Source organism: Antechinus flavipes, chromosome 2, assembly GCF_016432865.1.
Source record: "Antechinus flavipes isolate AdamAnt ecotype Samford, QLD, Australia chromosome 2, AdamAnt_v2, whole genome shotgun sequence".
Lineage (NCBI taxonomy): Eukaryota > Metazoa > Chordata > Mammalia > Dasyuromorphia > Dasyuridae > Antechinus > Antechinus flavipes.
In genome coordinates, this window is record NC_067399.1 from 639593546 (window position 1) to 639737724 (window position 144179).

At 42.4% G+C, this 144179-nt stretch overlaps 3 protein-coding genes across 4 annotated transcripts; 1 reads left to right on the top strand and 2 right to left on the bottom strand.

The window, feature by feature from the left end:
• Window positions 1–19100: 19100 nt before the first annotated feature.
• Window positions 19101–24123, top strand: PCBD1 (pterin-4 alpha-carbinolamine dehydratase 1). Of its 2 annotated transcripts, none has more exons than XM_051982203.1 (4): window positions 19101–19442; window positions 21376–21507; window positions 22381–22461; window positions 23538–24123. In XM_051982203.1, the coding sequence occupies exons 1-4, from the start codon at window positions 19440–19442 to the stop codon at window positions 23634–23636; spliced, it is 315 nt and encodes a 104-aa protein (XP_051838163.1). In that variant the 5' UTR covers window positions 19101–19439; the 3' UTR covers window positions 23637–24123. The 2 variants fall into 2 exon arrangements, with proteins under 2 accessions (XP_051838163.1, XP_051838162.1); XM_051982202.1 differs by lacking the exon at window positions 19101–19442 and adding an exon at window positions 20823–20983.
• A 2374-nt stretch (window positions 24124–26497) lies between these two features.
• Window positions 26498–90571, bottom strand: SGPL1 (sphingosine-1-phosphate lyase 1). Its single transcript, XM_051982204.1, has 15 exons — window positions 90464–90571; window positions 89252–89303; window positions 70574–70739; window positions 61627–61694; window positions 53032–53179; window positions 50377–50456; window positions 49776–49904; window positions 41573–41661; window positions 40314–40419; window positions 39726–39824; window positions 32898–33047; window positions 31322–31560; window positions 30677–30823; window positions 29815–29935; window positions 26498–28832 (listed from the first exon to the last, which is right to left on the bottom strand). Exons 2-15 carry the CDS (start codon window positions 89276–89278, stop codon window positions 28695–28697), a joined length of 1707 nt encoding a protein of 568 aa, XP_051838164.1. The 5' UTR covers window positions 89279–89303; window positions 90464–90571; the 3' UTR covers window positions 26498–28694.
• Window positions 90572–112787: 22216 nt separating this feature from the next.
• On the bottom strand, window positions 112788–125092 carry ODF3L1 (outer dense fiber of sperm tails 3 like 1). Its single transcript, XM_051973987.1, has 4 exons — window positions 124855–125092; window positions 124437–124547; window positions 123098–123211; window positions 112788–113558 (listed from the first exon to the last, which is right to left on the bottom strand). The coding sequence occupies exons 1-4, from the start codon at window positions 124985–124987 to the stop codon at window positions 113077–113079; spliced, it is 840 nt and encodes a 279-aa protein (XP_051829947.1). The 5' UTR covers window positions 124988–125092; the 3' UTR covers window positions 112788–113076.
• Between the last annotated feature and the right edge of the window lie 19087 nt (window positions 125093–144179).

The following is a 144179-nucleotide window of genomic DNA, read 5'->3' on the forward strand; positions in this document are numbered from 1 at the left end:
GTGATAGTTACTTAAAAAAAATATGTGAGGGTCAAAGAAAGGAGAAGCATGGTGGGACTGAAAATGGAAGAAACTAGCTAATAAATGTCTGAAACTGGATTTGAACTCAGGTCTTCCTCCCTTCAGACCCAGTACTCTGGGTAAGGTGAAAAACTTTTGAAATCTTTCCCCTTATATCCATACACGACCCTTAAGAATGAAAGGTTGCTTTAGGTAACCTGTATAAAGTGACAATATATGCATATTCATTCCTATCTACATATAGTACATGCATAGATATTTATTAAATAATACATACTTATATATTTCAATATTTCAAAGCTCTGTGATTTCATCCATGTGTACAGTCTCTCCATGTATACAGATAGCAACTCCTCCTAGTCTGGGTAGACAAATCCCCAAGTACCTGAGAAGGGAAGCAGTATGGAAGCAATAAGAAAAGCCTTAGATTCCATGTGTATGAGCATCTGACTCTGAGTCCTGGTCCAACTACTTGCCAAAGCTGAATGACCATGGATACTTCTCTGGACCTCCATTTCTTTATCGATTAAAAAAAAAAACAATGTACATGTATAACCAGAAATAAAAGAAAATAATAAAAAGAAAGAAAATGTTAGACTAAGTCTTGTTAAAGATGCTCTCTGTCTTTAAATCTCTGCTCCTCTCTACAATCCTTGTAAGACTTCTAAGAAAGGACTAATATAAGGGAAAGACTTTGTGAGCCTTTAAATCCCTTGTCAATGTGAGTTGTGACCCAACAGCTGGTGGCCAAATCGCTGCCCACTTTGAACTTTGAACTTAGGCAGACTAGTCATTGCTCGGACTCTACCCAAAGGCTTCGTAACTTGGGAAGACCCAAGGTCACCTGTGTGCCACAATGATGCAGTGGAGGAGAAATATGTTATCAGCCAATCAACAACTATTTATGATGTGCAGGGCACCGTATATACAGTCACTTAAGGTAGCTTTTATAAGTGGGTGTGTAGGTACAGATGTACCAAGTCACAGAGGACCCTTGCAGCAAAGTGTGATGGGCTTAAAGGCTTTGGGTAAGCAAAAGACCAGAGCAGGGGTGATTAACCTTAGATTCATGAATTCCCCTCCAGGGTCGATAGATAAATTTCAAGGGAATCCATAAACTCCGATGAGGGAGTGGGGAGGGAAAGGGAGAGAGAGCATCTTTATTTCCACTTGCCCTCTAACTGAAATTTAACTTTTCCTTCGATTATGAACCTAGACAACAAAATACTCTTCTAAGAATAATTTGCAGCTTTCACCAGAAGGCCAAAGGGGACCATGACACAGTCCTTAGACTGGAGAGATTAACCTTTGTCAGCTAATCAGTCAAAAAACCTTCATCAAGCTCCTACTCCTTGTTTTCAAGGAGCTTATGATCTAATGGAAGAACACAACATACAAAAGGAAACAGAAAAGGGTGAGGAAGACCCAAGGGACTTCTGTATTAGCAGGTTAAGTGCTAGAAGGACCCGGTGGATCAATTATTGACACAAGAATTGTTTTTAACAATTTTACTCTGACTTGCCATAATTTTTCCTCACTATGTAAAAGCACTTCAAACAAAAATAATTGCTAATAGATAAATTTTCAGAGCAGCTAAGTGGCTCAGTGGACAGAGTGCTGGGTCTGGAGGAGGGAAGACCCGAATTCAAATCCAGTTTCAGACACTTACTAGCTGTAACTCTAGGCAAGTCACTTAACTCTCATCTATAAAATGAGCTGGAAAAAGAAATGGCAAATTGTTGGAATCTTTACAAATTGTTAAGTCATTAGAGTTGATAGAGACAATAATTATCTAATTTAGCATGGTTCAGTATCCTTGATCTAATCTTACAAGATGTTTTGGGCCAGAACCTGAAACAAGGTACTAAGTAGAACTAGTTGATGCAATACTTGTGTTCACATCTTTTCTCATTGGAGTTCACACATTTGGGAGATTTCAGGGTTTGGTATGAGATATCCGAATTCACACCTCCCTTGAAGCTCTTAGGGCCAGAGAGCACTATGGGAGAAAACCCATAATCCCACTCTTTGATATATAAGAAGAAAGCAGAGGCCCAGTTAAGGGAGTTCAGCTGAATTACATTGGAGAGGAGCACTCTGGGCCAGACACAGAGCACTCTGGGAGAACCAGAAGCCCTCTCTTGGAGGCAAGAAAGATTCATTACAACTTTTACCTTGGTGCTGACTGGAGGCTGAAGGAAGCAGAGGCAGAAGCAAAGGACAAAGCTGCAAGAGCTCTTGGAACTAAGAGTCTAAAAGACAAACCTTTGGATTTGGAGACATTCAGAGGGAGCTCTTGGAACCAAGCAGAGAGATAGGCCTCTAAGCTAACCGGGCTATATTGGCGGCAATAAAAGATCTGAACTTTTATCACCTGGCTGCATTTTGAGGTAATTATTACTTTCAACTGCAACTAAGGCTGCCTCCAGAAAATCTCCCTGAGAAACCTACCTTCTCCCCCAGAGAACCATTTTTATTTTAAAAGAAGAAAATCACCACAGCAAATCACTTCAATATCTTTGTTTTTAAAAACCCCAAATAAGGTCACAAAGAGTCAGATACAACTTAAAAGCATCTAAACAATAGTTATGATTTTATTTTGAAATAGAAATGTTCGTCCTTTTTGTCTCTAGCATATGTATAAATGCATGGTGACAGTTGACAGATCTTGTTCCTCTGAGATATTTTTTAGTTCTTGTCTGACTTTAAGGGGATTTTGGACCCTCATTTCTTCCCAGAGAACAAAGAGAAAAGAGATTGTTAGAGAGATTTATTTAGAAGCTGGGAAGCTCTGGATTGGAAATCACCTAAAGGGAAACCAAAACTGGTCTACTTGCTTAGCATAGCACAAGGGACAATGGGTAGAAGTTACAGAGATTTATTTGGTCTGAATATCTAGATAATCTTCCTAACAATTAGAGTTGTCCAAACATTGCACGACATACTTGGACAAGAAAAGGGTTCTCCCCTTCTTTAAAAAGAGTCATAAAAGCCAAGTGACCATTTGTTGGGTATCTGGTAGGGCAATGGGGTCAAACTCCCCTCCCTCTCCAGCTCAAACCAGACTAAAATGTAATTGGGAGATATTTAACAAAATAAATAAAAATTAGATAAAACATAGTTTTATATTTTAAAACTAAGTCAATGTACAGGGATCCTTCTGAATGTATTAGTGGCTCTTGTTTCAAGGAAATTTTGACACCATTCATTCAAATCTTTCTTGTTCAAATTCAAAATTAACTAAATGACTTCTAAAAATGACCTTTTGGATTATGAAACTAGTCAGTAATTGGGCAGCATGTGCCTGAATACTGAACAAGCTTCTCTGGGGCCCCAGGGCCAGCCATGGAGAAATCCAGAGTGGTCCCCTGTTTACTAGGTTCTTGAGATGGATATAGGCAGGTGAGGTGTTTCTAACCAAGGCAAGAGAGCATGAAGGCCCAGGACAAGATTCAGAGGGAAAGTTTCTTTCCCTTTGGAGAGACACTACAGGTCAACTGCTGGTAGCCATAGAGACCTAGAGAAGGGACAGAAGATGCATCAGTGACTCTGACGTAGAGAGGATGGGGAGTGTCACCTGCTTGGAGCTACCACCAGCTGCAGGAGCACCTCATGCTGAGCATCCCCAAGAAGCCATGTCTGCCAGGTGTCTTAGTACAGGGCTGTAAGTGACTGAGGCTCCCCAAGTCTCTAAAAATGGTCTGCTTATTGGAGGATTCCAGTGTTTTCCATGTAAGATTTCTATTATTTTTCTAAAACTTTGAAAAAAAGAACTTTTTGAAAAAAAGACTTTTTTTTCTGCGATTGGTGAACCCTATGCTTGAAAAGGGATTTAGTGAATCTTGGCAGGTACAGGTAGTTCCTAGTTTGGGGGTAGGGTTAGGAAATCAGATAAGGTGGGGGAGAGCCCCAAAAGGTACTTAGGCCCTTCATATGAAAGGCACTGATATGGGGAATATTTTTTGGTATAGTGAACTCAAAATTTCCAGGGACACTCTCCTCAGATCCGTGCTCCCCTCCCCAAATCAAACACACACTCCATGGGGCTGTTATTTGGTTTAAAGAAAATTTCTGAGATACTCATGAAGGGGAGGAAAGTCCAAGCTGAGCAGTGCTGGCAGGCCAAATTTCTAGTAGACACAAGAAGGGGAGAGAGATGGGGAAAGGAGAGGATAGACAGAATGAGGGATACTCTCCTCAGATTCTCGCTCCCCAAGTTTTCTTCTTCTTTTCCCTCTTCTTTCTCATCCTTCCCTCCTCTTCCTTCTCATCTTTCTCCTCCTCTTCCTCCTTGACTTTCTTTCTCTTCTCTCCCTCTTCTTCATTTTTCTTCCCCCCCCCACTCCTTTTTCATCTCCTATCCTTCCCCTTTCTTTTTCCTACTCTTTTCTCTTCTTCCTCCTCATCTCCCACTTCCTCTTTTTCTTTTCCCTCCCCTTCTTTTTTCTTCATTCTACTGTCCTCTCCTCTTCATTTTCCTCCTCTTCCTTTCTCTTCTCTTTCCTTTACCTTCCTCTTCCCCTCTCTCTTTCTTCTCCTTCCTCCTTCCATCCCCTTCCTACTGTCTCTTCCTCTTCCTTCTCTCCTTCTCTCTAGCTCTCTCCTCCTCTTATTTCCCCCTCCTTTTCTTCTCTTCTCTCTTCCTTTTTTCCCTCTCCATCTTCCTCATCCTCCCTTTCCTCCTTCTTTCCTCTGTTCTTTCATTCTCTTCTTCTTCTCCATCTTCTTCCTCTTCTTTCCTTCCTTCTCTGTTATTATGCTGAGTTGGATGGAAGCCCAAGAGTGAGCCCCAGTCAGACCCTCCACTCAGTGGATAATTTACTGCAAATGAGGAGCATTTCTATAATGGAAAAAAGCCTGCCCATCCCACTAGACCCCTGAGGGTGATTTGCTGGGGATCTCTCAATAATGGAAGAGAAGCTTCACTCATCAACATTTTCTTAAAGAGCTGCCTGGGGGAGGGGAAAAGAAAGTAGGGATGGAGAGGAGAAGCAACAGAGAGAAGGGGAGAAAGAAAGCACAGAAAAGGGCAATGGAAGCCTGGAAAGAGAGAAGGAGAGAAGGAGAGAAGGGATGGGAAAAGGAGAAGAAAGCAAAGGAGGAGGGAGATGGGAATATTCAGATGACCTGGGAAAAGAAAGCAAGACAATGAAAATGGGGGAGAAAGAAAATCACCACCAAACTATCCCACAGCTGAGAGTTAAAAATAGATTTGTGGAGAAGAAAAGACAGAATGAGAGCAGTTGTCTTAAGAGAGAAAGGAATGGGGATGGAGACAGAGGAAGGAGTTATGGAATAATTACAAAGGATGAAAAATGACAAGAGAATTTCGGCTGCCCCATATGTGTCTTCAGGTGGCTCAACTGAGGGCTAGAAATGTAATCTGTCTGGTTCACCAGTAATCATGTTTGGCAGGCATTGGGCCTGGTCTCCTTCAGGCCAGCTGACCCTGTCCTGGAACACCAATAGCCTTCTGGGGTTCAAATCACCCCCCTCCAGAAAAAGGCCATCAGGAAAAGTCCCTGCACAGTCCTCAAAGCTTTCCCAAGGAATAGGTGGGAAGTGGTAGGGGCTGCGTGTAGAACTGATTCCACTTATTTTAGCACCAAATCTGTTTCAAAACCAATCTCCTAACACAAGTTTCCACAGTCGACTCCACACCCCAAGGGTAGCTCACTCTAGAAACTTTGGGACCTGAAGTCAAGAGGTTTGAGTTTAAGGTTCAACTGAAAAATTAAATCACTTAGTGACACACACACATCCCAGGTCTCAGTGGGATAACAAGGGTCAAAGGCAGGTCTATCTTTTTTAATGAGCTTGTCCTTCTGGGTGAGAAGTTCCAAAATAAGCATTGTGTCCCTTCTCTTAGAGAAGTAGTACTAGAGCAATAGTACTAGAGCGATTTACAAATGGAAGGAATCTGACAGCCCAGGAAGGTGGCACAATAGATAGGGCCCTACCTGCAGAGTCAGGAGGTCTTGAGTGAAAATTTGAGCAAGTCATTTAAGCTCTGTCTGCCTCTATTTCATCATCTGCAAAATGGGAGTGAGTGATAACAGCATGAGGATTATTGAGATCATATTTGTAAAGTGTTTAGCACATAGTAGGTACTTAATGAATTGTTGTTCCTTTCTCCCAATTTTTTAATCTTACCCAGGAAGAAACACAGGTGGGGGAGAAGTGATTTGTCCATAATTCAGTTCGATTCAGTTAAATCAATGGTTCTCAAACTTTTGTTCTCAGTATCTTCATGTTGTTAAAAAAAACTATCGAGGACCTGTTCAAAGAGCTTTTGTTCACATAGGTTATATTTATAGCTACTTACTACATTAGAAATAAAAAATAATTTTGAATTTGTAGACCCTCTGAAAGGGTTTCAGAGACTCCAACAATTCTTTGGGCTACACTTTGAGGACCACTGATTTAAATCAACATTGACAAGGAGTTATAGAGAGCTGTAGACAGAGCATGGAATCTCTAGTTGCTACCCTACTCACAGAGCACTGTGAATTCTGGGCGTCCCTATGGGTCCCCTCCTCAGCCCAGCCCGTGGCCTCTCTGTGTGGCCTCCTGGGAGGGCCACCCTTGCCACAGGCCCGCTGGGAGATTGACAGCTGGCGATTACCCAGAGCCACGCAACCGGAGCTGAGCTGAGAACCGGGAATACATTCTGTTCCCAGCCGAGCTCCACCCTGAATCTGCTGGGTGGCCTCCTCAGGGCTTGGGCCCTGCTCTGGGCCTCCTCTCCAAAGCACCCCAAAAGAGCTTTCCCCAGCAAGCTGCTCTAATGAACTAATTAGTAGCGTCTCTGCCTAGGCCAAGTCCCCTATAAATGCTTAGTATCATTAGCAGCAGGAGCTGGGAGTGTGACCAGCTAGCAACAACAGTCCTGCTGACGGAGCTGGTTTCAGTGCCTGGACTAGGGATGTTATTATTTTTGTTAGGAGTGAGGATTATTATTAATATTGGAGGCTGTTCATAATGCTTTTACAGAGCCCAATTCCAGGGACCTTTGATGTGCTTCTCCACTGAATCTTCCCTGGGAGCACTGGGTGGCTCTGTGGCTGAGAAATGATAGACTGGGAAAAGAAGGGGATGTCAAAACAGAAGTGAAACACAGAAGCTTAATTCATTAGGGGACTCCAAGAGCAAAGAGATTAGAAGTCAGTCTCATTTTTCTTCCTTTCCATTAATCCAGAAGGGGTCTTAAGGACAGATTCCAACTCTGATTCAGACTTGCACCCGATTCTCCTCCTCACCACACTCCCACCCTGAAGGTTTGCAAATCTGTACTTTTATCTTATTTGATCTTCACAACAACCTTGTGAGGCAGGTGCTATTATTAGAGCCATTTTATAGTCAATGGTCAATAAACATTTATTAAGCACTTACTATGTACCAGACACAGTGCTGAGTGCCTGGGGATACAAAGAAAGGTAAACAGATTGAGTTTATCAGGGATTAAAAGCAGAAGTCTAATACCCTTTGATCTAGCAGTCTGTGTCTCTACTGGGTCTGTGTCTCAAAGAGATCATAAAAAAGGGGAAAGGACCCTCATATGCAAAAATGTTTGTAGCAGCCCTTTTTGTAGTGGTAAGGAACTGGAAACTGAGTGGATGTCCATCAGTTGGACAATGGCTGAATCAGTGATGGTATATGAATGTTGTGGAATATTGTTGTTCTATAAGAAACAATCAGCAGGATAATTTCAGAAAGTTTGGAGAGACTTATGTGAACGGATGCTAAGTAAAATGAGTAGAACCAAGAGAACATGGTACACAGCAACAAGATTATGTGATGATCAATTCTGATGGATGTGGCTCTTTTCAACAGGTTACCAGGTGATTCAGGCCAATTCTAATACACTTGGGATGGAGAGAGCCATCTGCATCCATAGAGAGGCCTGGGGTGACTGAGTGTGGATCACCGCAGCGTATTTTAGCTTTTTTTGTTGTTTGCTTGTATTTGGTTTTCTTTCTCATTTTTTTTCCTTTTTGATTTTATTTTTCTTGTATAGCATGATAAATGTGGAAATATGTATAGAAGAATTGCACATGTTTAACACATATTGGATTAATTGTCTTCTAGGGGAGAGAATGGGGAGAAGAAAGGGAGAAAAAAATTTGGAACATGAGGTTTTTCAAGGGTGAATGTTGAAAAAAATTTGGAATACAAGGTTTTTCAAGGGTGAATGTTGAAAACCATCTATGCATGTGTTTTGAAAATAAAAGCCTTTATTAAAAAAAAAACAGAAGCTCAGCTTCCTTTTTCCAAGACTGACCTTGGCCAACAGAGTCGGCCAGTGTGATGGGATGGACAAAGCCCATGGGTCAGATCTGATTTCTAATCTCACAGATTCAACACTTGCCCTTTCAGTTTTTTCATATGTCAAATGAGGAGCTTGGACTCAACACACCCTGATGTTCCAGCTCTGAAACCATATGCTTGTGAATGGCTTACAGAGGAGAGGGTCCTTTCTGTTCCTAGATTGTTGGCAGTTTGTAGAAACTGGCTTCTGACATCAATAAATATTGATCTCCTGGGCTCTCCTGCTGGGCTTTCCATAAGAGCTATTAGGCATCTGCCTCACAAAGGCACTTGTCTCCAATGCCCTGTCAAGATCTTGGGGGATGTGGGAAGGGCCTGTGTAGATAAGGACCCCACCCAGCTCAGCGGGGCCCAGGTTGGAGGGAGCCAGGCCCCTCTGCCAGCTCTGCCCAATGCCAGAGGCCACTAATGAAGATGGATGGACTCAGACTGGACCCGGGGAGCCTAGGGATCCTGGGCACTAATGAAAATTGTTTAATAGTCAGGACCCATCAAGAGAAGTGGTGATTAATTAGCAAGAGGAAGAAGTTAATGGCATGAGTTGGCTTAAAAAGGGTGAGATAACTGGGACTCTCGCCTGTTTGGCCCCACAGCCTCTGCAGCCATTTGGCTCCCGTTGGGAGCTCAGTCCTCGGTACCATCGCCTCCCTGGTGGGTACCATGAAACACCTTAGTGTTGCCAGGGTTCCTTCCCTGATACCTCCCCTTCCTCATCACTCTGGATCAGAACCAGCTCAATGAAATAGCTACAGCTTAATAAAATTGTCATAGATTGACTTCCTATGTCCTTACAGATATAAGGTATAGATCTACATAAGCTTCTTATTTTTCTACTCTGTATTTGTTAACTCCGTATTCCCAACACCTAGCTCAGTGCCTGGAACATGGTGCCTTCTTAATAAATCCTGATTGAGTGATTGATTGAAGGGGAAAAGAGGAGAAAGGACAGTACAGGAGTACTGTCTGGGGTGAATGAGATGATGAAAGCACATGAAAGTCAGTTGATCAATCAACAAGCATCTAAAATTCAGTACTTACCATGTGTCTCAAGCATTGTGATAAACTTTGAAGATGCAAGGGTTAATAAAAAAAAAGTTCCTATCTTCATAGAGTTAGATGGATAGATAGATAGATAGATAGACAGACAGACAGATAGACAGGTAGATAGGGGAGAGACAGAGAGACAGAGACAGAGAGAGAAGAAGGGAGAGAAGGAGGATGCACTAGCAGCTTGAGAAACCAGAAAATCTTGCCACAGAAGATGGGCTTGGAACTGAGTCTTGAAGAAAGCGGGGGGAGAAGGCTGAACTCAGCATTAATTGAAGTTATTTTTTTCTTTGTTTTTCTTTTGTGAAGCAGTTGGGGTTAAGTGACTTGCCCAGGATTAAACAGCTAATAAGGATTAATTAAAGATAAGGCAAATTCTTGCCTCCTCCCGATTCCAGGGCTGGTGCTCTATCCACTATGCCATTTAGCATCCCCCATTTTTTTCTCATAAGGAGGATGATCTTTGGACTAGAAAGGACAGAATTATCATGGCTAATAAGGAATTGATTCCCAAGAGGAGCAAGGAGAAATTAAGAAAGCCCTGAACTGCCTTTGATGAGTTCAAGTTACCAAACTCAGACGAACTCTATTTTCTGATACAGAAATGGGCAGAAGGGATTGCCAATTCACTGGCACCTATAGAGAAGAGGGTAATGGATGCAATCCACCTAAAGGAGGGCAAATATTGTCCTGTTTCTCAAAAATAAAAAGGGAATAAGATCTACAATTGCAGGCTCATGCATGAGCAACACTTCAACTCCCGACAAAATGCAAGATGTTTATAGGTAAAGGAATAAATCTAGAAATCTAAAAATATCTGATTTATGTAGAAAATCTAGGTAAGTTAGATACAGAACAGAATTTCTAGAAAAAGAAAGCAGTGATCTCAAAAAAATAGCTCGGCTTCATCAAGGAACAGTCATGCCAGCTTAACTACCTTGTCTCTTTTGACAGGATTAGTAGCCTAATAGAGCTGAGGGATGCTACAGATATAGCCTACCTGGATTTTACCCAACATTTGGCAATCTATTAGGCTATAAATCATGGACAAGATGGGCAGGTGGATTTCATGTGTGTCTTACAAATAGTTATGCAAGGTTAGATAGATGGACAGACAGATAGACAGATAGACTGTCTGTCTCTGTTTCTCTGTCTCTGTCTCTCTGTCTCTCCTCTATCTACCTATCTGTACAAGATAAATGTATGTCACTAAATTGTGCATCCCCTTTGACCCTGCTAAGTCTACATTTCAAAGAGAACCAAAGAAAGACAGAAAGAAAATGCATAAATACAAAAGGTATTTTTGGGAGTGGAAAAAATCTAGAAACTATGTGGGGAGGGTTATGTCCCTTCTGCTGGAGAGTAATGGTTGAGCAAAATGTAATATATTAATGTAATGGAAGGTCATTGTGCCATAAGAAATGATGAAAGGGATGGTTTCAGAGAAATCTGGGAGAATTCTGATACAAAGTAAAGGGAGCAGAGCCAGGAGGATAATTTATACAATAACAACAACATTGTAAACACACAAAAAATTGAAAGACTTAAGAAATATGATCAACTCAATAACTGAGCATGATTCCAGAGTACCAAAGAGGAATACATCCTGAGATGATGGAATCGAGATGCAGAGTGAGACATATATTTTTTGGACATGGCCAATGTAAAAAATGTGTTTTGCTTGAATAAACATTTGTTGCAAGGGTTTTGTTTTTCTTTTTTTTTTTCAAATATGGAAGGGAGAAAGGTTAGATGGAGAAAGGAGACTATGGATAGAAAAGCAAAAAGAGGATTATGAAGTATGCAGAACAGAAGGAATCACATCAGAACATCTATGACAGTTAGAAGTAGAATTTCTTTCATACTTAAAAGGAAAATCAAGCTATATGTAACAGAAACATGTAGTTGCATATACAGTCTTCTATTTGCTACTTTTTATATGGAAATTCTCATTTTATTTGATATTGTTAAGTTCAGACTACATTTTTTTTTAAGTCTTCAAAGACTACAGAGCTATGGGACAAGAATATAAGCTTCTTGAAAATCGGTTTTTGTCTTCGTATCCCTAGCATTAATATGCTGTCTGGCACGGAGTAAGTGCTTAATAAATACTTGTTGTTTGGTTGGTTGTTTGGTTGGTTGATTGATTGATCTGAGCCAGGAACAATCAGTACAGGCAGATTCAAAACCAGCGAAAGGGCAGAGCCAGAAGGACACATACCTGCCTTAGGTAACTGTCCTTGGTCCTGTGCTGTTGGTCACGTTGCAGCAATGACTTGGATAAAGACATAGACAACAAACTTGTCAGATCTGTGAATGACACAAGACTGAGGGGAATAGGTAACATTTTGTACAATAGACTCAGAATGCAAGAGGATCTTTTGATGAAGTTGCTAGGGGGTGGATAAACACAGGGTCTGGAATCAGGAAGACCTGAGTTTAAATTCAGGCTCAGACACTAGTGAGCGATCCCGAGAAAATCATTTTAACTTTGTTTGACTCAATTTCCTCATCTTAAAATGGGGATAATAGCACCTCTCTCCCAGGGATGTTGTAAGGGTCAGATAATCTCATGTTTGTAAGTGTTTGGCATAGTGCCTGACACACAGAAAGCACCATATAAATCATAGCTATTGTCGTCATTGTTATTATCTTTAACAAGGTAGAACATTGGACCAAATCTAAGAAAAATTTTAATAGGAATAATATAAAGTATTATAATCAGGATCAAAAAAAGCAAAGTCATACATATAAAATCAGGGAAGCACAGCTAGACAGAGGATTGCTCGCAGAAGATTTGGGGGGTTAGTGGAGAGCAAGTTCAATAAGAGTCAAGTGTGTAACATGGCAACCAAGGAGGCTGATTCAATCTTGGGTTGCACTGAGAGGCACTGAGTCTCAGACTGGGGAGATGACAGCCCTGCTCTATTCTAACTTAGGCAGACTGCTTCTGAAAAAGCCTGTTTAATTCCAAGCATCACATTTAAGAAAGAACAGCAATAAGCCAGACAGTCATCAGAAGCATAGGTTACAGTTCTAGAGAAGGGACCTTAGCAATCAGTTAAGAAGTTCAAATCTGGCCCCAGATATTTACTAGCTGTGTGACTCTGAGTAAATCACTTAACCCTGTTTTCCTGTTTCCTCAACTGTAAAATGAGATGAAGAAGGAAATGGTAAACCACTCCAGTATCCAGAAGATAATCCCAAATGGGGTCATGTTGAGTCAGAAATGATGGGAAAATGACTGAACAAAAGGGTAAACTGAGATCACAAAAGTAAAATGACTTGATCAAGGACTAGTAGTAGCAGAAGGAGGATTAGAACACAAATACTCTTGATTTCATCCCCAGTAAGATTGATTGATTACACAGAGAGTATTTAGTAGAGAAAACAGCCTCATTTGGGGATAAACATTTGAAAAGATATCACACCAAACGAGAAAGGGGCTTGTTCTTCCTTGTCCCATAGCCCAAAATTAAGAACAATGGGTAAAAGTGGTAAGAAGCAGATTTAGGCTTGAGGCAAGGAAAAACTTCAGCATAATTATAGCTATCAAAAAAGGGGAACAGAGGCAGCTAGGTGACACAAGGGAGAGAGCACCAATCCAGCGGACCTGAGTTTGAATTCAGTCTCAGACACTTGATACTTATTAGCTCTGTGATCCAATTGCCTCACCAGGAAAAAACTATTCTTTCCTACATCTTCTGCCTCCACTTGGATGACTCATAAATTTGTATCTTCAGCTCCAGTCTCTTCCTTGATTATCCATCTCTAACTGCCTCCCATATCTTTTCTACTAATCATTTCCTTCCAAAATCTGATCCTCCTCTCAAGTTCTCTGCCTCTGTTAACACTATCTCCTCTTTTATCTGGGACTCCTTCTTCTCCTTCACTCCCATATTAGTCACTTACCAGATCATCACTTTCCCTCCCTAATATCTCTTCAAGCATCCTTTCATTCCCAATCCTCCCTGGTCCAGCCCCCATCATTCTCACCTCCGCTATTAGAAAAGCTTTCTAACTGGGCTCCCTGCCTCTAGTCTCTTTCTTTGACTTCTCCTACACACTTGCCCATCATCAACCCCCAGAAAACATTATTAAATGTCTCATATATGTCATATGCTAGAGATATAAATATAAAAATGAGAGGATCTTCACTTCAAGAAGAAGGATGCAAACCTGCATACTGTTAACCCGTAATCTCAAGATTCCTAATCCTGAAGTCATAACACTGTTAAGGTCATAACATAATCATATCTCTCTCAAAAAATCATCAGGACTTACAGGATTATAAACAAGCTCTTTAATTTGGCATTCAAGGCTCTCCATCCTCTAGCCCCAATCTATCATCTTGCCTTTCCCTTTGCCCTTGCATACACTGTAGTGCCCCATCCATACCGGTCTTCATGCCTGCTGGCACAGTCTGGCATTTGTATCTTGGCTCACATTCTCCCTTCCCCTGTAAAACACTCCTCCCATCTCTACTTAGTGAAAGCCTACCCAGCCTTTAAGATCAAGCTCAATGCCACCTCTTCCATGAAGCCCTCCCAATCCCAACTCCTGCCAAGCTGAGACTAGCAAACCTTACTCTGAGCTCTTTCAACAATTTGTCATACCTTTCCTTCTCATAGCACTGATCACATACTGCCTTAGGATCAGAGGATTGTACGTTTAGAGCTGGAAGAAACCCGAGAAGCCATTGAGGCTAACTTACAAATGAGGAAATTGAGGTTGAATGAGATTAAGTGATTTGTATTATAGTGTATTGTTCTTGTGCATGTCCTATATCTCCCACTTATTAAAATCCTTTATATGCCAGGCACTGTGCAAGGCCCTTGAGGATAACAGGACCGAGAAGGAAACTATTTCTTTGCTCAAAGAACTTACGTTGTGATAGGGGAGAAAAGTACATTTAAAATATAGACAGCATAAATCATAACGAATAAGTACAAACACATACAAAGGAGTTAGACACAAAGTAGTGGGAAGACAGGCTATTAGAAGCTGGGGGATCAGGGAATTTTCATGAATGGACTAGATACAAGGTAGTTGGGAGACAGGCTGCTAGATGTTGGGGAATCAGGGAAATCTTCATGGAGGATGCTAGACTCAAGGTAGCTGGGAGACAGGCTACTAGAAGTTGGGGGGAAAGGGAAACGTTCATGGATGGTACCCGAGCTGGTGGGACACTGAGGCAATTAATAATAATGGTTAACATTTATATAGCACTTACTAAGCGCCAGACACTTTATAATTATTTATGCCAAGTGCTTTATAATTATTATCGTCGCATTAAGTGCTATTATTATTCCCATTTTACATATGAGGAAACCAAAGCAAGCAGAGGATAAGTGCTAATGGCCACTCTCACACAGTGATGTAATGCACTGAGCCCAAGATTCAAAAGCCACGTTCTGGAACTCCAAATCCAGGATAGAGAGTTTAAATAGGAGGAAAAGTCTAGGAGAGACAAGGCAAGGAAGTCACTGAATCTGTAACAGAGAAACTGAGTTTGAATCCTAGCTTCCTAGAGTCATCAGTGTGACAACCTGTGCTTCAGTTTCCTTATCTGTAAAATAAGAAGATTAGGGTAGTTCAAGTCCCTTCCAGCTCTATATGCTATGGAGCAACGAGCCTTAGTAAAACAAACCCATTAGCCTTCAGGGACTAAGACTGGACTTTGGGCTACAGAGAAGAAAATGGGGCTTCCCCAGACACTGGCTGTCTCTCCAGCCCTTGGTAAGGAAGACAAGATCTTGTCTATCTGAAGGAAATGCTATGTTTCCTTGGCCAACTTTGCCTCCTTGTGGTGAAAGGAAGAGTTGCAAGACGGTAAGCACAGATGAATTGCTGGGTATCTATTGGACAGCCCCACGTGTTCCATTAGTCAACAGCATTGATTGACCAAGCTCCATTTAGAACACCAAACTGTGCAAAACTTGGAAAGAATAAAGAATCCTCCCCGCTAGAAGTTTTCAACTGGAAGGAAGGAAACAAGCATTCATACCTGCTGTATGCAAGTCACCATGTGAAACGCTTTATAAATAGTAGCTCTTTTGAGTTTTTTGGAGGACATGTGCTATCACGCTACCCGGTTTACAGTTGGGGAAACTAAGGCAGACAGTGGCCAGTGTCACAAAAATGAGGAATGATTTGAACCTCAAGTTTTCTGAGTGACTTCCAGTGCTACATCTCTAGGGCTACCTACATGAGAGAGAGAATGCCGACTTATATGGAATGGAGAAGAAAGTGAAAAATACTCAAGAAAATTAGAATCTTGAAGTGAAAAGGGACCCTTAAGGCCAACTGGCCCAACCTCCCACCAAGGGCGAGAACCTTCTCTACCACATCATTGTCATTTTTGAGCACTTCCAAGAAGAGAGAGCTCACTACTTGTCATGAAAATAAATTACATTATTCACAGAATTTAGAGCTGGAAAGTGCCTTATGGACCATTTTAGTCATTACATATCTTTTGTAAACCTGGAAGCAACTTTAGAAGTCCACTAGACCAGTCTCTTCATTGTACTGATAAGGAAAGTGAGAGCCAGTGACATGCCCACAGTTACACGTCTAGGATTGCAACCTTAGAGCTATTCAAGGAGAGACAAGCTGCTTATTGTCCAACATCCTGTTCCCTTTTCACTGTTCTATTCTCTAGGCTCAGTAGTGGGAAGGCCTTCAGTTATTGAGACAAAATCTCTGGATATTTGGATAGGATTTTCTGAATTTTCTCTTCTCCAATAGAGGGAAGCCCAGGGCCCCCCAGCCAATCTTGCTCTGAAATGCTCTCAGGAGGTCCGGCTCCTGTGGGCAGGCTCCAGCTTGTCCAGGCCCTTTCCAAAATGCTGCCACCAGAATGTGGTCTGAGCAGAGTAAGGACAATAGCCTCTGACCAGTCTAGCTCCAGACACAGGGTTTCATTGATATACCTGAGACCAATGGAGCCCACCTCTCTCTAGAGAAGATTCTAATGGGGTGAGAGGCTTAATTTCAAAAGTCTAATATTCTTAAGTTGGCTCCACTCCATTTAACCTTGAATTGTCTCCAAGCCCAGCTGGTGGTACCACAGTGTACAGAGAGCTGGGACTGGAGTCAGGAAGAGCCGAGTTCAAATTCCACTTCATACATTTTCTGAGCGTGTGACCCTTCAGCAAGTCAGTTAGTCTCTGTCTGCCTCCAAAAAAAGAAAGGAATCATTGTGTCACATTGTTGATCCTAATTGAGCTTGTGAGTCACCAAAATGCCAAGATCAAGATAACAGGAGCTGGCCCTGGATACAATGAGAGATTTGGGTTAAGCTAAGGTCCTTAACAAGATCTCAGTTTGACTGAGAATGGCCTTTTTTACCTGGTCAGAAAAAACAATCAACCTAGGAGGGAGAAGACCCTCCATGTTTGGGGCCAAAACAGCAACAATTACTATTTACATTCACTCTGAAACCATGAGGCCCAAAGAGTGGCCGAGTGGGGCCAATCTGTGAGAGCCAGAGTTTTGTGGATTTAAGGCAAATTGAAGAAGTGTTGAAGACATCCAGAATGATCCCAGGACAAGTTTTAACAAGGGAAAAGGCCAAGTGGAAAAGTCAAAAGCCTTAGGAAGTGAATTAGATTCAGTACTTAAATCTATTGGGGCTTGGGGAGGGGGATGGCTCATTTCATTGAGTAATGGAGACTGTATTAACAAATGACAAGTGATAGACTCAAAAGGTGCAGCACGAGGTAATAGAAGGATCCCCAAATGTAAAATCAGGTCTGGGACTGAATCCCAGTTTTGCTAATTACTGACTGTGTGACCTAAACAAAGCATTTCACTTCTCTAAGCCTCAGTTTACTCATCTTTAAAAAGACAGGGATTGTTCTAGTTCACCTATAAAGTCCTCTTCCATTCTAAAACTTCCAGAACACATTACATTGATGACAATATCATGGCACTATATTGCAAGTTCAGGCTAGCAGAACTTAATCCTATGGATTTCCCACCCAAAAAGTCAGGGCAAGAGACATCACCCCCCCCATCCCAAAGTTTTAAAAATAGTGTTATTGGCCCCAATACGTTTTAAAGCTTCTCTGGAACATGACAGCAATATGTCATCAGTAGGACCCTAAGGAGTGAGTAGAGGGCAGGATACTCAAGTGAACAAAATATGCAGTTTTTCTAAAGTTATATGAGAATAGGTTCTTTGCTGCCTTCTTTCCCAACATCACCACAGGACTGAACCCTGGACAGCAGCCCCTTGCCTACCCTTAGTCCCAGTTCCCGGCTCCAGGAAACACACTGGCTCTCTGGAGTGCCCTAGAAACTGCCCATGAGCCTTTCTCAATCCTACAAGATGGCAGACAAAGGTAGAAGGCTAATTCCTGCAGCTCAAGTTCCCAGGCACAAGGGAAAAGAGGAAGTGATAATCCTGGCACTTTGCTATGAGGGACAGAATGCTGGAGCTAGAAGCAGAAAAACCTGAGGTCAAATCTCAGTCTCATTTACTTACGAGCTATGTGTAGACACGCCATTAACTTTCTCAACTCTACATGGGGATAATAATACCCCCTGGCTCCCAGGGTAGTTGTGAGAATCAAATGAGATAGTTTTTGACAAGCACTTTGAATACTCTAAGGTACCATATAAATAAGGTACTTATGAATGTGACTCTTATCACCATAAGGAGAAAGGTGATCATTCACTGAAGAAAATGGGCTCTTTCTTCTGAAAGGAATTGGAGAGAAAGTAGAACGTGATGGAGTTCAAGTTTTTGCAGGGCTGTTGTGGGGAAGAGGGGTCTTGGGTCCCCAAGGCAGCCCCAGGTGCAACAGGGTGGGAAAGGAAAGAAGCCAATTAAGGGCTGACCAGGAAAAGAGAGCTGTCCATGGTGGATTCTACAACCCTGAGAGGGAGCAGATGCTCCATCATCTCATTGAAGGTTTTCCACCAGGGGCTGAGGGACCAGCTACTGGGAATGTTACAATGGGGATTCCTTTGGGGTGTCTCTGGGAGCCCCGATCCTGTGGTTCGGGGTTCCAATCCATTCAGCTGGGCCTGGGAAGGGAGATAACACTATACACATTCCCAACAGACTTCGTTCCACACATGGGTCAATGGAGGAGAAATTAGCAGATATCTGCAAAGCGCGTCACAGCTGACCGAACACGAGGCCCCGGCTCACTGAATCCTCGCAGTCCTACAAGGAAATAGAAGGCGTAATGCTCAGGTTTCACGTAGCTCTGGCACTTTGCTCCCAGCGGCCCACGAGGAAGAGGAGGGAGCAGGGTGAGCCTTTTCCATAGAGAAGAAATCGAAGCTCACGGGCTAAGTGACTTGTCCAGCGTCACGCCGGCCTTCGGTATCTGGCTTGGGGTTGCGGATCCAGGGAGGGGTGGAGCGTCCCTCGTCAGGGGGGACGGAGGGTGCCCGGTTTAAGGGGGACAGAGCCAGCCCCTTGCCGTGTGACTCTGGACAAGCTTCCAGGAGGAGGCCCGAGCCGGAGGCCCCTCCTGGCTCTGATTCCCTGTCTCTGGGAAGGAGTGGCCGCAAGCGCAGGCCCCGTCTCTCCTAGCAGAGAGCCCTCCTCCGGTAATCATTAACCTGGAGAGGGCAGCGGCCCGCGCAGGCTTCCACCCCTGCTCCCTTTTTCTTCCCCTAGACTTAAAGAGAAAAAGCTTTTCTGGAAGCTTAGAGCAGGAAAGGAGGGGCTCGGGGTGGGAGAGATCATTGTCCAGGGTTGGCTCCTCGGGGAGAGCGGGGGAAAGAGAGACTTTTCCAGGGAAAGCACTTTAAAGCTGGATCCCTGGTGAGGTTTGCAGTTCCTCTCCCCACCCTCAGGGTCCCTCCCCTCCCCTCCCCTCCCGCCCCTGGGAGCTGGCCCTGGCCGGCTAGGACAGGAGAGGAGCCAGACAGCGGCTGGCGGGGGGTGGGTTTAAGCCCTTTGCCACGCCCCCTCCGAGCGGAGCAGTCCGGAGCTCTGGTCTCAAGCTGGTGGAGGCTCCCTCCCTTCCTCCCTCCGGTCCCTGCGAGGTCCTCGGGCGCTCTCTCCTGCACCCACCGCTGACATGGTAAGAGTCCCGCGCTGGCGAGGGTCGGGGCATCGGGGAAGGGGCTGCCCAAAGCCAGGCCCGTGAGCCACGGGGTTCACGTGCTCCCACCCAGGGCTGGGAGAGGAGGCAAACAGCCCCGTCCTTCGGTTAATCAACAGCTTGCTTCCTGCGGCCCGCTCCTGGGAAAAGGAAGAAGCGGGACAAGCAGGGCTGCCGAAAGGGACCAAAAGCCCGCAGGAGGCATAGAGAAGGCCTGGGGACTGAAGCCCCATTTCCTCCCTCATGAGCCCGCCCGAGGGGGATGACGGCAAAACACGTCCAAGACCCTTCCCTGATCAGCAGCCATGTCCCCGGGATCGGGATGGCAGACGGATCCATAGGGCAAGGATAAGGTGCAGAATGGTGCTGACAACCCAGTATAAGGGAAAAGGCAGAGGTCCAGGAATCAAATCCCTTCTTTGACCTTAAATATCTCAGCTTCTCTCTGGGTCTCAGTTTCCTCATCTGTAAAATGGATTAAAAACGAGGTTCCTCCCTTTTCTAAATCTGTGCTCCCAAAGGCTATATTTGGGGACGCGGACCTCCAGAGGCATGAGTTTGAGGGAGGCAGGTCAGTATCTCTAGACACCTGGTGAAGGAGGGCAGCCACCGGTGCAGGAAGTTTTCCTGGGTGGGTTTGGGATGAACCAGTCACTGGTGGGGAATGGTGTCTCCACACTGGGATCAGTCTTTCCCTCATCCACGCCATGTTCCAGCTCAGGGACAGATGAGTAATATAGCAGGGGAGGGGGAGACAGGAAGAGGTCCACGCTTGCAGAAGGGGCCAGCCTTGTAAACAGGCATTTGCTCGCTCAGTTTGAGGCCAAGGATTTAATCAGAACTTATCTCTAAGGTTCCTTTCAATTCTAAAGCTTTAAAATGGAAGAGAAGGGATGGGGGTATTCAAGGAGAGAGAGGGTAGGTCTGTGTATCTAATGGAGAGAATTGGGGAGGGGTCATTTTTCCTCCAGCCTCTCTCAGGCCAGAATGCTGGACAAGGTGAATCTCCCCATGATTCTCTGCAAATGTCGTCATTTCTAAATCCTTTGACCTGGAGGTCAGAAAGGTGTTTGTGTTGGGAGGCTACTGGATCTGGGCATCTGGTGGGGGTGAGACAAGAGGTGGAGAGCCCCTCCTCCAGAGCAGCCCTGAGCCCTGCCTCCCCACCCCCCTCCAACCCTCACCCTCCAGCTGCCAAAGGACCAGACAGCAGATATTAAGGCTCTGCCTGATGTCTGGTTGCCAAGATACTCGTTGGGAGCTTATCAGCCAGCCTGAAAGGCCAGGGGTGATGGTTTCTAGAGCTGTGTTTACTCTGAATCTTTCCTCCCACCGTGGTGTTCCACCATCTCAGCAGCTGTCCAATAGGGAGAGGAGGAGGAGAGGAGAGAGAAGGATAATTCAATTCAGCCAACATTTACTGATCACCAGCAAGGCACTGTGGGGGATACAGACGGGCAGGGCACAGGCCCTGTTGTGGTGGAGAGGAAATGACTTCTCCTGCCCGTAAATCTTCCAAGGTCATCCCAAGCCCTACCTACCATGGTCATCACCGGTCCTCCTCTTCCTAAGGGTCCCCCAGGGTCATAGCACCCAAAGCTGAATTTCCACTCAAATCCTCCTGATCCCTGGCCCTCTCCCCTGGGCCTCCTAAAGTGGTCCCTAGTCCAAGTCCCTCTGTGAGCCTCAGTTCCATCTCTAAAACGGAGGATGTGTGAGGAAGAGATTGAACTGGATCTGAGGTCTAAAGTCTCCTATGATGGAGACCCATCAGGGGGAGGGGGAGTGTGATCATGAATCAGACCCTCTTCTCACTTGATTGGGACCCATTTAGTCGACCTCCCCCCATTACAGATGGGGAAACTGAGGTCCAGAGAAATCAAATGGCAACATGGTGTCGTTTTCCTCTCAGGCTGGAAAAGTACATAGACTGAGTGCTGAGGAGAGAGAACAGCTGCTGCCGAACCTGCGGGCCGTGGGCTGGAACGAGCTGGAGGGCCGAGATGCCATCTTCAAGCAGTTCCATTTCAAGGATTTTAACCGGGTATGGCTCTGGGGCTTGGCCAGAGAGAGCATTCTGGCGCGATACCTGAATTCATTTTAAGGAGTGTTTATTCAGAAGCTGAGGAGCCCCCCTTCCTCACATGGGAGGCCTTTTGGGGAGACCTTTGCTAATCCACTTGCATGAGGAAGGTCCTCCCTACATAAGGCTGATGGGAAAAAACACTTAAGTGTCTTGCTCCTACAGTGACTCAAAGGACACTGGGTAATCCAGCATCTAATGAGAAAGGCCCCTAGCATTTAAAGAGTCCTTTAAGATGTGCAAACACTTAATTGATCCTCATGATAGCTTTGTGAGGTAGGTTCTATTATTATCCCCATTTACCAGATTAGAAAATTGAGGCAGTTTGAGCCAAAAAGTTTATTGAGAACTTCAGAATTGAAAGGAACTTTACAAATAATTTAGCAAAGCCTTAAAATGAAAGGGGAGAAGGGAAGGGAGTAGACAGGGAGAGAGTAGGTGGGTCTGTGTATCTAATTGGGAGAACTGGGAAAGGGGGAAGAAAGATCTAACAGTTTTGGGGGGAAACTGAGGCAGGCAGAGGTTGTGACTCACCCAGTCACTTAGCTCACAAATGTCTGAAGCTGATTCCAGTTCACCTTCCTGACTCCAACCGCCTAGTTGCCGGTCACCAAGGGATGGTCTAGGCTACTCATTATTCTCTCCCAGTCTTCTGTATGTTTACCATGGTTGATGATGTTTCCTCTTCAGTAGACAGGAGGAAAGCTAAGGTGTTAAAGCTGAGTTTTAGAGCCAAAGGCTCCTTAGAGCTGGGTTACCCAGACCATCTCCTGCCCAGCTCTCCGCTCCTCCCCATGCCCTGGCCACAAGCTAGCTTCTTCCTCCCTCCCCTAGGCCTTTGGGTTCATGACAAGAGTCGCGCTACAGGCTGAAAAACTGGACCACCACCCGGAATGGTTCAACGTGTACAACAAGGTGAGCCGGGGTGGGGCCTCCCCCGCCAGCCCCCAAAGCCTGGATGGCCTCCCTGGCCCTTAGAGCTTACCTTCCCCCATGGCTCTCCCCTCCCTACAAGCTACTTCACTCAAAGTTTGGGGTCTCTGCTTTCATATTGCTTCCTGTGCTTTTCTTCCTAACTTGCCTGAACTTTGCGAAAGAAGAGCTGTCTTTTAAAAACTGATTTCAGATAGCTCCGTTCTGGCCGCATAGCAGGTGCTCAAGATTTTAATCTGGACCTGATTTCATAAGCATATAGGATACTCCAGGTGTGAAAATGCCTTCCACTAATACAGATCAGCAAGTTATCCATTTATCATCCCAGAGCTGCCCAGGGGCATCGAAAGGTGACTGGCCTATAAATCAGTCGCATAGTTCGTATGTATCGTTCTTGTGCTTCCAGCCCAGCACCTGGCACATAGTAGCCTTTTGCACTCGAACCCAGGCCTTGACTCCAAAGCTAGCATCCCAGGTTGTATTTCCCTCAGTACTGGCTGGGTGACAAAATGAGACCGCCCAATGAGGAAGCCGTAGAAATGGCATTCAGCCCAACTGCGGGTCTTCCTAAGAGGTTTCGATGGAGTACATACAACGCAGAGATTTTTTTCAGTTCTGATCTTTTTCTCCCCCGGCCCCTCGACCTCTCAAATTTATTTGCTTCCACTCCTTGTTTAGATATTATTTTCCTCTAGACAATTGGCAGCCACGTTGGGGCCGGACGGATCTCTGTCCAGCACCTGCCTGTGGTTTAGCGCAGAGTGACCGACCCTTAAGGAGCCCCTGCTGCCATCATCATAGTGGAAATAGAACAGTCCGTGTGGTGTTCATTAAGAATCAGAGAGAAGATAAAAGATTTGTTCATTCTTTTTAAACAAGTTAAAAACAGGTGACTCAAGCAAACCGGTCCCAAAGTGGGGGGCGGGCGGGTGGGTGGGCTACCACCTTTTATGCTGAGTTTGCCTGGAGCCCAAGGAACGCTGCGTGCAGACAGATAGGACCTGCAGTAACTCGGACTTAAAACAAGTCAGTCTTCAGCGTGTGGTTTTGTTTTTCAGGTCCACATCACCCTGAGTACCCACGAGTGTGCCGGCCTGTCGGAAAGGGACATTGACCTGGCCAGTTTCATTGAACAGGTGGCCCTGTCTCTGGCTTAAAGCGTCTCCTCGCCGTCTCTTCCACTTGCTGCCCGGGGAAGATAGGAGTTTGGGGGAGGGAGGGATGACACAGGAAACTATACAGTGAATGGATCAGACTCGGGGGTTGTAGGAGGGTAGGTGGGGAATGAACACAAGGAGGGGCAGCGTGTGGACCATGAAATGTTCCCGTTTTCAGCACTAGACCCTGTCTTTTTGCCCATTCCCTCGCCTCCTGCGGGTTGTGTGCAGAAATTGTGCCAAATTTCTGGCATCTAGAGCGTTGGGCTGAGAGACAGCCAAGATTTCTTCCCTTCTCATATCCTGAGTCCAAGAGTGAAGTGATGATTTCTTCCTGCTGGTCTGTTTAACATTTCACCATAAATTACTGAAATATAACTAGGAGGCCGCTAACAATGTCCCATCCCCTGAAACTTGGAGAAACAAAAACTCAATTGTAATGAACAAATGTGACCTCATATCTCAAATAAAGCTACCTGTAAATGGACTTGCCACTTGTCTCTCTGGAGGTAGGGTCGATGCTTGGTTTTATATAACCTCCTCGAAGAGTCTCTTCCAGGCTGAGTATTCCACATACGGTCCATATTCTCATCAGCGGAAGCGGAAACAGTGAGCTATGAAAGCCATCAGTCTGGAGGCAGGGTCTTGGAGAAGAGGCTTGATGAATCCTTTTATCAGTATCAACTGCTACAGGTGCTCTTCCCGAGCAATCCTGGGATCTTTGGCTCTGTGACGGGTCTCACTCAGACGTCTTCCCCAGGCGTAATGGCTCCCTGTGCCCCATTCCCAATCAGCCCACTCTAACGTGCCCTCTGCCAGGCAGACGGGGAGACGGGGTTCAGCCAGGCTGTGAGGACTCAGAGTCCTGAGTTAGAATCCCTCCTCTCCACCATCTCAGGGATCTGAGAGTTCACTTTCCATGGCCAAGCTTCAGATTGCTCATCTGTAAAATGAGGTGGCTGTGCTAGCCGATGACTAGGGTCTTCAAATTTCTGGGGCCCTGTACGTGGCTCCTCTAAAGTAAAGCTTCTTATACTGTGGCTCATGACCCCATGTGGGACCCCAAAACAAAGTGAGGGTCACAAAGTTATGATTCATTACTTATAAATTTTGATTTGTATACCTATTTTATATACCTATATACCCAAAATTGCATAAAATGTCTCGGGCAAGAAGGGGTTGCAAGTGGAAAAAGTTTAAGAAGCTCTGGTCTAAAAGATTGGCTCTCAGATGGCTCAGTTTACTAAAGATAATGTTATGATTCATTATTAACAACTTCTGATTTGTATACCTATTTTATATACCTATATAGCCAGGATTGAATAAAAAATTCTCAGGCAAGAAGGGGTTTACAAGTGAAAAAAAGTTTAAAAAGCTCTAAAGGACTGGCTCTCAGGTCCCTCAGTTTACCGAGAGATGATGTAGTGGGAAAGTGGACGAGGGCCAGGGAGAAAAGAGCAATTAGCTAAGGCGGGCGGGGTCATTTTTTTCCACCTGAGCAGCCAGTTACATCCAGGTCCAGTGCCAGTGCCCTTTCTCTGGAGAACACTTTCCATGCACCACTCCCCAAACACTAATTAGCCCTTTCCAAAGTCTGGCTCACAAATCCAAGCATCCTGAAGGGGCTTCCCCCTCCAGAGTCCAAGGAGAGATGGCCCAAGAGGAGGAGGAAAGGGAGCTGCCAGGCTCTGCCCCCATAGCTTGCCCAGGGCAGCTAGCTCTCTGACACTGACAGCTGTGTGACTCTGGGCAAGTCACTTAACCCTGTAAATGAGCTGGAGAAGGGCCCGGCAACCGGCTCTAGTATCTGTGCCAAGAAAACTCCAAACGGGGTCACCAAGAGCTGGACAGGACTGAAATAACTGAACAGCAACAAAATTCCCTGGTCAGTGAGCAAGGGGAAACGAGAGCTTCAGAAGTCACACAGTGTTCCCTGATGTCTCTGCAGATTGCGCCCGCCTTCCCAAGGCTGTGGCCCGCTGAGGGCCATTTCCTGACTACACAGCGGACCGAGTCACACCTGCTTCACCACTGTCCCTCCTAAACCTCCCTGGGAAGTCCAGCTTATGGGTGAGGGCAGTGGGAAATGCCCAGCAAGCAGGATCTCTGGACAGATGCGACTTTAAACAGTTCTATTCTAGAAAGGCAACTGCTGAGAGACAATAGGACTTAGAAACAAAGAGGCTTACCCTATAATTAATCAATAGGAATCACAGGCCCGGAGAGGAGACTAGATGGGGAAGGGACAGAGGAAATGTTTAATCACTGTTGAGTTTCAAGATAAGGAGGCAGAGAAGTATTCAAATCAAGGTGAGGGCATGGAAAACTATGTTGCTTAGAGAAGTTAGGGCTGGTTAAGGAGGCTAAAAGGCGCCTGCTAAGGCTTCTTTCTCCCTCTATCCTACTCCCCAAGGTAATCTCATGAGCTCCCATGGGTCCAATCACCATCTGTAGGCTGAGGATTCTCAGATTTTATTTATCTAGCCCTAAATTGTCTTTCAGTTAACTCAAACTGGATGTACAGCATCTTAAACTCAGCATGCCCCAAACTGAACTTATTCTCTCTCCCATCCACCCCCAAACCCTCTCCAAATTTCTAAAGTCCCTTTTATTAAGGTCTCCTCACCCACCGTGGCCAGTCTTGTGGATTTTACCTTCACAACAGCTCCTACATCTGCTTCTTCTCTCCTGACTGTCCCCTCTCTAGTACAAGCCCTCCTTGATTCCTCCTTTCCCCATGTTCTGAGAGAAGGCCACCCCCTTCCCCCTCCCCTGCAGCCCACCTGTGGGTCCCGCCTCCCAACCTGGAATCTCCTGATCCCTGTGTCGAGGGCGTAAAGGACTCCAATGTTCCACAGAGATGAAGGTTTTAGGAGTTTAATTGTTTTTACAAGTTACTACTGCAGCTTGGTAGAAAGATATGGGGAGGGAACAGGGGACAGTACCGTCAATTTTCCAATTATTGAAGTTGAAAACAGTATTAAGAGTGAGTTGATAGTACAGTTCTTTACCAGCAAGAGAAAAAAGAAATGAGCCACGGACAGAGCCACTGGCCTGTTCCTGGGCCACTGACTGGCTCACACACACCATCACAATACACCTAAGTAGGAAGAGAGAAGAAAGGAGACCTGGAATGAAGGCTAAGTCAGGACTGACAACCTCGTGGCCCTCAGTCTCTGAGAGAAGAGTCGTGAGGGAAGAAGAGCCTGGGGGCTTGCTCTACAGAAACCCCCAAAGCCCTGCACCTCCCTCCCTGCAGCCCCTGGCAGGGCAGGATTCCTGCTGCCCGGTTCCAGGGCGCCACAGCCCCCGTAGCACTTGAGACCCAAGTACAGTGCCTGTCTTTTCCAGACTCCTGGCTCCGTGACAAAGCGGCGCCGTGCATTAAGTAATTGAGTTAGAGAAATGGTTGATAAAAGAAAAGGAAGGGTGAGATTCTCAGCTCCAAGGGACTTTCTCCCCTTCCCAAATCCCTTGGGGCAAAATATATAGTAAACAGGGTAAAAACCAATCACAAGAGCCAGACGTGCCATCCCACCACATAATTAAGGGCACCTGGCAATCCCGCCACTCTGTACCTTAAATAAGCAAGACAAAATACAACTCTGCTTCTTCACTGGCAGTGTGGAACTACAAATTCACAGCATCGCAAGGTCACAGGATCTGTCAAGTCTGTGCCAGTGGACAAGCTGGACGTTCCCAGGACCCCGGAGGAAGGACGGCCCATAGGAAAATGTCACAATAATTCCCACACCCAGCGTCAGTAGATGCATTTCGCCTGGGGTCTGGAGGAGCTGCTTGCTTATGGCAGAGAAAGGCACGCTACTAAGAAATCAGGAAGTGGGATGGCTCAAGCAGAGCAGGGCACTAGAGAGCGGGGGTGGGCACAGGAACTGTGCGGGCACCCCACGCCACCTGAGATACCGACCTACCCAAAAATTGCAGGGACCAGGATGTTGCCCTGAGCCGCTTTAAGTACCATGGGGAGTTAAGCAAGATTTAGGACTTTAACTAGGCCTGCAATGGGGATCCCACTTCCTCCTTAAAAACAGCCAGAATAAGTCAAGGCAAATTGGTGAATGCCTTTAAAATGTGCCTTCAAGTAGCCAGGATTACAACTCATTTACCAGTTTTATGCTACAGAATGGCTTGAAAAAAAGATAAAGGTAGACATAGAGAACACATTTCAGTGCTTTTTTTAACCCCCAAACTGGATCTCCATCCCACTCCAATATGTAGAGTCGAGCTTCAGATTGCAGCAAGGTCTCAAGACCTTCTTCAGTTCAGGGAAGAAACTCCATAGTACCTTGGTGAGCCTTTTCTTTATCCAAAGAGGACCCCAAACCATCAGAGTAAATGAGTAGCAGTCCCAAGGATAGAGCAAAACACAGACTCAAAGGGGGATTTCTGATGCGGAAGCAGTTAAGTCCAGTTCAATCTTCCCTTTGGTGGGACGGCAAGACCGAGCCGAGCCACTCTCTGTGGGAAGAAATGGACTGATCCAACCTGACTGCACTACAACAATGGATGGCTCGCCCGATGGCCTTCTAAGAAATAAAAAGCAATCAGTCACGATCATCACAAGTGGGTTCAGTTGCCTGCTCCTGGGGGCTTGTTGAAATAGAAGCCCAAATCAGTTCAGAGGAAGGAGGGTGAAGGTTTCTACTTAAGACAAAGAAAGAGATAAGTGGCGGCTGCTGAGAGGGAAGGCCGAGAAGCTGGCCTTCTGCTCCACAGCCACCCTCGCTTCCCTAAGGAACCAGGAGAGGTCGGAACAGCCATACAATGATTACGGGAGGGGGAGAGAGCTAATAAAAAGCTGGGGGGGAGGGGGATGAAAACAGGGAAAAGATCATTACAAGAAGAAAGCCTTCAATTATCTTCAAATTAAAAGCAACCTTGGGGCTTCGAGAGAAGTAAAGGAACGAATCCCTCAGACCCAGACGTCTTGATGTTGCTCTTGAAGTGGAATGTGAATAACTGCCACAGCTCGGAGTGGCCGGCTTCCTCTGGAGATCAGTCCAGGACCACAGCTGGAAGGCATCCCTGGACACAGGATCAGTGGGGTTTGGGGGAACCATTCTTTTGACTGCCCTGATGGGCGTCTGTGGTGTAAAGACTGTCCAAGAAAGCCTCTGTCAGTTCTGCTACCATCTTCCTGTCAGGGACAGTCTGGGACATCCCGTAAATGGCACCCTGGAAAGCCAAACAAGAATGGACATTACTGTTGCTGCAAAGAAAAGGAAAAAGCTCTGGAAATAATGAACAGGATGCTCTAAAGAAGAAAATAAAAAATCCTGGAAAATCCTCCATGATCAAAGTGAAATGTACTGCAGCGATAGCAATGTTCTGGGATGACCAGCTGTAAATTATTCTCTGCTTTTCTCAGCAGAATAATGATCCATGACTACTCTGAAGGACTTATGGTGAAAAATCATCCATATCCAGAGAAGGAACTGATTGTGTCTGAATACAGATTGAAGCATTCTCCCTTTTTCTCTCTCTTTCTTTTTAACTTAATTTTTCTTGAGGGTTTTTATTTTCATTAGGGGTGGGAAATCTATGTTTTCCTTCACAACTTGACTTTTATGGAAATGTTTTGCATGACTTCACTAGTGATTTCTTAATTGAGGGTGGGGATAAGGGAGAGAATCTAGAACTCAAAAATCTTAAAAACAAATGCAAAAATAATGTTTTGAATGTAACTGGAGAAAATATTAAATAAATATAATATGCAAAAAAATCTAATTGGAAAACATGTAACAAAATAAATAAAAATACAAAAAAAGAAAAGGAAAGGAAAAAGCAGCAATCAACAGTTCTGAATTAACTCCTAATTCAACATTGCCGTCTCCTATTTCCCCGCCAGCCCCAGGAATTTTCCTCTTTTAATTTAAGCCTTTCCACAATTCCCTAGAAAGAAACAGAAAAACTTTCACAAAGAACATTTAAGCTATTCCTTTTTCCACTTCAAAGAAACATTTCAAAAGACATAGGTCCATCTTCTAGTTCTGGGACTTATTGTCCATGTGACTAAAACCAAAGTCATTTTTTGGACTAAGTTTCCAAATGAGGCTGTTGAGGATGAGGTTGGAGGATTCTCTCATCTCTAAATCCTATGATCACATGTCACCCGTGGCCTACTACCTCCTCCAAAATGGAGAAAAACGGCTCCTACCATGCCCGTTGTCCTGGCTTTCGGATTCTTCATGATCTGTGTGACGGACTCCCGGACATCCTTCAGAAACAACATAGAGACCTTGGGACGTGTGTGAAGCAGAGTGAGGCAGATGTGGATACTGAGGTGGAAGAAAACAAGAGGAAGAGAATTATTAAGCAATCCATTTATCTCTTCTGGCATTCTTTCCTGAAGTAAGGTTATGAGATCAGTCACCGGTCTCCTAAGTATTAATGTATAAGCCAGCACTGTGACTCCCAGGCAGGGCCAAGAAGTATCTAGGAGGAGGAGAAAAAAGTCACTCCCAAAATGCTTTGTTGCCTTTATTCCAGAGTAATTTGGGTTCTTTACATCTGAAACCACCAGGAGCCATGCCATCTTTATTTGTGAACAAACTAAGAGACATTCCAAAGAAGCAGGAATTAGTCACAAACTTTAAAATATGGCTACACGTTTGCACCCACAATTCGCTCTGAAAGAGCCCGAATTTCTTTAAGCTGTGGAGATCCAGATCTTCCAAGATAGTTTGGGAATGAACCAAAACAAACAAACAGAAAAAAACCCAGACTCAGACATCTGATTATGAACTCCAACGTGAACAATTAAAATCTGTACTGTGAGCAAATTATAATCTCTCAAAACCTCAGTTCCTCATCTGTTCAAAAAAAAAAAATGGAATGGACTAGGTCATCTCCCAGGATTCTCAGAGAGCAAGCTGACCATTACATTCTCCCATCCAGCCAATGTGGACACTGGAAGATCCTAGAAATGCCTGAGTCTTTGGCTCTCCTGGCCCACAGCCAAACTCCCATGACTTCCCTGGGCCATCTTGGAGAGAACCCCTCACCAGCAGCAGACTTACCTTGATGGGAATTGCAAAATATTCAGGTTCCAACCCTTGGCAGTCATGAGATTAGAGAGTCGAAAAATGTCAAAGTCGTGAGAGCCTAAGGCAATGACCGACACCTGAGGGTTCCCAAAAACAAAGATGCCTTTGATTTTTTCTAACCTTCAGAAAAAAAAAGAAAAAGAAAGATCTTGAGTCACACATGGCCCTTTTAGCATCCACTTTAAGCAACATCCTGCACACTGAAAGGGCTCAATAAAAACTTAGGGCTTCCAGGGCCTGTGGGGAATGAAAGCCTCCAGGACACCCGCAGGAGGAGGGGCCACGCCTATACCTGACACTATTCTATGGTCTCCCCTACTCTACCATAAAGTCCGAGCCAAAATGGAATGGATGTGTATAGTGAGCTCGGTCTGCATCAGACCTCAGGGGGAGAGGAGCTAACCCCTCAGCCTGATGGGAGAGTGCTGGGGGCAGGACCACTGCCAAAATCTAGGGTGGCATCCAGGTCAGCAGGATATCGGGGCATCGCCAAGCTGACGGCCTACTCCTGGGCAAAGAGGCCTGAGATCAAAGGGCGGCCCTTCGGGTCAGAGGTTCTTGGGGCACAGAAGGAGCGAGGGCAGAGAGCCGGACGCACGAGCCCCAGGACGGACGTACTCTGACTTGAGGAAGCGGGCAGTTCTGATGATACTCTTGGTGGCTTCCACGTAGCCATTTTCCCCCATGTGCATCAAGGTGGCCCAGCAGGCCGCGATGATGCCGCCAGGCCGCGACCCCGCTATGCTGGGAGAAGCGTAGATCCCGCCCTGCCAGTCGGGGGCCACGAAGAACTGGTAGCGCCGATACTCCTTGCTGCTGTACATCAGCACCGACGAGCCTTTGGGAGCGTACCCGTACTGGGGAGAGAGCACAAGGGCAGCAAATGAGCACAGGAAAACAAAGCCGGGGCCCTGCCAGCCCGGGGGCTGCGGAGGCCGCTGCGTCCCGCGCTCTCGCGCTGCCGGGCCAAGGCTCCATTCGGAAAGGACGCCGGGTCCCTCCTGCAGCGTAACGTTCCCTCAGAATTCCGCTGGATGACAAAGGTGATCTTTCTTTTTAAGAAAATATTACCCACGTGTAGTCAGAATGGAGGGTTATAAAGAGCCCAGGACGTGGAGTCAGAAGTCTCGTGCGTGAGTGAATCCCAGCCTCTTAGAGATGGGCGTGACCCCAGCATCCTCGGCTGCGACATGAAAGGTGCGACTAACCTCTGAGGTTAATCCTAACTAAAAATTACATAAATTCTCACAAGAAAGCAGGAAAGTATGGGCCCAAAGGCTGGCAGCAAAAGCTTACAGCTTGTTCCACACACACACAGTCCCCTCCTGCCAAGAAGTTGACTTTTTTGTCTAGTATTTCATCTGTGAAGGAATGATCCTGATCTCAATCTTTGGAGAAGAGGAAGGCCACAGAGCAAAAAATCCCATAATCCCTCGTGTCTGGCTGAGAATCCATATGCTTTCTTTCCAGCCAATCTGCCTCCCTCGTCTGATCCATCCTCTGAGCAGACCCTGGCTGAGCGGTGGGAAAGTCTAGAGAAGCTTGTTAGGTGACAAGGAGGCAGCAGGCTGGGATTAAAAATTCACTGTTAAGCGTTCACACATCAAAAAACACGACTCGGCTGTTTAAGTGACATTCCGAAAATGCAGCTGAAGCCATTCAAATGCCAGCAAGGCGGACCGCACCGAATCGCGCCTTTGGACCCACTTAACCACACTCGCCCAAGGGCCCCCAGTCAGGATGTCCATTTCAAACGGGTGGCAAGGGAATTTAACTTCCCAGGGCTGGCCCCCACTTCTGTATACACTCCTGCCCCCATCATCTCAAGATTTCAGGGACGTAAGAAACAGCTTTTTCCTACAAAAAGCATGGAGACACCTTTTATGCTAGAACTTTCAGATCATAGACTTTAGCTCAAGATTCCTACAGTCACAAAAAAGCAAAACCAGATCAGCAAAGTAATGAATCCTAACTAACTACCTCCAGCCATTCCATTTAACGATGCAGGGAATTCCTTTTTTCTGGATCTACTGCCTTGCTGGGAGCTAAGAACCAAGAGTCAGATTTCCAGAATGGGAGACTGCTCAGAGATACAAAATAATCCAGAATCACATTTGTTTCTAAGTCACAACAGACGTCAACTAAGAGTCAAATGGTATCTTAGCTGACATTTTCTCTCTCCATCTTCTCTTACCTTGTGAGTGTCTGCTGAGATGCTAGTAACGCCTTTTACCCGGAAATCAAATAGGTGATCTAGTGGGTATCCTGCCTTCTGCATGAAGACGATGAGGAAGCCCCCCAAACAGGCATCGACGTGGAGAGGAATTTTATACTTCACAGCCAGCTATACCAAGAGAACAAAGGTACAGGAGAAATTATTAATGCCTCCAAGACAAACCCAATAGTGATGGAACACAGCAAGAAAGGTGGGCTCAACATAAAGTTATTCTGTATTTATGCCTTATGCAAAAAGAAACGAAAATCGGTGATGCTCCTGGGATCTCTCCAGTGTTTCAACAATGGCATGTTATTTAAGAAAACAAAATCTTCCTTTTTATTATACATCATTCATCCTTTAATTCTACTCAACCACAAAATAGTATCTTCAAAACTTTTAAAAATATTTTTATTCAATTTTATTTCATTTTCAGTTCCAAATTTTCTCCCTCTTACCTCACTCATTGAGAAAGAAAAACTAAACCCCATAGTCAGGCAAGACAATTTCCTACATTAGCCTTGTCCAAAATATATATACATATATATATATATATATATTATATATATATATATATATATATATATATATATAATATATATATATATATATATATATATATATATATATATATATATATATGCATGTGTCAGTATACATATGGATTGTATTGGGCCTGTTTCATTCTTGTGTATATATATATATACATCTTATATATACTTCAATCTACACTCTGAGTCCACCCTCTCTGTATCTGGAGGTGGACAAAATATTTCCTCATGGGATATATGGAACTGTGGATGATGATTTTGTTGGTCTGAGACACTTCATCCTTGATTTTCTTTTCAATATTGTTGTAACTGTACAAATTGTGCTCCTGATTCTACTCACTTCACTTTATATCAGTTGATATGTCTTCCCAAGTTTCTCTGAAATTACCCTTCATCACTTCTCCCAGAACAATAGTATTTCCTCACCTTCATATATGAACTTGATCAGTCATTCCCCAATTACATCCTCTCACTTTCCAATTCTTTTGTAAATACAAAAAAAAGCTGCTGTGAATAATGTTGCATATATGGGTCCTTTTTTTCTTTTATTATTATCTCTTTGGTACAGACCTACTAGCAATATTGATGGATTAAAGGCTCTATATGGGCTAGTAACTTTGGGGGAACAGTACAAATGGCTACACCAATTCTCAGCTTCACCAACCATACATTGATGTCTCTATTTACCCACAATTTCTCCAGCATTTTTGTCAACTTTGCCAATCTGATGGGAATTATTTTAATTTGCATTTCTCTAATAACTAGGGATTTGGGGCAGTTTTCATATAGCTCGTTATAACTTTTCTTTCTTCTTCTGAAAAGTGCCTATTTATATTCTTTGATCAAATACCAATTGAAAAATAGCTCTAATTTTTAAGTTTAATTTGAAAAATGAATTATCAGAGAAACTTGCCAAAAAAGTCCCCATTTTCCTGCTTCTCTTCTAACTTGAGATGCATTGGTTTTATTGTACAAAAACTTTAATTTTATGCAATCAAAACTGTCCTCTCCATCTCATTTGGTCAGGAATTTTTGCTCTTTTCAGAGATCTGACAAGTAATTTCTTCGATATTTCTCTATTTCAGAATGTCAGGCTTTATGTATAAATCATGTACTCATTTAGAATTTGCCTTGGTAAACAATGCAAGATGTTGATCTATACCTAGTTTTTGCCCAGTTGCTTTATAGTTTTCCCAACAATTTTTTGTCAGATAGTGAATTCCTGCCCAATAGTTTTTTTTAAAAAAACACTAGACTACTGTGTTTCTCTGCTTTTGTAAAATAACAATAGCTATTATTTATACAGCATGTATGAAGTACTAGACACTTACAGTTATTATCTCATTTTATCCTCAAACAATTGTGGGAAGTAGATGAGTTATTATCCCCACTTTATAGATGAGGAAACTGAGGCAAACAGAGGTTAAGTAACTTGCCCAGGATCCCATAAATAGGATCTATGGCTGGATTTGAACTTAGGTCTACCTGACTCTACACCTATTCTAACCACTGTACCATCTAGCTGCCCACACAGGGATTATTGTGTCCCTAAATTGTTCCAATGATCAACCACTCTATTTCTTAATACCAACTACTCTGACAATTATTGTTATATAAAGTCTAAGATCTTCCAGTTGATTGTTTTTCATTAATTCCTCTAACTTTGACCTTTTGTCCTCCAGATAAATTGTTATATTTTTTTTTAGCTCAAAAAAGTAATCCTTTTGGTAGTTTTATCAGTATGGCATTGAATAAGAAAATAGAGTATAGGAAAATGGAGTAGTTTTATTATTTTTACTCTATTGGCTTGGCCTGCTCATGAACAATTATTATTTCAACCAATCATTTTAAGCTACCTTTATTTGTACTGATCTGAGTTCCTCAGTGTTTCTTGTTAGGTAGATCCCGAGACATTAAGGCTGGCTGTTGTTATTGTAAATGGGATTTCTCTATTGCTTTCTGATGGATTTTGTTACTAATATGCAGAAATGCTGATTATTTTATAGGCTTATTTTATATCATTAGACTTTGCTGAAGTTGTTAATTTTTTAATTAGTTTTTGAGCTCTCTAGAGTTCTCCAAGGAAAATATCATGTCATCTGCAAAAAGTAATAACTGTTCTCTCTTCGCCTATGCTTATTCCTTCAATTTCTTGCTCCCATCCTATTGCTATAGTCAGCATTTCCAATACCATATGGAATCATGATGATGAAAATGAACAGCCATGTTTTACTCTTGATTTTATTCAAAAAGGCCTGCAGCTTATTCCCATTACAGATAATACTGACTCTTGGTCTTATATAGATAGTACTCTTCATATTAATGAAAGCGCCATTTGTTCTTACGCTTTTTGGGGTGGGGATAGGGTTTAAAAATAGGAAAGCATGCTTAATCTTTTCAAAAACTTTTTTGGGCATCTTTTGATGTGATCGTATGATTTTTGTTGTTTAAATTAATAAGGCCATTTGGGCTTACAGTTCTCCTAATATTGAACAGCTCTGAATTCTTGGTATGAATCCAACTTAATCACAGTGTAATTTTTTTTGATATGTTCCAATAATCTCCTTACTATAATGTTTTATTTAAAAATTTTGCATCACCATTCATTAGGAATATTGGTCTATAGTTTTCTTTTTCTGTTTTTATTCTTACTGGTTTTGGCATCAAGACCATATCTGTGTCACAGAAGGAATTTAGCAAGAATCTTTTCCTTTTTTTTCAGTTTATATAATACTGGAATTAGTAAATTATAAATGTTCTGTAGAAAGTCACTTGTAAATCCAACTGGTCCTGGAAGTCTTCTCTTTGAAACTTCATGTATAACGTATACAACTTCTTTTTCTACAATAGCATTACTTAAATACTCCATTTCATTTTTTGTTAATCTGGGAAGTTAACATTTTTGTAAATATTGATCCGTATTTCTATTTTGGTACTTAAGTCACTGTTTTTAATCTGTTGGTTTTCTCTCTTTTTTTTTTTTTTAAGTTGCATATCCAAATTCATTGGTCTATTCTTTTTCTTTGACTGATGAAAAAAATTATTTCTCTAAATTTTCGCCTAAGAGCTCTGGCTGCATCCCAAATATTTTGGTATGTTATCTTGTTATTTCCATTATCGTTAATGAAATCACTAAATGTTTCTATGATTTGTTCTTTAAGCCACCCATTATTTTTTATCTTTGCTTCAATGTCCCTTTATTGAATGCAATTTTAATTCATTAAAGTTGGTAAAAGCTACACTAAATATTTCTACATTTGTTTGTGGATTTTTATGCCTTAGTACATTGTTATTTTTCTGAAGATGTCATGCACACTGATAAATAGGTTGCCAATTTTCTACTGCCATTAGATTTTTTTCCAGAGGTCTATTATAACTAGCTTTTCTGAAATTCTATTCAGGTCCTTCAATTTTTGTTATTTTATGGATAGATTTACCTAGGCTTGAGAGGGGTGAATTATCTATTTGTCCCTGTAATTTTTCCTTTAAGAATTCAGATGCTGTGTTAGTTGATAAATTATGTTTAATACTGATATTCATTCATTGTTTATGATGCCTTTCAGAAAAATGTTATTCATCTCTTTTAATTAAGTCTATTCTGCTGTTGCTTAATTGGAAATCATGTTTGCTAGCTTGCTTCTTAAGTTTTTTACTTTTTTACTGTACTAGCAACTTTTTGCACTAGCTCCTTTTCCCTCTTTGAATATCTTTCTTATTCAAGTGTGTTTCTTGTAAGCAATATATTTAGGGATTTTGGTTTCTAACCTGTTCTTCATTAATTCACAATTATGGTTGTTAATTATGCATTTCCCTCCTTCCTATTCTCTTTTCCCTCTATTTCTCACCTACTCTTAAAGAGTTTATTTTGCTTCTGACAAACTGTTCTTCTAACCTACCTTCTCTCTTGTCCCTCTTTCCTTAATCCCTCTCCTTCCTGTTTCCCAATTGAACAAAACACATTTGTATACCCAACTCTGTGTTTATGTATTTTCTTCTGGTTTTTTAACTTGTTCAAATGTTCCCCTACTCAACTCCCTTTTCCTTGCTGACCAGACTTCTGCTTAAAAACCCATTTCTGTGATCTAATTTTCCCCATTCTTCCCTTCCCTACTACTCCCTCTTCTCCTACTATCTTTCTCTTCCCTCATCTTTTCTATTCCTTTTAATACCAATAAAACTAAGAGAATTATTCCCAGGTCCTCTAATAAAACTCCCTCCGTGATGAGAATAGTTCTGAGGGGCTACATGAATCTTGCCCCCATATTAGAATAAATAGCTTAACTCTGTTTAGACTCGTATGATTATTCATTCATGCTTATTTTATGCTTCGAGATTTATGTCAAATTTTCTACTCCATTCTAGTTTTATTTTTATTGAGAACATTTTGAAATCATCTATTTTATTAACAATCCCAACTATAGAATTATATTCAGTTCTTTAAGATAAATAATCCTTGGTTATAAGACTATTCTTTGCTTTCTAAAATATCATACTCTAATCTCTCCACTCCTTCATAGTGGCAGCTACTAAATCTTAAGTGATCCTAACTGTGGCTCCTCATTATTTAAATTTTCTGTTTGCTTGTAATATTCCTGGATGTTTTAATTTGGGGGTTTCTTTAAGGAAGTAACTGATATAGTCTTTCAATTTCTACTTTGCCCACTGTTTCAAATAGTCTAATAATTCCTTTTCTTCCTTTCCATTCCCTTTTTTTTTTTTTTTTTTTTTTTTTTTTTTTTTTTTTTTTTTTTTTGGTAGGGGTGCGGGGCAGGGGAAGAAACACAAATCAATTGGGGCTAAGTTACTCAACCAGGATCACAGAGCTAGAAATGTTAAATGTCTGAGGCCAAATTTCTGACTCCAGGGCTGGTGTTCTATCTACTGGGCCATCTAGCTGCCCCCAATTTAATAATTTCTAAATTAGCTTTGCTTAATCTTTTTTCCAGGTTTATTGTTTTGGTTTTTTATGAAAAAACCTAACAGTTTCTTCTATTTTATGTCATTTAACTTTGTTTTAATATTTCTGGATGTTTTATATAGTCATCAGCTTCTTTTCAGTTAATTTTAATTTTTAAGGATTTACTTTCTTGGGTATAATTTTGTACCACTTTTTTCAAGCTAATAATTCCCTTTTTATACCTTTCTTTCATATCTCTCATTTCTTTTCCCATTTTTAGATCTTTAAAAAAAAAAAACTCATGCTTTAACTCTTCTAGGAATGCTGATTAGACTTGTGTCTAAGTTGAATTTTTCTTTGAGGCTTTGTCGTAATTGCTTTGGATTCATTCTTCTGCATTTCCATCTTGAGATTCCCACCATCATAGCTCTCCCTGACGGAAATCTTTCTGCTTCCTCCCTCTTCCTGCCTGAGCTTCTTGACTTTGGACTTCTGCACTTTTAGGGGAATGTCTGACCTGAGATTCTGTCCTCTCCCGTCTCTTGCTTTCACAGCTCAAACTGGGGCGGGGGTGCAGGGGACTCTGCTCTCCGACTCTGGGCTTTGCCAGTTCCTAGCCCAGGGTTGGCAGCGTCAGCTTGTCCTAGTCGGGAGTTTCCAGGCACTGCTGCTGGACTCAGCCATTAGTCCCCGGGCAGCTCTGCAGGTGCAGAGAGAGCGAGTCTGGACTCCTGCCCCGGCCGCTCCCTGACGCCTCCGTTCTCGGCTGGAGGCCGGCTCTGAGCCCTTGGCTTCAGAACAAGACACATGGGAGTCGGCCCCTGTTCTGTGGGGCCCGTCCCGGGCCCTCTCTATCTGCCTAAGCCACCCTGAGACAGAACAATGGCTCCCTGTGGCGCTTGCGCGGACTTCCCAATGGAAGATCAGAACCCAGCTTGGTTCTTTCCTTATCTGGGCGGGAAGGTTTAGGGAGGGAGCCAGGCTAGACTTCTTCCTGATACTCCACCCACCAGAAGCCAAATCCAACACAATGCTTAATTAAAATAGCAAAATACAAGCATGTCCCTGGTACGTTTATGGCAGGAATAGAGTGGCTCTGGCTCAGCCTGGAACTAAAGGTCTCGCCACTTTGGAGAGTGAGGAAGAGGGGACGCTTCGCGTGACCAGGATGGAACCCCTCACCTGCCCATCTTTCCCAAAGGCGGCCAGGCTCCCTCCCCACCAGGGGCTTTCTAGAATGTAAAGCCACGTCCCTCTGGTACTGGTTCAATCTTTTTCTCTGTCGTGTCCAACCAAGGTGACTTCAGTCCCCCGAAGACCCTCCATGTCACTTCGAACAGCCTCCTGCTCCCACCATACCTTGGCCACTTCAGGTACAGGATCTATCACGCCGTGGGGAAACTGAGGTACCGAGCAGACAAGCATTGCAGTATTGCTGGAAATGGATCTTCTCATTGCCTGGAGGTTTGAGGAGAAGCAGGGAAGGTGAGCAGATCTACCCGAGGGCCGAAGGCTCCAGAGCCCCCCACTCCCTGCCCTCGTTGGCTGCTGCCCTTCCTGGAGGAGAGCGCGTCGGCCGGTGGGCAGATTTCTCAGGCAGCCCTCCCCCTGCTGCCCTCCGAATCCTGGGCCTGAGACCGGCAGCCCCGGCTCTGCACTCCCCACCAAGAATTCCCTCCATGAGGAGACACATCTGAGTCCGTGAAGTGGTTTCATAGCTATGACCACTGAAAAATAATATGGAGGGTCTATTCGGACAGGGAGAGGGCGGAGAACTGGACCTGAATCCAAGCCAGCCCGGGTCACAAGGACCTGAACCCAGGTCCTTGAGGAAGCTATCCCCCGTAACCCACCACTTCTCATTTGCGTGTGACAGTGAGTAAAATGAGCCACATGGATGTGATCCAAGGCAAGATGGAAGCAAAGAGCTCTGACAAGGACACTTACCTTGACATTCACCTCCATATTCTTGTTCAATGGAACACGGACCAGCTTCATCCCAAAATAATGGGCCGCCTTCTCAAAGGCAGCGTGGACGCTGACGGGGGCCACACTGGAAGGCAGAAGGAAATGTTTAGAACGGGACGGGACCTCAGAGATCAAGGTCACACCCTTCATTTTCAGATGAAGCAACTGAGGCCCAGGAAGGATCAAGGATTTGCCCAGAGGAACATAACTAATAAAGGTCTGAGGCAGGATGAAAAACCCAGGTTTTCTTGACTCCAAGTCCAGAACTCTATTCTCTACATTGAAGGAGGCAAGAAAAATTAGATCAATGCAAAGCAAAGGGAAGAGAGTGAACTGACAAACAGAACTAATGACCATCTTGAATAATTAGAAGTCAGTCTATTTTTCTTTTGAAATCCCCTTCCTCATTATTCTGGAAATAACACTCTAGTGACACTGTTAAAAGAACTAGAAAGTAAACCCATCATGGCTGATCCATGAACCTAAGTCTAATAAAAATTGAAATGAGAAATTAGTCTCCTTTTTGTTAATTTTTTTTTCCAGCCAAATGGGATCAATTTCAAATAGAACCAGTCAAGTTCAGGTCTTTTTCAAACTTATCTGAATTAACTCTCATTATCTCCTATCTTAGAAAAAACCATCAGTTTCCCTTAGTACAAGCCATCAAGTTGTGACTCTTAGGTATCCAAGGCCAAAAGATGCACACACACCCAAGGAAGGGAAGGGACAGCACCAACTGATCCTCAAGTACCACTAGTGAGGAGGGATCATGGTAACTGGTCCTGCTTCAGATACTAGCAAGTGGGGAAAAATAAATGCTAAAAAAGGTCAATCCACTGGGTGGCAGCAGGTCAAGGATCCAAGAAAGGCCAGAGACACAAGGATGGATTGTTGTGGAGCAAACCAGGGCCGCTTGTCCTGAGGCAAAACAAGAAGGAAAAAAAAAGCTTTCCTCAAGAACTGAAAGCTTATAATCAGACAAGAAATAGAACTTCCCAAAAAACTTCTCTTGCCATTTTACGGGTGAGATCTAAACCCAGAAGAGTCTCAGGTATATACAACATGGCAAGGAACTCTAAAGAATATTGAGTCAGGGCGGGTTCTTGGCTGGCCTGCTCCCTGCTCGAGGATGAGAATGGTCCCGGGTACCAGAAGAGTTCACTGGGCCTACTCAGGGGTTCTCATCACCTGGCACTCTAGCAGGGAAAATATATCAAGGCTGGGAAGCAAATACATACATTTCTGGATATTTGATGCCCTTTTCATAAGCTAGGTCTCGATAGGCTTTGCAGGCCATCAGGATGCTCTCTGTCCCCCCCGAAGTCACCTAAAAGGAAGAGGAGACATTAGCCGGGAAGGCCACTGGAAGGAGCTTCCAGAAGGCATTGGCTGTTCTGCCCTGTGGAACTGGCAGGTGTTTATCAGCCAAAGATAACCTTCCCACAAGAGGCAAAGGCCACTGAGATGCCAGTTCTTACTTTTGTTTTTCATTAGCTTGTAGCTGCCTGAAAATATTCTCTTTCTTCTCATATGGAAGCTAGAAGTGACCAATAAACCAAACCCAAATCCAGTCATGTAACCACATTCCTCTATTGAGCAGAAAGAATATTGGACTGAAGGGATCAGGAGCTCTGGGTTAAAAACCTGGCTCATGTAAGTACCAGCTCTGTGCCCAGGGCCAATCACTCTGCTGTGCCCCTCTCTGAGCCATTTCCTCATATGTAAAACATGGAGAATACCTGCAATAAATATTCCACAGAATGCTGCAAAAAAAAGTTTTATAACTGTTAAATGGCAACAAGAACGTGGATCATTATCCTAAAGACACACCTGTACAGACTACGTACTTGTGTGGATGCAAGCAGGTATTTACAAATGTATGAATCATGACAAGCAGGCATGCTGCAGTGGAAACCAACCTATCTTGCCTATTGAGAAAGAAGAAGATCCTGCTTAAATCAAAAAAAAAAAAAAAAGTGGGAAACTCTTAGTAACTTCTGATAAACATTAAGAAAAATGACCCCTCAGAGGCCGGTGTTCCAGATGACACAGAATGCCCAGCTTGAGTTGAAGCGAGACAAGGGACTACAGAAGTAGTGCCCACTGGGTCAGGAAAGGGTTTCTATATCCTGTTAATCTAAAAAGGAACCATACGAGTCATGGTAACGAAGGACCCTAGATATTTCTCTGTAATTCTGCCATAAATAGACTAGAGAGAACTTGACTCGGAACTTATTTCAAGAATTCCCTGGATTCCAGCCAGTACTGCCAGCCAACCATTCCAAAGAAATGACTCTCTAACCTAAAGGTAAAGAGATTCCTTGATCTTCAACAGAGCATTTCCAATAAAAAGTTCACAAGCATGAGCCCTCTGCTGCCCGGGCCCCAAAGTGAAACCCCAATCTGTTTAGCAGATATTTGGGGGATATACAATTTCTAAGCATACTTTTGTTTTCAGATCATGTCAAACATGCACAGATGATATATCTTATGTATGTATTACACAACACATGTTAATAGAAACAACTTCTTTTATGCATTGATGGAAAACTCAGCACCCTCAGCTTCAGTGAGATTGGGGTAATTGGTGGATCTGACTGGATTCCAGAGAAGGTAGGTCATCCTACCAAGAAAAGACCTCTCAGCCCCCAAGCTGCCAGGACAAAGGGCTATTCTGAAGGCCTTCCAGAGAGAAACTAGCCATTGGCACTTGGAAAGTCCTTTTAAGACATGAGAATTCCCTTGAAGGCCTAAATCAAAAGAAAGCAAAGTATTTGCAAATGGAGTCAGAGATAAGGCCCCAAGTCCTTGCAGCAAGGCTACACAGCCTGTGGTCAGGTAGAATCTCAAAATGTCATTTCAGGAGTCAGTTCTGAGGAAACAAGAGGATGAGTGAAGCACCAGTCCCTTCTCTGACTCCTCCGATTCAATCTTTGTACAAAAGTCTGGACCGTGAGCTAAGCAAAACCACTTCCCCAAATCACTAGTCATCAGAATCACATGTCCAATCTGGTCCTATTAAAAAAAACTCGAAACTAGGATCTCAAATCGGCACGTGTGCCGAATGGAACAGTACAATTACTAACATGCGATATGTTTAATGTTAAAGAAGGCCTTTCACTCCAACCTGAAACCAGAACATCGAGGGCCCTGGACACCAAGATGAGGACTCTGCCTTCCTAGAAGTACCAGAGAGACCTTGAAGGTTTCTGAGCAAGGAATAGCAGTCATAACTAGCTCTGTGTTAGGAATTTTATTTTGGGAGCTATAAGGAAAATAGATGAGAAAGGGAAAATACCAGGTGTAATACTGTGTAGCTCCTCTTACAATGGTCTAAGAGATGGAACTAAGACCCAAATTAGGTCATAACCTTGTAAATTGAAGAGAAGGAAGGTCTATAAGAGGTTATAAGAGTAGAATTAAAAGGCCTTGAAGTAAAGAGCTAAATAGGAAGAGTCAAGGATAATTCTGAGTTTATAAACCAGGGTTTCAGGAAGAAAAGTGGAGATGAAAACATCATTTTTAGGTGTGCTGAGTATGAGGCTTCCATATGCTGAGATGTTCAGCACAAAGTTATAGACATGAGCCAGTGCCTAAGAGACAAATTTAGGCTGGCTATATAGATGTGGCGGTCAGCTACATAGCAATGATTAACCGAGTCTATCAGCTCAAATGGGATTACCCAGAAAGTCTACAGAGAAAGGCCCAGGACAGAGCTTTGGAAGATACTCAGTCTTTGGAAGCAGGTACTATACTAAGGTGATGAACCTCAAGGGAGACTGAGAGTTAATCACACAATTTGACCCCTGTTCTAGGCACTGTGCTGAATCCTTAAAACACAAAGACAAAAAGGAAACTCTTCCTTTCCTATTAGGGGAAAGGAAATGTACATAAATGTACAAACATAAATCCAGATAGAATAAATACAAGGGAGATGAGGAAGGGAGGACAAGAGAAGTTGAGGAAAAAAAGTTTCATGTAGCAAGTAGAGTTTGCAATGAATCTTGAAGAGCCTCCACGAGGCAGAAGTGAAGGAGGGCATTCCAGGCCCTGGGAGCAGCTGGGGGAAAGTGGAGATGGGAGACGGAATGTCCAGTGGAAGGGAAAGCAAGAAGGCTCACTGAGTCATCCTCTGGGATGCAGGAAAGTCAGTAACATGTGAGCAGCAGGCAAGGAGGAAAAAGAAGGAGATAGTCAGATAGGACGAGAACAAGGAGAGAGAATCATCCTGATTGAACAATGAACACAGGGAAGAAATCATCACAGAGAAAGGGAAGCCACAAAACTCAAGTTTGGGTTTAATCGTAATACACATATCAAACAGTTTAATAACTCCCAATCCTGGAGACATCACGTTCAGTGGACTGGAGAGATCAGCACCAGAATATATAAAGAGGTGAGAACCAGGAAGAAACCAAGAGATAGGGAGACAGAAGATGAGAAAGGAATATGACTGATGAGACAATCTCCAGAGTTAAGCAGAGAGAGGAACTAGCTGGAGGGATAAGGAAGGAATGGAACAGAGGGGCAGAGGAGAAGACTTCTAGGAAAAAAGCTATTGAGTAGTTGGGGGAATCTATTTAGAAATCAAATGTAAAAACAAAGACAAAATTAAAAATAAAGAGATTAGGATAAAAGAGGGAGCTGATAACAGATATTTTCAATTCCTGAGTGAGGTAAGAAGCAAGACCATCTGCTGAAAGAGAAAAATGCAAAAGTGACTATGGGGATTCAATAAAAGAAAGTTTAGAAGCACCAATGCAGAGAGCTCAAGAGTGAATCAATTAGTGATTAAGAAAGGGAATTCTGTGTAACAGTAAGTGTCCCACTGAGGCTGGAGAACACAACGCCCCATCCTCACTGCTAATCATCTGCTCTTCCATCCATCAGAGCAGTTCCCAGAGCCTCTTTTCTCCCTGATACTATAAGGACCTCAATCAATCCTCATCCCCTTTCTTCATGCTGATTATGACTATTTGGCTCTACCTGAACATTCTGACCCTGAGTACTTTGAATCAAGAATTATAACTTCCCAAGGGTCTTCAGGACGCCAACTAGGCTGGTTGTTTTTTGGACCAGGCTAAATCTCCAATTAAACATTACCTCAATCAAGCTGACAACCAGTTAAAGACCTTGATTTAAAAGGCCACGGCCTCCCGCTGCACCCGGAGCCGTCCCCATTTGTCCTACTCTGTAGGTCCCCAGACCCGGTGGCTCCAGAGGACAAAGTAAGGCTGCCCTCAGCTAAGTCCATTTCACTTGCATGTCACAGCATCTCCCTCCCCACTGAGGACAAACTGACACTGACACTGACACAAAGCGAGTCCGGACTGGCCGACTGACTCCCCTAGTCCCTGATCATGGCGTTCCCCAAAAGGCTCATCCTATGGAGGGAAGGAGAGACAGGTGAGAGGCAACCAGGAAGGTACCAAGAGGCCGGGAGAGGGAGATGAGAAGGGACCCGGATGGGACAAGGGGAGCTGCTGTGAAAGGCGGCAAGGCTCGGCGGAGAGAGCCCTGGCCACGCGTGTCTCATCGCCCTCACGCTGCGGGTTTTCAGAATCCCCCACAGAAGCTTCTCCAGCCTGGCTCGGGGACAGACTGCACAGCTGAGTGTGCTGTTGGGGTAAAGGTCATCGCTCATTCAAAGCCAACTTCCCCATGTCTCCCCCCCTCCAGCTACAAACTGGCACAAAATGCAGACGCACACAATTCCAGCTGGTTACTTCGCTTTGAAGTATTAGGAGGGGAAAGAGCCCCACCTACAAAACTGCCTGGCTCATCTACAAGCACTGCTAATGTTATTTTCCTCTGGTTACAAGGAAAAAAACAAAACACTGGAACCAATAGTCTCAAATATAAAATCCACATGTGTCATCTGGTCCCTGGATCGCCTCAGTACAAAAGTCTAAAGGGCCAGTCTTGTTTTGCTATCTAATCCGAAACATCTTTTCTTCTTGACTTATTCCTAACAGGGTGGTTTGTCCACTGCTGGCAGGCCCCAAACACTGGCAAGGGAATTTAAAATAAATACGTTCAGAAACTCCCACCATTAGGTACAACTAGTTCTTAAGCTTTTAAGACAGAAACTGCACCCTGCCAGTTGGGAGGAAGGAGCCCCCGCTTTAGAAGTGAGGCCCACATGCACATCAACAGGTCATTTGGTCTGGTGATGAGCCGTGTGCTTATCAGAGAAATCAAGTGTTCCTACACACTGAAGTACCAGCAGCAATTACTGGACCCAGACACAGTACTACATGAAATGCTAGTTCATTTCCTGCCACTGTAACCTAAAAGAAGATTCAAAAAATAAACAGCAGCACTCCTGAAAAATGGGAAATGAAAGAAAATACACTAAAGCTGCCGGCAATCATTTCCTAAAAACAAAGAATTGGTGAATTGGAGCCAGAAAAGAGCTGAGAAATCTTTAGAGAATTAAAGCCATTTAATCATAACCAGGAAGCCAAGAGTCTAGAAACTATTTCATCCAGTAAATACTCTTCCCTGATCCAGGAAAGACATGACAACCAAGGGCAACACAATTCAGAAGAGAAAATCATTTTAAAATCAGCTGAAGAAGGAAGATGATTAAAAATTATTTATATTAACAGCTTATAAAATAGTGAGAAACAGTAGAGGGGAAAATAAGTTTATAAGAAAGCATGGCAAGAAACCCAATGATCTTGAGAATATATTTAAGGATGAAATAAGTAGGGCAGGAAATAAACAACAAATGAAAAATACCTGTGACATTGCTATGAAAAGTTATTTTCTCCCACAAGGACAGTGGAGTCACCATTTTTATACTGTTTTATGGTACGAAGAAGTAGGAGGAGAACTCAAGCAGAAAGGACAGTGGGACCAGACCAAACGAACACGAAGGTTCGGGCTCGAGGCCGAAGTCATGTCCTTATGTCAAAGGAGTAATTGGGAGGGGGATGATAAACGCTTGAGAAAGAAACATGGGTATTAATATTCCTGAAACACATCAACTCTACTTACTCATCTCTAGAAAATCCTTATGAAAATAAGGAGGGAGAATCTCTGTGGCCAAAGAACTAAAGGGTCACCCCTGGAGCAATGGAGCACAGGGAAGCTGGCGTGAGAAAGCCGCAGGAGGTCCCGAGAGGGCAGGTGGCTCGTGGTCTTGGTTTGGAAGGCATGGGCAAATTTTGGAAGAGGGGGCCAGGAGAGGCTGTAATCTGCACCCCTAGAGATGGAGGTTTTACACACAACTCTGCTTCAACTGACAATTTTCTACTCAGTGATACCCACTTTATTCAAAACTCTTACAGGTTTTAAGTAACCTACCAGGCTTGTCTCAGTTTCTCTAGCTGAACCAAAAAAAAAAAAAATACTCCTTCAATTTGTCTCTAGACTATACCTTAAATTTTTCAAATGATCCCTATGATCCCTAGATGCAAGAAGTCAAGAAAAATCTCCTTTATTTTTTCTCCCACAAACATTATTTACCTACAGAGGCAGCTAGGTGGAGTGGATAGGAACCAAGAAGACCCAAGTTCAAGTGTGGCATCAGATACTTACTAGCTGTAGAACCCTCAAAGTTGGTTAACCTCAATTTCCTCAACTATAAAATGGGAATAAGAGCACTTACTTCCCAGGATTGTCGTGAGATAATATTAAATAGCTCAGTGCCCAAGACATAGTAAGCACTTAATAAATGCTCGCTTCCTTCCTTCCTACAGCACATGTGAGTGAATATAGTATCATATTCCTCTGAATAATAATAATAAGTCTGAATACAGAATGTTCATAGTTCCAACCCTATAAAGTGGACAAAATTCTTGTTCATGTTCCTAAAAGAAAGCCTTTGGAAAACGTGCATACATTTACCTTCATTACTGACAACCATCACTAAGGTATAGTTCTAGCAGCTTTATGGACAGACATTTCAACATGACAACACAGGGGTTTTTGCTGTGAGGTAAAAGAGAGGCAGTGACTGCTAATCCAATCCGCATAAAACTAAGCCTGAAATGTCCTCTCATATCCAATTCATGCAGTTTAAAATTAGACTAAAAAAACAGCAATAAGCAAAGCAATCTGGAAAATTCAATTCAATAAACATTAAGCTCCTAACTAGGTACCAGGCCCATTCCCAGGCATTGGAGATACAATGAAACAGAAAACAGTCCCTGCCCTCAAAGAGCTGACGCTCTAGCAGGACAAGACAGCCCAGAACAGGAAGCTGGAAAGTGATGGGGCTGGAGGGGCAGAGGAGACCAGGAGAGACCTGGCTGGAAGCCAAGCAGAGACATAGATATCCAGCCCTCTAGGCAGAAAAGCCCAGGGAGAAGCTCAGCGTACCCTCCATTCCTACAGAGAGGAGAGGAGCAGATAGAGGGAGTGTCAGAGACCAAGCTAAACCGCCAATTCTGAGGAAGATCCTCACTTCTCCCAGGACTCCCCCCGAACAGAAAGCCCTGAGAATGGCCTCTCTTTACCCCATGGTAGTGGGAGTAGGGCTGGGGGAGAATGGGGGAAACAAAAACCTGCTTTGCCAAACACTATCACTGGTTTGGAGGCATTCTTCTAAGCTCAGAAATTCATGCTATCACACTAAGACCAAAGCCATGAATAAACTCCTCATAAGAAAGCTTTTAGCCTAAAATGTATGTTCTTTTCATTAAAAAAAAATGTCATTTTTTAAAAGTAAGATTTTAAAAAATCATTTTTAAGGAAAAAAATTAAAGTCCTACAGCTGGATTAAAAAAAAAAAAAAAAGATGAACTGGAATGAATACAATACAATCGAACACGTTTTTATTTCTCAAGTGTCTCCCAGAGACAAAATACCGTGTTAGGAGATGGAATAACAAGAAAAAAAATTCTGCCTTCAAAAAGCTTACTCTACCTTTGAATAACCTGGGGGTCTGACAAGAAATTCACTGCTTCACTCTTTTGTCTCCAGGTGGCAGGAACCTGGGAAGATAATAGCATCCCCTCAAAAATTAAACATTCAGTGTGGATGCTCAGAAAGGTCTCGAGGAGGCTCACTGGGTATTTTCCTACTCAGGGTTCTGCACTGAATCAGCTGGAAGGGGTGTGATCTAACCAGCTCTGGCTCCCAGCAGCCAGCATCCCTGGAAAGAAAGGGGGCCTTGAGGCTTCCAAAGGACTTCCTCACCCCAGTGGAAAAGGGAGGCAGGGAAACATCAGAGAGAATTAGAGGACACGGCCAGATCCACAAAGTTTGTGAGCCAGCCACAAGCCCATCTCCAGTCTCCCGATCTCAAGGGCAGCCCACTCTCCACGCTGCTTCTGCCCAGAGATGGGGCAGCCATGCAATCCCGAGGCCCCTCTCTCAGGGTGAGGGATACCCTGCCCTCCACCCCTGACACCAAAGTAACTTCTCTGAGCAAATCCTAAAAGGAAATCCAGGCTGGCCTTGGACACCAAGTCAAGAGGGGCAGTTACTTACGCTGCCACAAGCCTCTGGTCCACCATTAAAGAGGGTGCAAGCTATCCTCACAATCTCTGCCTCCATCTTCCGAATCCCTGGAAAGACATCTGGGTGCAAGGGGTTGCTCCATGCAAAGTCTCCATAAACCTGTAAAGAAATGCAACTCAGCACAAAAGGCAAAGGGGACCATTTCTGGAAGGATGCTGCCTGGAAGGACCTGAGCATCCATCTGGTTCCACGAGGCTCCCGAGGTACTGTGCAAAGAAGGGGAATTCATCCTGAAGAGTCTGTTTTCCAACTTGTACAAAACAGACTCTGAGGAAAATGTAGCTGGGCTTTCGCATCTTTTCAGTCTTCTTCAAACCACTCACTTTCAATCTCACCAGCAACACAAAACATGCCCCTCCACTTCCTAATATCCATCGATGCCGTCATATAATTAACCCCTTCTTCCTTTCTAAGCTACCAGTCGCTAACCTGATCACTGCTAACCCCGACAAAGACTGCTCAGGATTTAGGAGCTCAGTGCTGAATGTTTCCCGACTCTGTTCTCTGTGAGATGGGAAACATGGCCCAACATTCGGTGTGTTAGCATCTCCCCTGACGCAGACATCATTACCTTCACAAGAAGTTCCGTGAGTTTTTCATCATCACTGTACACTGTCCCAGAGACTTTCCCTTCTTCCCAGTGCGAATTTCCTGAAAGAACAAGCCCCCAGCCACAAGTCAGTGTCATTGGGCGCCTCATCAAGCATTTCTACGACACATAAAGGAAGCGGATTTGATTCCAATAAAAGCAGGGGAGAAAAAAAACTATCCCGGAAGAGACCTAGCCCAGTATGAGGAAAGAGCAGCTGTGAGCGGAATGGCAGGTCTGCACCGAGCTGAAACATAACTAATTCCACAAGAAGCCATCGACCAATTGGCGTTAATCAAGCACTTAGGTGCCAGGCCAAGGGCCACGCGCTAAGATGCAGAGAAGAAATGGTCCCTACCCTCGAGGAGCCAGAACTCTGACGAAGACGACCAAACGCACACACACAAGCGCTACTAAACACGCTCCACGGCTGTACAAGAGCAGAGGAAGTCCAAAGGGAGCTACAAGGAGGGGGCGCTGTGAGCGCCGGGGCCCGAGGACAAGGCTACGGAGACGGGCGATAGAATGTCCGGTCCGGGAAACAGCGAGCCGAGCAGGAGCTTTGGTTCCTAGAAGGGGAGGGGGCCAGGGAAGGAGCCAGGCTGGAAAGAGCTTTGGCGGTCAAACAGAAAGGTTTTTGATCCTCGAGGCAAAAGAAAATCCCTGGGATTTATTGGGGAAGGTGACTCAGGAAAGTCTCTTTGGAAGCTGTGGGCAGGGAGACTCCAGCCTTAACCAAGATGGTGGCTGTGTGAAGGATGCTGTGAAAGCCGACGAGGAGCTGTGGTATCTGACCGGGAGGGGGTCGGAGCAAAGATCAAGTGTGACTGTGAGGCTGTGAGCCCGGGTGGGTGCCAGGAGGGTGGTGCCCTCAACAGCCACAGGGAACCCAAGGGGGCTGGTTGGGTGGGAGGATGACGGGTTCCGTTTTGGATGTTTGGGGTTTGAAAGGTCCAAGAGGCAGACGGGACAGCGGAACCCACAGGAGCTGACGAGACCACTGAGAGAAAGACAAAAAAAGGGAAAAGGGCCAGAACAGGGCCCTGAGTATATTGTGGACAGGCAGAAAAGTGGGCCAAAAGGGAGAAGTGTCCAGAAGAACTAGAAGAGCAGGTATCCAGGAGAAGTTAGTCAGCAGTTTCGAGGCCACAGAAAGGCCAAGGAAGGGCAAAGGCTGAGACGCGACATGGAGGAAATCCCTGGAAGCGCTGGAGAGCAGGGTGGGGGGGTTGTTTAAGATCGGAGCTCCCTCTGAACAGGCTGGGAGCCCGGGGCTACGTACGTGGCCAGTCCCAACCATTCACTGTCTCACAGCACCTCCAGAAACACAAATATAATAAAGGGCAGAAATTGTCCTGCAGATTCTGTGAAAAGCAGGTACATGGCTCCCCTGTATGATCACTCTGGAAATCAATCGATAATTCTTCTTAAACTTGTAAGGTGACACATCACTGCATTGTAAGAAAGTGTGAACAGCAAGGCTATCAAGATGCATGAGCTAGTCTGGGCAAAGTCAAGTCAGTGGGACCCAGACAATGGTAGACACGATGACAAAACAATATAAGGACAAAAAGAAGCATTAAAGGCTGCATCATCTTGACCCAGCTAAGCCCTACAAAGACAGAAGGATATTCCTCCCTCCCTCCGGTAGAAGAGAAGAGAAGAGCTACAGCTCAGTCCAGTGCAATGGACTGTCAGGCTTCCCCTTCCCCTTTGTTGCTTGTGGTCGTGGTGGTTGTTCCAATATGGGAAGCTGCTTAGCTAGGGGAAGGAGGAGCCGTTTGGAAATGAGGGGATGCAAAAACGAGAGATTTATCCTTAACAGTGTTAAAGGGAATAGGAAAATGTACACGTCCACACAGCAACAGCATCGGCCCCCCAAATAAACGAGGCCCGTCAGCAGCCAGTGTTCATTGTTAAGACGACCCGGCAGAGGGATGGAAGGGTCTGTGCTGCTCAGGATAAATCTGCCAAAGACCAGTCTGCTAGCTCCCTTCCTCCCAGAGTACGCTGCTTTTATGCAATGGCAGTCTTTATACTAAGATTCAGTACTATTTCAAGCAAGGTGGCTCAGGTTCTGAGCCCTGTTCTTCTGCCCTGCTTCGAGCGTGTGGGGTGAGAAGACGAGGAGCAGGGAGCACGGTTATATTGGCACTCATAAGGGTAATACAACACTAAGAAATAAATAGCTTGAGAAGGTACAAAAAGGGGAGCACGTCCCATGCCACTAAAAAATCGTTTTTATTTCTTGGTCATCAAACCCTGCTTTAAGAACCATAAGCACTTGGAGGCTGGCCTGGGTCTAATTGTATATTTTATAATCTATACTACCAGGCACTCTTGAAATATACTGATTAATTTTTAATTTTCATATTAATTTTTAAAAATTCTACTTTACACATGCCCACATGAATTGTAATGGTCCATAAGATTTTAAATCCTAATTATTTGTTATTGGAGTCTAAATTTAAATGGAATTCAAATGGGGGAAATGCAACTTGGAAATATTTGATCCAAATCATTGAGAAAAAGGAAACTCAAACTAATGGGTTCCAGCTCTGCGGCTCTCTTTGACTTGTGAACATAGGGGGCAGTCATTTAGAGGAAGTGGTCTCATGCTTACACACAGACTCGTACCCAGGGAGCTGTAGTCCTTGAGCCTCTCCAGGATGTCAGACGTGCTTAACCCTTCAGCCGGCAGGTTCTTCACATACTCGCTGTCCACTTTCAGGAACGTCAGGTTCTTGACAATGTCTTCCCGGGCCTTGTTAAATTTCTCCTGGATCTGCCGAGAAGGAAGGAAACAATCAACCACTGGTGTCGGGGTAGAAAATGCTTGCCAGGGCCAGGCCCATGCTTTCACAACAGGGAAGTGCCGAGTGGTCAGACTCCGCTTCCTCTCAGAAGCCCCGAGTCCGGCAAAGCCATTTAAGGACAACGGTAACCTCGGCTCCCACGCGCCCTGGCTATTTGCTGAGGCTCAGCACTCCTTGAAGGAGCCGTTTCACCCCCACCTGGTCGACAGAAGAGTCAGCAGCAGAAGGAGGAAGCCCACCAGGAAACGGGTCTATGTTGTGACGGGAAGGTCCCAGCTTAGGCACCGCTTTCCTGCAACAGCAGCAGCTTCTGCTCGGCGCGGGGCGCAGGTGGGTGGCAAGGGCTCAGCACGCACCCACCAGGGAGCCCTCCTGCCCCCGACAGCTACCGGGACCTGAGGCAATCGCACACATCACGAGCCTCTGTTTCCAGGAGCGTCTCTGCCCCCAGGAAAGGCGGCGCTGCTCAGGGCGGGCAGGCCCGAAGCCCTCGGCTTGTTGGGGGGGCCCGGCATAGGTTACACGCAGTGTCTGACTGGGCAGCGCCCTCTGCCACCTTGGGAAGAGATAAAGGAGCAGGCCCCCAGTGGGAATTCTGCCAGCCCCCAGCGCTGCCGCCTGCTTTTCTCAGGCGCCTGAGGAGATCTGTCACTCAGCAGGGCCTTCAAACAGGCCCCCACCGGAGGGAGGCTGCCTCAGAGGCTCCAAGCTGCTGAGAGGGGCGCTCAAGGCCCCCTGGGAAGCGTGCAGCAAGGCAGAATTAAGCCAGCCCCTTTTCATCATCGCCCCCCTCCTTTAGCTTCTCTGGTTTGCAAGAAAACATGTGGACACTTCCTGCATCAGCCCAGGACCACTTAGCGGGGGAGTCCCAGTCAAATGGTACTTTCCTATCATGACTAACAAACTCTCACAACCGCTTTTGCTAAGCCTGACTCAGAATCCCCAGCTGCCCAGGAGAGTCCCTTTAGTCTGCTTCCTCTACCCATCCTCTCACTGCCCTCCCACCCCTTCTCAAGCACCATTCTCCTTCTAATACTGTGCCCTGTGCAAGCTGCCCTCTCGTGCTAACTAACTTAGGAACCGGATCCCGCCCTCTTCCTTCGACCAGGATTCTTCCTAGATGTTAAGGAGAAAATTTCGTTTTGCCCGTCCCTTCTTCCCGGTCCCGTTCTGTGCCTGTGCAGTGGGAAACGAGCATTTGGAGGGGACAGAGTCCTTAGGGATCATCTGGCCCAATCCCCCCTCTTACAGCCATGGAAGCTGAGGCCCAGTGTTAACCAAGTGTCTCTGCACCCGGCACTAATCCCACCAAGCCAAGTGTCCCCACGAAGGGTTCGTTCTACCAAGAACGGTAAGAGCCTTGTGAGCACACCCAAGATAAAAGGGAGCCTTGCTGGAAGAGGCCGCAGCAGCTGGGGAATCAGGACCGTCTCAGAGCCTCTAAGAGGCGAAGATGAAGGAGCCCATTTGGGGCATGGGGGCAGCCTGTGCAAAGGCCCCAGGCAGGACCTGAAGGGAGAGACGAGGTAGAGCCAGGTGGCAGAAGGACTGAAACGCCAACCAGAACGGTCTGGCCCCGAAAGCACGGAGAAGCCGTGGAGCTCTGGGAAGCCGGGCGGTGACATGTCGGCACCGGGTGGGAATGGAACGGAGAGAACAGACCGAAGTGGGCCGCCCATGAGGGAGCCCAGCCAGGAGGGTCTGCAGCAGGGGGTGAGAATGAGAGAGAATCAGTGACAATCTCCACAACAAGATGGCAACGGGGGTTAGAAGCAGCGCCAAGTGCCAGGCTCCCTCCAGCCCACAGAGAAGCCAAGAGGCCGCTGTGAGCCCAGTCGGTCTGAGGCAGGCTCCCCGGCACCCCCGTCCTCCCTGAGGCTGGCCTGGTGGGCTGCGCCCCAGAACCCACTGTGCCACGCTCCTCGCTGAGCCCTCATCCTACCCCCTCCTTGGGTCCATTGGAACCTTCTGGGCCCTAAAAGACTCATCAGAATTCTAGAAGTTTAGAGCTGAAAGCAGACACAGAATGGATGGCCCCAGGTTCCTTTTCACAGATGGGAAGGATTGGGGAGAAAAGCTGTCCCTGAGGACAGAAAGACAAGGATGGCTGCAAACTAGCTCACTGGGTCCCTCTTTTTCCTGGGACGGACCCTGTTTACGTCTACCTGTAAAAAACAAAAGGCCATCCAGAAGGTACAAAGGCCGACACGGACTCAATATATCTGGCTGCGGGCCAGAGGGCAAAGAGCTGCTTATCTCCCAGCCCATTTCCCGGGCTTGTTGTGGTGTCCCGGCGCCTTTGAGAACAAGAGACAAACAACATCCTCGCCTCCGAGCTGAGGAGGCAGCCCGTCCTACTCAGAAAAACACCTTTTGGCTCGGGCCCGGGGGCCCCCCCCCTCCCCGCTTGCTGGCCAGCTGGAACCTCTGCAGACCCCTGGGATCAGATGCTTGCCCAGGGCCCGCCCCTCAAACAGCCACGAGCACAGAACCCGTGAGAGCCAAGGAGAGCCGGCGGCAGGCAGGCAGGAGCGAAGGGAAGACCTGGGCAAGCACCCTCCACTGCCCAGCCTTATGCTGAGCACTTTCAGACCTTGTCTCACAACAGCCCTATAAGGAATCCCTTGGGGGAAACTGAGGCAAGTGGGGGGGGGATGCAAAAGGCATCTGAGATTAAATTTTTACTCAGGCTTTCCAACTCCTGACTCTGATCCCAAATTCTAAAACTCAGCGCCCTACCTAGTGCCCCACCCCGCTGCCCCAACACTCCCTGGCAACGTCCTTGGCAGTATCCCTTGCTTTTTCGCTCCTTCCCTGTCCCACTTTGGAGGTGTCAGCCCCAACCCCAGTGAGTGTAGGGGGCATGAGATCGGGGTTAGTGCTTCCCTAGTACCTTTCTTTGTTGCCTCTGCCTCCCCCTCTACATTCCCTTGGGGTCTCCAGATAAGCCACATGGCCTTTCTTTGAATAGCTGAAACCAAGGATCTTATTGCTTTTAGCCCTGAGTGGGCCATTGGATTCTTCTGCAAAAATATTCAAATAATTTGCCTCAATATATCCAAATTGGTCAAATATGAGTGGCCAACACTATGGGTGCCAAATCATACAGTGCTTTCTGCTTAACTTTTTAAAAAAAAAAATTTATTTACTTTTGGCATGACAATGGGGGTTAAATGTCAGCTCGTAACTGTTAAATTCTGAGATCACATTTGAACTCAGGTCCTCCTGACTTCCTCCTGCAGTAGATAGAGCACTATACTATCTAGCTGTCCCTTAACTTTTTTTAAAAGGTATAAAAGCTAAAGGAAAAAGATGGAAACAAGGAAATATGATGAGTAAAAAGGACACAGATTTCCAGATCTTGTGATTAACAAGATGAAGAAATGACGTTTTCTCTGATTTTCATGACCTCTAAAATGTCTCCAAAATAGGAATTCTATACAAGAGATAAAATTCAGCTGTCTCCGTGGTCTAAAACACTAAGAACACTAACTAATGAACTAATAGTGCAATGAACTAATAGCAGAAAAGTCTAACCCCTAACCCTAATTCACTCGGCACCATTCCCCTGCCCAGTCACCACTTGGGTAACCCAATCCATAGGCTTGCCCAAAAAACACATACTTATCACTCCCTTCTATCAGGGCCAGGGAAAACCAAAAGGCAGAAACTTGTTCAGGAAATTCTGTGATGTAATACAACTCAGTCTGAGAAATGAGAAACAGAGAGGACTGGGGAAGAACACATGTATATGGCTGTGGGAAAACTAAGGGAAGGAGCAACTGGGTCTATTTCTGTCCTCTCAGAAGTCACTTGAGGGAGAGAGTAAGAGCTCAAGAAAGCTATAAATTTCAATACCCAGAAAAATCAAACTGAAAAGGGAATAAGTCAGAAAGTGAGCAATATGGAAAAATAAGGGAAAAGACGAAGATGGCCAAATGTCTCAGGAAGAAAACCCAGTTAAAAACTTTGAAAGCTGATAAGTCAACAGATAAGATATGAATATCAAAAGGGAATATAGTTATCAAATCAGCCAAAAGTCCAGGCATTTATGAATAAATATTCCAAGAATAAGAAAAATTAATCAATCAGATAGAGCATGAAACAACAGTATTATGTTCCTGAATCATTAAAAAGAGAATTATGAAAGTAGAATTTATGACCTGCACAGCAGAAATAACTGACAAAATAGAAAAACTTGAACTCACATTGGCAAGTCTCACAAAAGAAACAAAAGAGAGAATAATTTATTGAGAATGCAAACACAAAGAAGTCGAGGTGAATCTGGAAGAAGAGAGAGCTCTAAGAAAAACTTATTGATTTCGAAGATAAGATGCAAAGAAAAACTTAAGGATTATAGAGCTTCCAGAATAACAAAAAGCATGAAAAGCAAAAAATCTGAGCATTATAATGTAAAACATAATACAAAAAAACTACCCAGAATTTCTAAACACAGAAAAACAATGCCAAGCAAAAGGATTCACAGACCAATGCTAGGAGGGGAAAAAACCCTACACTTCAAAATTTCAAGACACAGTGGTTAAATTTAATCATTCCAATCCTTTCCTTCCCCTCTCCTATCCCTTTCCCCATCACTCCATCCATTCTTTCTTCTTCCTCCTTTCCCCACTCTAAATGATGCAGTGGTGGAGACAGCTGAGGCGACCCCGGCCGCCAAAGACCACAGGCATGACAGACTGTGCCAGAACAGGGTCTCCAGCATGGTCCTGTCGCCGCCCGGCGAGCCACCAGCCACCAGCCAGGTCTGCGAACAAAGAGACCAGCTTCAAGTGTCTGGAAAGGAAGGATACACAATAAAGATCCGTGGTACCTGAAAGGACTTTAACCCAGGCCTAAGCAGCTCTTCAGCTTTCACCAGATCAGATCACTGAAATGGGGGACAGAACAGCTCTTGAGAGGCAGCCCATAAGTTGGAAGCGCATTCAAGGAAACCAGAAGCAAAGGACAAGAAGTTAGAGAGGCGATGGGAGGATTGAAAGGCATGTTTCCTAAGAGCTGAAATGAGCAAGGAACTTTCTGCTTCAGGCCGAGAAGCTGCAGGTCCAAGTGCAGCCCCACCTTTGCCTGGATGGCTACCTTTGGTCGCCCCCCCCACCCGATCTCTTCCTAAAACTGGATCCCCTGGAACTCCACCTTATCGTGTGCTTCATCGTGTGCTCTGGACCAAGGCTCAGAAAACAGGATCGACCTCATCTAGAGCAGACACGGAGGAGCCGCTCTGGTCTCCCTCCTCCCCGTCCATCTTCGATTCTTCATTCTGAATATCCCCCCACTCCCTTTCTGTTCTTGAACTTAAATAATAAATGTCAATGTATGATCCTCAAAAAATTGCAATGATAAAAATAATAAATTGTACATATTATTATGATAAAGACCTCCAGGAAAATTAACTCAAATACTTCACCCACCAAAAAACAGAACAGAAATGAGAATAATCAGTCCCAATGAACAAAGGACTTCAAGATGCAACCTAAGGTAATATACTACAAATCTGAGCCTAACCTTTAAATACCTTTAAATATGAACATTCAATTAAAAAGTAAGTGGCTGCCTTTTGGTCATGTGAGCAACAAGATTGAGGACTAGCTATTTTCTCTGATCCCCTCAACCTTTTCTCAAACCTCTCCAAAACAGAAATTATTTGCCAAATATAAAGAAACCAGCTATGTCCATGATCCAAAACAAAAGCTTTATTGAGAAAGAAAGAGAAAGAAAAAAAATAAAGACAGGGATGGGGAGAGACAGAGGGAAGGAGAGCATATATATGTATAACCTATATCAGATTGCTTACTGTCTCAAAGGCAAGAGAGGGAAGAAAGACAGGGATAGAATTTGGAACTCAAAATTTAAGGGAAAAACAATACAACAAATGTCAAAAATAACTTTTACATGTAATTAAAGAAAAATAAATATTATTTTTTTAAAAAGCACTCCAGGATAAAAGATGAAAATATTTACAGAAACAAAAGTTAGGGTGGAGAAATGGGCCTGAAACATACAGCTCACATCTTGCCCAATGGTGAATCAAAGCTTTTGTAAGACTCTACTGTAGAAGAAAGGGACATCTGAAGGGGGAGAGGAGAAAAGGAGATTAGGGGAGAATAGATGATATACCCCAATCAAGTCAAGATTTGACAACAAGGAAATAATTCTTACAGTTTCCCTGAAAGATAAGAGGCTACAGGATGACTGTAGGGGAAGAGGCAGAAGGAACCAAAACAAAAGAGATCAGATGAGGACCATACAATGGGTCATATGATCTACAAGGGTCTGGGGTTCAGAAAGACCACCCATCTCATCTCAAACCATACGGGGGTTCAATAGAGGGAGAAAGCCATGGCACGAGACATACAGGGCAACAACATGGAAACTATTCAGAAGGAGGAACTTAAAGTAGATTCCTAAGGAGTTTTTAAAAATGACAAATGTGATAAATACAGAGAAATATGGGAAAATTTACATGAATTGATGTGGAGCAAAGTAAGCAGAGCCAAGAAAACAACATACAGCAAGATCTTGAGTAGTGTATATGATAAATCCAGTAAAGTGGTAGTTTTCCTTCTTGAAGTTATAATTATATCTCAAATATGATGATTTGTTCCAACCCAATTTTAAATCTAATAATGGAATAGAACAGGAAAGGATAAGAAAACATATTTCTGATTCATCTTTATTATACAATAATAGAGCAGTTATAACAAGTAAAAATTTTAAAAAGCTGGAAACTTACTGAATATCATATCTAAAGATAAGCCTTCACTGATGATGTGACAAACACATTATTATTATTATTATTATTATTATTATCACTGAAAATATTTTAGCAGCATAGACTGAACTGTCTTCTGTCTTTCCAAATTTTCAGATATAATGGTGGGAGAAGCAGAGAGTTTTATCCATATCTCATCAAATCTGCATGCATGCTCACATTTTCCCATTAACGCCAAGTACAGCTGGATGATCTGGGGCATTATCTAAAAATCAGTAATGCTTTAAAAGCAATCCTTGCATTATTTTTCAAACACTGGGTTAAAATAACTTGAAAAATCAGTTTAAAAATACCTTCTGGTCATCCATGCTTTCTAAAAAACTGGAGGCAAAGGATAATTATAGCCTCTCAAAACATAAGGATTTTGAGACTAATTAAAAAAAAAAAAACATTAGTTTTCATTTTGAATCCCCTTCTGCATCACCTCCTTACAATAAGCATTAACAAGATCCTTAGATGCTATAAATCCCAGGTGAATTATCTCTTTTTTAGAACATAAGCAACCCATTATTCAGCATAATGTGTTCATATATTCAACATAATAACCTGCTTCCTCACATTAAAAATTTGTTTATCAGTGTATCAACATTCTTTGGCTGTTTTCCTCAAAGATCAGGATATTTAGGTTCTGTGTCCTCATCAGAACTGGCCACCTCTCCCATAATGTTAACATTATGCAAGGGAACTTGATTTTTAAAGCAATCAAAGTAACCCTTGCAATAAAAATCTCTTTACCATCCATTTCATTTCCATTTTCTTTCACTGTCTAAGCTTTTGTTGACAGGGCTGCTCTGCTAAGAATGTTTTTATTGCAATCTTTCATCCATACAGCTAAAAGGCATTCCATTTCTATTATTGTTACACATTGATTTCTTGTAATTATTCACAAAGCTAATGCTACTCAACCTTTCCCTCTAATTCTGCTGTGTGCTTGATTACTTTCTGTACCACAACCCCTGTCCTATTTTAAAATTACTACCACCACATTCATGCCATTTAATCACATCAAATTTTCATCTGAACACAATAACAAGTCTCTTCTTTTTTGCCCTGGCAACATATCCATCTGAAACAATCTTCCTCTGATCCATTTTAAGGTCTATTTTAAAAAAGCTTTTTTTAAATTAACTGTAGCCAATAGAATAGGCAGCAACACATTATCTCCTTCCTGACTTGACATAGGCAAATTCAGATGAACAAATGAGTGGGGGAAGGGGAACATCAAAAAGTTCAATAAGTTTACATGCATTCCATTAATTGCATTTTGTATTGCTTTACACAAAACTGCTTCATTTTTGAATAATGCATAATCCAATTAATTGTAAATTATAACTCCCATTAAGTACAACTAGCAGTGTACAATGTAAATGAAAAGATTAACCTCAAAAAACTGTCAATGTTTCAAATAATTAAAAAATAAGTATGGAGAAAAGAGTTTTATAGGAGAAGAAATCTACAACCCACTCCTTATAGAGGTGAGAGGTTCACAATATTGTTATATCATCTTCAATGTACTGGTCAGTTATGTGATTTTTTTAACCTTTTTTTGTCTTTAGATGGGAAATGTATGGTGAGAAAAAAAATATTAAAAAATATTTTAAAAGGACATTAAAAAATTCCACTTACCTTAGTACCAATAATAGGGATTCTTCTGATGATTCTAAAAAACTTCTTTTTGGCCCTTGAAAATAAACCTGAAAGAAGCACAAAGCAGCCCATTATTCAACAGCTGTCAAACCCTCCACTCAGGTATCAATCCTCATAGCAGCACAACCAGATTAAAATGGAGTTGAAAGATGTTTGACATAAGTTTAAAAATATAGCATAGATAATGTGAATTTAAGATTTTCTAAATCATATGGAGGCCACAGTTTGACACCTGTGCTCTACAGTTTCTGGTAGTTTCTCCTGCCCATGGACCCAGAATTTTACTTCCCAGGATCTCCAAATTTCCATTTACCTCAACAAGAAGCTTCCAATCATGATCTTTTTAGACTAGAATCTGCTCTCTTGTTCTCAACAGCAAAAGCTTGCAGTGATTTCGGGCCCTGAGTGCTCCTTAATAATCATGGAATCCCACCAATCCCATAGAGGACACGACAGAAGCCCACATGTCTCTGCTTCCCCACAGGTCCATGTCTTAACCTTATTAAGTTCCTTGTAATTTCCCTTTCATGTTCACCTTTTTAGAATTCTCTTGAGTCTTACATTTAAAAGTTAAATTTTCTATTCAGCTCTAGGCTTTCATCAGAAATGCTTGAAAATCCTCCATTTGATTAAATATCTTTCCCTTGAAGGAAAACTCAGTTTTGTTAGGTAGATTATTCTTGATTGTAATTCCAACTTTTTGCCTTCTAGAATATCATATTCCAAGCTCCCTGCTCCTTTAACATGTTAACTGCTAAATTTTCTGTAACCCATGGTATTTGAATAGGGTTTTTGGACTATATATTTTCTTTTTGTTCTAGATAACTCTGGAATTTGTCTAATATTCTTGAGAAATTTCATTTTTAGATCTCTTTCAAGTGGTGATCAATAGATTTTTCAATTTCTATTTTATACCCCCTGATTTTAGGATATTGGGGCAGTTTTCCTTAGCAATTGGAAGTTTTGGGAGTTTCCAAGATGTCATGATCTGAGGAGGGGTATGGTTACTGCTTTCCTGTTCTGTACTCTGGTCTTTACTTAGGAAGGGCCCCCAATTCCTTGGGATTGCAACTGATACTGCTCCTCAGGACCCCTGCTCCTTAGGGACATGATACTGTTCCTAAGGGTTCTTGAACCCTGATGACAGAAAACAATACTGCTCCTCAGGATTCCCACTCCCTCTTTACTGAAAGTGCTTGAACTGTGACTCAGAAGTAAGTACAGACAATAGATTTGTCAAATAGCATCTGGTGCTGCCCCCTCTGCTAGCTGGCCAGTTGCCCTTACCATCTCTGGCTTGAGAGCTCTTAAAGCCACTGTTGCTTCCATCGCCACAACCTAGTCCCATCACTGGTATTTCAGCATCATTCTTTCCATTACATGTCATGGACTCTAATGAGCAACAAGAATTTCTGGCTGGCCCTTGATACTTTAAGGCCTCTTCCAAAAGAGTGCTAACACATTTAGCTGATCACACGAAGAGGGTATGAAGTGTGAAGTTTTCTGCTTAATACTTTAGAGGGAATCATTCTAATAACAGCTTATATTAATAACTGGCCGGGCCATCCCAACTCCCAATGAAAGAATTTGTGCTTCCTAGCATTTATTTGTACTTAACTAAGACCAACACCAGGCAGTGTATGGTATCTTTTTACATAAATATGTCCTATCATTCCAACTAGACCTTGATCTCCTTGACCACCTACACTAGTTTCCAGCACCATGCCCAAATGTTTGTGCTCAATATTTGATTGCTTAGTCTTTAGGGAACACAACACATGAACAGTAGATATCATTATAATTTATTCATTTCTATAAACTGTTTGCTACACTGTATAACAGCAGAAAGTTGTTTTTCGCTCTTTCCACTTTTAAAAACTTTACTTTATAAGATATACCTTGATAGCTACAACCAAAACCAAAATAAAGAATTTATGGGAAAAAGTGGTATTAATTTGCATCACAGAATATTAGAAACATATGAGATCATGATATGTATCCAATCAAGATTTTCTGTTTTACCAATAAACAAACTGCCTCTACAGAATTAGGAGAAGTCCACAAGATAAGGAGACTGTATTTAGGTACTTCTAAAAATACAAAGATATATAAAGAAACAGAAATAGGAAAAAAAAGATGAGAGCAAATGAATGAAAGCAAGGAAAAAAAGGGTGAAAATGAGAAAAAGCAAGACAGATCACATTATAAAAACCAAAGAATGTCAACTGGAAAGTACCTTAAATATCCAGCTCCAAATGATACCTGTCTGCTCCCAAATTTACTCCATGAGATTTTTTTTTTAAGCAAAACATATTCTTACTTAATTAGCTAGCACACATGAAGAGGGGCCTACTTTTCCATATAACTTGCAGGACAATAGCCTGGGGTCAATTGTTAATTGTAACAAACAAACAATTAGTAATTATAACAAAACAAAATTTAATAGGAATTAAATATATGCTACACATAGATTTCTATTCATGTGACGCCACTTTCTCTCCCTACTCAAAAATATAAGGAGTCCTTATTTCTTCTAGCTCTCTCATTTCACAGATGAAGTAACGCCCACCACAGAGAAGTCACAGGGTGACAGAACGAGACCCAAAGGGACCGTGGAGATTCCATCAAGTCCAACTCCCTCATTTTAAAGACCAGGAAACTGAGTCACAGAACAGCTGACTGATTTGTAAATGTTTGGGCTAGGATACAGACCCAGTATTTCCGAATTCCAAGTCTAGGGCCTGTGCAGACATCGCCAAGAACCTCCTGAGCCAAGAACCAAGGTGGTCCAAAGGACTATGACCAGTTTCCCTAAAAGTAGCTAGATTATGATCCAAGTTTCCACCTACTTCACAGTCCCTGAAATATCTTTTTTTTCCTATTCTTTTTTTAATTTTATGTGAATTTAATCATACTTATCTCCTACTGCTCCAACATTAGACAATTTTAAAATAAGATAAATTTAAAATCTTTAAAAAGAAAAAAAAAATCTTCCTAATTCACATAGTCCAAAATAGCAAAACAAAGTCCCTGCATTAAAGCCACGTGCAAAACTATATATCTCTTTCTTTAACTCCAACTCCTCTCTATATAATTAATCTTCAGGCCTCTGGATTAGGGGTTGATCACTGCATTAAGCAGAATTCTAAAGTCTTTCCAAGTTGTTTCTCCCCTCCCCCCCCCCACTGTTGTTGCATATTCTCCTAGTTCTGTTCACTTCACTCTGCATCAGCTCACTAAGGTCTTCTCCCATTTTAACTTGAAACTGCTCCCTTCATACTTGCTTACAGCATAATCATATCCTGTTACATTCATATGCCCCCGTCTGTTTAGTTTTTATGCAACAGGTGGGCATCCCCCAAGTTTCCAGCTTTTGGCTACTATAGAAAGAACTACCATAGTCATTTTCTGTAGGGGTCTTATTCCTCCTTCTTTGATCAGTCTAGTAGTAGTATAATTGGCTCAAAGAGGATGTATGCTTTAATCATTTGGGAACCTATTCCAAATGACTTTCCAGAATGAGAGTACAACTTCCAGCTCTACTGATGAGGTGCTAATGTGCCCATTTTTCTACAGCCTCTCAAACATAATTTTCTTCCTTTGTCATCTCTGTCAAACTTACAGGTGAGAGGTAGAATCTAAAAGTTGATTTAATGTGCATTTCTTTAATTAATAGTGAAATGGACATTTTTCATAGCATTGGTGATAGCTTTTATTTCTTTCTTTGAGAACTTTCATTCATATTCTTTGACCACAAATCTATTGGGGGAATGACTCTTAAGTCTTATAAATTGTAATCAGGTCCTTTTATATCTTGGTTATGAGACTTTTATCAAAGAAATATAATGCAAAAATTTTCTCCTAGTTAGCTATTTCTCTTCTAATTTTAATTGCATTAGAGTTCCTTATTCAGATCTTTTCAATTTTATATACTTTTGATCTGATTTTTCTTGTGCAACATGAGGAATATGGAAATATATTTAGAAGAATTACACATGTTTAATCTATATCGGATTCTTTGCTGTTTTGGAGGGGTGGAAGAAGGGAGGAAAAAATTTGGAAAATAAGATTTTGTAGAGGTAAATGTTGAAAACTATTTTTCATATATTGGAAAAATTAAATACTATGAAAAAAACCTTTAAATTTATATAGTCAAAATTGTTCATTTTATTCCCTGTGAGCCTCTCTTTCCCTTTTTTTTTTTTTTTTGTCATGACATCTTTCTCTATCCAAAGATCTGAAAAGTCAGGATGTCTCCTCTTATATCTAAATTATGAGTCCATCTGAATTTATATGAATAATGGTGTGAGATGTTATAGATCCTGAAATATTAAAGCATCCACTATATGCCAAATCCTTAGCCCTTCAATCTTCCATTCCAGGAGTGTAGCAAATTTGCAATGACATAAAGCTAAGGACCAGCACTCTGAATGACAGCCAGCATCTGACTATATACAATTTAATAAACTTGATTTTGCTTTAATAATTTGATGTAAAAGTACAGGATTTGGACTGTAACCTATTCAACATGTAAAGGACTGTTTGCCATCTGGGGTAGGGAGTGGAGGGAGGGAGGGGAAAAATAGGAACAGAAGTGAATGCAAGGGATAATGCTGTAAAAAATTACCATGATATGGGTGCTATCAATAAAAAGTTATTTAAAAAAAAAGTACAGGATTTGGCAATGAATAAACAGTTTTTGTAAAAAAGCATCTGGAGGACTTAGTGGACAACAGACTGTACAGGAATGAAAAATGGATTGCCTTCAAAGGTGGAAGGCTGCTGGTCCCCAGTGGGCCTTGCCCAAGGCCACTGAGAGATAAGCCTCAGATAAGGTGGTTCAGCCTCCCCACCCCCCATCATGGGAAAAGACCTTCTGGCTTCTTGGAGAATCCCAGATCTCCACCAAGACTCAGCCTAAGCAGCGATCCAGTCCAATAGAAATCCATCCCAAACATACCCAGGCCAAAAGTAAACTTTTTAAACTTAATTTCCCCCATAAAAGAAAAATTTAAAACCCCACCAAATCACAATATAAGTGTTATGGGAGCATTTACTTAATAAATGTTCATTATTAGGTACATTCCCCTAGTAATAAACCTAAGCCCAGGGAAGCTACAAAGATAAAGAAGATTAAAATCCAGTCTAATGGCGGTACTGTTCACATACAGGATAACAGAGCCCAGATTTTTAAAGATTTTGGAGGTTAGAACACTAAGCTGATTCTTTTCGGGTGAGATTTAATAGGGATGAGGCAGCTGGATGGCACAATGGAGGAGCTGAAGTCAGGAGGACCTGAGTTCAAATCTGGATTCAGACACTTAACAATTCCTAACTGGGTGACCCTGGGCAAGTCACTTAGCCCCAATTTCCTCAGAAAAAAAAGAAAAAGAAATTTAGTAGGGGTAAATATGATCACAGACCAGAAAGAGACAAAGCTGAAAGAAACCTCACCTTCATTTTACAGATGAGGAAACTGAGGCTGAATTATGTTGTTTTGTGTCCACAATAATATAAGCCCCCCTCATTCCAGAGCCAATATTCTCCCCTCACTCCTCCATGTTACATCCCTACAATTGGGTTAAAAAAAATACTTCAAACCCTGGCATGAGTTCTGTCAATAAAAAGTTATTTTAAAAAAAGAAAGAAAAAAAGAAAAATACTTCAAGATAGGGAAGAAAATTCAACAGGAAAAGATCTGGGGGCTTTAGTAGACTTCAAGTCAATGTTTTAAATGGGATACAGCTGCCAAAAAAACAAACAAAAAACATGTAATCTTAATGAGAAAGTAAGTGTTCAGAACTAGATACTTGACATCACACGTTAAGGAGGACACAGATCTGCAGGAGAACCAAGATGGCGAGTTTGTGCCATGTAACAATTCAAGGAAAAAACTGGACATGTTTGGCTTGGAAAAGAGAAGGCTCAGCATGCCCATGAGAGTTGTCTCCAGTGACGTGAAGAGTTTTTGCAGGGACACAAGATTTGTTCTGCTTGACCCTGGAAGTCGGCTGTAGGAGAAGCTCCTTTTCGGAATCAGAGCTCTCCAAGGTGGCTTCTTAACACTGAAGAAGGCTCCAACACATCTGAATAAAGGGCCAAGGAGCAGTTGATCTTTTAAAACAGGAAGGCTGCCCTATGACAGGGGCATGAGATGAGAAGGCCATCGTTGGCACACAAGGGAGGGGTCTCTTTGGAGAGTTATGGGAAGGTAAATCTAAGCTGATGGGCACCAAAACACAGAACTGCTGGAAAAGACTTTTGAGATTGGAAAAACTGGAAGTAAGGTAAACTCTACAGGCTGAAAGAGAGGGAGTTAAGGCTACTTTGCAAATAGCCATTGACCAAATTAGTAAATTTGCAACATGACATAGAAGAGAATGCTGGATGTAGTCCTTTTGTGGACATGCTCACCTGGGACACTGTCATCAGTCTGAAAAGTCACAGCTACAGAAACTGAAATCATCCACAACACTCTCAAATGCAGGTTATCCCAACCACCAAACACAGAGCAGGAGTTTTCATTATGTTAATCTTCAGACAAGTATATTCCCATGTGCTTGGTTTCCTCTGTAATTCTCTGTATTATATTTGATTTCATGCACATAAAAACATTATTCTGGGAAAGAGTCCATGATTTCATAAGACACTATCCAACACTAATACATTGTTGGTAGAGTTGCGAGATGATCCAGCCATTCTGGAGAGTCATTTAGAATTATGCCCAAAGGGCTACAAAACTGTGCATACCCTTTGACCCAGCAGGGCCATTACTGGTTCTATATCCCAAGGACATCATAAAGGAAGGAAAAGAACTCACATGTGCAAAAATGTTTGTGGCAGCCTTTTATTGTGATAGCAAAGAACTGGAAAACGAGTAGATGCCATCAGTTGGGGTATGGCTGAACAAGGTGTGATATATGAAGATAATGAAATATTATTGTTCTATAAAAAATGATGAAAAAGCTGATTTTAGAAAGGCCTGGAAAGATTTACATGAACAGATGCTGAGCAAAACAAACAGACTCAGGAATACATCATATATAGTAACAGCAAGAATGCAACAAAAAGCTTGGTTCTTCCAAGCTCTTCTTCTGGAGCAATCCCAATACACTTTGGGCAGAAAATGCCATCTGCATCCAGAAAAATATCTAAGGAGACTGATTGTAAATCAACACATGCTGTGCTCACTTCTTTTTTTCTGTTTTTTTTATCTCTCCTAAAATTTTTTCTCTTTTGCTCTGATTTTTCTCTCCCAACATGATTCATAAAATAATGTGTACTGAAAAATAAATAAACTTACTAGGGGAAAAAAAAAATACCAGATTAGCTAAAATACTAGCAGGGGAGAGTAACAAATGTTAGAAGGGGAGGTAGAAAATTTGGGACACATTCATTGTTGGTGGAATTGTGAACTGATCCAACCACTTTGGAGAGCAATTTAGAATTATGTCCAAAGAGTTATTAAACTACCTATACCCTTTCACCCAAATTTTAAAAAGACACTTTCCAGAGGTTCTGAAGCACATAAAACAGAATAACTGTATAATAAACAAACACGTCTTCTTTCCCTTCTCTCTCCATTAGGGTAAGTTGATGCTATGGACAGTTTCAGAGAAAAGACAGAAATAATAAATGATTATTCTCAATTATTCAACACTGAATTTGATTAATTGTTCTATATCTAATGCACAAGGTCCTAAGTTCAAAGGCTTTGGAGACAGGAAATCAACATGTACTCTAAGACTTCAGATATTTAAACCCAGATGAAGTCTAAAGATAGCTAAGGCTCGCAAGAGGAGAGATGTTTCTGGACTATATTAGAAAGAATGCAGCATTTGGATAAAGTAGACCCAAACGACTGAAATGAGGAATGTGTGAGTTATGGAAAATAAATAGGGAAAAGTGAGCTGGTCTTAAGCTAAGCAATCTACATGTTAGCCTGACAAATGTAGGGAAGATCCTTGAACAAGGGACTAACATAGTCAGATCTGGACTTCAGGAAGATTATTTTGAGAGGCGTATGGCAGAGAGCCAGGCCAAGGAAGAGATTGGAAGAAAGGGTACCAGTTAGTAGCTATTACAGTAAATCCAGGCAGGAGGTCCCGAGGTGGAGATGTCCAGCAGGAAGTTACTAACATGGGATTAGAGCTGGGGAGCACTATTTGGACTGGATCTATAGATTCATGATTCTTCTTCTAGAAATAATTGAAGTGACCCAAGTTCAAGTGCTACTTCTGAGAGATACCAGGAGTATGAACTTGGTCAAATCTCTACCTACTCGGGAACTCTCTGAAACTGTCAGTTGCAAAGAAGATGCCCAAAATCATAATCCTATCCCTATCCTGTAATAGAAAAAGATAATAATGATGATCTAACATTTAAATACTTCCTTAAGGTTTACAAATCACTTCACAAATATTACTTCACTGAATCCTCACAACCACTCAGGACATAGGTGCTATTACTCTTGAGGAAACCGGACGTAAGCTATTACTCTTGAGGAAACCGGAGGTAAGAAGACTTGTCCAGGGTGTCCCAGTTACTAAGTGTCTAAGACCAGATCTGAATCTGACTCCTGGGGATAGCACACTTCACCACCTGCCTGCATAAAGTAACAGTCATGAACTGCCATCCCAAGCAAGTCTGCATATGGAATCCAATTTGGGGGGGATTTTCTTGACAGCCCAAGTTACTCCTCAGGCTTGAATCTAGAAGTTTATAATGACCCTGATTTTGATTTTTGAGAAATCAAGGAAATGAATATTTAAAAGGTAGGCCATAAAAGCACCACTAAAACCCTCAGCAGATGGGATCAAGAACAAGAAGGACGAGTGTCAGTGGGAGGCCAGTCCCTTCAAGTCTTGGAACTGACCACCCCAGAATGGCCCTTCCTCATCCCCAAAACAGGTCGTTGGACACTTACTCTCAGGTTGGAAGATGAACCCATACAGCCACACGATCAGCAAAGTCCACAGCACACTCCATGCAATCAACTGCCACGGCTCATATTTGGTGCAGTGTCCATTTACATAGTTCTTGGCATTGATCAAGTATACCTCCAGGATTTCCTGATAGGGCTCAATGGCTTTCTGGAAACAAAACACAAGAAAAAGAACTGTTATAAGAAAGAAAAAGAGGATTCAGTCTTTCCTGGAGTATTTAAGTATTCTTAGATTATTTCATTCCCAAATCAATATTTTCCTTTACAATTAAGAACCTCCGCACTCTTACCCCAAAATACCTAACAATCTCAGCCCGTCTGGCCTACTGTTTTAATTTTTGCTCACATTTTTTTTTTTGCTTAGGGAACATAATTCCCCAAAAGGGAGAACTAAACATACGCACACATAAATGAATACAAGGTAACTAAAGGAGGGAGATAATATAACAGCTGAGAAGTTAAAGGACGTCCCTGAGCACCTGAACTGCGTCTTAAAGGAGCACAGTGCTGTCACCGAGGCTTGCTAGAGGCTTGTGGCCTCCAAGAAACAAAAGGGAAGGGGCTACAACCATCAGAGAACTTTTAAGGTCCATCTGGCTGCAACTTGAGCAAGAACTTTCTCTACAACAGACTCCACAGGTGGTCTCCTCTCCAAGACCTCCAGCTCAGACAAAGGCACTTCCTTCTGAGCGAGCGATTTCAGGGGGACACAGCTCGTTTGGGTGTCAGACTAGAGAAGCACTAAGCTGCTGCAGGGCCCAAGCTTCGGGTCCTATGGATTAAAAGCTGCTCTTTAAAACAACCATGATCTGCCCCTTTGCACTCTGCCATGACACGGAAGGCTTCTCCTCGGTCTTGGTTTGCCCTCCAGGGCCAAGCGGAACAAGACAAATCCCTCTCCCACATGAGGATCCTCCCTGTATGTGATACAGAAACGAGTAGTTATGTCATGTCCATGCTGCTGCCCCTCAATGACTCAGAACAAGTGCTCTTCCAATCCGAAGAGAGAAGAGGGGTTCATTCTGAGGGCTCTGGCAAAGGATGGCACCATTAGCACACAGCAAGGAGAAGGCCCTCTCCAGAGGACGCCGAGGAAACACAAAGCTCCTCGAGAGACTGGTGTCTATCCTGGGCCATTCCCCAGGGCCGCCCTCCTGCTACCACCAAACACAACCACCTACAGCAGAGGTAGTTGCCAGAGCCCTTCTTTGACAGGATCTAAAGAAGCTATCGTCCACAAAAAGCATTATCAGCTTCCAACCGCTAAAAAGAAGTTTCTGGTGGGAAAGTCTAGAGCTGAGAAGTCAGATTTGTGACTGTGAGGGAAAGCCATTCAGAGAAAATTCATTCTGAAGATCATGGTTTCTACCTAGTTACCAGCCCTCGTTCTCCAACAATCAGGACAGACAGCAGGGAACAATACACACGCCAGGTGGAGAGAAATAAATCAGATATTTGGGTTTTCAAATATACAAGGAATTCAAAATCCAAAATTTATCACTTTTTTCCAATTAAACTCAGTTTATCGGTAAAATATACTCCAGAGTTATGATTGTCCAACTAGCCTTTTAATTTGTCACAGATAAAGACAGAAAATAAACTTGATGGGTGACTAAGGCCCCTATTGTGAAAATTCAAGATGCAATATTAGCCACAAGACCACCCAGTCTAAAGTCCTCGGTTTTTCAGAGGAAATTCAGGTCCCCAAAAAGTTACTTTTCACAGTCACACAATGTGTCAGTGACCACAACATCCTTCCCAGACCCCAAGTCTGGGCTTATTGATAGTGAACATCACTGCCCTTGCTAATTTAGCATAAACAAACAGCGCCAGTCTTTGGGGACGGAGAGCCTTGCAAGGCTGCTCAGCTTAGCACTTTATTGGGCTCTGTGGGCCTGGCAGGGCAGTGTCCCTGGGGGATGGAGGAGGCTGCTCTTGGATGCTCCTGTGTAGGTCGAAGCCCCAGAGAGAAGCCTGATGTAACCTAGCCTTAAGGAATCTTTTAACCCCTTCTAAGCCACAGGCATCCCAGGAGTCTCCGTTTTCAAGGTCTTGAGTGATTTCACCGTTACCTAATAAGTACCGTGTACAAGGGGGCAATTTGGGTGCTACAAATGGGAAGCCTGACAGCGTTTTGTAGGACGAGCTTAAATGACACAGGCAGGGCATGGCTTATAGATAGGAATGTAGATAATGAGAGCACGAGAACCTTACACACTAACAATTACCTTTTTGACCACATCTTCTAGCTTAAAGCAGTATATTCTCTGACCAGGTACGCACATATCTCTAACTCTCAAGCCCAAGTGCATATCCTGCCATGGCCTCCTTGGGAGGAGTCAAGGACTCAGACCACTGCTCAGACCATTTTCCTTCTGCATAATGAGGGACACAAGCCTGGCCCTGGCCAATGAACGGAAGAGGCAGGGAGCAATCCCATTCAATCCAACAAAGGAAGGGTCCATGTCCAAAGACAAAAATGAAAGCCCTTGATCTCTGGGGTTAGTGGGATGGGGGTGGGTAGTGGACAAACAATGAACGCAGATAAAAGTAGGAATAACTGGGAGAAATCAAGAAGGAGCTGGAAAAGAGGTGGCCCCTGAGCCTCTGGAGGAATCCAAGGACTCTGAAAGCCCACAGGGAGAATGAGGAGCCCAGAACTTCTCCAGGCCCAAGGGAGGCTGGTGGCCCAGGGACTAGATGGAGGGCAGCAGGGCATGGCTGAGAGCCAGGTTGGGAAGGGCTTCCAACGCCAGAGATCCTGGAGCCCTCCGTGAGCAGGGGAGAGGCAGGGCCGGCCCCTTTGGGAATCCTAAGGCCAGAGGAGGGACAGCCAGGAGGCAGCAAATGCGGCTGAGGCGAGTTAGGAAGCCCCTCAGCCTATCGAGCTTCCGTGCATCTCGCCGAGCTAAGGCGGCCAGCAGCAGGGGGAGGGAAGGGAGTTTTCAGGCAGGAGTTCCTCGTGCTGTGAGGAGGGTGGACCAGAGACAGGAGAGGCCAGAAGCAGGGAAGGCAAACGGGAGGTCTTTTAAACAGTTCAGGTGAGAAGTGAAACAGGCCTGAAATACTAAGGGGGCGGCCCCAGGAGAAGAGGAAAGGTGAGATAAGAACGTTGTTGAGACAGTAAAACTTGGCAGCCAACCGGGTACTGGTAAGAGAGGGGGACACGGAGCTTTTACCTCAAACACAAAGCCCTTACTGTAGGCCCTGCGGCCAAAATCAGAGGGCCCGTGTTCCCCAGGGAGCCTGCTGCCTGCAGAACGGGAGGCCGGAAGGCTGAGGCTCTCAGCAGAGAAGTCTGTGGGAGGGAAAGGTGTACAGAGGGAGACAGCGCGTTCCAGCTCGCACAGGTGGCCCTCCTCCAAGGCGGCGGCAATCAGGACCTTCAGGAGGGACTGTGCAAGGCCATGAAGGTACGCCGCAGACTAAGAACTGACAGTCACCAGCTCTTTCAATGGTAAGTGAGGAACCTGAGGGACAGTTCAATCCCCCGGCCATGGAATTGCTCCAGAAGACTTCTTCATCTTTTTTCAGCTGGAAAATAAAGTACCAGAACTGGGACTTTGCCACAAGGGGATTAGGACGAGATGGCAGTGGAGTCCTGGGAGTGGGCAGGCGGCTCCCAAGTTTCTTACACTCTCAGGGACACCCTAAGCCTTCACAGCACTGCAGCCTCCCTGCCATCCCCCAAACACAGGAAATAACTTTAGCAGGAAAAATACCAACAATGCTCAAAATGTTAACAGGTTTTTGTCAGGATCCTGGACAATAAGTCCGCAAACTAATAGATTTTTGCCCATTTCCCACAGAGTTAGGGGAAAGGGTAATTGAAGGTCAGTGTCCTTGTTAGACACTGGCAGCAGTGACAGTGACTGTTGACAAAGGCAAACTCCTGTTCAGATGTCACATGCTAAGCAGGGGCTGGAACGAAGTACACACGCAGGGAAGTTGAGTCCTCTGGTCACTAACAACGACAGGTGCAAGGTAATGAGGGGCAACAATCTGCCGAGTGTACTTCTGTGATACCAGACAAATTTGTCGTTAGCCTCCCTGCGTAAAGAGCCAGGTTCGTGACAGTGGAGGACATGAAAGGAGACCTAGAGGCCGTCCACTCTGCCCAAATCCACACTTGAGCAAAGCTGCCATCAGATATTAAGAGACATTTTCAGTTTCCAAACAAAATAATCATACCATGATTCAGAAGCAATAAAACTACTTCTGGCAAAACATCAACTGGGAAATGTTTTTAATTAAACTTTAAAAGTAATGACATTCCAGAAATTAAAGTACAAAAGCTGCTACATATTGAAAATTAATACCGTGAGAGACTGGTCATGTGTCTTGGGCGACCCTTCCCTTCACACATCATGGCACTAGGTTAAGCTTTTTCCTACAAATAGTAACATAATTCTCTTTCTCTTACTTACAGACTTATTATCTCTATTTCCTTCATTCTACTTCTCCACTTTAAATGGAGAATGAAATTAAATGAACTATAAGATCTTTCCAAGTCCCTTTCAGGCCTAAATCTACAATCCTACAGTGGCAGGAGAGTAATCACAAGGACAAGAGTCAGGATAATTCCCAAAGACCTTGGCAGTTCAGTGAACCACAAACTTATAGGATTCAGCAGTGTAGCAAGACAACCCAAAAGGTAAAGGGACAGAAAACTATTCTGACATAACTATGGTGTTCAAAATGAAGTGTCTCTGTACTCTATGGTTAGACAAAATATAGAGTACTATATTCAGTTCATATTTTAAGGATAATGAAATGTTGGGAAAGTTCTGGAAAGACACGCACACTAATGCTGCAGCTGAGAATTGATCCAGGGATTCTGAAAAGCAATCTGGAATTATCTATGAAAATGACCCAGACGATGAATACATATAACCCAAGGTAGTCAAAATTAGAAAGATAAGCCCCATATATGTCAAAATATTTACTACAAATCCTTTCGTAGCAGCAAAGAACTAGAAACAAAAGTCAATCGCTCTAAGGGGTCAACTATACGTGTTGGAACAATGAACATAAGTTAATTAAAAAAAAAAAGATGGAGAAGACTTACATGAACTGATGCAGAATGAAGAAAACAAACATAGCAAGCAATAAAAATGATCTCAGTGATGAAAGAACCACCACAAAACCATCTTGGTCCTAGAGATGTGCTAAAAAGTCTATCCCCTGCTCCTTTGCTCAAGTAAAGGATGATACAATGTCCCTGCTGCATTCAATAAGTTAGGTGTCTTATTTAAGTTGCTAAGTTTTGCTGAAGTAGGTTCCCTCATCTCTAATTTTTATTAATTGATTCAAAAAATCATTTTCTGAAAGTAAGATTGTGAGAAGACACATAAATGAATCAAAAGCCAAAGATAGTATAGTTTTTCAAATCACTGACAAACCCAAGTATATCTAGAGGAAGGTAAATAGGATAGTGAAAATTTATAGTAAAATCAAGTGAATGAAATAGGGATATTTCATCTGAAGAAGAAAAGTTGGGGAGGTGGGGAATGGGACAGACACAGGACCATTGGTAAGTACTCGAAAGGACATGCCACAGCAGAGAAGGATGACATTTATCCCATTGGCTCCAAAGGTCAGGACAAGAATGGATGGATACAAATTGAAGAGGCAAATCTAAGGAAAATGTTTTAATAATTAGAGAGGTCCAAACTAAGAATAGGCTACTTCATGAGATAATGAATCCCCAACTCTAGAGATCTTCAAGAGTATATCTATGCAGGGGTCATTCCCATTTGGGTCCAAGTCACATTTAATGACCTCTGAAGCACCTTCTAATTCTAACTAAAGGAAGCTAATTGGAAATGGGAGGAGGGAAGGAAAAACAAAAACCTAGGTCATCATCATCATCATTATTATATCATCATTTTGCTAATAACTAATTAATTTATATAACTCTTTAAAGTTTAGAAAACACTTTGCAAATAATGTAAATATAAATATTATACCCATTTCACAGATGCAGAAACTAAGGCTCAGAGAGGTTAAGCAACTGGCCAACTGTCACACAGTCTCAGTAGACATCAGAGCTAAGATTCCAGCATTGCTCTCTTGAAAATTCTAGCACACCTCATATCATACACAGCTGCCTTCTCTGAAGCAAAACAAAGATGGTATAGGTTGCCGGCAAGATGGTCCTTTTAGTGTTCTTTCTTCCAACTCCACACAATTAGAAAATAAAATTGAAAATCAAAGAAAAACATTTCTCCTGTCCAATCTAGAAACTCCTATGGAGGTGTCACAGAAACCGATCCCCTGGTAAAGAGGTGAGATTCTATTACATCTGGGGTCCATTTCCTCCTGAGAGCTGGGAGGACAAGAGGACAGGCCCAGAGGTTCCTGGGCTGCCAGCTCCGCTCCTACCTTTGGCTTGCTCCCTGAATAGCTTGTGGGTCACAAAGGGGACGGATCCTAGGAAGAGAATGCAAACGCAGACCCTATAAGGAAAAAGCAGCTCCAAAGTCAAGGATCCTGAGGAGAGGGTTATAAGAGGCAGACGTCATGGAAATCTAACCATGGAAGGGTCACTTTTAGACCACAGACCCACTAGATTTCTTAGCCCTGGGAAGGTGCCCACAAGCTGGGTCTACCCTACTGTCCTTTTTTCTTTTTAAAATGATTCCATGTGGGTTCAGTTTCACTCTGGAGCAGAGTTAGCTCTCAAATAGTCAAGAAGAAAATAAATAGAAAAAAAAGATTTTTATGGGCCACAAGACACTGAAAATCATGAATGTTCAATAACTAACCACAGACTAGAAAGATGTTGGGGGGGGCCGGAATGTGCCCCATCCATTCATTCTGTGAGACTCTCTTCGAATCTCACTCTCTACCACTAGCAGAGAAAGGTAGATGATACCCTGGTGTCTTATCAGAACATGTCCTTGGACTTGGCTTGCTACATTTTCCAGTCCAGTTTCCAGTGACAGATCAGAGGTCTACTAGCTGAGAAAATGGTCCATTTAGCTAATTCATTCCAAGTACTCTAAGAAGAGTCTTCCTAACCCTCTGACTTACTTTCAGACCAGAGAAGGTGATGACCTGAATGTGGCCCTGCAGTTGGGTTCTTTTTGTGTCTGATCGCAAATAAACCACCTGCACAAGATCTTATATTGATTCCTTATTGTCTGAAAGAGGAACATAACATTACATATCATTGCCTGTCCTATTCTGCTTGTGAGATCCAAAAGGGAATGATCATCCACAGTGACACGAAGTTAAAAGAGACCAAAAAGAGATGCTTTTTTCCAAAGGTAGATGATTAATACAGTTTTTCTATGACCCTTTGAATGTACCAACGGACTGATTGGCCTGTCATTCAGAAGGGGCACTAAGTCCATGGAGTTTATGGGAGAAATACAAAAGTCAGTGTCAATCCTGATTTATCAGTATTACATGCATAAAAGTCCACTGATAGGTTACAATTGATAACTAATCTTTAGCAAGATACTACCTAAGATCAAAACCTTCCACCCTGAAATTGTATTATCAGGAAAGAGGTTTTACTCTCCTCTGCTTCTCCTTTTTTTTTTCCTCTATCACTATTGCACAATACAAGTCCCAAGAGCTTTTCAAGAAGAGCTGGAAACTCTGGCTTTACAGCCTATAATACCGTGGAAAACAAAAATGAGTTCCACCCAGCTTCTTACAGACTGCTCTGGGAAATGATCTGCAAGACTGACCAAGACAAGCTAATGAAAACTACATGGATTAATAAGAATTAAATTAGGAATTCAGGGCTGGTTCAATAGCAGGAAAACTGTGAATATAATCAACCATATCAATAACAAAACCAACAGAAATCATATAATTATCTCAAAAGATGCAGAAAAAGCTTTTGACAACATACAACACCCATTCCTAATAAGAACTGAACTTCAAGCTAAGGATTAAGTTTACCCAACAAAGTGAGAAATTCTTCAGGAAAACAGCCAGGGAGCTAACACTGACTTTCTCCATTGTAATCCTAGAAGAATAGAGCCAAAGGTACATTATTTTATTTTTCATTGAACCATAAAACTTTGTAGCTTCAAAATCCAAATCTAAAACTGGGGCAAAAAACACTTTTGGTGCTATTTCAAAAGACACTGGATTATCATGATCGAGATTAGTAAATTCCTCCCTTCCCTCCATCTCAAATAATCCTAATCAAACAGAAGGAATCGAATTTAAGGAGCAAAGTATTAGAATGAAGTTAGTCTGGCAATCTATGTTCTCTCCCCTAATCATAAGCTACTGATCACAGTCAATAGGAAGATATTTATTGTCAGGAACCATCAGAACACCTTTATTAAGTTCCTGTTATGTACTGAGAGCTATGATAATTAAGTAAGGCTCTCTTCACTGAGTCAACAACTTCACTGTGGCAACACAAACTCACTTCCACATTCACAAACAAGATGAAACATACCTGAAATAAAATCACCCTATATAATTAGTTATCTCCCCCCCATCCCACCCCAGCCAAAGCCAATGGGGCAAAAAAAAAAAAAAAAGTAAATATGCTTTTACATAAAGTAAATAAAAGCCCATCTGCAGCTACATAATTATGTTCCTGATTAGGATGAACAAAAAAGAATCAGAAAAACAAATTTCCCCAAAGGACCTTATCTTCTCTCAGAAAGAAAAGGCAGACAGGGCTGGGAATGAGATTTTAGAGATATGCTCTGTGATTCAGACACCAGGTAAGTAACAAATGGGGAGGGAAGAAAAAGGCTTTTGCTTTTAAGCATCCACACACCTTGCCCTCTGATACTCATTTCCTCATTTGCCAGTGGGTGATACTAGACCTGGAGTTCTCAAATGCTTTCCCATTTTCTCTCTGGATATCACTTCCGCTTAAGCCAGAAATATTGCAATTGTCACTACAACCCCATTGTCACAAATATAATTATATGTACTTTATAGGAGAAAATACTAAAAGAATACTGAAAAGACAAAGATGGATAAGAATGAAGGGCCTTATCATAAGGAAGGCTGGAAAGTAGAATCCAAGCCCTCCTCAGGAAAGGAAGCCTCAAATAGTATTAGGCTGTAATATAGAAGCTCAATTAACATCTTTGTTGCTGGGCCAAAAGGTAGGCCCAGGGCACACTGACACCTGATAGTCACTGAGTGCTCCCATTTATTGATTTGGCTGACCAAGAAAATCAATCAAGGGAAAGTAAATTGTGTAAGTTTAAAAAAAAAGAAAAAAGAAAAGAAAAGAAAAGGTTATCTGAGATTCATTTATGAGATCTGAACTAAAATAACTACTTGAATTACTAACATTCACAGGCCTTTCCCACACAATGGGAAGAAATACGATAGAAAGAATCTCTTGTAGGGAAGAAACTTGTCATCTCTTGTAGGGAAGAAACAATCTGAGCTCCTCTTCTCCTGAGTCTCTTAGCTCAGCAACTAGATAGGACTAAGTAATTCTAACATTAAAAATAAATTAGCTTTTCTAAACACTGAAACCTTTGCAAAATTGCCCTCAAAAGTTTTACTGTTTCTGGGGATGGCAGGAATTGACAACATTTTGAAAAGTGTTACCAAAGAAGGCTGTAAAGATCCCATTTCCAATATATTGTTTTGTTTCGTTTTGTTTTTATGAAAAGCCATGGTTTAAATATAGGCTGATCCAGAGGAAAATGGACTTCCATTGGGCACTCTGATTTCCTCCCAGTCCTAGGTCTTTGGCTGACCTTTATAACTACAAAGCTTTCCTTCCAATTCCAAAGTTATAGAGGAAAATGGACTTCCATGGGGCACTCCGACTTCCTCCCAGTTCTAGGTCTTTGGCTGACCTTCAACTACAAAGCTTTTCATTCAATTGCAAAGTTATATCCTTTAGAAAGTGACTCTATACAAAGTCTATTATCCATAGGTCACTATTGAATGAAAAAACAAATCCTATCTCTAAGGAGATGCCAGGTTTCCTATTAAAATAAAAAAATACCCCAATTATTCAAAGCAAGTACTATTCTAGCACAGTTTTCAATGTAGGAGTTAATTCTCTTCTCAGCTTCATAAAAGAGTTCAATTCCATCAAAACAAGTTCATGTTTTGTAGGGGAAAGAAGAGAGAGATCAATGGGGGAGGAAACATAAAGGCCAAAAAAAAAAAAAAATCATCATTCTAAATCTACTTTGCCCATGGATCCTTCAGATAAAGCTCCACCCAGATCAGGAACAAAGTTCTTTCTCAAGTTATGTCTCCTAAATCTGGCTGACCCAAAGCTTTTTAGAGATAAATGCTTCTCATATAAAGATTGCAAAATGAGCCAGACCTATAAGAAGCTCTGAAAAACACTAGACTGCCTGCCCTATTCCAAATAAAGGTCAACAATAGGCCAACAGATTCGGGATCCATTATCTACCTATATAATCCATAAAAAGAGTTATTGATTAAAGAAGCTATTTCTAAAAAATGATTTATAAGCTTGCCTCGGTAGTGACTTTTAGTATTATCTTCATGAGTGAGCAAACAGATCTCACCCTGGTCATGACCAGATCTTGGTAAAACCAGATAAGTAGCTAGATAAATATCAGGAAATAGATGGGAATTCATGGAATCAACCCAACCCAATAAGTAGGTTGTCCTCCCGAGAGTGGACTGGGAGGAGAAGCTCCTTCAGAACTGGGGCCTTGCCCCAATGGTGCCAGTGCTGAAACAAGAGAATCACAGCATGGCAGTGAGAGGAGGCTCTGACCAGCGGCGGCCCATGAGCCAGGGCTCACCCAGGAGCTCAGAGGCCCGGCAGAGCGGGCCCCGTAATGGCTGCTCCGAGGAGGTGCATGCGCTTCTCTCACACCGAGGACTTGCACAGAGGCTCAGCTGGAAGGGGCTGCCCAGGTCAGGCCTCTGCACTCACATCCCTGCTCCAGGGTCCGACCCTACAGAAATGGAGAATGAAAAGGGAAACCCAGAGGGGAGGCACAAAGCTCGCTCGCTGAGGGCAGGTCCCGAGGTATCCCGGGGCCTGCTTCTCAGCAAGGAGAGGTAAGCTCGGGCCGGCCCAGCCGGGACAAACGGACGCCGCAGTTCTTCCCAGAACCGTCCCTTGGATGAGGGCACGTAGCTGGGCTTTCCGTAACCGCAGTGATTCCAGCAGAATTTCAGCTGTGCCCTTACCCGCTCAGGAGACCCAGAACGTGAACAGACCATCGACAAGAACCAGAACTCATTAACTCACAGATAAAGAAACAGACCAGTAGCTGAATCGCCTTCCTGGGGAAGCCGCCAGGGACCTGCAAGCCACCTAGAGGGAGCCCCGCCACCCTTTTCTCCTGCCCCCCAGACCTCCCGACAAGGCACAAGCCCAAGGGGATGCCCAAGGCAGCAGGCCTCCGGTCTGCTCTTACAAACTGAAAAGGAGTATTTCCTTTCGCCTAAATCTCACAGGATCTGGAGCTACCAAAATAATTCAATACTGTCTCAAAAAGTCTACTCCTTTTAAGTCACTTTGCCATAATTACTGGCAACAAGAGAGAGATAAATGTTTTTTTTTTTTTTAATTCTCTGAAGAACCTTCTCCTCCAGCACTAAGCAGACTGGACCCTCAGATTCCTGTCAGGAGATGGTTTCTGTCCTAAGATGACCCACCAGAAAACATGATTTAAACTCTGAACTCTTACCTACTGGGCACATTCTAAGAGCAGAGTCCTTAAATGAGTGTTATCAGTTATTACTATCTCCAAGATAAACTTAGAAGAGTAAAAGTATCTTGACCAAGAGCTGATGCGTTCAAAAGTTTCTGGGAGGACAAAGTCTCTCTGTGAGCCAGGAGAGGGAGGAGAGCTAACCTAGAGATGGGCCACTATCCTGATTTTCTCGGAGGTGCTTCAGGGATCCTGGCGGCAAAGCAGATGATGGCCTTTGCGAGGAATGGGGCTGGTCCTCATGAGCGATTACAGCCAGGAACAAGCAGCCATTACGAGACCCCAGCCCCTCCAGACTCGGGCAGCAGCTCCTGGTCCTCCTTGCGCTCCACTGGTACAGCATGGAGCACCCAGGGTCACAACCCCATCGTGGTGCAGCCTCAGGACACAAATCAAAATCTCACAGTCTTTACTGACGGCCAGGTACAACATAGCCGGCCAGTATGAAACGTAACATCTCGTAAGGGGTCCCTCTTGCCAAGCTCCTGACATTCATCAGAAGCAAGCAAATCTTTCTGGAATCTCGCTTCAAAATTAAAGTTGATCTAGCTTTAAAATTTTAATAAAATTCTTACATTTTTCCACAACTCCAAGAGGAACAACTCATAAAGGGTGTGTTGGACCTAGTCCTAGTGAAGCTCTCCTTCCCAGAAGGAAAGGACTCTCAACCAGTGGGATGTGAAGGGAGGCGAATGAGGGAGAGACAAGGAATCAGGAGACAAAACAGAGATTTCTGGGCTCTCCTTTCCTACAAGACCGCAAGGACACGTCTTCTGCCCTTATGCCAAACCAAGGTCACGGTGCGACAGAGATAATCCTCTGCTACCCACACAAGCACCTGCAGTGGAACCCAACCTTCAAGTCATGGCCCACGCCACCTGCAGCTTGGAAGTATTCTAAGAATGGCAATCCAGCCGCGGAAGGGGACACGGGAGGGGAGGCTGAGGCCCTTTTCATGGTCCTAGGGAAGAACAGGCGCCCTCTCCAACCCCAAGAACTCTCAGCAGGCTCTGGGCCACCTTTCCACCTTAATGCTGCTTAATGGATCTGAACAAAGATCCCACTTCTGATCCGTGCAAGTCATTTCTCCTCTGACACTCTGAGGTCTCTCCCAACTTTAAATCTATGATCTCAGGATCTTTTCCTCAGGAAGAGCCGGCTCCCTCCTTCACTGTTGTCCTCAGAGATGACCCCCCTTCCTCCACACTGACAGCCTAATCACTTCTCTGGAAATAAATGCCCCCCACCTTGAACACAAGACAAGCTCCAGAAGCCACAGATGTGCCCTGGACCCAGCCCCATACCTTAGACATGGAAGGAGAGTTAATAAATATTTACTAAGCTACTTACAATAAATTACCTTCCCCTCCACCCTGCTCTTCTTTCCCAATTACTCTTTACACTGTCATAACATTTTATGACTTTATTCCTCTCTACCCTGAAGTTCCATGTATAATGCTATAACTCCAATTTACATGTTTACATACCTTGGCATTTGGACTTAAATGTATATGAAAACCAACTCTCTGGGGCAAATATTTAATCCCAGCCTGACTTGCCCACTTTCAATTAGTATATTCTGGGAGGAAATACAAACTATATATAACATGAAACTAGACAAAATACAATTAGGAAGGCAAATCTTACCAAAAACTCCCAGTAAATTACAAAGCCAAATATGTTTTGTTTTGGGAATACACTACTGCTCTATATATCATTTGTACATAATTTTATTTTGGGAAAATTTTAATTTGGGAATACACTACTGCTTTCATCCATCATCAAAATCTCTAAGAAAATGACTGTTTCCTTCTTGATGCTCCCATTAGATTGTAACAATATCAAATATAGATAGTTATCCACCTAGAACATATATTCAAATATAAACGTAAGAGTTTCTAACCTTCTAAAAACCCTTCCCACCATCTTGAATAAGACTCATCCCCAAAAAAGGACCAATTCTTAGGAGAAGAAATAATTACAGAACTGGTTTTTCAGTGTACACATATTCAATTCAAAAAACATCTATTAAGTATCTATTATGGGCTAAGTGAAGGGATACAAACAAAAGAAAAATACTCTGCGTCCTCAAGGAGATTGCAATCTAATGCAAGAAGATGGAAAGGGGAATGGGGGGGAGAGGAGATGATATTCTATGACAAGGGTCCTCAAACTACAGACTGCGGGCCAGATGCAGCAGCTGAGGACATTTATCCCCCTCACCTAGGGCTATGAAATTTCTTTATTTAAAAGCCCACAAAACAAAGTTTTTGTTTTTACTATAGTCCGTCCCTCCAACAGTCTGAGGGACAGTGAACTGGCCCCCTGTTTAAAAAGTTTGAGGATCCCTGTTCTATGGAGTCAAAACCAAGCTAAGCAGCAAATGGAGAATTGAGAGTTACTTGGGAATTTTTGCAAGTTCAGAGCTCTCTATAAAGAAAGGCTTTGGTAGGAGTTTTACTGCTCTATCCTCCAGTTCTCCCATCAGGAGAGGCAATTGAGTGAGCTGACAAGGTGCTGAGTATCAAAAACAGTATTCCCAGAGAAACTCTGGGTTTCAGGGGCCACCTGCCTCAATTTGTGTCTGGATACAAATCCCCACTACAACATACCCAACAAGTGGTTCACCAGCCACTAGTGAGAGGGCGGGCCAACAGTAGTGACCACATGGAAATCCATCCTACTTTGCACAGAACCTAAATCTACTTCTCTGCCTACTTGTTACCCAGTATTCCTAAGCCTACTCTTTGGCTTATCTGCCCTGTAAAGGACCTGGAAATGAGGGAACTCCCAAAAAAGGAAAACAAGTTAACAAAACTCAAACTTTAGAAGTGAGACTTTGAGCCCAGAAATCAAGCTCAAAAAGCCTAAGATGGTATCTCTAGGGCCAGGAAAGGCATCCAGTTTCTCAAGAGATGTACTCTCTCTTGAGCAACAAGCCCGAGTCACAAAGGCCTAATCTAATTCTCGTTAACAACTGTCTTTTGTCTGATGAGCCTGGAAAAGTCTCACAAGAGGCCTGTGTGGCTCAAGCACGGGACGTAGAGTCTGAGGATCTCAGGCAAACTTTTAGTTCTCATATTTACTTCTTGTGTAATCTGGAACAAATAACTTAGGTCATTTCCTATGCAGAATGCTAACAGAGTTGAATAATTACTACTCATATCTTCTATGACACTTAGCCCTGTGTATTCTCTTTGACTCAGCTCTACCCCACAGCCTCCCTCCCCACTTCCGGCTCTACATTTGCCTTATAGTGGCAGAAATGGGAGTTAATAGAGGTTCCAGCAGAAAATGATCAGAAATCGGGTCACCCAAGCTTTTGCACCTTCTATCTGACTAACTGCATAAATCTCCATTCAAGAAACAATTGATTTTTCACATGCACAACCCACAATTGTGTGGTCTGGAGTAGAGGGCCCCAACCAACCAATCACAAAAGTAGTCCAGGTCTGATCTGCAGGATTAAGGGGCACAGCATTTTCTCTGAAACCTGAGCTCGTTTCCAATAGCCAAAGACCCTGCCACAGTAGAAGGGCTGCTACAGTCCCCTAGTCTCCTCCCTATCTCCAAATCAGTGCACCACAACCACAGCACTTCTGCCTCCTGATTCAAGACCTGCACAAAGAACAACGTGTCTGGCAGTTCTCAAACTTTTTAATCTCAGACCCTCTTGAAATCTTATTTTGTTTCTATGGAGTATTTGCAGGGGTATAGTGAGGCTTAAATGAGTAAGCAGATGGAAAGCCCTTTGCAGATCTTAAAGCACTACATAAATGCTTGTGATTGTTGTTGTTAGCGTTACCATTAGTCCCCAGTCTGTTGATGATTTGGTTCCCTGAGCCCCCTGCCGCACTCTTGCTAAGTTTAGCGTTCATAGGAATCTTCAAAAAATATTATAGGGGTATGCAGCAAAAGATTTAACAACTGGACACTTGAGGGAAAATAAGTATATGCACACAGATTTTATTTAATTTGCATTTTTCTATCACCTCCTTAAATCTAAACAATCCGCAAAATGACAAATAAAGCTTTGATTTGTAGTTTTTAATCTAACCTGATTGTTTTAGCACAATCCTAATCATATCAATATTTCTGTATTAGAAATTAAAACTAAAAATTTTAACCTATTCCACATTTAACAGGGAATATTTTTATGAAAAATAGCTATATTTTCCTAAACAAAAAAAAAAAAAATCTGAGTGAGAACAGTGTCACCGTTCACACATTTTTGCACATTTCTTTAATGTCTGGTTTAATTTATTTTTTTAAAAGATAGCTAGATTCACTGATTAGTTTTAAATTCAATCTAAAATCAAGATCTGAATTCAAAATCTGATGTCAGATATATTTACTATATGTATGACCCTAGGCAAATCACTTGACTTCTGTCTGCCTTAATTTCTTTCATCTGTAAAATGGGATAATGATAGCATCTACTTCATAGGAAGCACTAATTTTGTTGTTACTACAAATCCATCTTCCTATCATCCTCTGAATGAAAGCCAGGACAGGAGCACCATCAATTGAGGGCTTATAGCCTCCGAGAGCTGGTGCCTTCTCTGGCATGTTCTCGCTTCCATTCCCACCACCCTTGCACTGACCTCTCAAGGCATCAAAAGTGCTCACTCTGTGCCTTGGGAGCCCTGAAGAAGCATAAGACATGCTTCCTGCCCTGCAGGGGTTTATGGTCCAGTGGGAGAGAGAAAACATCATGTATGTGGGAAAAACAGCTACAATAATAAAGCCGCAGGTTATAAGCCATACAGACAAGAGCTATAGGCTACTGCAATATCACATTTCTTTTCCATTAACAAGCTTTTTATTTTTTCTCCCTTCTACTTCCTCCTACCACCTTGAGGAGAAGGGGGAGAAGGATAAACAAAACCCTTGTAATAACCAGGCATATTCAAGCAAAACAAATTTCCATATTGACCACTTCCAAAAATACACATCTCATTCTCCTGCCCTCACCTAGAAGCCCCCTCCCAACTGCAAGTATCCTCTCCATCCCTTCTGATCCTCCTAATGGAGGGTGCTCTGCTTAATGGTCACTTGAAGCCAGTCAGATGCAGCTTCAACCTGCCTCGGACCCTTACTAGATGTCATTTAATGAAACCATAAGGGCATCTACCCAGCTCTCAACAGACCACCACAGATCAAGTGGTGGAAGGGACTCAGAGGCCTTCTAGCCTCTTGCCCCCTTTGCTGCTGCAGGGACAGGTGAGGGACCCATTCCAGGTCATGCAGATGATATCCCAGACAAGGTCCCCAGACTGTAGAGTCAAGGATTCCTTCTGCCCGGGTCTCAGCATCCTGCTCAAAGCCCTTTATCAGGCCACTCGCCCTCTCCCATGAAAAGTGAAGTATCACTAGTCCTGCATCAAGAATCTTCACAGCTGGGCTCCACGCTACTTTTCTAACTAAAGTCAAACTGCAGCCAAACTACATCCCTGCCAAATTCCCCCCCGGCACCCATCCCATCCTCTCCCATCGCTGGGCCTAGGGGTACCACAGAGGCCAATCTCTGCCCTGCAAAGTCTCCATCCTTTACGGTCCCCTCAGGTGGCCTTAAGTCTGACTTCCTCCCAGAAGCTCCCGCTCCTTTGTCCTCCCTTCTCATACACTTAGCATGTTCCTTCACTTCTCCCACAGGGTCTGAGTTACTTGAGGCCAAAGCCATGTTTTCAAGGTCCAGGTGGGCTTTCACCTCCATGAAGTCTTCTCAGAATGCCCACGGCACTTAGTCCAACAATTTTTTCCCACAAACATATCTTACATACTTTAGGTCACATACTGCTGGAAGATAAGAAGCATGTCCTATACCTCCCTGCTGCTCACAAAACATCTAAGCATATGGGACACACACACACACACACACACACACACACACACAGCACATAATCAAGCTCTTAAAAAGAACCAAGTTCTGACACTTGTCGCACCCCAAAACACCCTTAGTAGTGGCTGTAGATTCTCTACCATTCCACCTTAAACAAAAATTCACAAAAAGGACCGCTTTTCTATCCCACAAGATTATCTCATGTAATAGTTGTACTATTTTTTAGAGACACCTATGGGAATCCACACCAGGACAACTGGTAAAACATTTCCATTCCCAAAACACAGACAGCATTACGCAGTGCTGGAGAAATAGAGAGTAATCACCTGCCATTTCCAAAGCAACTCTTGACACTCCTTCTAAAGTATTCTGGAAGTAATTAATACTGGATTTGTCTATGAACAAAATCTAAGAATCCACAAAGTAGCAAATCCATTCATGAACATGTCACTCAGCTATATCCTACACAAAGGAACTTACTGAGAAAAAGTGGGGGGAGAAAGCATGAAAATCAAGTGGGGAGGAGACAATGTTAAATCAGATCTACCCAGAATTTCCCTACAATCATCATTGGTGCCCAAAGTCTTAAACAGGGTTTGTGAAAAGGCCAAGCTTAAATATGAATCACAAAGTCACTACAATCACCCACATTGACTACTACATCCAAATCTGATGCCTTATCTATTTGTTTTGTTACTGGGGAAAAAATCATGCACAGAAGGAAAATGTCAGGACTAAATTCTGCCCATTTTCCAATGACCACAAACAATTCTTTGAAGCCAGTGAAGTAAAAAAGAAATCAGTAAATAAACATTGGTTAGTAAAGAGGCAGTAAAGAAGAAAACTATTTAACAAAACCAAAACCAGCAAGAAGACTGTAAAACTTCTCTACATCAGGGACAAAAAGAAAGGAAAGTTAACAAATCTGAAGCCCAAGTGTTCTCTGGTTCTCTCTTGTCTCGCTCTCTCTCTATCTCTCTATGAACCTCCATTCCCCAGATATAACTTCAATAAATAAAAAAGGTATAAGTGCTCTCCTGTCTCTGAAAGATACAAGAGGCATCTAGACACAAGTGTCCCGATTCATGCTGCAAACGTGCTGTTCTTCCAAACATTTCCATTTCAATCATGAAAAAATTGCATAAGGAAAAGACTCACCATCTTGAGGAGGTCCCAGTCAAACATCTTCCTCCTCCTCAGTGCCTTCTTGCTGTAAAAAAGAAGTCAAGTGGTTTAGCTAAGAGGCTGATGAACCCGGGGAAGCTCAGAGTACACAAAAAAGATTCGCTTCCTTCTTAGAAGCTCAGGTTTCACTCCTAGGGACTCGGAGTCGACCCCGCCCCAATCTCTGCTGGAGCGAATCAGGAGCGGGCTCCCTCGGGCTCCACCCACAAGATCCCTCCCAAACTGGACACCCGGGTACCAGCCCGTGGTCAGTTTCAGGGTTCAGTTTCCTCCCTCCCACTACTACAGCTCAGCGGCGCACCGCAAGGGGGAGGGGAGTCACCCTCAATTCGACTTTCTCCCACTAAACACTGGCCTTTACTGCGCCCCAATCCAAACCCCGATCATATTCATCTCTGAACAACCTCCCACAACCTCGTAGATTCGGGCTCCGCACGTCCAGCGAGGTCCCTGCCTGGGCTTGGGGGTCCCACTGCACCCTGCCCAGTGCCCTCAGGGAACCTAGCCCATTTGTGACCCATCCAGGCATAGCCTCCCACCCTGCCCCTTTGAGGATAAGATTGGTCCCTCAGAGACCCCCAGATTCCCCAGAGTTTGGGGAACAGTGAGCCCTCTCATCTAATCCCCCTCCGAGTCCGCTCCACTGGAACCATTCCAAATGACCCCCATCCAGAAAGAGCTCTGACCCTCAGTGAGATCCCCGACCCAAGCACCCTTAAGCCCTCAAAGGAACCCCCAAAATAGAAGGATCCCCGATCTCCCAAACTTAGGACCTCCAGCCTCCCAAATGGATCCCCAAACCTGCAGGATCCATTAGAGAAACGCCCAAACCCTAAAAGCTGGGACCCACGATCTCCCAAAGAGATTCCCAAACCAGAGGTAACCCGAACCCCTTAGAGGTAAGACCTTCAAATCAGACACCCAAACCCTCAAAGGGACTGTAACCTCCGACCTCTTGGAAGGACCCCCAAACTAGAGGGAACCCAACCTCTCAGAGGAACCCCTGAAGCATAAAAGCTGGGACCCCCAACCTTCTGAAGGGATCTCCAAGTCAGAGGAATCCCCACCAGAGGGACTCCCCAGATCACAAGAGCTGGAACCTCCAACATCCCAGAAGGACCCCCAAATCCAAGGGACCCCTCAGGGCAAGCTCGCCTCAGCCTCTGCCGTCTCCCCTCTCCTCACCCCGCAGCGGGTTCCCTCTCCCCTCCTTCGGAGGTCCGACCGGGACTGGACCCGGACCAGGACCAGAACCCCGACCGCCGCTGCAGCTGAGATTGGAGCCGAGGCTGCTCCGCCCCTCCCTCTTTCCCTCTGCCCCCACCCCTCCCGTCGCTGCGGCTCGCGCCGCTTTCGGCCCGGAAGTGGCACATGGCCCCGCCTAGCCCTCGCTTATCGCTCCGGCCCGAGCTGCCAGTGCTGCGCATGCTCGGAAGGCGACGCTGACGACCGCGCAGGGAGACCAAGACAGAGTGCCCCCACCCTCCCCGAAAACCGAGAAAGCGCGAAGTCTCCATCTGGTGGCCAGGCAAAGGAGATGCACCCTCCCCCTTCCTCCTTACTCCAGGAGGCTTTTACTGAACGCAGGTTGGGTGCTAGGCGCTTCGCAGCGTGAAACCAGTCCAAGAGTTAGGGGCCGCAGACCCTCTCACTTCCAGGGGAGCCGTGCCGGGTGAGACGCCCTTTGCCCCGGGCCGGGCTGCAGAGTAAGTGCGCAGTAACTGTCGGAGGGCCGGAGGCCGGCTCTCCCCATCCCAGTCAGGGGGGACATATTTCATGGGGCAGGGGAGGGGGCGTCCCGAGAGTCACCAGGAAAGAGAGGGGTGCGGAACATTAGGAGAGGGGAACCCCGCTGGGCTTCCTGGTGCCTTCCCGCTCCGCTTCGCTCCAAAAGGTAGGCAGAGAAAGGAGCCGGTCGGTACATTTTCAGGCGGGTATTTATATACCTTGGAAATCGCTACCAACCAGGCCCGGATTGAGACACAAGGCGGCCATGGAGAAAGTGTTAACCTGAGGTTTTGTAGAGCTGCTTATGAAACATTTACCCACACACGTCAAAAACAGACCCGGTGTAAGGCGCTCCTAACAGGCCTTTCAGATCTTGGAAATCTTAAATCACTCCGTCGTGTTAATGGCATTAACTGCTGACGTTACTTACGGTTCTTTGAGTTATCGCCCTCTTTCAGACACTGGGACCCTAGGCAAGTCACTTAACAGATTTCCCCCAAAAAATTATAGCACAATTGCCGCCATCCACCTCCCTTCTAATCCCCATCATTTAGACTATCCCTGTCGTGGGCCTCGGCTTCCAAAACGGCCAGAATGTAAGAATGCCCGATGCCACACTATCATACTACCACGGACAATGACTTTGAAACTAGCCTCTGAAACGTTCAAGAACATCTACTTTGCATTAGAGGCAACCAAAAAGAGAAACAAAAACAAACCAAAAAAAAAAAAAGAATTCTAGAGAAATACGAGAAAGTACGGCTAGATTTTCTTGCTTAATATAGAACTGAGAGAGGACTTAATTACCATCAAGTCCAACCGTTGGACAGAAGAAGAAAATGATGGTGGGGGAAAGGTTCTGACTTAGCCAAGATCAATCAAAGAGCAGGAAGGCCTGGAAAACAGAAAATGTGTTTTGGGGGCAGGGGAACTTGGTTGGTTGTATGTTTTATTGTGTGTCCCTGGCTCCAATGTCCAACAAATAGGGAATGCTTGATAAATGCCTGCTGACCGAGGTCCCTTTCAGCTCTAAATCAAGAATTAAGGGATAATTGCTACAAGTTGCTATAAGCAAACTAAAACTTGAGTGTCCTGACACCCATCCCTAGCCCCATATGCCTTGAATGAATTAAAAAAAAAACTATTCTAATTGTTCAAAAGGAGAAATGTTACACTAAAAGATATGGTTGTACCTATATATTTTTAAGGAAATGTTTTCTCTTGTGGAGCTGCCAAGAAAAAAAATGTTTTTAATTATTAGTACACCATCCTTCCAGTTATTCAGAATCATTCTCAGATCTTGCCTCTCCCCTACATCCCATCAGTGGCCAAGTCTTATAACCTCTAGCTCCAAAATACCTCTCTTATCAGTCTCTCATCTGACCACCCCCATGATTTATTTCATCACTGCTTCTTACCTTGACAATGGCTGTATCCTAATTGGTCCCGCTTCTTCCCGTTTCTCCCTTCTCTAATCCAGCCTTCACACAGCTGCCAAATCAAAAACACAGATCTGTCTGTGTCACCTCAAGAATTTGTAATGTCTCCTTCTTTCCTTAAGGATCAAATGCAAGCTCTTTAACATGACTTTGAACAGTCTGGTCCCAAACTCTTTACATACTCCTTGGTGAATGACACATTCCAATTAAACTGGCCTAGTTGCTATTCATTTCAATCCAGCATTCCTCCTCCCACTTCATGCCTCTATCTAGGTTGTCCCTCATGCCTAGAATGAGCTCCCTCCTACTCCCCACCTTTTCAGATCCCTCCTTTCCTTCAAGTCTTAGCTCTCCAGACAGGTCTTTCCTAATCCACCCCTATTCTGCTGACACAAACACAGATATGTGTTCTTCCTTCTGAAATTCCTTTTCATTTATTTACCTGTGTCTAGGTTGTATTCCTCAGAGTGACTATAAACTCCTTACAGGCAAGGACCAACTTTTTCGGTTTTGTATCTCTAGCACCTAGGATAGAACCTTGCATATATATGCATATGTATATGTATATATGTATATATACATATATATGTATATGTGTATATGTACATATATGTGTACATATACGTTGTGTGTATATATATATATATATATATATATATATATATATATATATAAAGTTCTTTGACTTATGTTAAAATAATAACATCCAGAGGAAATAATTTGATTCCTTTGTAAAGATGTTTTAGGTTAGGGACCACTAATTTAATTTATGATGACTATTTGTGTAGCTATCCCTTACTTGGCTCTTGGGACAAGCTAGCTAGCTGCAGCTGCTTATCTCTCTCCCTTTACCCCTAATCTTACTTACCTAAATTAGCTTCTTAACCCAGGTGTTCTACACTCCCCTTTTGTTTTATCTTGGGGGTAAAGTCAGGCCCTGTGAAATTTAATAATTTGTTGTAGCTCCTTCTGCTCCTAGTACTAGGAACAGAGATGATAGCAAAAGGGGAGATTATCCCATTCCTCTGTGACTGCCATAGGGCATCCTTCTCAACTCTTGGCAATGAGGAGGGAGTAAAAAGCTACCCTGCTGATACTGATTCACTGCAAGTCCCCTCTTGTTCTTCCAGCATCATCCCGGATTATAGACTCATGAAGGCAAGGGGAACCTCCCTTAAGAATTCTGCAATCCCTTCTATCAAAACAAATACTTTTTTTATCCTTCCTTCATTCCTTGTTGATTTGGTCTGGTGCCTTCAGCCCCAAGCACTATGGGTTGAAACTTGAAAGATTCATCTTTATGAGTTCAAATGTGGCCTCAGATGACTAGCTAAGTTACCCTGAGCAGGTCACTTTACTCTGTTTGCCTCAAACAAACTGGTAATGAGCTCCAATTCTATGGTCTCCCCCAAAACACCTTGTATTTATTATGTATATGCTAATGTGTATATACTACACCTATTTTGTCCAGTCCCCTGTGGATTGCAAATTCCTAGAGGGCACATTTCATTCCTGTCTTTGTATCCCCAACATATAATAGTTACCTAGTAAATGTCTGCAAATTGATTAGCTGACATCAAAAGGAGATAAAATGATAGAAAAGTGGCCTAAAAGAGCAGGAAGTGACCTATCTTCTGCCTGATCCATCTTTGGAAATCTGGGGTGAGGTCAATATGAGAAAGAAAATGCAGAGTTATACAATAGAAGGAGAATACTTTACAACTTCTTATTTTAAGTCACTCTGGGCTTGTACTAGATGTTCTCTGAGGTACCTTCCAACTTTAAATCTTTGCTCCTAAGGTCAATTACAGAAGGCAAAGATTCTTGAAAGCTTTCTTTCCAGTGAGGAAAGAGACCCATACCATTAGATTTTGAAACAGAAGTTACAAAACTTTATTTCTGAAGCCATTTTGTTGCTGTTTCCCATCCACAAGATTACATTGCCCATCTCTGTGCCTTTGAACAAACTAATCTTCTCTGTGTCTGGGATAATCTCCCTATTCACCCCTACCCTAGTATCTCCTGCACCTTACCTAATCCAACCTAGTCCTTATCATTCCTCCTTACAATTACTTTGTATTTATTTAGCTGTATACATTGTTTCTCCCCAGTAGAATTACTCCTTGAGGACCAGAAATGTTTTGTTTTTGACTTGGTATCCCAAAGCATCCAGAGCATACCAAATAAGTACTTATTATAAAAACAACAAACTAGCCAGCAGATATCTCAATATATTCTATCTCAGTTCCTCCTCTGAAGAATTCTTGCTTTTGTGATCCAGGACAAGTCATTTAACTTCTCAATACCTCAGAAACTTGACATGACAGTACAAATACCTCTCTGCTTTAGAATGAGGAGTTTCCCTTATAAAAAGGGTCTTATCACTATTCTGGGCTTGAAAAAAATTATTGTTTCTTATCAAACAGGCACACTAACAATCTCTTTTAAAAGATCAAAAGGCAAAATGTAAAAGCTAAGAGGTCTAGTTGAAATAGGTTCATTTCATTCAATCAAGTTCTCCCCAGGTGAAAATCCTTGAATTAAAGGAAAAGTAAATTTCTTGTATAAACAAAAGAAAAGCTAATATTAGAAACTCCATCTTTCTACCTTTTCCCCTTGCCCCCCATCCAGTAGATGTTCTCCTTTATCTTCCCTCAGAAATTTTCAAAGAGTAGTCTGAGAAGCACCAATGGACCTCCAAAGTAACCATCAGGCTTGAGCAAGCTACACAAAAGTCTGTTGGATTCAATTCATTAAACATATTAAGCTGCTCACTATGGGTCAGTCATTATAGATTCAGAAGCAAAAAAATGAAACAGTCCTTACCTTCAGACAGTATACATTCCCTAATAGATTGTCTCTTTTTTTTTCTTTTTAAAAACTTTAAATTTAAAAATTAAAAATTCTGGATTTTTAGAAGAATTATCTTATTTCAGTGCAAAAGATTTTTGGTAAATATTTTCCTTTTTTAAATTTTTAAAGGCTTTTTTATTTTACAATATATGCATAGATGGTTTTCAACATTCACCGTGTCAAAGCCTTGTGTTCCAAATTTTCACACCCTCCTTTCCCTCCACTCCATCCCTCAGATGGCAAGTAATCCAATATATATTAAATGTGCAATTCTTCTATACATATTTCAGTGTGGATTTTTTTAAGAGCCGGAACGGCCCATAGCCAAGCTGAGGCTTGAACTCAGAATTCCCAATGCTAGAAAACTGCAAGGCATTTCCATTATCCAAAATGTGAACCTCTCAGATGAGATAGCCACGCATACCAGTGGCTGTTTACTCCCAAGCAAATTCCAATGCTTTTTGGCTACCTCAGAGATAAGGGAGGGCAAACAGTGAACGTGTCCTTTCCCAGGGATATTTCACCACAGTGAGCTTACTATTCAGGCTAAAAATGTCAGCTTTACCTTGATTAATCCCACTGAAGGCAACCCTCTGTGTATCTAACTCAACACAGGCTATACAGAAAATCCAGGAAAGAAAGAAAGCTTCCACACACACACAATTACAGGCGCACACACAATTGCAGGCGCACACACGGAGCAGAAAAATGGAGTGGACTCTACAAGCCAACTCACCTGGAGGATGAGGAAGATCACTTAAGGCTGGAGCGTGGTGATATTCTGGTCCTGCCCAGGCTCTCCCACCAGTGATTTGTTTCTGGTTCCCGTTGCCACGGGACACTGAACAAGGAGACAAATTGTTGAGAAGGTTCCTGTTCCCTGAGGGAGCCAGGAAGCACATAAGCAACAGAAGCTACAATTAAGAGAGATGACACACTACTGGTCCATGGGGAAGATGGAAAGGATATGTCTCTGGAGGTGGAGATGGGGGGAAATGGGGGAAGAGACAATACTGTGCCCACGAGAATGAGGATGCAAAGCTTCACGGGATTCTGAGGCTTGGCAGGGGGCTTCTCAGAAGAGCCAGGGGGATAAGCAGCAATATTCGTTGCTCCAACTACAAACAATGATCAGATCCTTAGGGAACTGAGTTTTTTTCCAAAGGAAGTCCCCTCGTTCCTCCCGGGCTTCAAAAGGTCCACCAGCAGACATCAAACGACCTACAAGAGACACAACGTTTGAATAATAAACAAAAACAAACAGTTTAAGGGGAAGGAACTCCCAGAGAAACCAAAGCCAGGCCAGTCATCAAACACTGACTTGTAGAGCAGGGAAGGAAGGCCACACTCACCTGGCCTTTCAAGCCGAGATCTCACGGACCAAAACATTGAAGTTAGGAGCTTTCCACTTCCAAACTACTCTTTCATTTAAATTCCCAATCTAGGAATTGTGTGATTGGCTGAACCCAGCCCGATTTCTCTCATCCTATTGGTTTAGATCTGAGAAGAAACACCCACTAAGACTCAAGTCTGTTCCAACAAATCGATTGGTGCCTTTTAAATGAGCTTTCCCACCCCCACTCCCCCTTTTTTTCTGAATCCAAAGCCTTTATGAGACTGTTCTAGTCTGCTGAAGTCCTGTGGGATTTTTCCAAGAGGTTGTTGCTAGGACACAGCAACAGGTGTGGACCACACCTAGCCTGAGCTAGGTACTAGCTAGGTACTACTGACTTCTCATTCTTATTTTCCTGGGCCCCAGGATGACTTTCGGATCATTTATTTTAGCTTTTTTGGGGAGACAGGGAGCAGGAAGGACAGAAGGAAAGGGAATGGAGGAAGAGGAAGATGTCTTCGCAGACCTGAGGCTTTTCAACAGAAAGAATTGAGCCTCTTGGGTCTCATTGCTAATTATTTCAAGTCAAATGGGCAAATCTCTATGAAAAATCGCAGCATGTTGCGAAGGGAGATCTATGTCCCTGATTGTTTTTCAGGCTGTCTAACCTACAACTCTTATTCCCTGATCATACCCCTTCAGCCTCATTCTCACCCATGCCCGCCCATCCTATTCCACTCTTCAAGATCCTACAGCCAGAGCCGGACTAGATAGAATTCCGCTCTCTAGAAACTCTTAACTAACAGCAATCTGCCTGGGCGACCCCTTCTTCCAGCTGTTCCTTGGAAATCACTTTGTATAGATTTTTTTTTATTTTCTGATATGTTTCCTCTCAATAAAATATAAGTTCCTTGAAGCGGGAGTTGTTTCATTTTGTCTTTACAGCTCGGGACATAGCACATAAAAGATTTTCAATAAAAGCTTGAATTGAATGGATAAGCTGGACTTGCTTGCTTCTGAGGTCACTTAAATAGAGTTTAACTTTGAACTTAAAGAATTTCATTCTGGCTTTAAGTAATTACTGGATGGCTGCAGTTTGCTGAGTGAGCACAAGATATAATATATATGTGAAGAAATAGCCTGTACTTTTTCTTTCCCATAGATACTTCTCTACAATAATTACATGTAACTGTGCCATCTATAGCAAAGCTTCTTTTTCCATTTAGCTACCCCTTTTTGGGCAAAGAAATTTTTACATGTCTACAGGTATATAGGTATATAAAATAGGTATACAAATTAAACATTTACTGATAATCATAATTTCATGACTCCCACATTTAGTTACAAGATTCCATATAAGTTCTTGAACCACAGTTTAAGAAGCTGGGATCTTTATTATCTCCACCATATCTCTGCAGATATCTAGTTATCTGCTCTTCTCTATCATAGATCCCATATCTTTTTTTTTTTAAAGCACGTGTTTCTTAATGGTAAGTTGATTTTTCTGTACCTTGTAGCCAATTGGAATCTCCCTCTCTCCCTTCCCCTTCTTTCTTCTCTTTTACATTTCAAGTTTTAAAAATCTGTTGACGCTTGACTGTTTCAGAATTTTTCTTTCAGGTACCAACAATACAAGCCATAAAAAACAATATATGTGTGTATATATAGATATAGAGATAGAGAGGGAGAGAGGGAGGGAGAAAGAGACAGACAGAGAGAGAGAGAGAGAGAGAGAGAGAGAGACAGAGAGAGAGAGACAGAGAGAGAGAGACAGAGAGAGAGAATGAGAATGAGCCCAATCTGAAACAGGCAGTTTCACCAGAAGTAGAGGGATTGGTTTAAGTTTGGGTTTTTGTTTTGTTTTGTTTTGTTTTTTACTTCCAAAAACTTTGATGGCCAGGGCTATGTTAAATAGGCCTTTGGGGTTCCTTCTATTCCTTTCTATACTACACTATCTTAATCTAACCTCTCCTACCTAATGGACCCTATTCCACTCAGTATATATTAAGCACCCACGATGTGCTAAGTTGACAACATTACAAAATAAAATAGCCAGGATACTACAAAAGAAGAATTTCAATTCTACTCTGCTATGGACAAAGCTTTAATTGTTCTTTTTCGTGTTTTTTTTTTAATTTTCAGTTCTGAATTCTCTAGTCCTATTCTCCAATTCCTCCTTCTAGTCCCTCTTCCACCCATTGAGAAGGAAAGAAATAAGATAGCCATGATATATATTAGCCATCCACATTAGCCATGTCACCAGGGGAGAAAGAATATAAAAATAAAGTGAAAGAAAATCTGCTTCTATGTACAATAAGAGTTCTTTGGTTTTCTTTCTGGAGGTGGATAGCATTTTTCATCATGAGTTCTTTGAAATTTTAATGGATCATTGTATTGATCAGAGAAGCCAAATCTTTCATAGCTGATTATCATTACAATATTACTATTATTGCATACAATGATCTCCAAGTACTGCAAAGCTTTACTTTGTAATAAATTTCTGTCTACTTCACTGGCTTCCTAGAAGTCAAGGATAAAGTATAAATTCTCTATTTGACATTAAGGCTCTTTACAAGTAAGCCTAAACACACTTTTCCATCCTTTTTAATACTTTCTTTTCCTTTTAACACTCTATCATTAAACCATACTGGATTTGTGTAATTCCTAATTTTTACAGATGATATTCCCTCTCTATTTCCATGTTTTTGTGCTCCATGCCTAGTATTCAGATCCTCCTTACCTCTGTCTTAAATTCTGTTATGTATGTCCTTCAGAGCACTTTGAGAACCACTTTCTACATTATTTTTTTCCTGATCCTACCCTAAAAGAAAATCTTTTTATTTTGTGTATACTGATTTCTATACATGTTTCCTGTCTCTAAAGAACATGAACTTTTTTGAGGACAAGGACTATTTTCATTTTTATCTTGGTGTCTAGCACCAAGTATGTGCTTCATAAACTCATGACTAATTATTGATTGATTATCTGGGGAAGAGGAATCTCATAGCAGAAGAAAAGTGGTCTTGGTGGCTGCAGTCCAGAATAAGATATTATGGATTTGTTTTGTTAAATAAAATTTATTTTGAAAAGAATTATAAAGCATCTAGGTAGCAAAGTGGATTGAGTGCTGAGCCTGAAGTTTTCTTCTTCCTGAATCCCAAATCTGACTTCAGACACTTATTAGCTGTGTGACCTTGGGCAAATCCCTTAACTCTGCCTCAGTTTCCTCATCTGTAAAATGAGCTAGAGAAAATAGTAAATCACTCCAGTATCGATGCCAAGAAAAACCCAAACAAGGTCAGAAAGAGCTGAACTCAACTAAAAAGACTGAACAATAACAAAAACATAAAGCTGAGCCAAATGTCTACTCATAGTTCCCAAGTCCCAGTGAGTATCACTGACCTAGGTTTTCCAGAGGGCATTATTTCAGTAAGCTATCTGAAGAACATTTTAGAATTCTGTGTGTATTATTGGGGGGTGGGGAAGCGAAGGTTCAGCCTATATGCTGTAACCTTGTGTTGAGGGGAGTCCATCTTCACAGGATCCCCCCTTTTCTCAAATACCTGTATTTATTCAGATGAAACATAAAAAGGAGGCCCAAGGTAACATGAGGCCTCAATAAACAAAGTTGGTAATTACTATCCCATTAGCCCAGGGATTAGCTTGACCAGGCCCAGGGAAACAGGTTTCTCAACAACTTTCAGGGCTGAATCAAATAGGTCAGCCTGTCTGACAGCAGGGCAGAGAGCCCAAGCTCCTGGACAAGAGGTATAGCTCTCTCTAATCCTCAGAAATGCTGACTTTTCTGGCTCTGGCTTTCATTTGGTTTAACAGTGTTTAAAAAAAACAAAAAAGAAATCAAAATGATTCTCCCAATAGAATGACTGTTGTACCTCCTTTATTTATTTAGTCCTTTCTTTAAAAGAAGAAAAAAAGCCGGCTCTCCTGTTTAACAATGTTCCTCTAAATGAAAGGATGAATAATATCACAGATTTAGAAGATCTTGGTCTCAAAGTCAAAAACAGACCTTAAGAGCCTCTGTCCCAATTTCCTTGTTTCATCTTTTTGTTGATTTATTGAAGCGTTTTATATTTTCAGTACTACCATCACTGCCCAATTTTACCAACTCCATGGAACCCACCCCTAGAACCAACAAAAAAATCATTGGGCAAAACCCAGTCAATACAGCAACACCAACCAACAGCATAGACAATAAATAGTCCATTATCAGAATCTTCCACCTCTCTCCTGAGGGGGAGTATGTTTCATTATCTGGTTGCTAAAACCTAGAACCATCTTTACAGTTAGTCATAGTTCAGACTTGTTTTGATGTCCTTTTAATTTGTACTATCGCAATCGATGTATGCTGCTCTCCTGGTTCTCTTTACTTCCCTCTGCATTAATTAACATAAGGTCTTCCCGGGTGTCCCTGAATTCCCAGTTTTAAAACATTTTATTTACTCTTAAGTCACTCATCTTCACTACAAAGAAATGGCAAGACAAATAATATTGAAATAGAGAGAGACAGCTAAGTGCACAATGAATAGTGTGCTGGTTCTAGAGTCAAGATTTGTAAATTCCCATTCTTGTCTTTTTTCCAAAATCACAAGATCACAGAATTTTAGCTTTAAAGACCATCGACAGTCATCTCAACCAACTCATATCTAAAAAGGAATACCTAATACAACATCCAACTTCTGTGTGAAGAGGCAATCTATCAAAAAGATTATTGAGTCTTCTCTTTTCCCTGAACTAAACATCCCTAGTTCCTTTAATAACTCCTTAAGGGCCATAGAGTCAAACCCCTTTGACTCTCCTGATTGCTGGCCCTTAATCTCCTCCAGGTTGTCAATGTCTTCACTGGCTATCATATTCACAATGAAAACAGAACTTGCAATATGGTCTCTAAAGCACAGCAGGAATCTCACCTCCTTATTTCTGAGAACTAAGCCTCTTTTAGTACATACCAAGATTACATTAGAGTTTTAGCTACTATATCACAATGCTGACTCAAACTTAACTTATAATCCACTAAGATCTATGTTGCCAGGAGATTCTATTACAGATATACACAGAACATTGATTATGAATATCATTCTTATTAATGGACACCCATTCTGCTTCTAGCTTTTTGCTTTTACAAAAAGAACTCCTGAGACAATTTGATAAAGGTATATGAGGCCTTCATTTCTGTTGTTGAACTTTTTGAATTATATGCCCACAGTAAGGAGAGGAAGGGTAATTGCTAAATCAAAGATCATGGAGAGTTTAATAATTGTTCTGACATAATTCCAAATTTTTCTCCAAAATGGTTAGATCAATTCACAGTTCAATCAGTAGGACTTGATTTCCCACAGCCCTCATCCTCTTTGTTAAAATTTATGGGTTTGACATGAAACCTCCATTTAGTTCAATTTTGAGCTTATTACTAGTGATTTGCAATTTTTTAGTATCAATATTGACAGTTTGCATTTCTTCTTTTGAATTCTCTGAACTCAGAACCTCTGACAGTTCCCTCCTTTTACAAAAGGGAAAAGTGATTTGTTCATTAAGTTCTTTCATTGTTCATTAAGTACTTTCTATATCCAATGAATTTGCTAAGAACTGTGGACACAAAGGTAAAAATGACAGACTATGAAGAAAATACCACGGTGAATAGAATGTGGAAATCAGAAAATCTTGAATTCTAATTCTCCCTCAGACACCTACTAGCTGTGTGACTGAGCAAATCTTTTAAACCTTTTTTGGATTCAGTTTCTTCATCTATAAAATTGGGAGAATAGCAACTTTCTTTACAGAATGGATTTGAGGGTCAAAAAAAAAACATGCAAAGTAATGTCAAAGTCTTAAAAGTTATGTAAAATTTTAAGCTTATAAAAGGTTATGTAAATACATATACATATATATTTAAGTTAGAAAAAATATAGAATCGTATAAAACTTTCAAGCTTTGCAAGCCTTAAAGGTTATATAAATGCTAGCCATTTATATGTAAAATTACATATAAAATAAATATTAGGTAAGGGAAAAAGGGAGAATAGTAGCTGGGGGGATTTGGAAAGGTCTCATTTAGAGGTCCCCAGAGATGAAGGAATTTGCTGGAAGTCACTTGGTCCCTCCTCATTTTAAATATTTATAAAATTAAAATATACAGATGAGAACCTACATTGCTCCTGGAGTAGCTCCAACCATCTCCAGCTATAATTCTAAGACATTTTAGTTCCTCAAAGATTAAGAGGGACATCCAAGCAAAAGGATGAATGCAGAGCAGGAGTTTGTTAGCTACAACTCAGATTAAGGTGTGAGCAATAGCTTGCTTCCCATGTTGATTCCAATGGAGTGGAATGGAATGGACAAGGGAAACCAAGGACACAATTTGTACATGAACCAGCTACTTTTGACATGGGTCTATAGGGTGACTTGGCATCAAAATAGCTCATATAAATTTAGTCTGTTTTTAAAAAAAGCCGTATCCAGGAGAAAATAGGCAAGAGCTCCACCAAACTCTGTTCCAATCAAACCACTACATGAGTGTGATACCCATTTCTGAACAGAAAATGTATGAAGGCAATGACAAAGCAGAAGCAGCCTAAAAGATGGCAAAGGGCCAAAGACTTCTGACAGCATTAATAGTTACCTTCATGTATTTGAAGAACTATCTTTTGGAAGAAAGATTGAGCTTATATTTCTTGGGTCCCAAAGGGAGAACCAGGAATAGATGACGTAGAGTTAGGCTCCATATGGGGAAAAATGGCCTCCAAGTAAAGAGTTATTCCAGCATGGAATGGATTTCCTGGAGCAATAGCCTTCCTGGAGCCTTACTAGTAGAAGGCTTAAGAGCAGAAGTTGAATGACCCTATTGGGGGAATGTATTTAGAAGAAATTCATATTTAAATATAGCTTAGCTAAATGGCCTCTGAGATACCATGATTCTTTGATTGATTTATGATCCCTAATCTGCCCATGGAAATGTGTAGATATGGTAAACTAATAGACAAGCAACATATCCCAGAAAATCACCCCAATAAACAATAGGCTTTTTTGGCCTAGGACACTGTAGGATATAATGTCCTAGGATGCTTTCTTCAAGATCATTTCTATCACATATTTTATGAACATTTTATATGTTATGTTGTTTAATTTGTGGGGACTGTCTTTTTTTTTTTGACTGGATAGCCAATAAGTCAAGTCAAGAAGCATTTATTTGTTAAAGAAAAATATCCAGTGTTGAAATTTTTCTCCTTTCCTTCTTTCTCTCTCATGGAGCTTCTTGGGAACATATATACTGCTAGAAATATAAATAGGCTGACCAGGAAACAAATAAGTTGTTTATAGTCTTGGGCTATCTTAGAATACTGGCCAAGACTCTTTAAAAATGCCAATTGTTAAGTAATAAAGCTACTACATCAGCATTTGTTCCTAAACAGAAGTAGCTCAGGATTCCAGCTCATCATTCTAGAACCTGGTATTTGAGTAGGAGGACCAAGAGTAAGCCCTGCTTCAAGGATGATGTTTTGCAGCTGATAGTCCACAGGAAGAACAAAAGGGAAACTCTGGAGGCAAATACCACAGACGGTGTCAGAACTTGACTCTGCAAGTGTGGTCCTGATTCACCCAGACTGAGGAGATGTGCTGCTAAGCTAGAAAAGGCCCATCTGTGGCCCCCACAGGGAGCAACCTTGGCAATAGAATCATGAGAGAGCAGCAGCAACATGAAGCACTGATTAAGCACCTGCTGTGTTCAAGGTACCATGACTTGCCCTGGGAATACATAAGATAAACCTACCCTCAAGAAACTTACAATCTATTGGAACACTCGGTCCCCAGATAGCAGAGAGAAACTCATTATCCCAAACCATCTGAATAGCAAAAGAGGGGAAATAATCCTATCTCTTAAGGGCAAAGCTGTGGGGAGATAAGAATTCTACTACACTGCTATTGGGGGATCATAAATTTGCTCAAACATTTTGAAGAGCAGCTGGGCAATATACATTAAGAGTTGCAAAATTGGCTATGCTTATTGGCCCAGGACTTCCTTTACAAAACTTTGCCCTGAAAATATCATTTAAAATGAAAAGAACACAGTGATGCAAATTTATCCATGGCTATGCAAAAATATATGTTCACTTTATTTGTGATTGGGGAAAAAATTACACACAACCAATACAGACTTTGGCTATATCTAGGGAGGAAAACAACTTAGATAGAGAATAGGAATAGGAAGTTGAGATTTCTCCTACATGGCCAATGATTGAGCAGTATATGGATGAATTATATTAATGCAGTAGAATGATGTGATAGAAATAAGAAATGTTAAATATCAGGAAAGATAGGGAAGACCTCTTAAAAAAAGAGATCAGCAGTACTAGAATTATTCCCATATTGACTACAATTCTCTACTATAAAAAAGCCATAAGATGAATGAATTTTGGAAGGATTTGGAAACAAACATGGAAATGTATTTGTTTTCTTTATGGTCGTTTGTCTAGTTCCATTATGTAAAATGACATAGCAGATTGGGTAAGATTTAATTTTTTCTCTTTCATGTTTATATGGCTGTCATTATTGATGATCAAAATACAATTTAAATTGAAGAGGGGAAATGATCCTCTCATTGGCAGAATGCTAAGAAGTTGGGAGCACTGCTATGGATGGGACCACGGATTAGTTCAGATATTTTGGAGAGGAACTGGGGAACATATAAGTCAAATCACCAAATTTATAATAATATAAATTAATACATGCATTGGAAAAAAAAACCTAATAGCAGTGGCAGGGGACAAGTTTTCAGTGCCTGGAAAGAAGCAGTACTAAGGGCTCGATATCAGAAATGAGAATGTAAAGTAGAACTGGAGACAGAAGAAGACAGCTTCAGGATTACTTGACAGAATCACAGACTCTGAATTAAGAGACTAAGGGAAGTGGCACTTCAGAGCCATTTGGTCCAACCTGTCACTAAATGGTAGTCCCTAGGCAGCAATCATCAAAGCTATATGCCAAGAATTAATGGTATTCTTTGCCTCCCCTGAGGTTTCCCATCCCAAACATGGATGGCTCTAATTGTCCTTACATTGTATAAGAATCTGCTTCTCTGAAATGTCTGCCCATTATTTCTAGTTCTGCCCAGGTATCCTAATCTGATCTCTCTTCCCCAGCGACAATCTTTGAGATATGTGGGGATAGCTGTTATAGCCCTCAAGATTTCAACTAGTCCTTGTATGATATGATCTCCAATCCTTTTGTCATCAAGATAAAAATGATGACCAGACCTCAACATAATGTTCCAGGGGGATTCTTCCCAGAGCAAAGCCCAGCAGAACTAGCAATAGGAAATAAAAGAGATAAGAACCAGAGATTAGGGACTATATACCAAGGGTGCAGGTTAACATCAGGAATGGTAAATGAGACCCAGGAATTTAGTAAGATTATCAGGGATGAGATGAGACCCTGGGGGACAGATATATTAGAGAAGGAGGATTTGGGTATTAGGAATAGGACTAGTTAGGGATAGAGAAAACTAAGGAATAGTGGTGAGTGCTAAGGATATGGACTGAAAATCAGGGGTGAGAGAAAGGGAATCCTAGGAAGAGGGAGTATATCAGTGTTAAGGGATATCATGGGTAAGGGCCAAGTACCAGGAACTGGGATAATATCTAGACTTAGGGATCATATACCTATAGGAAAAAAAAACAAATTTATGAAGACATATGAGGCACACAATGAAAAGAACATTGAGGGATTCAGAAAGGAATACAGAAAGCCTAAAAGACAAATAAATACAAAAAGCCAGGGAGAAAGGAGGAGTGTAGGTTTTCAGAAATGTTGGGGCTGCCATCTTGCATCTGATCCAGTGGATCACTCAAGAGCCAAAAAGGCTTAAGCAATTATTCCTTTTATTCCAATACCCTCAGCTGGAAGCAATTCTCGGGGAGGTTTACAAGCAGTCCAGAGAATAAAAACAAATAAATGCTGACTGACCAGAAGGTTAAAAAGCAGCAAGCCAAGAGGTTCAGGAGCTCCCTGAAAAAAATTTTACTTTTATTCTTCTCCTCGAAGTTCCAGATCAATCTGCTTGAGGACAAAGTTAACTCCAGCTGCTCCAGATCTGTACCATCACTTCTTGCTTACACAATATTAGCTGGCATTGTGGGAGTCTGTGGAGTTCCCTCATTCCCCACCCTCAATTCCACCAATATCCTGACCCACAACAGAAAGAGACTCAAACTGAAAGAAGAGATTGAAAGTGATCAAAATAGATAGAAAAGATGAGAAATGTTAATATAGAGAGGAATCTCACAGAAGAAGCCATGTTCATATCTAAATGAGGGAAATCTTGTGCTAACTTATCTTCACTTAAGAACTATAGGCTCACAGTTGCTACAGGTGAAATAAATGGAAGTTTAAGCTTCTTCTATGTTCCTTTCCTCCTCTTGCCTAGCCATCAACTTGACTCCCAATGTCAACTAGGTATCATGGACTTTCCAGAAAAGATCACTGCAAAGAAATAGAGCCATCCTCCTTATTTGTTCCTTGGCAGCACCCATGGAATTGAGCTCCAAAATGGCAAGGTTTTTTTAAATAGAGGGAATCATAAGAAAATTCCTCGGGAGGAACAAAAAATCAAGAATATCAAGGAAGTCAATGGGGAAAAAACAGTAAGGAAAGGGGCCGAGCAGTACCAGATCTCAAATGACAGTACAAAGATATAATCATCAAAATAATTTGGTACTCAATAAGAAATGAACATTGATCAGTAAAATATATTAGGTATCCAATATATAGAAGTAAATGAGCATAGCAGCTTAATGTTTGATAAACCCAAAGATCCTAGTTATTGGTTCAAGAACTCATTATTTGACAAAAATAATTGGGAAAACTGGTAAGTAGTCTGGCATATACTAGGTATAGATTACCATATAGGATATATCATACTACCATACACCAAAATAAGCTCAAAATGGATATATAAATTAGACTTAAAGAATGATATAAGCAAATTAATGATGCACAGCAAAAATTATGCTGAGACTATGACTAAGGGAACATTTCATGAACAAACAAGGAAAACAAAAGTTCATATGGCATGAAATGGATTATTTGGATTGCAAAAAACAAAAGGATTTTATATAAACAAAACCAATGAAGCTAAATTAGTCAAGGAATGAAATCCTTGCAACCAATTTTCTCTGATAAAGCTTTCATCTCTGAGATGCAGGAAACTATGTCAAATTTATAAAAATAATCATTCCCCAATTAATTGAATGGTCAAAGGATATGAACTGGCAGTTTTAAGAGGAAGAAATCAAAGCTATCAAAAGCCAAATAGGAAAACATTCTCTAAATCACTGATAATTATAAAAATACAAATTAAAACAGCTCTGAGGTACCACCTCACATACATCAGATTGACTAAAATGACAAAAAAAAAGAAGACAAATTGATAGAGGAAATGTGGGAAAATAAGTATACTGGTGGAACTGTGAACCAATCTTACCATTCAGGCAAGAAATCAGAACTATGCCCCAAACGTTATTAAACCATTTATATACCCTCTGAACCAGTTCTATACTATTACCAAATCTATATTCCAAAGAGATCAAAGAAAGAAGATGAACATATATAGAAAAATATTTCCAGCAGCCTTTTTTGTAAGCAAAGAATTGGAAACTGAGGGAATTCCAGTCCAAGTGGGAAATGGTTGAACAGATTATGGCACATGAATGTAATTGAATGCTACTGTGTTATAAGAAATTAAGAAGGGGATGGTTTCAGAAAAGCCTGAGAAGACTTGTATGAATAGCTGCAGACTAAAGTGAGCAGAATCAGGAGAACAATTTATACAGTAACAGCAATGTTTTAAACATAATCAATCTTGAAAAACTTAGTATCTATGTTTAATATAATGATTAACTACAGTTCCTATACTCATGTTTTCTACTTCTAGAAAGAAAGCTACTAGACTCAGAGTACAGATCAAAGTATATTTTCTTCTATTTCTTTTAGTTGGAAAATGGCTAATGAGGATATTTATTCTACATGTCTATACATATTTTTAATGATTATTCTTGACTTGTTAATAAGTTGAGGAAGAGAAAAAGAAAGGGATAGAATTTGGAACTGAAAATAAAATTGAATTTTAAAAAAGTCAGTATTTCAAGAAAATGTAGAGTCTATCTAGTTCAATAACCTAATTTACAAATGGAAAAATCAGGACCCTGATGAAGAAAAATGTCTCCTTCAAGGTCACACAGCTAGCTAATAAAATTTTCATAGCTCTGTACTTCTCATACCAATCAGTGGTGGGGAAAGTGACTATTGTTGGGATTAGAATCCTAATCTTTTACATATTTTGTTATATTTGTGGACTGAGAAAGGCCTTTACCATCTCTTCTTTTTCTTCAGACCCTAATCTCTTCCTCCCACAGATATTCTCTTCTCAGGTTCCTGCCATTCCCCAGGAGCAGGTAAGTAAGGACAATGCCAAAAATGGAGATAGAAAATTGAGAGAAAAAAAAGTGATAGAGACAGGGGGGCGAAGCGAAAAGGAGAAAAGGAAAAGAGACATAAAGACATAAAAGACACTAGAAATGAGAGAGAAATAATGAAAGGGAATGAGTGAACTAGCAAGACGGCCAGAGATAATCAGAAAGCTGGGGGGGGGGGGGAAGTAGAGAATGAACCTTAAAATGGGAGAAGGGAATTAGCATTCCCTAGCATTTTGCAACAACCCTGGGAGATAGGTGTTCTCCCCATTTTGTAGATGAGGAAACTGAGGCAGAAAGCAATTAAGTGCCTTGCTCAAGGTCACATAGCTAGTAAAAAACCTTAGGCCAGAACCAATATAATAAAAATGACAATTCTACCTAAATTAATCTATTCATTGCCATACCAATCAAACTGCCAAGAAATTACTTTATAGAACTAGAATAACAAAATTCATCTGGAAGAACAAAAGATGAAAAACTTCAAGGGAATTAATGAAAAAAATACAAACAGAGGTGTCCTAGTTATATCAGACCTAAAACTCTATTAGAAAGCAGCAGTTCATCAAAACCATTTAGTACTGGCTAAGAAATTCCACTGATTAGTGGAATAGGTTCACAAGACACAATAGTCAATGACTAATAATCTAGTGTTTGATAAATCCAAAGAATCCAGTTTCTGGGATAAAAATTCATTATTTGACAAAAATTGCTGGAAAAATTGGAAAATATTATGGCAGAAACTAGGCATTAACCAATACCTAACACTCTAAACCAAGATAAAATTGAAATGGGTTCATGATATAGACATAAAGGTTGTTACTATAAGCAAATAAGGAGAACAAAGGATACTCTACCTTCAGGTCTATGGAGAAAGAAGCAATTTATGGCCAAATCACTAGAGAACATTATGAAATGCAAAATGGATAATTCTGATTATATTAAATTTAAAAGGTTTTGCACAAACAAAATGTAGCCAAGATTAGAAGAGAAGCAGAAAATTGGAAGAGGGGAGGAATTTTACATCCAGTCTCATTTCTAAAATATATAGAGAATTGATGCACATTTCTAAGAATACAAGCCATTCCTCAATTGATAAATGGTCAAAGGATATGAACAGACAATTTTCAGATGAAGAAATTAAAGCCATTTCTAGTTATATAAAAAGTACTCTACAATCACTATTGATTAAAGAAATGTAAATTAAGACAACTCCAAAGTATCACTTCACACCTCTCAGATTGACTAAGATGACAGAAAAAGATGGTGTTGGAGGGGATGTGGGAAAACTGGAACATTAATACATTGTTGGTGGAGTTATGGACTCATCCAGCAACTCTGGAGAGCAATTTGAAACTATGCCCAAAGGGTTATAAAATTGTACATACTCTTTTATCTAGCAATGTCTCTACTGAATCTATATCCCAAAAGAAAAGAACCCCTGTGTGCAAAAATACTTGCAGCAGCCCTTTTTGTATTGGCAAGTAACTGCAAACTGATTGAATGCCCATCAGTTGGAGAATAGCTGAATAAGTTATAGTATATGAATGTAGCAGAATGTTATTCCATAAGAAATAATCAGTAGGCTGATTTCAGAAAAACCTAAAAGACAAGAATTGGTGCTAAGTGAAATGAGTAGAACCAAGAGAACATTGTACACAGCAGCAAGATTATGTGATGATCAACTCTGATGAACTTTACTCTTTTCAACGAGGTAATTCAGGCCAATTCCAATAGACTTTAGAGCCATCTGCATTCAGAGAGAGGATCGTGGGGACTGAATGTGGATCACAACATAGTATTTTCATCTTTTTGTTGTTTCCTTGCTTGTTTTTTCTTTCTCATTTTTCCCCTTTTGATCTGATTTTTCTTGTGCAGCATAATAAATATGGAACTATGTTCAGAAGAATCATACATATTTAACCTAGGTTAGATTACTTGCTGTCTAGGGGAGGAGGGAGAGAAAAGGGAAGGAGAAAAATTTGGAACATAAAGCTTTGCAAGAGTCAGTGTTGCAAACTATCTTTGCATGTATTTTGAAAATAAAAAAGCTATTTTTTTTAAAAAGCAATAAAAATGTCTTGAGGCCAAATAGAAATCCAGGTGTTTCTGACTCTCAGTCCAGGGCTCTAGCCACTGAACCATGGGCTACATAGAAATGAAGTAGAGGGTCAGGGAACAGAAGTGCAAAAGACTGATGCAGCATGGGGCTTCCCTTATGGCTCACAAAGAAACAATATATGCTCCAGCCTCTTCTTTTCCTTCTTCCAAATAGATTTTATTCCCTGATCCCTTAAATAGTATCTAGTGGATGTGATTTTTGGGTTCAAGCTAAACTCCTGATCATTATTCATGGGGAAAGAAAGACTCACTTCCCACCAAATATTAGTTCCACAATGAACACACAAAGTAGCAAAGAAACTTTATCACAAAGTTACTAGTAAAACAAATCAAAAGAAAGTTTACAAGAATGGGGAAACACTCTTATTGTTTCTTGCTCAACCAAGAGAGTGGGGAAATTCCCCCACATTTCAGTATAGTAGGCTACAGGTGGGTATATATGGAGACTCCTTTTTTCATGTTAGCCCCAGTCTAATTCTCTCTTCAGGAAACCAGAAAAGATTAGAATTGTCCATTTTCTCTCTCCAAATGAAGCCAGAAATACCCCAAGCAAAATTGCCCTGAAAACTTGTAGCTGAGAGACTGAATCTCTCATCTCTCCAACTCTACCCACCCCTCATCCATGTGCAAGGCTTTGATCTCTACCAATGAGAAGGGAGTCCTATAATAATCAGCTTCAGGACCCAGGTTACACTATCATGAAGAGGCAAGCTACCACTTCTTGGGGCAAAAAATGGGCAAACTTGGTGATTCCCATAGACAATGCCAGTCCCTAGTTTTGGCAGCATTAGCCAAGCTAAGGACAGTTGTACTTGTTGAAGGTCCTGGAAGGACAGATGAAGCTGGTCCTCAGAAACCCTGTGGAAGAGCCTTGGGAAGCCTCCAAAAAACCCAGTTCACGTGTCCTAGCTACCTCTCCCAAAAATCCCCTTCCATTGGAATTTTCTCTTTTGGATCAGCCCGATACTCCCCAGATTCCCAAACTTCAAAACTTATACTCAGAATGGATCTCCTCATGGAAACTAGGATGTAGGTAGTGCCTCAAGGGGAAGAAGCTTGTCAGATAATTTTTTTCCCTGGACAAGAAACCCTTAAGAGAAACAGAGGGAATACAAAGCAGGAAAATAAGGACTTCAGAACTTTGCCTCAAGCTAGCCAGACATTCAGAGATTCACATCCATACTTAATACACCATAACGCAAATGCACATCTGCCAAGGTCCGCATATGGCCCAATAACTCAACATGCACTTCCATCTCAATCTGCCAATAAACCCTCCAGTCCTTTTCAATTACATTGGTTTCAGACTAATGTAATCAATGAGGGGAAGCACAAGGAGGAGAAAGACAGTAATCATCAAGCATGAACATGGCATGAAATCTTTGGTCTTATTTAAATCCATTCACTCATCTCTTCCATTCATTCACTCACTTTTTCATTTATTCACCTTTTATCTGTTCATTCATTCATCTAATTTTAAATTTTAAATTCAACAGCTAATTTAGGGTCTTCTGTGTGTTAGGCACTCAAATGAGACCATTTCTGCCACTGTACCAAAGTCAATTTTATTTAAGAAAAAATGCATACATTTTGGGGAGGAAAGTGGAGATCCTTCTTAACCTAATTGAGGGGAGTGTTATTGGGCAGAGGGTATAACTGGAGAGATGCCCATCAATAAACTGGCACCAGGGCATAGCAAGCTTGAAGGCAGGCTCTAAAATTATCCTGAGAAAAGTAACCAAGCTCACCTTCAGAGGCCCCTTCTACTGCTGCCCTATAATCATGAAGGGGGGGGAGGAAAAGAGTCACGGTGGTACGGAAAAGAGGAGGGGTGCGGACAGGATCAGTCCTCTATATCCACGATCAGTGGAGTGAGGTGGGGTGAATGTTTGACGCCCATGGAGAAGGAAGGTGCCTGGGGCTTGTTAGCGATGACTGTCTCCACGTCGTGGGAACCAGGACCTGGGTAGTGTGTCTGGTCACGAGGGAATCCAAAGGGTTTGCCCATGGTGTGGCTAGGGCTCCGAGTCTTGTAAATTGATGGCTCCGGCTGGTCGTAGACTGCCGGGCCAGGGCTTCTGTATAAATCCTTGTTGATATCCCCTCGGGCAGTAGTAGAACCAAAACTATAACATGGGGCAGAATGGTTAACAGGGGTATTGTACCCCAGCCGGGAGGGCTGTGGATACTGGTTGGGGGCCGGGTTAGGGTAAGATACACCATATGGATAGCGGTAGCCTATAGAGTACTGAGGTGACCGGCGCTCACCAGGGGGATGAACCTTCTCCCAGAAGTATGTACAGGGCGCTGGTGTAGACCACACACCTAGAAGTCAAAGGGGACATCATTCAGACAAAGCAGTAGGGCTCGCGATGGGAATGAGAGTTTAGGTCCAAGGCACCCGACAGCAAGCTACCTTTACAAATGGATTCCCCGTTTGGCTTGGTCCCACCCCCAGTTCCTAGCAGGGTACAGGACTGTTGACTAACCATGATGCACAATCATCTCAAATCCTTCCCCAGGAGAACATGTCTCCTCAAGGGGGAATAGGAGGACATGGCTATTGTCACAGATCAACTTGATCAAGATCTTTCTCCCTAATCCTGCCGCCATTCCCAGAAAATGGGATGATGGTTCCAACCCAGACAAGAAAAAACGCAGAGACACTCTGAGGCTCTCGCTGAATGGGAGAATCCTTACTGACTAATTTGCTAACCTTGGCACTGCTTGAATGGTTCCTGTGATTGTTCTAAGGCACCTTTATATGGGAGATATTTAAAAAGAGAATCACTGGGCTTTGGAGGACCAGTGAGAGGGAACCCTGAGAAGACTCCAGACCATCTCACCTCTACTGAGTCTATGAAAGAGCTCTCAGTGGCTTAATCTATCTGGTAGCTAGAAGGACCTTGAGGAATTTAAAATGGCATCAAGTGAGTATTACAGGATCCACTGGCTGTAAAAGATCCCCACACCAGTTACCTTTAAGGCAAAAATGCCTTGTGAAAGGAAGGAAGGAGCAGTGGTCATTAGGATCTCCTACCAAGAGAATCTGCAGTGTCGTCTGAGGAACAATACAGGTAGGAGAAACTGAGATTTCAGACCTTCCTGGGAACAAGAGATGGCCCACTTCTCGGTAGCTTTAAAACTGATGCTGTTGACTTCTTAGTCACTGTGACAGTCCATTTAAACTAAATGTGAGTGAGTAATCCTTTCAGGTGTCAAACAAAATAGGAGGTGGGAGGGGGCAGCTAGTGGCACAGTGGATAGAGCACTAGCCCTGAAGTCAGGAGGACCTGAGTTCAAATCTGGTCTCAGACACCTAACACTTCCTAGCTGTGTGACCCTGGGCGAGTCACTTAACCCCAATTGCCTCAGGGGGAAAAATTAGGAGGGAAGATTTATTCTTGGTGGGAAAGGGTCTGAGCTATGAGATATTTATGAGTTATTAATTCATATTCCAATTTGATAGCCAAGGAAAGCCCATTGGGAAAATGTCATTTCAAGAAAGCACCAAAAAGGAAAGATTATAAGTCTGAGTTTTGAGCCCTGCTCAGTAATTTGGCCAGTTACTGACATAGCTACTTCATTTAGAATGACCAAGCTGAGGCAGCTACTCTCAAGCCAAACTCCTAGAGTTTATACATGAAACACTTGTCCTACTTGCATCAAAGATATGATCTACAATCCAAGACATGAAGACCTCATAATTCTCCATGCAACCCCACACAAATGGAGTTGTCATTTCCACAGTCATACAAAGTTTGGCTTACGGCAAGAGAAGAGGAACGATAAAGAAATATTCACTGTGTAAATGCTTGGTTAGCCAATACCTATGGTCCACACCCTGCAAAGTGTGGGATATGGGATGTGGATGTGGATCTGGCCCTTATTCTTCACCCCTTCCCTTGCCATTTTCTCCAGTCTCATGATCACAGCAGAGTATTCTGGGACCACAGAATATATTCATCTTCTGTGCTGAGACAGGTAATCACTAGGGCTTCAGAACATTGACAAGACAAAGGAATAGAGGTCCAACTGAAATGAGAACTTCCCTTAGCAAGGAGAACATCATTCTTTTAAAAAATCAAATAAATATATATCAATTTCTGTTGCAAATGTGCCATAGAAAAGCAACAAAACTAGAGCTTCTCCACATTTGTTTTCTCCATATCATCTGACCTGTAACGTGGTAGGTTCTTGTAATGAGCATCCACATTTCTAATATGTCTGAAGGTCTTCCCAAACTTAGCTATGAAATGCAATCTTTGATTGAAAATAACCTCTGATGGTAAAACACAATCGGATTTATCCCTTCAGGAACAAGATTCTATAGACATTGCAGGCAATTTCAGGCAAGCAATCTGTGGCGCACACTTGAAAAGTGGCACATGTTGCTATTTTTGAGACTAAATCAGAGCTATCACAGAATTTAGGCCTGGATGGCAGGGTGGTCATATGGGGCATTGCCAACTGCATTCAAGTTTTCTTGTTACCAATTCCAATCATGTTCACACACACAGCACATCAATTATCCCATATCCAATCCAGCTGCCAATAAGGCTGAAAGATTGGGTTGTTCTAACTTCACTCCAAAACGACCTGCATTCAGAACATAATAATGGTTTCTTTTCAGCCTTACTTTCTGACTTTAGATTTTGTGTGAGAGACAGAGCTCTTTTGGAGATAATGACTGGCTGTTCTCAGTTCTGTTTTGTGTCTTCTTGGCTCCTGCTACTTTCTCTGGGTAATCAATATTGTATTATTCCAGAATCTCAGAGAAAACTCGGGCCGGGGGCCCGTAAGCCTTCAGCGCACCGCTCTCATGTTTGAACTCTGCAAGTTCCTGACTTGGGTTTGGATCTGAGCTAACACAACTGCAGACTTGCCCCTGGTTGCAGCTCCACCAGACTGCTTTTAAGACTCCCATCACCCAGCTGGAAATTTCTGCATGTTCAAAGTGACAGAAGACTCCCTATGATTTAGGCTGAATCTGGAACCTGCTGTTCACCTCTGTACTCTCTTCTAGATCAGTCAAGAAGCCCATGACCCTCCTTTTCTCCATTTTCACCCTTCAGCAAAACCCCACTAGTCAGTTCATACTGAATCTATGATCTAGCCCTGGAAAGTAAGTGACTGCTGCCATTTGATATATCTTCCTGTTCCCTGAAATGCCAAGCCCTTCTATTCCAGATCTGGGGATCCTTCTCATTTTGGTATACAGCCTCAGCTCTCTTTCAGTCTTTGAGCTGGAATGTTCCTCAGTGTCACTTCTGGCTTGACTCCAATTCTAGTGTCCACAGAACTTTTTTGTCTTTTCCTACACTGAGCTGGAAAAAATATATGATTTTTTTCCTCATGTTTCTCAATCACACTCTGGCATAATCTCAGTCTGGTGTAATTTTCAAGATATTTTTGAAATAGTTATGTAGCTAGACCTTGGCTCTGCTGCTTTTTGCCATTCCACCATCTTGGCTGGTCCCTAACCATGCTTTCTAATCACTGCTCAGCAATGCGAGGGTCCCAGGAGAACACCGGAATCTACAAGAGAGATAAACCATAAACGCCCCCAAACTCACACTGCATCCCCGTGGACCAGCTAAGCTCCCAAGCCAAGCTTTCACATTCACTGACATTTTCATCTCACTGGAACAGGGCTCTAAGCTCCCAAATTCCTCTCATTCATACAGATTTCTCCTCACCATTTACCAAAACTCCTTCCTTAGCTGCACAGCCATCCCTCCCCTGCCAGCATCCAAACCACAAAATAAAGCCAACATATATTCTTTGCTCTACCCACAAGAATCCCCTCAAGGGAAAAATCTCAAAAACAGGAGCATCTCCAAAGCGTGACACCCCAAAGGAACACAAGGCTGCTTCAAATAAAATGAATTATTGTGATCAATATGGATCATAAATGGGGGTATGCTGGTAAATGTTTAACAACTGGCTCCACATATAAGTTTGATCTGAATTAACATTTTCTCCATCACTTTCTTTAGCCTAAGTTAATAAATAAAATTAAGCCTTGATTTGTAGCATTTCTCAATTTCCAAGTTATAAATGACCACAATGAAAAGTTAACAATTGACTCTAGAAAGCTGGTTAGACCTGGCTCCAGCAAACTCCTGAAAGTGACATCCCTTCTAAGTAATACTGTCATGTCTCCCGGGACAGGTTTGATGGCCAATTGTTCCCTGCCTTAACTAACAATTGTTCTCCACCAGCATTAATAAATAGGACCACAGATTCCCAATTCAGTCCTTCCTCTCTCTCTGACACATCAATGTCACATTCTTGGTCTTGAGTCCTCTTCCTCTTCTCTTTCCACTCCAATGGACTATTATCATGTCTATTATTTCTTATCAACCTTTAGAGATCAAAGGCTGTGCTGACGTAATTATCAGTTTCCACAAAATACAAACTTGAAGGATTTGGGGTGATCAAAGTTGCTGGGTTTTCACAACTGCCTCCTTCAAAAGTGAATCTTTTTCCTATTCAGTTCCCTATTAAGAGTTTCTGTGTCTCAGTGTTCTATGACTTCAAAGAATTGGAAGGAGGTCAGGAGGCACTATCAAAAGCATAGCTATGATGGTCCTTACACCAGAATCATCACTGAACAAACTTTCCAGTATTCTGTGAGCCCCAAACTTCAGTCAGGCTCCCCTATGATCCATTGCACAAGATATAATCAGAAATAGAAACAATACAGGGGAACAGAAGCATACACAGAAAGGAAAACCTCCCTGGAGCATTCTAGATTGTGAAACCATACTAGTATACCCTGAATAAATATCACTTTCATGCTCTCAACATCTGTCAACACAATCTGCTCTGCAGCCGCAATATTAAGGCTGGTCTTAGAACAAAGGTCCTGGATCTCTCTGCCTACAGGAGAGATGCTGGTATCCAAAAGTTTACAGCACCTGCAATATGCTGCTAATTCTGGACCTCCAATGGTGAGTGTTTAGATCTAGCTCTTCCAGCTTTAGGAAGAATCTTCCAAAGGTTACCAGTTCCTGACAGAATGCACACTTCTCTATCTTTAATTATGAGCCGTGCTGAAGTAGGCAAGTCATTACTTCTCATCCCCATGGTACATACTTCTATTCCTGGTAAGAGACAAGGAGGATATTATCTGAACACACTATATAGTTTGATCCAGAAATTCTGCAAGAACGTTACTGATTAAATGTTAAAGTATTGCTGAGACATTTGCCAATACCCCAGCATTCATCATGCTCAGAATGTTTGTAGAAAACTCATTTTCTACTGGCTGAAAGCCTACTCACATGAGATTAGAGGACTCCCACAAACTCAGCTTGGTGCAAAATTATATCCCTCCCACCGTCATCTCTTCCTAAAATATCAGAAATTAGGAGAAGCAGATAATGGATACGGACTAGAATTTCATTCTAGTCCCAGTGCAATGGCGTCTCTCCCTCCCTTCAGGCACTGATCTCATCATCAGGGTCAGATGAATGTATTCCATGCTCAAATTCTCCTGATTTTCTCCCTAGGGATCTTGCCTTTTGAGCCCACTTAGTACAAAACCTGTCTGTGGTGTTGATGTCAAGGTACCAGCCGAAGATCATTGAGACAGTCTCAGTGACATTGTAGACTCAAGTAATCTGTCCCTTCTCTGCTAAGAAATAAATCAAAGTGGTTCCCATGCCCTTTCCTCCCAATGGCAAGGTGACTGTGCTGGAGAAGGGACTTCCATGTGTCCTTCCTCGGTGAGTCCTCTTTGGGCAAGCTGAATTGCTGCCAGGACCACTTGATGAAGTGCTCATACAGATGCAGACAGCCCAATACACCATCCTAGCAATGGCCACCTTGCCCATATTGCCGGTCCCCTGTCCCATACATCTGCCTGCCATAGAGGGGGAATGGTCACCTAACTCACCAAACCCTATTCGTCAAGGTTGATTTTCTACTATAACCATCCAACTGTTCATTCAAGGATGAATATCCCCCAGAGACTCTCTCAAGTCTCCTCCCCAGGAACCAAACAATTTACTGAAGTCCATGTGGACAGGCCCCAGGCCCCAGATTGACTTTTACCAGAGGAGTTATCATGAGAGGAGACTTCATTATCCACCTAAGTCTTCAAACCTCATCTAATGGACCCCAATCTTAGAGGGCTTCCTGATACATTCCTGGCTGACCCTTTGTCTTACCCAAGCCATTCCCTATCAGGCTAAATTCACTCCTCACTAACCTGACAAAAAAGATCCAAGGATCTGCCCATGGTGATAAATTGGATAATCTCAGGGGACAGAGGCTGCCTCTGAGCTCTCCGGGCTCCCTGCACTCTCGACTCCAGATTAACTCGTCCCTGTCCCCCCCTTCCTTCTTCTCTAGGTTCTCCCTCTTGAGTCCAGCCCTTCCTCTTTTCCCATCAACCTCTCAAATGAGTTATCACATCTATTGTTCCTCACAGACCCCTGAAGGGTCTGTGCTTGGCATTTCTTGAGTTTCTTCCTCAGATCTCAAGATGTATCTCCTCCTAGATGACTCGTCCCAGATCAGAACAGTCTGTTACGGACAAAACCTGAGGTACAAGCAACTGGTACCTTCCTGACTCTCCCAGTTTTTGGGTCATATACTTCAGGCAACTGACAACTTAAACTCCTACTAGGAAATGCTAATAATTCTCCAGCAGGAAAACTTCCTTCTCCATAAAAAGAATGGAATCACAGACTGTTGGAAAGGACCCCAACCATCCTGGGAAAGAATCCTCGCCCCAACAGACCTGACAAGTGGTCATTCAGCCTCTGCCTAAAGAACTTCCAGTGAAGGGGGAATCAATATTCTCTCAAGCTGGCCCACTCCACCTTGAGTCAGCTCAAGCCTCAGTTGGTCTTTTCACCACTTCTGCCATTGGGTCTGTTTTCTACCCTCTGTATGTGTGTACACACACATACACACACATATACCTACATATATGTGTATGTATATATTCAAACAGAATGTATATATTATTGCCATTCTCTTAGATGTCCCTTGAGTCATAAATGTTCATAAATCATAAGAGTTCCTCCTGTTAATCCTTGTGCAACTTGAATTTGATTGTGCCAAAGATAATTATAACCATAAGGAAGTCAAAGGTCTGGAGCGCTGCTCCTTGCCTGTACTCCCGGGGATGAATGGAGGGGGGTGGGGCAGATGCTGAGGCTGATGGATTGATCGAGTTCTGGGGTGCTGAGCTGCCTCACACCTAAAGATGATTGGGTCTCCATAATAAGTCTGGTGAGCCCCTGAGTGTGGAGGTCTACCAGGCTGCCTGAGCAGGGGCAAATCAGCCCAAGCCAAAATAGCAGGTCGGGTTAAAGTTCCCTTGCCAGTCAGTACTGGTGTCTAACTTGTGTGAAGAACTGAGCTTCAAGATTCAGAAGGAAAAAAGAGGAAATCAGGATAATTTTCTGTGACCTAGAAAGTCTACTCCTAATCCTGACAAGGACCCCAGTTTCTGTTTCTTAGATTGACTTCAGGCAATCTATAAAAGCAGAGAGTTCAAAAGTGAACCAGTGTTTCTAAATTGGTTCTCACACTGCAGAGCTGGCTGTGATGTCAGGAAGAAGAGCCAGACAAGGTTTCTGTGGGGCTCTGGGGACCGGATTTCCCTCTGTGCCTGTGGGTCTCCCTCTGTTGCACTGGATCGCTTTAACAATGTTCTGTACTGCCCAGTTGATGGATATATAATGCACATCAAAGATCTTGGGCAATGGCACTGTGTCCCAGTGACTGTTAAGATAGTTGCATCATTGATGATATTTTACAAGCCCTTCCCTATTCTCCCAGTCATATCTATGTTATCATAGGTCATGGGAATTTGCAATCACAACTTTTAGATCCCTAACCATAATTCTTACATTCCTGTCCCCTCGGGAATGACTCCAGTACACAATTGCACAATCAGACATAGTGAATTCCAGACTCTCGAGTTTAGGTCATCACAAACTATCCCCATCAGTGTAACAAAATAGTCAAAACTGATAAGAATGTTGGGAAATCAAGGCACAGCCACAGGCTTTTTCGTAAGTGTTTCCAGAGTGATCTACAGAGCACACTTAACGTCTGGTTGGATCAGCCTTTCTTTTCCTCCTAACACATCATTTCATTCTTACCCATCGGGCAAACCACAGACACACCATGAGTGTTTGCATTACTCCAACCCAGAAGGATCCAAGGAAAGAGTTCTGGGTGGGGTGCTAACAGTTGTTTCCAAAGCACTGGGGATTTCCATTTCTAAAAGCAGGAGAAAGTTCAGAGGTAAAAAAGGAGGTAGAGTTACCCTAGGGAATGATGGGAAGTAGGAACCCAGGCTAGAAACAGCTTCCAGCTACCTCCCCTAGGTGGGAGATTGATGGGCACACCCTGGTCACCAGAGGAAGAGGATCCTCTCCTAATCCCAACTTATTTCAATCTCTCCTCTAAGTATAATTCATATCATGGTCTCGGTTTCCCCACCTACACCTTGCATGTTTCTCCCCTCAGTTTCCTAGTCACAGCCCTTCTCCCTCTCCTCATGCCATGGACAACCTTGAACTACACCTGCTGCCTAGGATCAGGGTATGAGTGGGGAAAAGGCATTTTCTCAAGAGGCAGCAGCATCTAGGAGCACTGGATAGAACACTGGGCTTGCAATCAGGAAAACCTGAGTTCAAATCTTGCCTCAAACCCTGAGCAATTCATTTAGCTGCTATCAGCCTCAGTTTCTTCAACTACAAAAAATGGGAACGATAGTATCGCTATCTCCCGGGGTTGTTGTGAAGATCAACTAGATCCTGAGATCTGAGATCCTGAGAACATTAGTCCATATTTTCAGGACCGGGATTATTGAAGAGCAATCTCAGCCTCCACAAACATGGTAAGCCCCATTCCCATATCCACATCCTACAGAAGTGTGGAAGATACTATCCTACTACTGAGATAATAGATGTAATGCATTAGTACAGTGCCTGGCATATAGTAGGCACTTAACAAATGCTTGTTCCCTTCTGTATACTCAGAGAGGGAGTTCTGAACCCAAGGGGCCCATGTTGTCATGTCAATGTCCATGATGACATTACACTGGCACTAGGGTATCAGTTCTGGGGCATCCATGAACGTTGCAATGATGGCATCAAGATTGGCAACATAGAGATATTGGGACATGGGCTTTGGAAGCGCTCCACACAAACCAAGAGAGTGTCCCATGGGCACATCTACAGTCTTAAGTCTTCATCAGCAAGATGCAGCAGATTACAGAGATAGGATGCCCAGTAAGCTCTCCATGGCACCACTACCCAAGAGTACTCCCAGGCCGTTTCTGGCTTCCCATGATTCTGTAACATGCCCACAGCAATGCAGCAGAGTGCAGAGGGCATTGGGTTGGCAGTCTAATCCATGGTACGGTGGATGCAAATAGACAAGAAAGAAGCAGGATGGTGAACCAATGTGTCACTGCCCCCATAGGAGCATCTTCTCAGGAAAAGAAGTTACTTAAAACAAAATGTCATTTCCTAGATGCTGCTCCCTGATTCTGCACTAACCTCCACAGCTTCAGAGACCATTGTTTTGATTCTGTTTTTGCTCCCCCCCCACATCTCCCCTGCATTGGATGATCTTGGTAAACTTTGATGAACTACAACCTCTGGTCCTCTCTCTCCTCTCCCTCTCTTCCTCTACTTCTCTCTCACCTAGCAAATGCCCTATTTCTCCATCTCCTTCCAGAGGAGGGGAATCAGACTGCCCCCAACTCTGGGACATATCCAAGATGGCAACATGAAGTCCCTCTTGAATCCTCTTCTTATGAAACCCTAACCGAAAGCTTCACCAGCCCACACCTTCCAATCCCTAGTGACAGCCCAATGCCATCTTACGTAAGTTTGGAATCCGTTCTTCCATTGGAACCTGGGGGCAGCTCGACATCCCAAAGCGGGTGAGCCTGGGGTCCCAGTAATAGCAAGGCCCAGGACTGATTGTGTCAGCAACACCTGTGGAGGGGATGAAAGAACAATATGTGTGTCAAACTGAAAGCCAGTCTCTGGTTCATAATAGTAACTTCCTCAGACAGGGATGGACAGTCCACACACCCCCTGCCCTACAGCAGTATCCCCTTTCTCAAGGGTTCTTAGGGGAACAAATAGGCTGGCACTCAGGATGCATATGAGGGGTAACAACGAGACTTCCAGGCTATGTCTGTGCCTGCTCCTGGCAGGATTAGCCACCACAAGGAGTCACTTATCTTGGTTTGAATTCTTCCATTGTTCTACATCTTGCTAAAGGAGAGATGGCAGGACCAAAAGGCCTCTGAGAATACACCATTAATAAATGTAGCAAACTTGGATTAGTGGAGAACTAATTTGAAAGAAATTACAGATTCATAGAAAAACATCTGTAAGCAAATAATACTTCAATAAATCATAATTCTAAGTGAGGCTTCATTTATAGGGCCTCAGCCTTGTTCTAATTTCTCCAGAAGAGTTAAAAGTGGGTTAGTGACCTCCTCAAAGATACAGTGACATAATTCATTCAACCCAGAGTACCATGAAATCTGTTAAAAGTGAGTTTTGTCACTATGTCCTAAACTTGAATAAAAACCCTGCTGGCTGAGTTGGGGGAGAGGGGGGGAAGAGAGGAGAAGGAGAATTTACATTTGGAAAGCCTTGTCCATAAGGTATGAGGTAACAAATTTAATTCTACGACTCCCAGGATAGACTTAAATGATAAAATCTTCCCAGTCTGGAAAAAAACTAGGCTGAGAGCAACATAATATTACACATTTAGAGCTGAAAGAGCTCCTTAGAGATTATCTAATCCAATTCCTTTATTTTAAAATAAGGAAATTAAAAGTAGAGAAAGGTCAGGTGATTTGCCCTCTCTCACATGGATAGGAAGTATCAGTCAGAATCTGAACCCAGAGCTTTTGACTTCAATTCTTTCCAGCAGACCATACTGCCTCCTGTTTATTAAACATTAGTCCATATTTTCAGGACCAGGTTTATTGAAGGGCAAATCTCAGCCTCCACAAACACCATAAACCCCCATTCCTATATCCACATCCTACAGAAGTACTGAAGATACTCTTCTCCAGAAAACAGGGTTATACCAAATCTGGGAAGGAAAAGTGGTTTCAGCTTGCCCCTCATAATTTGCCCTCCCCATCCCACCTCCCCCTTGTTCCCATTCTCCATTCCTACTTCTTCCCCAGAATCTCACACTTGTCTGAGTGCCTGGTGTGGAAAGTGTAGGCTGGTGCTCTGTGCATGGAGGCATCATGACCTTGGTAGCCTATGCAAGTTGGAAGGAGGTACCTCCCAGGCCCAGGACCTAGCAAGGAAAAAGCAGAAGGCAAGGAGAAAAGTTAATCCACCCAATCTGAAATACCCCCATCTTCCTAGGTACAATGAACAAGGACATCCTTATCCATCACCGGTGAAGCAACTAGCTTTCAATGTCATATGATATCAAGGAACCAGGAAGAAAATCCCATTCTTTCCATCAATATTTTCCCCATCACTGAAATATTACCATTAAATTTTTATTTCTTTGGCTTATGGCCTTATCCCTTATAATATAACATAATCTCCAAATCCCTGGAACTTTCTTTTAAATGGAAATGGATGTCTCTACTCACTCTTCATCAGGGCCATGAGGACTGGGGTCCGCAAAATTTGCTGCCTCTGGTTTTTGGTTGAGGAATCCTTCTTGAAACTCTCATCACTGAGTTCGATTTTCTTCAGTTGTTTTGTCAGTTTTCTGGTCCCCATGATGAGGGACCTGTGTTACAGGTAGAAGGAATGGATCAGCAAGGACTAAAGCTAGAATTCAGGCCCTAAACAAACAAGCAGAGAGCTGGATTTGCCTGTGGTATGCAGGGGGAACACACACACACACACACACACACACACACACACACACACATACACCCCTATCTCTTTCTCTTTCACTCTCCTCAAAATTCTGTCTCTCTCAGCTACATTCCTCTGGCCCATCCAGTAGGGCCTGGGCAGAGCCCAGCTCTCCAACTCTTTAGAAAATAAGATGGCAGTTGGAGTTCAGCGAAAGTTGTAAGGGAATGACATCAGACTGGAATTTGGAATCTGGAGGTGTGTTTATTTCTCTGTTGCCATGGAGTCCAAACAATGTCCTGGAGGTTCCTGTGCAGACCCCATCTGCAGAAGCCTTTGGATTCAGCCCACCCCCTTCAACCATCAATGCAATGTCTCCCAGGATAAATGCATAGGAGATGAAGAAGAGATGATGTTCCAGAGTTGGGGTGAGGGGGAGGAATGGTGGTGCAGGAAGTACATAACCAGGAGTTAGAATGGAGATTAGTCATGTTACCAGAAAACTAGGTCATGTACTTCGGATAAGGTTGGGGGAAAAGTTTGACAGGCAGGCAAATGGAATTATAGAATATTAGCAGAACTAAAAGAGACCCTAGAGATATGTCAAGGATTCAGTTCTTTGTTTATAAGTGAAGGGGGTAGAATGGGGACATTTAAGATCCTATCCGATTGCAACATTTTCAACATTAGAGTCTAGTCACCATCTTGTTATTAATTAATGATCTTTTCCATTTTTCCCTAAGATATTGAAGAGAGAATACTGGGCTTAGAGTCAAAGAGCCCTAAATACAAATACAGCCTCGAACATTCCCTAGCCTTTTGACTATGAATAAGAAAGTGCCTCCATGTGCTCAGGCAATTCCCTAGGATTTAGCTACTAAATCACAGAGGGGTTGTAATTTGGTATAAGCATTCCCTTCCCTATGTGAAATCAGAGATCTACTGTCTATTCTAGCATTATTTTTACAGGCTATAGAAAATGGAAATGAATTTCCTAAGATCGTACAGAAAGTTAGTTGATTTATACAGCTGTCAATTTGACTATCCTTTTTTTTTCATTTTTATACTTTTTTTTCAATTACAAGTACAATTATGATTACAACTACAATTTGTAATTACAAGTAAATATAGTTTTCAATATTCACTTTTATAAGATTCTGAGTTCTGTATTTTCCCTCCTTCCCTTCCCTCTCCCTCCCCAAGAGGGCAAGCAATCTGATCTAGCTTATACATGTACATATTAAACACATGTATATACATATTAAATATATTTCTGCATTAATCATGTTGTGAAAGAAGAATCAGAACAAAAGGGAAAAACTCAGGGAAAGGGAAAAAAAGTGAAAATAGTATGCTTCGATCTGCTCCACAGTTTTCCATAATTCTTTCTCTGGATATGGATGGTATGTTCCATCCTGAGTCTTTTAGAATTGTCTTAGAACATTATATTGCTGAGAAGAGCTAACTCTTGAGTTGATCATCATACAATGTTGCTATTACTATGTACAATGTTCCGGTTCTACTCCCTTCACTCAGCACTAGCTCATGCATTGAGAATCCTTTTAGAAGTCAGACACTTACATCTTGGACATCCAATTCAGGGATCTCTTTCTATTCTACCATCTGATCTGCCTCTTCCTTCCCTATCTGTAGTAGTAGTTTGGCAAGCTGCCCACTACAAACACTGCTTTGGCCAAACAGTAGTATCATAAACTCAGAAAGACTCAAGTTTCATAAACTCGGTCTTCAGTAACGAAGAAGCAACGTGGGTAAATTCTGAAGTCAGGAAGACCTGAGTTCAAATCTTGCCTCAGACACTAGTTTTGTGACTCTGAATAAATCACATAAACCTCTGCTTAAATTTCCTCAACTGTAAAAGAAAAAAATATGAGGACAACAACCTACTTCTTGCCTATGGGACCTTAGGGAACCATTTTGCCCCATAGTGTTTTAATCTCATCTATAAGATTAGATGGAAGGTCCATCCTAGCTCTAAACTGTAATTCTATGATTGGCTGAGGGGCCCCAGGAGGAGGCACAAGACTGGCACAGGGCTCCCTCACCTTTGTTTCTCTTAAGGAACTCTTTAAGAGTACCCACCCCCTTTCCTTCCCATTAGCAACAGCATTCCTACAGTCCTTCAAAATTTGCAAAGCACTTTACATGTGTTATCTTATTTTTATCCTCACAATATTCTAGGAGGTAGATTATTATGGGAGAGAGGGAGAGGGGGGATAGAGAAAGGGAGAGAGAGAGAGAGAGAGAGAGAGAGAGAGAGAGAGAGAGAGAGAGAGAGAGAGAGAGAGAGAAAGAGAGAGAGAGAGAGAAATGGAGGGAGAGATGGAGGGAGAAAGGGGAGAAGAAAGTGATTATTTTACAGATAAGGAAATTATAATAGATGGCAGTTAAGAGACTAGCCTGTCATCAAATAAATGTTTGAAGCATGTAATGGGCTGAAGCTCTTGAAACTCTCATTGCACTGAGGTCCCTCTTAGTACTTGGGGCTAATTAACAATTGGACAATACTCTATCAATATATGCTTGGAGAAAGAATGGCCCTGCCCACTCTCTGTACAAGTTTGATGTGTTGTATAGGAGATGATTTGGTGGGTGGAGTGAGAGAGGCAGAGGCACTGCTGGCCGGATTCATGTCACGATTGTTCTCACTTCATATTGCCATTCCCCTTCACCTCTGCAAAAAATAAAGATCAAGCATTTTCCCTTATTCTGACTCCAGCTGATTCTAATATACTCTGGGTACTAAGCGCTGACATTACAGAAGCAGGATTTGAACTGAGGTCTTTCTGCCACTAAGCCTAATATCCTATCTACTGCATCACCTACATAGTTGCCTTTTCTATCAGAAAAGGAAACACAAGACCTAAACCAGGGACTTGACCCAACCTGTCCAGAAAGCCACAACAGACTGAATCACATGAATTTGCTAGAACCCCCCAAAATGGTAAATTATAAAGAAAAAACAGAAGAAGAACATCTTGCTTTACTCTCTCCTGGTAGGTATACATCTGGAGGATGTATACCTCTCAGTTTGGGGAAGGATGCTGACAAACTGGATTACTGCAAAGGCTGGTGACTAGGTTGTTGAGGGACCTGGACACTGAGCCACATGAAGATCAGTTGAAGGAATAGGAGCTGTTTAACCTTTGGATTTCTAATAAATCCTCAGAACCAAAAAGGAGCCATGGGAAAAAGTTACAGGGAGACAGCATCAGTATAAGGAAGACCGCCTTAGCACATAGAGCTATCTGACAAGGGAACAGAAAGCATGATGGGATTGTGAGCTCCCTGTCATTGGAAGAGTTCAAGCAAAACCTAAGGTTCCACATTAGGAATCCTATAAACCAGATTCTTCAAAGAGGTAAGATAGTAGACTAGACAATGGCCAAGGTCCACCCCTTCCAACTAGGATTTTGTGACTTGAATTCATCTTTACAGAATCGTGAACCAAACCACACTTAATTTTGTTCTTATTAAGAAAATAAAACACCAGATGAAGCCATTCATATCACTGCCAGACAAACGAATTTTCCTGTTTCTTTAAAAACAACTTAATCACTCATTGACATGACCATTCCTGGCCACAAAGAAGAAATGAATAAATTGTACTTCTCTTGATGAAGTGAAGGATCATGAGTACAAAATGTTGCATTTTCTATCAGATGTGGTTGCTTTGTGGTTTGGTTTTCTTTTAACTATTTTTCTTTGTTACAAGGGGAAGGCTCATTGGATGGAGAGGTAGTTTGACTGTAAATGACATATATAAAAAGAAAAAGCATCAATAAACTTTAATTAAAATGTTTAAAAAAGAAAAAATGAATGGACCAAGACCAAATTGAAAACAAGCCCAAAGGAACTCAGTACATAGAAGCTGCTTCATTATTACTTAGAAAAATGAATGAAAAAGAAAGAAAAAAGAAAAATGAATGAGCCAAGACCAAATTGAAAACAAGCCCAAAGGAACTCAGTATACAGAAGCTGCTTCATTATTACTTAGAAAAATGAATGAAAAAAAAAGAAAAATGAATGAACCAAAATAGTCCAGTCCAAGATCCATTTATCCAAGGATGTCCAGTTCTCTTCAGACCCTCAGTCGCATTCCAGGCCCACTTCTGACAGTGCCCTCTGGCTTCCCAGGGAGATGAGAGCTTGGGTGGAGTCCCAGCTAAAGCACAACATTGGTTGGTGAAGAGTCCTGGGCACAGAGCCGTCTCACTCCTCGTCAGCTTTTCCAATCTACTCCTGCAACAGCAGCAATAACAGGGAAGAGGGAGAGAGAGAGAGAGAGAGAGAGAGAGAGAGAGAGAGAGAGAGAGAGAGAGAGAGAGAGAGAGAAGGAGGGGGGAAGAGGAGGGAAGGGAGGGGGAAGAGGGGAGGAAGAAAGGAAAAAGCAAAGAGGAGAGAAAGAGACAGGAGAGGAGAGAAGGGGATAGACAGAGATAGAAACAGAAGAGAGGAGGAAGAGAGAAGAGAGAGCGAAAGAGAGAAACAGAGACAGAGAAAAGAGGAGAAGAGAGGGGAAAGAGAGAGAGGAGAAAAAAGAGGAGAGGAGGAGAGGAGAAGAGAGGAGAGGAGAGAAGAGAGGAGAGGAGAGAAGAAAAAGGAGAGGAGAGAAGAGGAGAGGAGAGGAGAGGAGAGAAGAGAAAAGGAGAGGAGAGGAGGAGAGGAGAGGAGAGGAGAGGAGAGAGAGGAGAGGAGAGGAGAGGAGAGGAGAGGAGAGGAGAGGAGAGGAGAGGAGAGGAGAGAGAGGAGAGGAGAGGAGAGGAGAGGAGAGGAGAGAAAAGGAGAGGAGAAGAGAGGAGGAAGAGAGAAGAGAGGAAAGGAGAGGAGAAGAGAAGAGAGGAAAGAGGAGAAGAGACAGGAGAGGAGAGGAGACAGGAGAGGAGAGGAGGAGGAGAGGAGAGAGGAGAGGAGAGAAAGAGAGACAGAGACAAAGAGAAACAGAGACAAAGAGACAGAGACAGCGAGAGAGAAAGAGAGACAGAGGCATAGAGAAACAGAAGAGAGGAGGGAGAGGAGAGGAGAAGAGAGAGACAGAAGGAGGAGGAGGAGGAAGAAGGAAGAAAGATGAGAGAAAGAGAAGAGAGACTCTCCTAGCCAATGTGGCAGCCTGCCATGTTTATATGCCTCTGAGGTACAGAGGGAGGATTGGAGGAAAGGGAAACTGGGAAGGAGATGGAGGGATGGGAACCCCCTCCCACCCCCATCTCCCCAGCTGGCCAGATTCCCTGGCCTCATTCCAGTCCTGCTCTCTGAAATGTTTCCACATGAGGCTCCACCCTTGCCCCCTACCTCTTCTTCTGTGTCATTCCCAGAAGCTGGTCTCATTTAGAAAACTGAGGCTTGGAACTTCCTTCTCAGACTCAATCCCACAATGACTCTGAAATTCAAAATCTTAACTCACGGCAAAACTATAGGCTCTGTCTCAAGCCCCCTGAGGAACTAAATGTTGAATTGAAGAAACAAAATTCAAATCTCTTTTTCTAGTTGCTACCCTCTCCAGTCATTCAGGAACCTCAATAATTTAATAATTAGCCCCCCCAATATGTTTTGGAGTGGCATCTCTGTCCACACTTTCAATCTTTCTTATTACCTGCCTCTCTGTCAGGTGTGGATACCCTTCTCAATTCCAAAGCAGTAAATGCATTTTCATAAGCGCTTAAGAAAAAAATGCATAAAACAAGAATTGTAGAAATATCAAATATAGAATTGGAGGACGCTGCCCTAAGAGCCTGTCATCTACTCAGATGTAGCTCAGGGAACATAGTGACTGAACCCACTCCTACCCTTCAGCAATGCTCATCCTATCATCTATAGGAAGCTTGGTCCCAGGGGAATGGAAATTGAGAGAGCATTTCCTTCTACCAACATCTGACTCTGCCATAACTCTGCCACATTAGCATAGCTCCACCCTTTAAAGTAAAGGCTTCTTCCCCAAGCCTATAATATACACAAGTATAGCGGTAATTTCTATGCTACATTTTATCTCTGTGGTGGACTTGGGATCCCCTGGAAGTTTCTGAAGTAGGAGAACTGTGAAGCACTAGAAAGTAACGATGTTTTTCCTTCCTTTCAACCATGAGAGACATTTGCTGATGGCAGCGATTGATTGCTGTTGCTACTGTGGCAAGAGCTAAGAGCAACCCTGATCTTGAGATGCTTCCTACTCACCATGGTAAGTAGCAGTCAGAGTAACCTCTGGGGTTAGGACTGTGGGTAGTGAGTGGCTTCGTTCCATTGCAGCTGAAATATGCAACTTGTACTTCCCTTGGACAGCTCCCGATAAAGAAAATTCAGATATACATAAAATAAGAGCCATTTCCCAGCTGATAAATGGTCAAGGATATGAAAAGGAGAAATTAAAACTACCAATAGTCATGTGAAAAAATTCTCTAAAATCATTAATTAGAGAAATGCAAATTAAAACAACTCTGAGGTACCAGCGCACATCTATCAGATTTGCTAACAGGACAGGAAAAGGAAATGATAAATGCTGGAGGGGATGTGTAAAAATTGGGAGACTAGAGCATTGTTGATAGAGTTGTGAACCAGTTGTCCAATCTTCTTGAGAACAATTTGGAATTTCATTCAAAGGGTTATAAAACTGCATACTCTTCAACCCAGAAATAATACCACTATTAGGTCTGTTTCCTTAAGAGAACAATGAAAAAGGGAAAGGACCCATATTTATTGCAACCCTTTTTGTGGTGGCAAAGAACTGGAAATTAAAAGGCTACCTATCAATTGGGGGAATGACTGAACAAGTTGTGGTGTAGGATTGTAATGGAATACTTTTGTGCTATAAGAAATGATGACAAGGATAATTTCAGAAAAACATGGGAAGACATGAACGAATGCAAAGTGAAGTGAGCAGAACCAGGAGAACACTGTACATAGTAACAGAAAAATTGTGCTATCATCAACTTTGATAGACTTCACTACTCTAATTAAAACAAGAAATCAAGGCAATTCCAAAGATCCCATGATGAAAAATATTATCTACTTTCAGAGAGAGAATTGATGAACTTTGAGTGCAGATTAAAGCATATTTTTATTTTTTCTTTCTGTGTTTTATTTTGTTTGTATTTTCCCTTGCAATGTGGCTTATGTGGAAATAAGTTTTATATGATTCTACATGTATAATCTATACCAGATTGTTTGCCTTCTCAAAAGGGAAAGGGGAAGGAGGAAGGGAAAGAATTGGGAATTCAAAATATTTTTTAAACGATTGTTTAGTAATCTAGTGTTTGACAAACCCAAAGATTCCAGCTTTTGGGATAAGAGCTCACTATTTGCAAAAATAACTGGGAAAATTGGAAAATAGTATGGCAGAAGTTAGGCATTGATCCACATCTAACATCCTATACCAAAATAAGGTCAAAATGGGTTGATAATTTAAAAAGAGTGATGTTATAAGCAAATTAGAAAAACAAAGGATAGTTACCCCTCAGGTCTGTGGAGAAGGGAGGAATTTGTGGCCAAAGAAGAACTGGAATACATTATTGATTACAAAATGGATAATTTTGATTATACTGAGTTTAAAAGTTTTTGTACAAACAAAACCAATGCAGACAAGATTAAAAGGGAAGCAATAAACTGGGGTGGGGGGGAGAATATATTCAAAGGTTCTGATAAAGGCTTCATTTCTAAAATATATAGAGAATTCACTCAAATTTATAAGAATTCAAACCATTCTCCAATTGATAAATGATCAAAATATGAACAATTTTCAGATGAAGAAATTGAAACCATTTCTAGCCATGTGAAAAGGTGTGCTAAATCACTATTGATCAGATAAATATAAATTAAGACAACTCTGAGATACCACTACACACCTCTCAATTAGCTAAAATGACAGGAAAAGATAATAATGAATGTTGGAGGGCATGTGGGAAAACTGGGACACTAATACATTGTTGATGGAGTTGTGAACTGATTCAGCCTTTCTGGAGAGCAATTTGGAATTATGCCCAAAAGGCTACCAAAATGAACATACCCTTTAATCCTGCAGTGCCTCCACTGGGTTTGTATCCCAAAGAGATCATAAAGGAAGGAAAAGGATCCACATATACAAAAATGTTTATGGCTGACCTTTTTATAGTTTCAGGGAATTGCAAACTGAGGGCATGCCCATCAGTTGGAGAATGGTTGAATAAGTTATGATATATGAATGAATATTATTGTTCCATAAGAAACAATCAGCAGGGGTGATTCCAGAGAGGTCTCCAGAGACTTACATAAAGTGATGCTAAGTGAAGTGAGCAGAACCAAGAGATCATTATACACAGCAACAGCAAGTTAATGTGATGATCAATTCCAACAGACATGGATCTTTTCAAAAGCAAGATGATTCAGGCCAGTTCCAATGGTCTTGTGATGAGGAGAACCACCTGTACCCAGAGAGAGAACTGAGTGTGTATTACAACACAGAATTTTCACTCTTTTTGTTATTGTTTGCTTGCATTTTGTCTTTCTCATTTTTTTCTTTTTGACCTGATTTTTCTTGTGCATCATGATAAATGTGGAAATATGTATAGAAGAATTGCACATGTTTAACACATATTGAATTACTTTCCATCTAGGGGAGGGTGTGGGAGAAGGAAGGGAAAAAATTGAAACAAAGGTTTTGAATGTTGAAAATGGTCTATTCATGTGTTTTGAAAACAAAAATCTTTAATAAAAAAATTAAAATTGTTTTAAAATTTTACATGTAATTGGAAAATGTTGAATGAAATATTTTTTTAAATGGAAAGGGCCCTTGGTCCTTAGGGAGTAGCAGCAAAACAAATGGTAATGCATCTTTAATGATATTTCTACTTTCTGATATTGGAAAAAAAATCCCATGAGCTGTTGAGATTGAAGGGATTGATGACTTATTCCCATCATCACCTCACATTTCCTCTGCTTCTCTTTAGTATGATCCCTAACCTTCTAGAGGGGCCCTAACTATGCAACATTTTCCTTAATCCTTCCCACAATTTTCAGATCGTTTGGAACTATTCCCAAGTCACTACAGATCTAGGAAGATAAGTGGGAAGACTTTCAGGAGATGGTAGAAGGAGGAAAGTCGCATTTAGGGAATGCTTTTTTTTTTTTCATTTTTGTTTTAATTAGATTTAATATTCTATCTGGTCAACATATGCTGAATGGCACGATCTTGCTAATATGGGAAGTTTTTTGACAATTAGAGGAAATTCTGGATATAGGATGGGAAGAGCCATAGATTTCTTATTTTTAATATTTATGCAGCATTTCCTATCATCTCCCAGCTAAATGTGAACTCAATGAGCAGTTAACTTGCTCATCGCTGCTGCTCAGAATTGCACAATGCATCAGTGAGAGAGGTTTTCCTACACATGTGCCAGAGAGATTCTGATGAGTCCACTTGGCTGGTGACTAGAATAGAACACCCTCTAATAGACAAATTAGATATTACATTCTCTCATTGGATAAATGATATAATGACAAAGCATCGTCCTATGCACTAAATAAAGCCAACATATGACTATCACTACTGCAACGCCCCAAGTTGTCTCATGGTATACTCACAAAGTGGCAAATATAACCCTCAGATATCACATGAGAACTACGTATCATCTGTTCCTCAAATGACTCAGGAAGAATAATTTCATGAAGGCTTCTCCTTTTTCTGTTCTCTCCTCTACTTCTCTCCTCCAAAGTTCATCTTGGACCGGATCGACTTGAGGCATCATATATCTGGCTTGAGATCGTCATCCTCCAGTCTCCCTTAAATTACTTGCAAGTGGACAGCTCCCTATGAACACCAGAAGCATGATTGTCTCCAAGCTGACCAAGAGTGATGATAGTCACAAGCATCCCTTGTGAACTGACTTACTCCCTTGTAGACCCCAGGCCAGAATGTCCTCTTGCACCCCTGAACATTCCCAGACTTACATAAGCATCCTATAAGCTTCAGCTTCCTTTCAGATAATCAGCAAGCTTCACAAGCAAATGCCACGCTCCAGTGATAAATCTATATTTCTACATAAGGATTTAAGTAACATTTTAAAGTAACATCTCCCTCTACCCTCAGGAATGAATGAGCCTTGAAAAACCTTACTCTAGAACAATCCTTTCTGTCATTATTGTTATTCATTTGTTTCAGTCTTGTCTGTCTCTTTATGACTCCATTTGGGGATTTTCTTGGCAAAGATACTGGCCATTTCCTTCTCCAGCTCATTTTACTGATGAGGAAACAAAGAGCTAAGTGACTTGCCCAAGGTCACACAGCTAACACGAGTCTGAATCTTGATCAGGGAGAGGAGTCTTCCTGGTTCCAGACTCAGTACTCAGTCAATCATATCCAAGATCAAATAAAGAGAACTCATTTCCCCAAATCTATAAGAGAGAGAGAGGAGGAGGAAAATTCTTGTTAAATTGAACTGAAGATGGGAGAGATCTAAGAGGGGGAGAAAGAGATCCTAGCCTATAGAACAGAAGGAAAGGTAATACATATAAAGGGCTTTAACCCCTAGCTGGAGCATTCAGACCTAACCTTTGTCCGATGTCCCATTTATTCCCAGCAGGCAATTCTCACCCCAGGAAGAAGGGAAGAGAAGGAAGACAGAGAGCCAAGAACCTTTTCCCTGATTCCACAGGGCACGGAACCAAGACTAAGAAGGAGGCGAAGCTGGGACTTCTGATTCAAGGAATTAATAACCACGTACAGAGAAGCTGGACAACCTGGCACCAAAAGCCCAGCCTTAATTAGGGAGATTCTAGCACAGTAGGCTGAAGGAGCTGAAAAATGGAGCCTTGGGTTTCCAACATTCCAGCAAAAGACTATGGCTGCTCGTGGTGTCACCTCCATCAATCAAGTGACTGGGCCAGGAACACTCAAAGTAATCTTCTCTGACTAATCCATTGAATTCTAATCAATCCTTTACTTCACTGAGTCATAGAATCCCATACAACTGAAAGGGACCTTAGGCCATCAAGTCTAATCCCTTCATTTTATGGAACAATCCCTGAAGGGCAAAGTGACTTTTGGTAAGTGGAATTGTATACAATTTGAACAACTCCATACACTTATTTGTAAACCTTCCTTCTTCTGGATCCTGCCCATCATCTAATTTTCTCTGCTGCTAGGCAAACAACTCAGTCTTATAATAATCTATAGAAAGTAAGCATTATTTTATCAGGATCATGTCTTCTTTCAAATTATTCATTCATTCAATAAGCAAAGATTGAATACCTGTTGTATATGTAATATGCATTTATAACCTTGTGCCCCCAGCTAGACTACAACTAATAAAAATGATCATGAGTCAGTCAACAAGCACTATGGACCAGGCACTGTCCTAGGCACTGGGGATGCAAAGACAAAAATAAACAGTCCTGGCTTTCAAGGGGCTTACTACTAAGCTCACTCATATCTAGGATGCTTAAGTTTACCAAAAATCATAATGCATATTTATATAGCCTTACAGAGTCACAAGAGGCAGCTAGGTGGTGCCATAGTTCATAGAGTCCCAAACTTGGAATCAACAAAATCATTCCTGAGTCCTACTGGCTTCAGACATTGATTAGGCTGTGTGACCCTGGGGAAGTCACTTAATACTGTCTGCTTCAGTTTCCTCATCTGTACAATGCGCTAGAAAAAGAAATGACAAACCGCTCCAGTATATTTACCAAGAAAACTTCAAATGGGGTCACAGAGTAGGATATGACTGAAAAATGAAAAAAAACAATAAAATAAAAACCTCACGACAAGCCTTTAAGGTAGGTAGCCTAACTGTTGAACTCATTTTACAGATTTGGAAACCAAAGTTCAATAGTGACTCTTTATAGTGACAGCTAAAATTCTACATGTGCAAAAAAGAGCAAAAAAAGCTTTTTTGAATGGATACCCATCAGCTGGGGAATTTAAGTTATGGTAAATGAGAGTAATGGAATATTATTGTCTTATAAAAAATGATGAGCAGACAGATTTCAGAAAGATCTGAAGAGACTTACATGAATTGATGCTGAATGAAGACAGCAGAACCAAGAGAATATTGTACACAGCAACAGCAAGATCATGGTGATGATCAACTTGGGATGGACTTGGCTTGTCTCAACAATGAGGTGATTTGAGGCAATTCCAATACACTTAGGATGGAAAATGCCATCTATATCCAGAGAAAGAACTAGGAAGACTGAATGTGGATTTACAGCATAGTATTTTCACTTTCTTTTTTCATTTGTTCATTTATTCTTTTTCTTCTCATGTTTTTTTTTCCCTTTTTGGACTGACTTTTCTTACATAGCATGACAAATATGGAAATATGTTTTAAAGGATTGGACATATTTAACCTATATCAGATTGCTTACTGTTTTGGAGAGAGAAAAGGTAGGGAAGGGAAGGAGAAACACAAAGTCTTACAAAATCCCATCTTCTCCAAAGAGCCTCACCTAATTTCACTTAACATGAGTCATGTCTTCCCTTTTTGATTATTTCCTATTTATCCAGTATATATCTTATTTGTTCATATCTCTCCCATTAAATTGTGCACTCCTTGAGGGCAGGGGATTTTTTTTTACTTTATTTCTATCTCCAGCACTTAGTAAAGTATCTGGCACATGGTAGGCTTTTAATAAGTGCTTGGTGACTTAGTTGGGGTCATGCAAATAGGTAGCATTGGAAGCAAAACTCCTACCCTAGTCTTTCCCCCAAGACCCAACTCCTCAAAGACAGGCAGGGACCACGGCATACAAACATACATTTATATTGGATGCAGTCCTTTAACAAACATTATTAACTCATTTGATCCTCATAGCCCCATTCCCCAGATGAAGAAACTAAAACCTGTAGCAGTGACACGATTTGTTCAAATCCTATTGTGACTTGGTGGCAGAACCAGAACTAAGTTCTGCCCAGGAGTGCTGCTCTGGCTTCTTTCCATTACTAATTTTTAGGCTCAGACCTCTCACTGTACCTAGCGCCATGCTAGGCACATAAAGCACGCACTCTATAAATACTTGTTGAATTTCATTTAATTCTGCTAGTGGAAATACATGGCTTTCTTTCTCCCAGTCTTCCCAGCTTCAATCATCCCTGGTAGGCTGCCAGGAATAGCAGAGTGAGGGTTAACAGCTTGAAATAATATTTAGAAATCCTCTCTTCCCCCTCCCCTTCATCCCATAAAAAAGAAGAAAAAAAGCAATGAAAAGACACAGAGTGAGTACAGCCATGTCTAACCATGTCATGGTGTCTGGAGGCCGTCTTTACATGTATTACACATGTACACACACATGCACACTAATTTCTTGCTCACTGGGGGGACAAGGAGGAGCAGATGTTAGAGGGGACAGGCCTACAGAGTTTGGACTTCTGTCTCCATTACTCCCGGATTGGGAGTAACTTGGAACACTTTCTGGCTGGGACATCCATTTCTCCTCCCCCTACCCCCCCAACCTCATTGGCTTCCTCGCCCCAGCCTGGGCCCCCGGAGTGCAGCAAACAGAACCCGTTTGCTCCTGAATTGTGTAATTGTTGGGAATAAATAACCCTGTTGAAGTCTTAGTCCCCCACCATCACCCCCCTTCTCCAGGCTGACTGAGTGAGGGATTTGTGTCAAACTTGGAGAGAGCCTCCTGTGGTAGTTTCCATCTGAGAGTAGGGTGTGGGGAAACTGAATACAGAAGCCTTGCTGGCCTCCGGGGAGTCTCCTGGCCCTGCTTCAGAGAATTCCCAGCTAAAGGGGTCCAGGAAATGGACTCAGACGTAAGCCATCCCAGACCCCCACTCTTCATCTCTCCAGGCCTTCATGCTCCAAGACTTCAGTCCCACCCAGCTTTTAAAGCATCCAACTTCAGCCTTTCACTGTACCACAATTCCAACCCTCAACCATCCCAATCTCAGATCTCCACAAAGCTCCCAGATTTTCTATAATCCATCCCCAGTCCCTTAGCTCCCAATCACAACCTTCCCTCACCACCTACCCTTGACCACCAACCAACTCTTCCAAACCAAACTCTTCCAACCTCTATCCCTAACTCTTCATGCATCCAGCCCCAATCCTTTGCCCTAAAGGTCAACAAAATGAACATTGGATATCTCAGCCTCCTTGCACCTCATTAGAAGAAGGCACCAGTCACTTATTTGGTGGTTCAGCAAGTCTTTTCTGAGCTCTGAGCTAACTCTGAAGATGATGACAAAAGAATAAGTTCCCATCTCTGCCCTCAAAGAATCCAAAGCGTGGTTGGAGAAATAGCATCAAAATATAACTCATATCACCAGCCAAGAGAGGAGTAGAAATACTGAAGGTTGTAGGAGAATGGAAAGGGGACAGATAATTGAAGGCTCCGATGGTGAGGGAAGTCTCCCAGAAGGAGATAGGGCTTGATCTGGTCCTTGAATGCCACTATCCCCTTCTGGAGGATAATCCAGAGGCTTGCAGAAGGTCAGGGCTCATTGATGCCATCTACACCAAATTGTTAAAGCAATCTTCCCAGAGAACATCTGAACACCTCATTGGGCGATTCAATAAAATTCAATGGCTCCTTATCCTCTCAGGAAGCCTTCCCTAATGCCTCTTAATTCCAGAGCTTTCCCCCTCTTAATTATTTCCTATTTATCCTATATCTAGCTTGCTTTGTATAGATGTTTGCAAGTTCTCTCCCTCTATTCCATTGTAAGCTCCTTGAAAGTAGAGACCATATTTTGCCCCTTTGTGTATCCCTAACATTCATTATAGCATCTGGCACATAGTAAGCCCTTAATAAATATTAACTGACTTGAATTGAATTTTTGGCTTTTAAAGCCTTTCACTGCCTCTACCTCTGTACCTTTCCAGACCTCTTATACTTAATTTCCCTCCATGATCCACCTTCACTGGTCTCATTGTTCCTCCAACATAACACTCCATCTCTTGGCTGCCAGCATTTTTATTGCCTAACAATGCCTGAAATGCTTTTCCTCCTCTTGGCTTCTAGAGCTTCCTTCAAGTCTCCTTTGTCAAGAAGCCTTTCCCGATCCCTTTTAATGCTGGGTGCCTTTGCTTTGAGATTACCTCCAATTTGTCTTGTTTGTACAAGATAGATTTTCTTTCTTCTCCTTAGGGTGGTTAGAAAGAATGCCAATTCCGGAGACAAGTAGATCTGAGTTCAAGTCGATTCAGATACTTACCAGCTGTGTGACCCTGTTAGATTGTCAACTCCTTGATAGCAGGGACTATATTTTTATATGGTCTTTGTATCTCCAGTAGCTGGGACTTGCATAGCACATAGTAAGCACTTAATAAATGATTTTTTACTTGAATCATTAGTTCCTAAACTCTATGATTCTAGACGAGGAAGCATTTATATGGTGCCTTCTATGTTCCAGGCACTATGCTAAGCACTTTGCAAATATCTCATTTGGTCCTTACAACAAATCTTCAAGTTATTATCCTCACCGTACAGATATAATTGTAAAGTCATTCTCCTTCCTTTACAGATTAAGGAAATTGCTCAGCATCTCAGGCCGTACTCCTGACTCCAGACTCAATGCTCCATCCACAGCTAACCACCTCTCCATGTAGCCAAGGGCTACTCTTGACATAGCCTCCTCTCAGCTACTCAGTTCCACTATGATCATTGTTCAAATTCATATCTCATTGATTATATAATCAATACAGGTCTTCATACTAGATGAAGGTAGAAGATAAAGATGATTTCAAAGCAAAGAATTAATACAGATCAACAAGTTAATGTCAGATCTCCAATTCTCTTGGTGTCCATTTCCACATTACCATCCCCAGCATATTTCCTGGACTTGCTAATCTACTCTTTCACCTCTATGTACCCCCAATATGGTAAAAAAAAAAAAAAGGCAACACCGGTTCACTGGGAGAGAGCAGTGATTGCAGCAGGCTGAACTAGTTACTTGCCTTTCTAACTTTCCACAAGCAGCAGTCTTGGGTGGAACACAACAGAAAAGTGTCCTAGAGCCTTAGTTCTCAGGACCCTGAAGTCTAGATTTTAAGCTATAGATAACCCACCAACCCCATTTGATCGAGGAAAATGTTGAGGGCTAGAGACAATAAGACAACCAAAGTCATCCAGGAAGTGAGCAGCAGAACTGGTCTCCCTGGAGAACTGAAGATGAAGCCTAAATCCATACCTCACTACCTCTTGACCAATGCACTTTGTCCCACTTGCACTAGCACAGGCAGAGTCTGGAGGTGACTTGTTTTTTTCACACTTCCCTACTCTAACCTACTTGATAAGACTTCAGCATTTTTAAATGGCACCCACTGAAGGCATTCCTATCTAATCATAGGATGTACGTCACCACACTGGGGAGCCCACGAACAAGCTTCTGGGACACGTAGTACAAAGAGAATTTCCTTTAATTAGCGAGAATTTCTTGGCCACAAGCCTTGTGGGAATATTGGGTCCATGAATGGACACACATCCCTACACAGTGATACAAGTCTAGTCATTTAGATCATTACTGAGAGACAGCAGAGTACAATTTACAGAGAATGTGGGTTCAAATTCCAGTCATTTACTACTTGTGTGATCTTGTATTGTTGACCTCTATTTCTCTTTGTACTTTATTACATCCCTCCCCTAATACTTTGTTTCCTCTTTCCCATCATGATTTGTTTTTCTCAGTTAAGTGGTTCAGTGGAGAGAGTGCTGAGTCTAGAGACAAGTGGATCTGAGTTCAGATTCAAATATTCGCTAGCTGTGTGATCCTGAGCAATTCACTTAACCTCTATTTTAATTTCCTTAGCTATAAAGTGAAAATGATAATAATAGTGCCTACCTCCCAGAGTTGGTGTGAGGATTAAATAAAATAGTATCTGTGTAACATTTGGCACAGTGCCTGCCACATAGTAAACACTTAAATGCTTTTTTCCTTCTTTCCTTCTTCCCTTTCTTCCTTCCTTCTTCCTTCTTTCCTTCCTTCTTTCCTGTCTTCCTTCCTTGCTTGCTTGCTTTTTTCCTTCTTTCCTTCTTCCTTCCTTCTTTCCTGTCTTCCTTCCTTCCCTACTTCTTTCCTTCCCTCCTTCCTTCTGTCCTTCCTTCTTTCCTTCCTTCCTTCCTTCCTTCTTTCTGTTTATCTCTGCACTTGGTTTTCTCTCTTCCTGATGATAAACCTTGGGGCAGATATTCTAGGGTTCTGATCTTTGTGACAGCTGGTGATCTGTTTACCAAGCCTGAATCATACTCAGGTTGTAGTTGATTGTATATTTTGGAAAGCCTTCTGTGGAGCACAAAAAAATCATCAGGGTAATCTCTGCTTTTTGGAGGATGAATCTGTGTCTTGAAGGTAGGAATAATGGTTTGGGGAGAATGGAATATATACTACAGAAGTTTTCAAATTCCAAGGAACAAAACCCTAAGTTTTCCACTTGTATTTTTTTTTGATTCCTAAAAAGAAAGTTATTTTGGCTTAAACATCTCATCCCACTAGCCCCGCCTCCAACTCCACTCCCCTGAGCCCAAACTTGGCTGGTAATTAGCATTTAATAAAGACCATGTGCCTGCTGACATGGAAAGAGGGAAAAACAACTAGAGAATTGTGGAATTAATGAAGTTATTGATGCACTGGCCTGCCATGTGCTGCTGGGCTAGGGGAAGTTCCAGTTACACGTGGTATCCAGATGGGGATGCTGAGTGACCTGGAACCCCTCTCGGGGGACCCCCCAGATTTACTTGGATCCTATCTCCTCATGGCACTAGCAAGAGCCCTACTCAAAATTAATTACTGACATCCCCATATTGTTGGGGAAGATACCAAGAAAACATGACGTGGGGAAGGAAAAAGCAAACACAGGACACTGCTCTCCAGCTGCCATCCCAGCACAATCGGAAAGATACAGACAGAGACAGACACACCCAGGCTGCAGAAATTTCCCAGGACATCTATGCAATAGAACCATAATCTTCTAGAGCCTATCTGCATCTCCAGAGCAAGGTTATGGCCTGTTAATGACTCCCCAGCAACTAATGATAACCCTTCCCTCTCCTCCAATGCCCCCAACTAATGCCATCTCTGCACATCATGGATGACAGGGAGAATTGTTTCTCATTATTTTCATTTTTTCATCCCTCCAGGGCTTCTTCAATTTCATTCCTAACAGACATGACAAAAGCACTTTAGAATCATAGAATCTCAGACGTGAAGGGGATTTCAGAAACTATCTAATCTAAAGAGCCAGTGTGGAGGAGTGGATGGAGAACAGACTGAATTTGGAATCAAGGAGAAATGGGTGCCAAGCCCATTTCTGACACTTAATGGCTGTATAATCTTGAACAAGTCACCTAATCTCCAGGTCTCAGTTTCTTTTTCTGTAAAAGGAGAATTATACTTGATGAAGTCTAAGGTGTCTCTCAGCTCCAGATTTAGAATGTACAGTAATTCATCCCCACATACGAACTCCTTCTACCATGCCACTCAATAGAGGGTCATTTAATTTTTTTTCTTAAAAACTTCCACTTCCTAAAACCTACCACCTTCCAAAATAGCCAGTTCATCTTTGGACTAATTCTAACTATCAAAGTTTTTCTCCTTCCACCAAGTCTAAATCACTGCCTCTGAAACTTCTACTCATTGTCCCTAATTCAACTTACTTTAGCCAAGAAAATCAATTCTAACCCTTTTATCATATAACCATCTTTCAATACTCAAAGACAGCTACCATGTCCACCAGAAAGAAGTCTTTTCTCCATGCTAAACAGCTCTAGCTTCCCAATTTGATCTTTTTATGGACTGCAGTGGAAAGAACATTGAATTTAGAGTCCAAGGAACAGGATTCAAATTCTGACTCAATTATCTCCTATTAATGTGACTACAGCCTGCTCACTTAGATTCTCTGGGCTTTGATTTCCTCATCTAAATAACAGGGGTAAGGAGGGGAGCTCCCTCTGCCAACCTCCCAGTGTGCTGGGCTTGCGTCTGTGAGGACCATCCCATGGAGAATGAGGAGAGCTGGTGCTGTTTGTGCCGAACCACTTTGGAGAAGAATGTGCCCTGGCTCAGTGCTGGAGGAAATGGACCTTGGGAAGATGGATCAGACCCTGTATTGTTCCCAGTGAAACTGTGTTTTGGGGATGACTCAGAAATGCCTAAATGGTACCTTGGCTCCCATGACAGAGA

Excerpts from the sequence above, each read along its gene's own strand:
- PCBD1 (XM_051982202.1), top strand. The coding sequence starts at position 20,954 with ATGACTTCTCCTGCCCGTAAATCTTCCAAG. Across the intron at positions 20,984-21,375 it reads CTGCCCGTAAATCTTCCAAG|GCTGGAAAAGTACATAGACT; the intron begins GTCATCCCAAGC and ends TTTTCCTCTCAG. Across the intron at positions 21,508-22,380 it reads ATTTCAAGGATTTTAACCGG|GCCTTTGGGTTCATGACAAG; the intron begins GTATGGCTCTGG and ends TCCCTCCCCTAG.
- SGPL1 (XM_051982204.1), bottom strand. The coding sequence starts at position 89,278 with ATGTTTGACTGGGACCTCCTCAAGATG. Across the intron at positions 70,740-89,251 it reads ACTGGGACCTCCTCAAGATG|AAAGCCATTGAGCCCTATCA; the intron begins GTGAGTCTTTTC and ends TTTTGTTTCCAG. Across the intron at positions 29,936-30,676 it reads ATTTTGCAATTCCCATCAAG|TATCCACATCTGCCTCACTC; the intron begins GTAAGTCTGCTG and ends CTTCCACCTCAG.
- ODF3L1 (XM_051973987.1), bottom strand. The coding sequence starts at position 124,987 with ATGGGGACCAGAAAACTGACAAAACAACTGAAGAAAATCGAACTCAGT. Across the intron at positions 124,548-124,854 it reads CCTCATGGCCCTGATGAAGA|GTCCTGGGCCTGGGAGGTAC; the intron begins GTGAGTAGAGAC and ends TTTCCTTGCTAG. Across the intron at positions 123,212-124,436 it reads CACCAGGCACTCAGACAAGT|GTGTTGCTGACACAATCAGT; the intron begins GTGAGATTCTGG and ends TCCCCTCCACAG.